Source organism: Camelus dromedarius, chromosome 8 (genome assembly GCF_036321535.1).
Source record: "Camelus dromedarius isolate mCamDro1 chromosome 8, mCamDro1.pat, whole genome shotgun sequence".
NCBI classification, from domain to species: Eukaryota; Metazoa; Chordata; class Mammalia; order Artiodactyla; family Camelidae; genus Camelus; species Camelus dromedarius.
This window is the reverse complement of record NC_087443.1, coordinates 1,074,056-1,218,234: the sequence shown is the minus strand read 5'-3', so window position 1 is coordinate 1,218,234 and position 144,179 is coordinate 1,074,056.

Sequence of the window (144,179 nt, the reverse complement as noted above, 5' to 3'; positions counted from 1 at the left end):
TTTTTTTTTACTCTGGTTCTTATTTTTCAAAAAGAGCTTTATTGAGGCATAATTTACATACCATAAAATTAAGCATCTCATTCAGTGAATTGTACAGGAGAGGCTTCCCTTTAGGACCCCCCCCCAACCACTGCTCCCAGCACACACTCCCCAGGCTAAAATTCCTGGGATGTAAAGTGGGTTTACTATTAATATATCCTACAGAGAAAAGCTATGAGGAACCAAAGAGTCATCACACGTTAAGCCCTTAGAACATGCCCAATTTTTCCATAAATATTTACTGATATTAATATAATAAAATTAGCCACGTTACAGCTATTCCATGGATAAAAATAAGGAGGAAGAAATTATCAAGCACTAATGGCTCAGAATATATAGTCTTTAAAAAGGATCCAAAGGGAAGAATCACAAAACAATCTACACTCATCACTCATGAGTAGACATTTCTCATACATGAAAGCCTCTCCTTCTCATCCTATTGCACTGTGAGTTGAGTCTCCATTATTCTCCTGGCACGATTTAGAACATCATGCTAACAAGCCTCCCCTAAAAGAACAGAGGAACACAGTTGGACGAGGGGGGAAAGACTGAGGAGCAGCACAAAGGGGAGACCAGGAAAGAAGCAAGGAGACAAACGGGAAGTATCACTAGAGGGGTCTGAAATCCCTGGGGCTCTTAGCAACAAGCGAGCTCTCTGGTAACCATAGCAACAGCAAAAGTCAGACCATCAGAAGTCCTGACCAGATTAACACAAACTTCACACCAAAGCCCTGGAAGAAGGAAGGGCACTCCTCTCCAAACGTAAAATACACTTATTGTATCTATTGTCATAAATGTTATACATAAGTTTCAACAACAAAAAAATAAAGCACAGCACAGCAAAAAATACAATAAAATGTAGATAGAAGAAATAAACAATCATTAGAACCACACTCAGAACACAGGTAATGACTTGACACTTTTAGATAAGTAATTTAAAATAATTGTGATTAATATGTTAAAGACTTTAATGGAAAAGGTAGATAGCAGGAAATATTAGGTAAATTTAACAGAAAGTTAATAATTATGAGAAAGAGTCAAACAGAGATATTGAAATTAAAACTCAGTAACAAAAATGAAGAGTGTCCTTGACAAGCTCATCAGTAGACACTGCCAAGGAAAGGGTTAATGCAGGTAGATTAATAGAAATTACAAAGAGAGAAAAGGTGGGGGAGGGGGAACAAAAGGGAAGTACCCAGGACCTGTGGGCTAATATTAAACATTCTAACAGCAACATAATTGGAATTCCAGAATGGGAAAAATGTAAGAGGCTAGGGCATAAGAAATATTTGAAGAAATAATGTCAGAAATTTTCCACTGAGGGCGTCTGGAAGCAGTTACACCTTAACAATGAAAGCGTAACTAGCATCCAGGTCTTGGTTTCTAAACACTATGGTCCAATAAAAGGAATCATAGTGAGGAGGGTACAGCTCAGTAGTGGAGCACATGCTTAGCATGCACAAGGTCCTGGGTTCAATCCCCAGTGCTTCCACTAAATAAATAATAAATAAACCTAATCACACCCCCCCAATAAATAAACAAAATAAAAAGTATAAAATTAAAAAAAAATGAATCATGGTTTTTCAAAAAAAAAAATGGTTGGAGAAACTTGACAAGTACTTGCTTGAACCAAGCATCAAAGTCAACAACAAAAATGACATGTTGACATTATACACCCTGGATATGATCTGAAGATAGAGATACCTAGCCTCTCCATTAATGTTTCTCAAAAATCTCAATCTAATCATGAGAGAATACTAGAAAAACTCAAACCGAGTGACTTTCTGCAAAATACCTGGCCAGTACTTTCAAAACAGCCAAGGTTGTGAAAAGTAAGAAAACACTGAGAAACTGTCACAGAGCACAGAAGGCACGGCAGTGAAATGAAATATGATTCTCTTATTGGGTCCAGAATGGACAAAAGGCATTAGTGGAAAAACTAGTCAAATCCAGATAAAGTCTGTGGTTTAGTTAACAAGCCAAAGTTAAGGGTTTAGTCTGACAAATGTGCCAAGGGTGCGTGAGGTGTAAACGTTAAGGGAGATCAGACGAGCGGTCAGCACTGGAGGAGAACTACCTGTATTATTTCTGATACTTTTCTGTAAACCTGAAATTATTTCCAAACAAAAAAGTCTGTTAAAAATTAAGGGAGTCAAGAATATATACATACACATTTAGTGATTCAGGAAAAATTAACAGTTGTTAACAATTGTTGAGTTAGTGAGCTATAACTTAGATTTTTATTGTATGGCATAATAATAACACCAAAGTTAACGTTTGTGAGAGTTTTCAGGACCACAGTCACAGGACTCATCGATAGACACCATCACAGTACAGAGCAGTGCATCTGCACAGTCTCCTGCAGCCGACAGGAGCACGCGCCACAGAGGTTTCCCCGGTTCCGTCTAACGCTGCCCAGGATTACATAGCACCACTCATCCCCTCAGTCATTTGTCAGTTCGTAGACGGCTCTGTGCTTGCCTACCTGCTTCACAGAGGCCTCCCACATTTCCGTTCTCAAAATTACACGTTGGAAGATGAAGAGTAAGATTTTGTAAGGATTCATTCTCCCCGGGGAGGTACAAGTTGCCCCCCCATGAAAATTAAGGCATTCAGGGAGTGAAGTGGGAATTCCCCTGAAGTCTGACCGTGTCTTAGCTGACTGCAGACTGAAAGGTGGACCAGCGTGTCCTCAAACGGCAGGGCGGACACGCATTGCTGTGGTTTCTGTTACGCATCGTAAATCGTAGCTGTCTGCCAAGCTTCCTCATACATGAACTATATCAATCAGAAATACTAATTTCAACTATAAACCATGTTAAAAGACCTCCAGCTGTTAAAAATGGCAGTTTTGTGTATTTTTATCTTTCACATCTCTTGGTAGTTGGTTTAATTATCCCCAATAACCAGGACTAAATTCAAGTAATTTTACGGGAGACACTGGAGTCATGAAATAAACCTCAGAGGCAGTGGCACTATTTTCTTAAGAATGAGTATATCTTGCAAATTGAAATGTGTGAAATCGGATTTATTTTTCAAAAGCAGGGGTTAAGCAAGATACAAGGTGTTTGAAATTAGAAGCAGTATTTCATTCTCTGCCCAAACACAATATTAGGAGAAAAACACCAGTGATCTTCTTGGAGTTACCCTTCAGTTAAGGAATCACCTCTCGAATGCGATCTAGAATTTTTAAATATGTGGCCACTTAGTTATAATGGTGTTTCATGTAATCATTAACAGTTGTGGGGAAGAAAAGTGCCCAACCTAATTTACCGACAGCATTTTTCAGAGATTACTAGGAATCAAAATGTTAGGCTCTTCAAATCCCCTAGATTATTCAACACAAGTAGGGAAAAAAAAGTTGTCAGGATGCCCAAAAAGTAAAAGAGAGAGAAAAGAGACTTAAAAAAAATGAATAGAACTTCTGGCACTTCTTGGACAATAACAAAATCCTCAATACTGCTATCATTAGCATTCCAGAGGAGGGGAGGAACAGAAGGGAGCTGAAAAGGTATCTGAGTAACGGCTGGCAGTTTTGCATTGTTATGAAGGAGACGCTCCTACAGGTCCGAGAACTAAGTGACTCCCATCCACCTACGATTAATTCAAAGATTAACTAACTCGTTTAGCAAGAAAATTAAAGACAAAACCCCTCACAGACCTTGAAAGTGGCAGGAAAAAAGTACACATTACCTACAGAAGAGAACAAACTGGAGTTAGAGAAGATTTCGTATCTGAAACCATGAAGTCCAGGAGGAAATAATACAGTATTTTTCAAGCGCTGAGAGAAAAGAACTGTCAACTGGGAATTTTACCTCCAGCAAGACTACCCTTCAGGAATGAGGGGAAATTAAAAACACCCTCAAAAGAATGAAAGCCCCCCACACCCAAAAAAAAACTGCCCTAGCAGAGCTACCCTTAACATTGGCTAGTGAGCTTTCGTCAAACAGAAAGGAAATAATGAAAGATCTTCACCTTGTGACTTTTACAAAGCATGTTGAGGACTGAAACAAAAATTATGCCATTCGATATTCAAGACAGAGGTTTTAATAGAGGGGGAGGTGGGTGTGCCTCAAGAGGAGTGAGGGCCCCACACTCACCCCAGTGGTGAGCGCTGTGCCACTGGACTGCAGTGAATCTGATACATGTATTTCCATGAAGTGCTTCCATCACTGAGCCTTAGGCAAGAACGCTCGGCACGTAACCCCTTCCTGGATCACATCGTCCAGCAGAAGTTCCTCCCTGTGCTGACGTCTGAAAGTCTGTCGTTCCTTATACAGTGGGCTCAACTCTCACACATCAGCTTCATGTCTTACCTTCCTCCCTGCAGGGGCCATATTTTCTTAATCTTTATTTTTCTTCATACAATTTTACAGTAACTTAATAAATACTTGTAAAATGGTTGAGCTAAGGGAGTGACAGTAACCATTAAATTATATCAATTTCACAGTAGAACAGTATTTGCTCTAATAAGTTACAAAGACACACAGCAGAATGAATAATGACAAGTTACCCGGTCTGTGTTCCTGCCCAAGAGTGAAGCGTCTGCTTTTGTCTTTCTCCCCAAAGCTGTCTGTCTACACACTCCACCACCCCACATGACACACAGCCTGCTATCCAGGCCCCGCAGGACCCAGCACGCGCCTACTAAGGCCTGTGGCTCTGAAATCAGCAGGAGCCAAACCAGCCCAGGTTTGCCCAACCAGAGTTTTACAGGAGTGATAACTATGTTTGTATCTTATATAAGAGACTATTATTTGAAAATTGCAGTCATTTCTATCCGAAACTATTTCTAGCCAACGCACAGAGCCAGAAAAATAAAACTTCAAAAGAGGAATGAAAGGCAGTACCTTTGTTTGTTCAGAAATTTATACTTCAGAATGTTGTAGAGGCTTCATTTTATTCATGAACATTTTCTTAGCCTTCCTCATTCTCCAGATTCCCTGTGAAGTGAAAAAGAGGATAAATTCAGCCTTACATCCTTATAAATGAACACCAACTGACTGCTATTAATTTGGGGGAAAAATTGAATGGCACACCTTTCACTGATTAAAAAATAACACATCGGTTATAAAAAGTAAACATTAATTTGTTGACAAATTAAGTTTTCTGCATAACTTAGACAATGACATTAACTATAAAAAAAAAATGGCCTTGTCAATTATTCTCAAATTCTAAAATGGATTATATCTTAAAAAAACAAAGCAGAGATAAAATGTGCCAAGCTTGCAGAACTAGAAAGTTCAGAACTGTAGGTTCTGCAGGATGTTAGCGCGCAATGGAAGTCAAGCCTCACCACCTGTGCTTAGGCGCCTGCACGCAGACCTGGACGCCCCGGCGCCGGCCTCCCCGGCGGCGGCTTCTGTGCCTGCTCAGAGCGCAGAGCTTCCGACAGACCAGGCTACATTCTGAGCGGTCCAAAACACTCTATTACGGAAATCTGTCAACGGCGCACCCAGACGTTCCGGGGTTTCTCCTCGGAAGGCGTGCTGACTCCCCAGGGCGGAAGCCGCACGCCGCAGCCGCCCCGCTGCACGTGTGCCCCGCTGCACGTGTGCCCCGCACGTCGCCCCCCGCAGGCTCCCGCGTCGCGCAGCAGGCAGCAGCGCGATTAAAGCGCCGGCTGGACGGGGCGCCCACCTCCCTCACTTCGGCGTAAGCTCCCTGAGGACAAGACGCCACCTCCCTCAGTTTTTCTTACGCCTTCAGCGCCTTGATCACTGCTTTACACACTAGATGCTACATTAGGCCAACTTTTTAAAACCAAAGTGGAACTGGAAGTGAAGAAACAAAACCCGCCACCTCAGCCTGGAGAACCTGCAGCTCCTCCGGGCACAGCTTTGCGGGACGGACCAGGGCTGCTCACCCCCCCCCCCCGCCCCCTTTCAGTAAAGGCCGCAAAGCAGCCCTTGGAGCTGTCGCTGAGCTGACACGGAGGGTGAGAGGGCGCAGGGATCCGTACAGGCAGCGTCCTCGGGGACCATCCCTGTCCGAGCCACGCCGAGTGTCAAGGTCAGAATACAGCCTGTCTAGTTTCTTCCACAAAGTCCAGCAGGGCGGTGCTGAGCGGCTCACTGAAGAGGACCACCTCCAGCCGAGGGCTCGTACCTCCGTTAGACACATCCTGGACTTGCACACATACCTCAGTTGCATTGCCACATCGTACACATCGACACGGGTGTTACTTGGCTAGGAGACAGCCAACAAAAGTAACAAAGTTAAAATTCTCTAAATAATAAGCTCAAGGTTATGAAGAGCAGACTTGATTTCTGTGTTTCTCAGTCCAGACGGTGGACGCTGGCTTCATCTCGCAACTCTGAGGCAAGAGAGCAGAAAAACCAGGCCTAGCACGTCATGGTCTCATCCCAAACCCGGGGAGTGCTTGAGTCAGGTGCCCACCCGTGGACCCAGCACTTGGGCCCAGCCAGTAGGTTCACGCTCTATGGTAGGACCACGTCTGCTGAAGCAGCGGGGAGTGGGCAGGAGGCAGGATCCCAGAAAGTGATGACGCAGGTACAGACAAGGACGGAGGGCCTGGCGACAATAAAGGAGATGCCTGTACGACGTCTGGGTGTGCACACCAGCCTTCCCCTCCAACAAGACGTCCTCCTCTTATTTAGAAAAAGGGGAATTGAACATGAGCACATGAGGCTCATTCATCAAGGAAAATCCAGAGTGATCAGGGAACACAATTTTTCAGAAGGCGCTCTGTGATTACAGTAAGGAGGCTCTCAGGAAGTCCTCCTTGGCTTAATGTCACCTTTCCACTTGGTTGAAGCTGACAGCTAATAAATATAAAGATATAACTTAATGAATTCAATTAATAAATTTAATTAATTAATTACGTTTTACTGAGAGAAAGGCAATGGATGTGTTACCCTTGCGTGCGTGCCCACGAACACTGGCGTCCAAGACGTCTTCTCAAACGAGAGAAGTGCTGATTCCAGATCAAGGTAATCCTTTAATTAAAAAGGGCCTATTTTATTCTGAATTTGTAAAGCAAGTGGACAGACGCTGAAACGTCCGTGACCTTCTTTTAGTACGTCCTCATTACTTTGTTCCTTTCTGACTCTCAACAAGTAAGTCTGAAGTATTATCAAGATGAAGTGCTTTTTTAGCAATATTCAAAGGATGGGTTTTCAATTCTGGTGGATAATGCCAGCTCCCAACACACTGCTGTTATTTCCTGCAGTTAATTCCTTTTGTAACACACCCCGTCACCCTTTTCTTGCAATGCACAAATCCAATTTTCTTTGAAGCAACAGCAGAATTGTCTAAATGAACACAAACGTTTTCAAGTGAAATAAAAGAAGACATCAGAAAGATGGTATTTTAAGGAAGGTAGATGTTTTCTCCAGATTTGAATGCAAATGATGGCACTTTTTGGAATATAAGCTGGGATTGAAACTATTCTTTTTTCTGAACGCTGAAAGATATTTGAAACAGATTCTGGAGGGAGTTGTCCTTAACAACTAATACTTTTAAAAGAAAGAGACATGAAATAAGGATATGCTGTTTTTAAGGAATGATATTCACGGTTCTTTTTGTCACTTTGTGCTTCCAGCTCTAAATTTCTCACATGGAATAGAGAAATAACGAGTGTTGTCTTCAGTTAGTAGCAGTAGTTGTCTTATCTTAGTATGATGTTCTTTTCATTAATATGTTGGAAAAACTCAGAAGTCTGCCATTAGCAAACATTTCAATTTGCAGTCCACACGAGCCTGAATTTTCCGGCTGTGTTTCCTTCTCCGTGTTGCATGGTGGTGCATCTCTGGATCATTGTTTCTTAAAGAGCAGCACAGGTCAGATTGATCGAGATGCTTGTCCATCATCCAGGTTCCTGGACCCTATCTCCAATATCCCACACTGTGATGTCAGAATTCCTGGGGATGAAACTTAGCGGTGAATTTTAACAAACTTCCAAGATGATTTTCTGCAGGGCAAAAAAGTGAGAGGCTGCACTTACAGATAGAACCTAAATGTTAAAGTTTCATGAACTTGAAAGACCTATGAAATTAGGTTCCATTTAATCAAATCCCTACCAGTTATGCTTTACTGATCAGCGGCATTCATCTAATTTAATTCAGCATCCCACTTGTACAAGGACTTGATTCTTTGGCCCTCATAGCAGTTCTAATTCAATTGGAGGACATTGGAGGACTGGGAATTCCTCTCTGAGAAGTGAGTTAATTGTATGTCAGTCTTTATTGCAGAAATATTCTCAAACTTACTCTAGTCATTGTATGGGTACCCATCTTTCAACATTTTTGTAAAAAGCAACAATGTGGAATATTTCACATCCTCTAAGGTTATCTGTCAGTCAAAATAAAGATACCTGGAGAATTAACAATAACAAATAGGAAACTGACAACCTCCCCGCTACCCTGGAATGCTGCAGAGTGGAGATGGTCGTCCAGCGCGTTCTTCACTCCAGTGTCTGACTTTCCTCTCTGAGTGTCCTCAATCTGCCTACTCGTGAAATCTCTGCAACTGTGAACATCACCTCTTCCATTTGCAGGCGGCTCTGATCACAACCAAGTTATTCCTTGGGCTGAGTTCCAGTCTTCCTTCAGCTTTAAAAATATTATTATTATTTTAAAATTTCTTATTGAAATGTAGTTGATTTGCAATGTTAGTTTCAGGTGGACAGTTAAGTGATTCAGTTATACATATACATACATGTGTATTTTCTTTTCAGACTCTTTCCCATTATATATTATTACAAGAAACTGAATATAGTTCCCTGTGCTATACAGTAGAACCTTGTTGTCTGTTTTATATATAGTAGTGTGTATCTGCTAATCTCAAACTCCTAATTTATCCCTCCCTTCCCTTTTTTAAAATTTTAATTTCTTAATTAAAACTTTTTTTTTAATTTTAGTTTTTTTGAAAGTACTGGGGATTGAACCAGGACCTCATGCATGCTAAGCACACACTCTACACACTCTACCTCCCCCTGGCCCCCCCCTTTTTTTTTAAATTGAAGTACAGTTAGTTACATTGTCCTTTATGTTTAAATGTTGGAATCACTTTAATTTTAACATGGGCCATGTGAAGTAACAACCTGAGAACAAAAATGTTTACTAGTAAGTTAAACATCTTCATCAATATTGTTACATATAGTACATTTTTACACACAGTTAGCAAAGTCAGCGGGTTGTGTTTCTAAGGACCAAAGGGAGCTGAAATTACAATTGCTGACAGCACAGTTACGCATGTCTGGCATTGAAGTCTTTGTGGCAGATACGGATCAAACTATTACAACTTTAACACCATTCCTTAGGCGCACTCAAGTCCTGTTATTTGTATTCTGTCTTAAGTAAAGGGTTTTCTCACAGTATTTTGGCCTCCCAAGATGTTTCTATTAGACGGTGAGTATGCTGACTAGCTTGCTTAAGTATTCCAACCTCCTTGGCGGTTGTAACTCTCAGTGTGAGTAAATACAGTAAAACACTGGTTCATCATTTAACAGTAATTTATCCTCCAGTGTTTTTCCATTCTGAATGCTCAAATGAAAGGAAACTCAACTCTGACGGACGTACGGTCACATCCCAAATGCAGACCTCCATTGACACTCTCCCAGAAAAAGTGCTAGCCTCCTTCTGTTTATACAAATTACAACTATTATAAGGCTGAGAATGAGAGTCTGAGAAGTCTGCGATTTCTCTTCCCTTATAGTCACTGTCCATCACCTCCCACTCCCAACATATTTTTCCAATAGAAGGTAGAGTTGTGTGAGAACCCTTATGCGTTCATTTCATAAACGTGCAAATTGACTGTTTTAGAAACTCGGAGAGAGGGTAATGGAAATAAATGGACTCTGTGTGACATACTATGATTCAAATGGTCTGAATGGTGTAACTTCACTTGAATTTTATTTGCCAGAGCAAAAGCACTCTCTCAATTGGCTGAACTTTGAAAACGACTATCACGGAGACAGCAGAGCAGGTGAACCAGCGACTTACTGGCAACCGTCCTGTAAGAAGAGGCATCAAACGCTTGACTGGGTAGCTCCGTCACCCTTTAACTAGAGTTGTTATCATGGAACCTTCGCTTATGCAATGTATCATCATTACTTTTAATCAGATAGATTTGCTGTTGTTTGTCTCCGACTAGAGGGGGAAAGAGATCTAATGACATTTGAAAACAGTATTTACATTCATATCTGCATAAGATCAGACAAAGTGTTATTCTAGTGAAGCAGCAGTTTTCTGACATCCTGATAATGAAATGACGCAACACTCACTGGCTTTTAATACACAAAGCTTTTGTTGACGCGTGTTTGCACACTGACGGTGTTATGTTAAATTTCAGATCCCTCTCCTACTGCCATACACTGAGAGTGCATTCAGCTAAGGCTGTTTTAAATTCAGAATTAAAGGCATTCCATCTGTATATTTGAATTATGACAAAATTCTCATAGATCTAATAAGACAAAACGTGTGTTGGGAGAACATTTAGGTGAAAAAATAACTTCTATTAATACTGGTAATAATTTTATACTAAGATGGCATATTAACCAGTAGAAATATGATCATAAAATAGTCTGTTAAAGTTAATTCTTTTTATTATTTTTTAACTGGGGCATAATTGGCATGCTCTATTATGCTAGCTTCACGTATGCAACATAATGATTCAATATTGAACGTACTTGGGATGCTCCCCGCTGTATGTCCAGTTAACATTCATGAGTTCTAAAATAAGTATTCTTACTGAAATTGAGCAAAATGCTGTTGTGTAAGAGAAGGCTTTTCAAAGGTAAAATTTAGAGTTTTCTGTTGTTGCCATTACTGTTGCTAATACCACCAGCAAAACAGCCCCTTTCATGTACAGAGAGAATTTTCATCATTAATTTACATTGTAAAGACACCCTCTTCTGGGTGTAAAACAACTGCTTTGAGGCTGGAGCGACTGTGTGGCATATGTGTGCACACTCAAATAAACACATACACTTATGAAAGGTTTCAGCTGCACTGTTCTTAAATAAGACTTACAGCTTTTGAGTTATTAATTAATCCAACCCAGCCCAGGATTCATGTCTCAACCCTGATGCCAGCCCTTTCCGTGAGCCTGATTCTGTACTAAAAAGCCTCCCAGCTCCCTGAGCCTCCCCGACCCCACCCTGTCTGTCCACAAGACTTACCCACCACCTGCACACCCCTGGAAACTCAGGTGGAGAGACGGTGCTTAAAAACCAATTGTGGGATGCTACTACTTAGGAGACAGCAAAGAAAGAACAGTGTAAGTGGGGTGGGTTGTTTAGTAGCGGGCCAGAAACTGGCCCAAACTGGTAGAGCTGGTGGAGCGAGAGAAGGAAGCACACACCTAAGACAGACGGACGTGAATCGCAGAGCGCTCCCTTCTGTTATTAGTGACAGGCACCACGAGTTGCTGACGCGCTGGCGTTACCACCTGCCGAGCGCCGTGCCAAGCAGCGCAGCCGCGTGACTGCGCGCAGCCTCCCCGGCGCGCGGAAGGCAGCGCCGCGCGGAAAGCCCACGAGCTGGGCCGCAACACCGGCCGGTCTCAGCTGTTACTTCTTACTGAGTACGTGACCTTGGGCTGTTCATGGTTAATCCCCCTTCGCCTGTTTCCTCGTCTGTGAGTCTTTCACCTACCTCAGCATTTGTAGTGAAGGTTCAACGATTCAACATACAGTTAGTCAATTGCCACAACGTAAAACCCCATCAAAACAAAAATAACTGAACACCTGCTATGTGTCACATTCTAAGCACTTAAGGTGCATTTTTAAACAAGCGGAAGCCGACTGCTGACCGCGCAGGTCACGTTCAGTAAGCGTAACATTCGGCCTGCTCACTGTTCCTGCTGCTGTTCTTGAATCCACCTCCCCGATGAGGCCCAGAAAGACTCTGATGTAGCAAAGTTTGTCTTCTCAGCACAAAGAAGTTTCGGTTGAGCCGTAGAGCTTGAAATAGCGGTGGCAGAAAACAGGAAAGAAAATGGACTTGAGACAGGAAGGAGACTCTCTGCCCGGTTAGTAAGAGTGAGACCCCGAAGACACTCTCACATTCGCAGAGCGACCTTGGCGCTCCTTCGTCCCTGTGTGGCAGACGGCACACGCAGCATCGACAGCCTCCGCCTTTTACTCTATCTTCTTTTTCTTTTCTCAGTCATTGTGGGCTGACAGCTTTATTTACTCAGCTTTTCCTTGTGAATTGCCCGTCCTCTCTCACTAGAATACAGGTTCTCTCAGAGCAGGGCCTCTGTTTCCTTCAGCACCGGTTCCTTCCCCTGACACCAGCGCGGTGCCTAGAGCTAGCAGACAATCCACTGAAAAACCAAACCTTTATGAGGGGATGAACGAACGAACGAACGAATGGCAAATGAGCGCAGTTCTTTTCAGCAGTACTCAGGGTGTGAGCCAGGGTTTTTTCTTCCCATTTTATTTTTCCCAAATCATACAAGAGAAGACCAAAAACCTTAGGGGCGGTGACAAGTGCACTGGTAAGCCGAGGCGATGAATCACTGGCTCTAAGTCAAGAAAACTGAAGACACGATGGGACTGACAGCTTAGAGGAACCTGATGAGCCTCAGGGAGGTTGAAAATACTTTGCAGGAAACACTAAGAGATTGTGTTCAGAATAAGGTGAAGAAAAGAAAGCGTTCTTACCATTCCGTGTGCAGTTTGGAATGGAAATGGTTCACGGGGGCAGGTGTAGCTCAGTGGTAGAGCGCGTGCTTAGCATGCACGAGGTCCTGGGTTCAACCCCCAGTCCCTCCACTAAATAAACAAACAAACAAACCAAACTACTCCCCCCCAACAACAACAATAAAAATATATTAAAAAAAGAAGAAATGATTCATATGGAGTTGATGCTCAAATTCTAAACCTCTTAGCTCCAGGAAGTATCTAAATGTAAAACATAACTTATGTAAGTGAAGTTTCTGGGGTTAAGCTAGCTGTTTCCAGAAGGGCCCTGTCTTCACTCACTGTCTCACTGAACACAGGAGGGAGCTGGTGGCAGATGCCGGGGTCGCTGCTGCTCTGCCGAGGGCTCTGACATGCTGCCACTGATGGCAGAATTTCAGATTAGCTAATGAAGTTCAGATCTGAGTGCACGGTCCTGTACTGTGATGGCTACCCGTCACACGTGGCTGTTTAAGCTAAAATTCATGTTAATTCAAATTAATGAAATAAAAATCCCATTCCTCAACCCAGCCAGGTACACTAAGTGCTCGAGAGTCACATGTGACCAGTGGCTACCATTTAGGGCAGAGAGACATAGAATGTTTCCTTTATCTCAGAACGTGCTGTTGGAGAGTGTTGGTGGAGCGGAGGGTTGGCAAGGCACTGGGCGAGTTCAGGAGAGCTGCAAAATACTTCATTTCTGTGTCTCTATTCCTGAATATAAATAACCCGTTAGTTCACTAATGTTGACATACTAGTGTTTGCTCATTTGCATGACAGATAATGAGCCATCATCTCTCTCAAAAGGTGTGTTCTTGAATAAGTTGACAGTTTTTAAATAAAACGTATGGTAGTTATTAGGGATACCAAAGACTCTGAGTAGATGTGTTCCCCTGGAGTTCAGTAACTGATGAATTAAAGAAACTGTGGACGAGATTCTCCCAATGGCAGGAAACAGAGATATTCCCCATACTTGAAAATTTCATATTAGAAATGCCATGTCTGTCTTAATTTCAACTGCAAATGACATTTTAGACTTCTGTAATTTTCAGAATGGTCTGAAATAAAATGAGTCGTTAAAAGAATATGTTAGAGAATAGTGTGCTCAAAGAGCAACATCCCTGGTCTCACGTGGACTCACTGCAAAGTGGGATGGTGCTCAGCAGGAAGACTGCACCCCAGGAGCAGGAACTGACCTGCATACAATCAAACACAGCAGGTAGGAGGTTCCTGCTCACACCTCAGTTTATGCTGCGTTTTCATTCCCGGAATGTATTTCAGGACTGAAGAAACAGCCCACTAGTAATACCTGATCTGCGAGGCGGTCAGTAAACAATGCCCGCAAGGTAGAAGCGCAGGAGGAAACGGAGAGTCACGGGATCCGTGCCGGGAGGCGACTTGACAAACAGCTCCTTTCAGAGAAAACCCGTAAGATGTAACTGAGGGTGGACCCAGGCGCCCCACGCCTTCAGGGTGCGAATCAGTCACGTCGATGGGGAGCAGCCCACGATCCCTGTGTGCAGACTTACAAGCTAGGTTTCACCAGGGAAGACCTCATGGGCCGGAAAAGACAACTGGGTACTGGATTCTAACTGATCACTCATAGTTCCGGGGCTGGGGCGGCAAGGATCGTGGCTCTGTCAGGCCTACAACTCTGTGTGCCGCCCGGGGGTGTGGAGAACGGGGTGTGACAGACCCAGACGCACGAGGCGGCACACATGTGAAACAGTACTGAAAAGTAGGAGGCACACGTGACGTTTTTTGTCCGGTCAACATTGACTGAAGAATGACCTGTGTTCCACCAACATGATGTTTAGTGCGCCTGCAGGGCCTGTTTAGAACACAGTGAGTGGTACCGGAATGTGTCCCGTAAACCTGCACTGCCCAGCACGGAGCCATCAGCCCAGGTCCTTGCTGAGCACTTGAAATGTGGCGGGTCTGAACGGAGACGTGCTCTCAGAGTCAAACGCACGCTGGAATCCACAAATGGGGCCAGATAAAAGCACGTAAAGTATCTCACTGAAACGTTATATTAGTCACATGTGAGCATAACAATGCTTTGGGTAAATGTGTTGAGGGGCTGATTTGATCGGTAATTTATCTTCTGTCCGATTAGAACAACGCCCACCCTAATTTGCCTTACTGCGAAGTGTAGTTAATTGTATCACTGCTGGTCAATGAGAAACGTCTGGCGATTGTTACTACACAGTGTGCCAAGATCTAGCAAAAGTCTAAAAGGTGTTCTTTTCTTTCATATCAATGACGTTTTTGTGATTTGAAATAATAAAGAGTAAATGCTTTCAGATGAAGGCTGGGTAATAACCCACCTGCAGAAATGTGAGTGGGAAATTACCCCCTGAAGTGTAAGGTTCTGCTACAAAAAAAGAAATCCTGGAGGTTCAGCCCTGAACCTTTGTGCGTTAACAAGCCTCTGGGTTTCTCTGACGCCCACCAACCTTAGAAAACCTCTGCTCATAGCATGATTTGAAATCGTTTCTCTTGGAGGAAGAACACCGACCTTGTGGGAATGGCTAGACAATTTCACAATTCTTTCGCCAGAGATTTCCATCTCAGGAGAGTTCCCTTTGAACACAATGACACAGAGGCCATCGTGGGAAAGAGGGTCGAGGAAATGCTATTCACAACTCTAAGCTTTCCCAAACCAGTTTTGGGCAAGGTCACTTTGCGTCCATCCCCAGGCTGGGGGAGGGCTGCGGTGGCCACCCTAGGCGGGCTGAACGGCAGTGTGAGAGACGCTAGAGGTCCGAGAGTTCAGGAAACTCTCCTCATCCTGTCTTGGGTTACAGGTATTTGGGCGCGGAGTAGGTATTATGGCCCTAAATTATTAAAGGCAAGGTGCTTCATAATTCTGTCATCTGGGTGGGGAGTACTTCTAACTGGAAAGGATATATTCGATAACCAAGCCTCTCATATTCCCTGAAACACGATTGTTTGTAAATTACTGCATCAGAATACGATACGGTGTCTTTCAGATGAATGGTTCTTGTCAAGCAGATCACCCTCGGCTGTTTCCTGTCACACCTAAGGCCATGCTGCTCAAACCTCAGTGCGCTACACAGCACAGGGGGGGTCTGATAAAATGCAGGTTGGGACCTAGTAGGTCTGTGTTCCTAATGAGCTCTTAGTTAACGCTGGTCCACTGACCGCACTTTGAATAGTAAAGACAGTCACAGACCTTCAGAATCTAAACCTGCATTTTAACAAGATGTGTGGGTAACTTTTCGGCACATTAAAGTTTGAGAACCACAGACAGGAATGATCCACAGTGACTCACAACTCTGGCTGGACTTTATAATCACCTAGAAAGCTCGAATACAATCTGAATTCTTGGACTTAGTCTGGAAGAAATGAGCAATTGCGGGGTATAACGTAAGTCACCACATATTTTGAAAAGAGTTCCCCCAGTCGTAGCCTCTCAAAGAGGTTCATGTCATAATCCTGAGAACCTAGATTATCTCATATGGAGACAGTGACTTTGCGGATGTGGTTCATGTTAAAAGGGTCTTGCAATGGGGAGCGGAACCTAGATTACGCAGGTGGGGCCAACACAATCAGGAGGATTTGTAAAAGCAGAGAATGCTTCCCAGCTGTGGTCAGAGAGACTGATGACAGAAGGGAGAGGGTGGTGCACAGGAAAAGGGCTGTCCACCTACCCATCCTCGCAGGTTTGAGAGTGGACGGATGGGGCTGGCAGCCGGGGAATCATAGAAGCCTCCAGAAGCTGGAAAAGACAGGGGAATGGATTCTCTCCAAGAGTCTCCAGAAAAGGAGTCAGGCCAGCCAACACCCTGGTTTTATCCCTGAGACACCAACCACATTTCTAGCCTACAGAACAAGAAGATACATTCCAAGGCTCTCTGCCTGTGATAATTTGTTACACAGCAGGGAAGGAAACCGATACACCAGTGGTATTAATATGCAGCCCCTGCTCTTGTGGTCTGCAGAAAGAAGTGGTTCCCCGAGCTCCCAGTATATAATAAGGGTTCCTTAGGTCTGAGCGTTCTTCAAGAATTTCCCAACCAGACTAACGACTCAGATCAGTGTCCGCCACGCAGGGGTCTCTGAAGGACTGGGGAACCACTGTTTACCTGCAACCTTGAAATGAAGTACAGTTTTCCTGTGGTGGATGCATTCTGCCCTTAGTCATCTGTGTGTGATACGCCACAGAGAGCAAGAGTTTTTTTGGAGAGGATTGGGGAGGGGGGTATTGATGGTCAGGAAGTAGTTGGAAAAAAGAAGGCAATTGCTTTCCTCAAGTGTTCGCAGGATTTTCTCAACAGAGTGAGGAACTATTTCATGTATTTATGCTTCTTCAAGTCACTGGATTCTTGAACTACCAACAAAATAGCTACATATCTTTCTTTACCCAAGTTTCTGTCATCTATTAAATTATAACTAGAACATTCAAACAGCTTTTAATAGCTGTCATTATAAAGACACTTTTGGAAAACATCAGAAATCAAAATTTAAGAAAAAATTCAAATTTGGGAATTTCAAGTTCCATGATATGATGGTTTATTTAACCCATTTAAAGTATAAATTAAAGAACCGTTTTTATTAAAAAAGTGAATTTATGGAGCATTCACTGCTTCCGAAAGGCCTTAATTCAGCAAACTGCGAGGAATGAAAATGGCAATGTAGCTACCTGTGACGCCAGTCTTCCTGAATTCAGAATGTGTGTTTCTGTTCTGCTTAAATGTCTAAATTCTTCCTTAAAAGCAACCTGGACTTGAAGACTGACTAGGGACACAGTGCGAAATATAAGCATGGGACGTCTTCATCGCCCATGTGTCACCCTGACAACTGTGTTCTCCTAGAAGCTAGCGGGAGGTTCCACACGATGGTTCACGTACTTGTGATGACAGGGGAGTGACATTTTGCCCACAGCATTGGAGACCTACCTATACAAAGGGGGATAAAAGTATGTTAGCAGAGACAACATGTCCAGTTATGAAGGGACATGCAGGCAGTGCGGTTTAAAAGGTGTGCTACGGGTTCATAATGAAGCTATGGAAATACTGCAGTGATGCTAATAATGACATTACAATGGCAACCGTCTGATGACCGTGCCCCAGCTGCTGGGCGAGAGGCACCGTTCTTAACCCATCCCGTGTGATCCCAGTAAAACACTGGTAACGGCTGTGTTTACCTGTCTTACAAATCATGGAACTGAGACTCACAAAGGTTAAATATCTTACGTAAGGCGACACACGTAGTCAGACCCTCGGTTTCAAAACCCATTCTTTCTGAATGTAAAACCAGTATTACTAACCACTGTGTTTTATTAAAAGATTAAAATATGGTGGATATAATGCAGTTAAGTCTCAGCAACCTGTCAGGATTCAGAAGACAAAGAAAGACATGCGTGTGTGTGAGGACACGGACACACACACACAGGCAGTCACACTGTCACACAAATGTATACATTTCTACGATATCACACAGACCCAGCTTCATTCTAAATAACAGCTTTAGAGTTATGCGTAAGTAGCAAAATGTGCCAAGATCTAAAACGAGTCACTCTAGTCCCCAGTCAACAGATGAATGACTTGGATGTGATCAATCAGGATGTTCGAATTGTTCTTGGAAGCGGCAGACACACATAAGCACCCTCACTTGGAGTATCAGCCTCTCAAACTTCATATGCCTAAAACATATGCCAACTCTTCTGCTTGCTGCTCAGGACAACTCTGGCCTCACCTTAACATCTCTCGTCTCTTACATCTCCCATCTCCTCTGTCAGCAAATGCTACGTTTAAGACGCGTCCAGGTTATGACCGTGATGGACACACTGATAACCACCATCATGGGCTCTCAGACCTGGTCCTCGCTGGGCGTCTACAGCAACTGCCTCTTAGTTGCTGACCCTTCTTCAGACCTTAACTGCTGTCAGTCTATTCTCCACACAGCAGCCAAGCAGAATCCTCCAAAACTCAATCCCAGCGGTACCCCTCTTTGCGCATTGCTCCGCTGGCTCACCATCGAGTCAGAGTCCTCCTTCTTGCCAACGCCGCTCGAGACCAGGAGCCCTGAAGATGACCTCACTGCAGTTCTTCCTTCGCTTCCCACTCATTTCATGAGACTTCACGCCTCCTCAGACACACCGAGCAGACGCCTGCGTCGTGGCTTTGGGCCCTTCCCTCTGCGCTAAGAGGCCTTCTCTGTCTGTAGGACTCACTCACGTCCTTCCAGACATTTATCCAAAGTGGATTTTTTTCGCTTTTACCAAAACTCTGCACTCTCCCCCGAACTTGCACGTTTTCTCTCTCTCGAGTTTGCTTCACTCTTTTGTCTTTGGTTCCTCTCACTCCCTGGCTCACACTCTCCACGCCTGTCTTCCTTATTGCTATTTCCCATGCTGCAGACACTCGGAGGCAGCCTCCATGGGAGCTATGACCGTTGTCCATCTTCTCAGCTGCCAGGGCAGTGATCTGTCCCCTGCAGGCATTCAATGCGTATTTGCAGAGTGAATAAAATAAAAACAGTGCCTTTTGAAGAACTAATACTTAAGATTGATTCACTACTTAGCAGTCATCAGCATTGTGTTGAATGCATTATTCGCATTTCTTTTGCTCTTTACAACGAATCTATGAGGTATGTCCTAATAGCTAGACACTTTCCAGAGGAAGTAACAGGCTGGGGGACAAATACGGGACAGATGTGGTCACGAGGTATTTTGGTGATGCAGTCTGAGTCTTCTGACACCAGAGTCCTCGTCCTTTAACTCACAGTTATCTAGGTGTGCTCTAAAGCGGTTGTTCATTTATAAATTAGAAGAACTTTAAACAGTTATTCTGACAAACCATTTGACAGAATTGTACAAGCTGGTAGAGTTGAAGAATTATTTACAGAAAATTGCCTTTGTTTTAGCTCCTTTAGCAAAATTCATCATTTTGAAAGAACAGAATTCAACCAAGTTCAGCTTTCTCTCTGAGGACACGCTATGATGTCACCATTTCCCCCTGGAGGGCCTCCGAGTCTGTCCGGGAAGGAGAAAGGGGCCCGGGACAGTCATGACCTGCACCGTCTCAGGGTTACAGTTCTAGAGAAGAATTGAAAGAAACACATGCTTCTAGATTGGGTCCAGGGCATACGTGACTCATTGTATCATTTTTAAACGTGCCAGAATTGATGAATATAGCCAGTAAGGAACCTGTGGTACCCAAGGACTTCACATCCTTGTGTAGCATTTTCATTTTCAGGTCGCTGTTTCCCAGCGTGTGTGAATGGTGTTTATCTCCTCAGGAACGAAGCAGCTTTCCTTAATCAGAAACAGAGCTCAAGGTGAGGTAGATAGAACATCACTCTCCTTCAGAGGGAATTGTGCACCTGTAATTCACTTCCTCTGCTGTGGCTGGGATCTTTGACAGGAAAAGGAAGAGCATTAGAAGAAAAATTAGTGAAAAACAGAATAGTGATTTAAAAATAATCACTGAGGCTGCGTCCACCTGGCAGGGAGCCCTTTTAACTTCCATACCTTCCTGATGGCTAGTTACCACCTTCAGACACAAGCGCAGCTAACGCGTCGTCACGTTTGTATCATTACTTTAATGATATCACCAATAAGCAACTGGTTTATGCTAATTAATAATGGTAATCTGAAGTTCAAATAATTCTGAATTATGTTGAGAACTAGTCATCTGAATATTCAAATACTTAATTAAGCACCAAGATAACACTGGAACTTTTAGGTCGAATTCATAGACAAGAGCAGAGAAGCTATTCAGTGATTGGAGCCCAGAAAAATATTAACAATGTTCCTTTTAATTGTGAACTTGGAGCCAGTTCTAGTTCCAAGTACTTCTAGAAAATATTTCATAATTTCATGTTTGAACCATGGAATTGCCAGTTTTCCAAGCTGATTGACCTTTTTCACAGGACAAAAGAATTAAATAATCTGGCGTACTGCTGCTCATCAATATCAATTTAAAATCCCACTAGGACAGAAAAACTGAAGTTTTTGAGGACATACCAATTAAGCAACCAACAGCTGTGTGTTGAAAATGTGCTCTGTGTATGCACTGGCCTAAGGCTAGAAGCAGAAAAAAAGTATAAAGCCTCTTCCTTAAGTAAGACATACTCTGTTTGAAATGTGCAACCATAAAATAGACCATGGGCGATGTTTTTAAAAATTAACGTGTCCAATCTGTTATGGGTTTTGATTCCAATGTTTAGAGAGGGGATTAATAATTTAAATGTGAATAATGCTTATGGTGCTGGGTTGAATTTTGGCGGAAGAAAGGAAAACGGATAATAGTAGAAAGACGGGATTTGTATCAGGATGAACAATAAAGCTGAAGAGAAGAAACCACGCAGAAGCCACTGAGAAGTCAAACGAGTAAGTTGTTAATGTGTGCTGGCGTCTGTTATTACAACGTTTACTGCGTGAATGGTTTCTGGACTACGTTCTTGTGTTTCCTACCATAGATGCAAATAATAGCATAAATTCACACGGTGGGTGCTAATTCTAACCTCACGTTCCCTTTTTTCCTGCCTAACTCTATGTTGACATTTTGAAATACACAGATTAAGTTTTACTCTACATTATGGCGTCATGAAATCTGAAATGGCAGCCTTCTGGGGGTTCAGGTCAGTAGGGCGTCTGTGGGGCAGGGACAGAAATTTATGAATGACAAAGGTCAATTCCAAATAAAATAGCCAAGTGAAGATTTGTGGATATTAAGCTAATGGATAGAACATAATAATGCAATATTTGGGGAAAAAAAAGAAAAACATACTTTTGTTAACATCCTGTGTATATGCACATATTTTAAGTGTTATTAGCTTTGAAAACATATTTTTTTATTGTTATGATGATCTGAACTTGCCAGGGTTATGAAATCTAAGAGTCTGAATAGAAAAGTCATCTATCTTTCATTAAAGGAAGTTTTAATTTACCGTTGTAAGTTTTACACATTCATGGTGAAAAGTCATGTCCTGAATCAAGATTTATTCATCTTGCAACAAGTACCTACTTGAAAATAACCTATAAAAATTTGGAAACAAACCATGATTCTTGCTCTAAATAAAATTCTAACCTAAGATATAAACCTACACAAAACTGCAACCTAGGAAGGTAGACACAACCTATACAAACACAAATGCCTTTGGGAAAGATTAAAGACCCAGCTACAACATATCAACGAGACATGGAGCTCAGACAGTGATTATTCTTGAAAATGTCTTAGACTTTAAGGAATTTGTATGTAAGGAGAGGTTGAACTGGCAGAGAAAGGTGTGAGAAGTAATGCGGGAATAGGTCTTTTCGTAATTATTAAACGAGTACTGTCAAATTGATGCTATAATTATTGCTATTATTCATACTAACATTTACATAAGGAAAATAAAGAAATTAGATATTACTATGGACATGAGCAGCTGAATCATTAAGAGAGAGGGAGAGAGAGCCTGACTAATAGCTGAGTGCAGTAACAGTCATGCGTCCGTGATTAGAATTAATCCAGCTCTGATCCCTGGTCTAAGACTGAGCAGAGAGAGAAGGAAAGAGGGATGGAGGGAGAGAGAAGGAGCAACGATGACCGCCCTTCAAGCAAAGGAGAAGATTCATTTAGACAAGCAAAGAAAGACGAGAGTGAGCGCGCCAACACCAGTGGACAGAAGTCTTCATTGTACGACCCAGCCAAAGCTGTAACTGCTCGTGAAGGGGTAAACGTCTCCAGCAGATGAGCATTTACTTCTGAATGGTCCTGCTCAGACCTGTGATGGTCGTCAGCAATGGGGGCACGCTATAAATGCACCTTTTAGGCCCTCTGCTTGGTGTACCAGGCCCTCATTTTCAGGTATTGCTACGTATTGTGCAAGAGACAAAATTTTGCATTTTAAATCACTCATAACAAACTTATGAATAGACTTGCAGGTGTCTTGCCGTTCTTTCCAAAACTAAGTGTGAGATTGAAGACGACTAAGGTTTTGGTTTGTCATGTGGCTTTGGCACAGAGGTGCTTCTAGAATTCTCTATAACCATTAATGAGTTCTGATGACTAAATCCACATTTTCATAATCATGTGTCACTATTATCCGGCAGGAGAGACCTTCTGTGTGGGAAACTCAAGAGTCACGAGTCACTCTTCATTTATCCGAAGGCTGATGGTATGACCAGGGCAGGATCTGAAAGGGACGTCTAACCAGTCAAGGCCTCTGAGGAGGGTTTGTCTCTGACTTATTTAAGAGTTATACTCAATGTAATTTTATTATTAAATGAGTAACTTTTCTGGAATCCCATCTCTTTTCCATGGTGATGGTCATTATTCTAGTACAGTCATTGTTCTGAAACTTAATTTACATACTGAGATCCATCTATGGTATGATTTTTTTAACTGCCCTCTTCTACAGCATAAATTACAGATTTAAAAAATAAATTGGGTAACATTTCATTTTTCTCAGCCATCGAGATTTATATCTTAAGATAAGTAATATATCTGGTTTTTGTCTTTGGTAAGAAAAACTCTGAAAATCACTTTTTCAATTTCAGCCGCCTGAAGGCTTCCATGTCAAGGGAGAACCATGTAGAGACAACTTGGAAAGAAAGAGAGAGAGAGGTGGAGACACACAGAGAGACAAAGAAAGAGACAGAGAGGTACCATCCACGGAGCCCCACCACTGCAGCCACCAGCTACTCTAAGTCTTCCCTTCCTGGGACCCAGGCAGGTGAATAAAGAAGCTTTAGAGAAGACCTCAGCCCAGCCACCATCTGACCACAAACTCCTGAGGAAGCCTGAATGAGAGAGTTACCTAATTGAGACACTGAAGCAAAATAAACACAAATAATTATTTAAGCCATGGTTTTGGGATCATTTGTTACACAGCATAGATAACTGGACCAACATTCATTTTTAAAATTTATAACTATTTAATTGAATTGACACGGACCACAACTGTTAACATACTGCAAAAATTTACACATGCGTAGATGTTCACACTCAAAAGAATATTCTTACAAATGGCTCTGAGATTGTGCTTTTCTCAACAATATGCACACACACGTCAGAGTACACACACACATTTAACACGATGTTGACAGGGAAAATGTCTTTCATCAGTATATTCACTGACATTTTAAAATCGAGAAATAAAGTGGTTCCAAATACCCCTTTGTCTTTTGTTTGAAATTGAGGTGGTAGGCATCTGTGCAGGACCAGCAGTTCTCTTGCCCCCAAATTTCTTGCCATTATCTGCCATGGAGGCATGTATAGCAGAGAGGTAAGGGTTTGCAGGAGATGTCACAGTGAGAATTTCTCTGGTGAGGGCTGGAGGTGTAATGTGGACGTCATCTCCCCCACCCCAGAAGTGAAAATGCTGCTGATGACTGATTTGGAATCAGCCAAGTGGAGGAAGCTTCAGGGAACTATTAAAAAACTGACTTACTTGAAGTAAGCCAGGAAGAGAAAGGAAAATACCATATGATATCACTTATATGTGGAATCTTAAAAAAAAAAGAAAGAAAAAAGAGGACACTAATGAACTCATCTACACAACAGAAACAGACTCGCAGACATAGTACACAATGTTATGGTTACCGGGGGAAAGAGGGTGAGAAGGGATAAATTTGGGAGTTTGAGATTTGCAAAGGTTAACCACTATATATAAAAATAGATTTAAAAAACAAGTTTCTTCTGTACAGCACAGGGAACTACATTCTATACCCTGTAATAACCTTTAATGAAAAAGAATATGAAAACGAATATATGTATGTATATGCATGACTGGGACATTGTGCTGCACACCAGAAACTGACACATTGTAACTGACTGTATTTCAATTAAAAAAAAACAAAAAACACCTGACTTGATTTCCCTGCATTTGAAGTGGACAGAACCAGGACTGGCGTCAGATTCCTGCCGGAGGATGTCTAAAGCAAGAAACCGACCAACATTAACACCTTACAGCTAGTAGACAGGGCTGAAGGACTGCAGGTTATATTTTTTAAATTCGAAAATAAAGATAACATTTACTGTCACAAGTTTCATAAAAACAGCTTTTACACAATGATTTTTGACAGAAAAATATTTTAATACATTGTGGTATTTGCAAGAACACCACACAATGCCTGTATAGTTGGCTAGTATTCCAAAGAACCTACATTTGTCATAATCGAAATATTCAGTATTTACCACAATCATCTTTGGGAAGAAGTTCATACCGTTTTCTGAACAAACCAAAGCGTTCACTCATTAGGGGGTGCTCCCGTGCCTGGGGTCACCTGCCGTGTGCGGAGCGCACACACACACTGGGATGGTGACAGACGGTGGCGCTGGAGGGGCGTGTGGGTCATCAGTCCACCCTTCACTGCACAGAGGAGACGAGGGCCAGAGAGACTGAGACGTCCTCTCAGTAACTCACGAGTTAGAAGTCACAAAGGTTTAAAGAATTAATGACTTCACCACTGTACGATTATAAAAGTGAGCTTTTAAATTTTCTTAGTGGTTTCCACAGTTCATCTTTCTGAAATGTATGTGGTACAGTTCGAGCTAAGGCTACGGCTGTATTTCTTTCCCAATGAGTCATCAACCAGTCTATTCATTTAATGAAGCATGTATCCTTTCTTTATTGCTAAAAAAAACTCAGTTACTACCTATATTGATGGCTCTGTTCTCTTTTGAGTTGTGCTCATTTCCATATTTGACACTTTACTTATTTTTATTTCCTACTTATTTAGACTATAGTTCATTTTTTAAAAATCCCAGTAATATATAGGAAAGGGCTTAATACGACCATGAGATTTTGGGGGGGCACAAATTCATTTCTGCTCTTAGGCCCGACAAACAAACTACTGAATCATGGAATGAGTTCATCTAGCAACACAGTATGGGCAGAGGGTACTGGTGATTTAGTAAAGTAGACCAGTGAGTCAAACAAAGCTGACTTAGCTGACAAAAGGGAACATATAGTATCAACAGAAATAGAAAATATTTTATCAACAGAAATACAGTATTCAGGACAGAGAAGAAGGTTGGTCTCCTAACTTTGTGCATTTAAATTTAAAATCCACAGTTCTGGAATCTATGAATATCACTATGTAGGTCTTCAGACAAACCGCCCATGAGTAAGAAAACTGGACAATATATCATATGGGCAATTGTGCGAAATCTATTGAGATTCATGGTTTGTGTGGGTGGTGGGGAAAAATAGCTGCACATGCTAATGGGAAAGAAAATTTATATTCATTCTGTGTGAATTGCTTTGGTCCATTGCTCATCTGAAGAAATCTCTATGCAAGGAGGCACTGCATTCCCCGAGCGTGGCTGCCGAGAGATCAAGTTTATGGTCTGATGACTGAGTTACTCCCACTCTGCTGTGGACCGTGTGGGACAGCTCACGTTCTCAGTCGGGGAGACAAAGACCAGAAAGCCCACGTTCCTTTTACTTGAGTGTTTATTATTTATTTATTCCTTTACTAACAGACTGAACTAAAAGTACGTAATGGCGGATGTTAAGCCTGAGAGTTGGCTCCCAGGTAGGAACATGCTTTGTTTTTGCTCCCTCTGATTTCTCTTTTGCTGAAATCCCATATCTCATCCATGAAGTTAGCCCCAGCGGGACTCTATTAATCACCAAACAGAACAAAATCCTAACCCAGCAAATCCATAGTTTCTTCGCAAGGCTCAGTTTTCTGTGTGTGTGAAAAATGGGACTCAGAAGTTGATTAGTGATCAGAAATATTTCAAACATCAGTATTGGAAGAACCATGGAAGCCCAAAGTGGCCATGGTAGAAGGGAAATGTTTCCCCTATTGTGTGTCCCATGTTACAGGCAAAGAGAAAAGGTGGTAGAAACATACGAAGGGAAGTTACAGGGTAGATCCTCAAAGTTAGGTTGAAAGCACTGGTAATGACCCCTCACCTTCCTTTGTAATTTCGCTTCTGTATTTCTTTGTCATTTGGGGTCTTTAGCTAATTGTCTGTGCAACAGAAGTCAGCTTATTTCTCTTAGTAAGGGTAGGGTTTTTTTTTTTTTTTTCTGTTTGATATTGTATAGAAGATAACCTAAAATTGTTCTGAGGAACACATGGCTCTAACACAGGAAACTAGGACTTGTGGGTAGAAATCAAAAGGAAACAGGAAAGCTCTGGCAATTAGATTTGTCCTTGTAAAGTATCACCATATTCTGTGTCTTCACAAGTTCTCCACGTTCTTTTATTACAGGGTTTTTCATTTCTAATGGGAGCCAAATTGTAATATCATTGAGGAAAAAAATGGCGTATTTAATTAAATACCCATTTTGTAAACGACTGATATCACATACTTTCTAAGGGCAGGATTTGAAGTGTGACTCTTCATAGGAAAGAGTGAGGTACAATTATGGAGAAGCAAGATTTATATATATATGACAGAAGAAACTGGGCTAATACATACAAATTTTTCTTAGAATTGGGCCAAACCAAATTACGACTTTTAATTTACTTTAGTAATTAAACATTTTAGGTCACTCTTCTAACACATCAGCTCTGACTTGCTTTTTATCATTCTGCCACCCCAGGGAAAATGTGCTTGGGACAGTTCTTAAAGTAGAATGATACACCTTGCAAAGCAAAGACGAATGAGACTTGGTTATGAAAATGCCAAACATCAATGTCTGTCTGCAAATCAAAATGCATTAGGAGCACTTCCGAGACCCCAGATGAATAAAATACCACATACGTTCGGATGATGCCAAGATAAATACGATATCCAGAGAGATAAATTATACAGAAGAGATAATTTTCTCTCCTGGATTGTGCATCAAATATATGGTCACGCTGGTTTTATTTACTTGGTATATTATTATGTCCCAAATGTAAATTGATAGTCCTATTAAAACTGCCAAAGGTGTTGGTGACATTTATTTGCTAGCTCATGTTTCATATGCAACTGTTTTTCATCTGCTGAACAATTCATTTACACCGACAGCTCTAACTTTACAGAACTGCTCTTTCTGGACATACATTTGAGGTTGTTGTTTGTATCAATGTTCAATAACCTCCTTCATATCTCTCCATTCATTGCCCCCCTTAGAATGACCTGCGCATTTTATGGCGAGTGTCACTGCTGTCATTACCAACAGGCAGAAAAAACTGACGTACTGTCTCTGGAGGCAAACGTTCTGGCAGCAAGCATTTCAGGGGTACAGTTCAGAACTTAATGACCATTGTCCCAGAACAGTAACAAATCCCCTGAACAAGCACTGAGCAGTTGGCTTCTTTCTTAGTCTATGAAGTCCGTCACATGCACCAAAATGCGTATAAAACAGGGTCCCTTTTTTATGTAAGGAGGAATTCAGAATAATTATGTTAATCTGCTGGCACTAGTTGAATGTGACCCATTGGATTTTTATAAAATTAGCAAACACTGTTGTAAAACGTTACAGAGAAAGTTACTTTTGGCTTCTCACTGCACACACTTCTCCCCACACGTGACATTAAATCTGGAAATGTGCTTCACCCGTTTTGCCCACCCCCAACCACCTTCCTTTTTCCAGCCGTCAGTCTGCTCTCTGTATCTGTAAGCTTTATTTTTCATTTGTTTTTAGATTCAACACGTGGATGGGATCGTAGGGCATTTGCCTCTTCTCTGTCTATTTCACTTAGCATAAGCACTCAGGGTTCATCCCTGTTGTTGCAGGTGGCAAGATTTCACTCTCCTTTACGGTCGCAGAGGTGGTCCCAAGGTGACGTCTGGCCTGCTTTGCAGGATCGTAATTTTCTTGCTTCTGGTGTCTGCTCCTGGTGGCTGGTCTAGAGGCTCGGTCTGGCTCCCTGGTAGAAGAGACTGAGGTCTGCCCACGGGTGGGTGGAGCTGGGCCTTGGCCCTCTGCTGGGCTGGGCCATGGCTAGGGGTGAGCCCAGATGTGGCTGTGGGCTCTTCAGTCTTTAGGCAGCCCGTCTGCTTCGGGGTGGGCTGTGTCCCCGCCCGGTTAGCTGTTTGGCCTGAGGCGTCCCAGCGCTGAGGCTGCAGGCTGCTGGGGGGGCCAGGCCTTGGAGCTAGTAAGCCGAGGTGTCAGCCGCCGACATCAACATGCTGGCTCTGCTGAATGTTCCCCAGTATGTCCCCAGGGTGAGCCCCAGCCGCCCCCTGCCCCTCCAGGAAACTCCCCAGGCCCCGCCCAGGTTCCTATCAAATTACTGCTGTTTCCCTGCGTCTGGGTGCCCTGAGATTTTGTACATGTCCTGTCTCTGTTTCCCCCAGGCCAGCGGGGCCCTTGCAACTAAAGCCTCGCTGGCCTTCAAAGCCGAATGCTCTGGAGGCTTGTCCTCCTGGTGCCGCACCCCTGGGCTGGGAGCCTGACGTGGCTCAGAACTCTCACTCCTCGGGGAGAGCCTCTGCAAAGCAATCCTCCTCCCCTTTGGGGGCCGCCAGCTGGCGTGTATGGGATTTGACCGTCTTGCAAGGGGGCCCCTCCTGCCTCTCTTGCTGTGGCTCCTTCTTCATGTCTTCCGTTTCAGAAGACCTTTTCTGGTAGGTTCCAGTCTTTTCCACAGATGGCTGTTCTGCAGACAGTTGTGGGTTTGGTGTGCTCGTGAGAGGGGGTGAGCTCAGGGTCCTTCTGCTCTGTCATCTTGGCCACGCTCTCATTTTTATTTTTATTTAAAGAGGTTATTTTTAAATAAAGAGTTAATTTAAACAATAAGAAAAAAAACCTTGTATGTTGTCATCATGTGGGATGCCCTTCGGTCCTCTGCACAGATGACTGCTTCCATCGGCACAGTGCTCTTCCTGTCTGTAATCCACTGTTACTGTGCTGGAAGTGTGCGGTGGTGACGCTGAGGTGTGGGGGAGGGAAAGCATTCTGGAACCTTCTGTGTGGGTCTTCGTCTCTGGAAGTCCTGTGTCCCCAGGTGGTGACCTTCACCAGTCTGGGTCAGGAAGGCTGAAGGGGACTGGAGCGGGGACACACCCTGTTCACCATGAAAGACAAGGCTGGGGTACAGTGTTCTCCATGGGGCGTAAGCTTTTGTCTGTGACAACACTCCTGGCATCTTTAAAGATGGTTACTTCCCCCTCCTCCTGCCAGAGCCGCTCGGGGGTTTCCTCGTGGCCCTTCATGGTGAGAAATCATGCTTTCCCTGGAGATAAAACCCATGGAAGTGCAGAGGCCTCCTAGGACCACAAGAGTTTCTTTCCTGCTGCACCAACAGGAACTTGTCAAAATGATCATTTAAGTGTTCCTACCTGTTTCTTGCTCCAGTGGCTTCTGACCAAGGTAAGGGGATCTTGGCTGTGTTCTCTGTATTTGCCTGATTTTCCAGAATTTTAGGTGGAAGTTTTGCGACTTTAGTTCTCTCTTCATTTCAAGAAAAACCACTGATAATTAGTTTGTTCGACTTTTACTTCTTCTAAGGATGTGTGGGACGACTTCCGAGGTCTTTGCTTGTTGGACCTGAAGCCAGAGAGGGAAATCCTCTTAATGACTGGCCTGACATCTTCCTCTGTTAAACCAGCGTCCGTGCCAACGCTGACTGTGTGCAACTGATTGACCTGTCTCTTCTTTCTTCATCTTACTCTCCTTCTTTCTTGTAGGCCTGGAAATCTTTTGCGGGATGCCAGACGTTGTAAATTCTACCTGGTCAGCGGCCTGGATGTTTTATATTTCTACAAATTTGAGCTTTTTTTTGGGGGGGGGATGTAGGTATGTTACTTGGAAATTATTTGATTTGGATATTGGTTTTATGATTTTTTAGATAAAACTAAAGCCATGTCAGTCTACAGGTAGTTGTCTACTGGGTAAGACTCTCCCATATAACTGTCCCAGTGTCTCGTGCTTCAGGAGGTTTCCAGTCCTGCTAGAGGAGCAGCACTGTCCTTAGGACAGGCACTCCCCCATTTTATTCTTTCAGGTCACCCTTTCTCATGCCTCTCACTGGCCTCTCACTCTATTTTCACCGACCTGGGTATTGGGTTCTTAATCTTTACTATTTGGATAGTAATATCTATATTTTAGAACAGTTTTAATTAAATGAAATAAAACATAACAGGAAACTGGCGTCAAACCTGTCACAGGGAAACCTAATAGATCAATATTTTTATTCTAACGTTAGCCTAGATCATGCGACAGCTGATTTTTGAAAACAAAAAAACAAAAAAACCCACCAAAAAACCCCAAACACTATCAGGATCCCAGAGAGACAAATGAAAAGCATTACTGAGGGCTTAGAGGGTCACATAAAAGCTGCAGAACCAGGAGCAAACTGGAGGTAACAGAAAAGGTAAATGGAAGGGTAACTGGAGGGGGAAGGCACCTAACCCAGAAGGGCTGTGATGATTTGAAGGGACGTGTGTTATACAGACCTTGGTTTCTGAAAACACCATCCTCACTGAAGCAATGACTATTTCTCTCTCAGTGTTCTGACCGGGGTAAGAAAAGTAATGAGTGACATCCCTCAAGTTAAGCTGCATACACACCCACTCACACACACACACACACACGCAGACGTGCCAACACTACACACATAATTCCACTGGCCGCAGCAGACAGAGGCGTCTAACTGAAACCTGCCCCACGAGCGTGACGTACAACTGTGCCCCTGGCCGTGTGACGGCCGTGCCTACTCACAGGCGCTCACCCCGGGTTCACCAGCTCTGCCTACTGCTCCTCTTACTTGTCAACAAGAGGAACTATGTTTTTAGACAACAGGGAAAATTTGGGCACAGCGGAAATAAATCATCTCAGGGATATACAGACATTTTGGTAAGTTACAGCCCTCCTGGTGACCTGTCTCCTGCTGTTACCGTGCCCTGCTACAAGCCTTAAAGTCGGAGACTGGAAGCTTGGGTTTTTATTTCTATCCGAAAGTGATCTATCCTCAGTTGGCAAGTCAGGTTTTACTCGATGGGTGCGGAAAGATCACATTCCCAGGGAGCCAATAGAAAATTTTCAAAAAATTAGAAATCATTCCATTCATTATTAAAAAAAAAATCTCTGATAACTCTATTAGCCAGTGTTCTCCAGAGAGACAGAGCCACTGGGATATAGAGACACAGGTGGAGGCAGGGGCAGAAACAGACGCTAGTACAGATGCAGACACAGACATGGACAAGGGGGATTTCTACAGAAGCCAGCATGCATGATCTCAGAGGCCGATAAACCCCAGCTCCCCCATCCATAAGAGATCAGGAAAGCAGCAGTGTGATTCGGGTGAGTCTGAGGCCCTGGGGGCCAGGGCTGCTGATGGGAGGAGTCCCAGTGTAAGACCCAAGGCCTGAGAACCAGGCGGCCCATATGGATGTCTGAGCTCCAGCAGAGAGCGAGCCTCGCCTCCCCCCGCTTCGTGCTCCAAGTGGGCACAGGGGACTGCACGGTGCCCTCCTGCAGCGGTGAGGACAAGCTTCTCCGCTCACTCTGCGATCCAGACGCTGATCCCTTCCACAGACACCCTCACAGAGGCCCCTAGGACTAATGTTTTGCCAGAAACTGGATGACTCCCAGCCAGCCAAGCTGACATACAGAATTGACACGCATGACAACCTAGATATTGCAGAGGAGAATTTTCAACGATGGCCGTCTCAGTATTAGTCTGACCCTCACTTCTCCATCGAGAGGCAGGATTTACGTTTAAACAGATACGACTATTTCATGATGTTAGTGTTCAGAACATCATTTATGCTTGCAGGCAAGTTCACTGTGATGAGCATTCAAGTAGCTTCTGGGGTGCTGAAAATGTTTTATATGGTCGCATGGCTTTGTCCACCATGCAAAAAAGTCCTGAGCTGTAGAGTCATGATACGTGCAACTTATTATATGTACGTTATACATCAAATAGAACATTGCAACGTCTTCCTGGCTTGTATTCGCTAAGCCATGTTTTTATTAGGGGCCGTGAAAGCAAACATCTATACGGGCCAGTGAGAGAACACCTACCGTCTAAACGCGACATACTGTGCGCAGCTCCAGGCAAACGCGGTCATGAAGCATGTTGCACCCCCTGTGGCCATACTTTCTAATACATTAAGGAAGCTATAAATTTTATATTTTTTTGTGTGGAATTTTCTAGTTTTAAGTATCTGTTTATCTCTGCAGCATGCCAGCAAAAAAATTATAAAATATGTTCGGTGCAGGGGCAAATGTTTTATGCTCATTGTGATCTTGGTATGATCATTAAAATCATGAAACCAGACTTCTTTCCTTTGCAATTGTTTTTGGGAGAAATTTATACCTCCCCTTTTGCATTTGCTTAGGCAGTCTCTGGACACTGCGAGGGAAATTTTTAATCACGGCATATTTCCCCCTCTGGTGCCTTGGCTCTCACAAGTCATTTTCATTCTTTTGCCCAGGTCAGCTGACTGTCAATGAGTGCCACTCTGTCATGAGTCATCGATATGGGATGGTTGCAATCCAATTACTTGTCAGGGAATAAAACCTCAAATCTGCTATTGCTCACTATTTATGAAAGGCACAGTTGAGAGAACACAATATTTATGGAAAAATTTCTGAATGGTAAGCAGCACACTCATATCTCTAAATGCTCTAATAGCTAACCGTAAATTAACCCACACCGTAAGTGTACCAGCAGCTTAGACCACATAATTTTGCCACCCCCTAAGACAAGAGCATTTGCAGAATTACTGTTTGGCAAGAGGCCATTGTCACATGGCGAGGGAGAGTGAAAGAAACATCCCTAAGGTATTGTTGCTTCTATGCTACATACCGCTGTTCCCGTGACAGACTCCCCGGGGGAACGGCTCTGTGCTCTCAGGGTCAGAAAGAGGTGCTTTATTCACTATCTTGTAATAACCTATAAAGAAAAAGAATATATATGTATAACTGAATTGCTATCCTGTAGACCAGAAATTTAACACAATATTGTAAATCAGCTTGACTTCAATCAACAGAAAAAGAAAAGAAAAAGGTGCGCATGGTAGCTGGATTGCTTTTGTGTCACGGACCCCGTCACTAGGCTTCTCTGCTTCTCAAAAGAAGGGTAGCTGGAACTATATCCATATACAGAAAACCAGGCAATAAATAGTACATACGGATACTAATGGAAAAAAAATTACACTCAAATATTTAGAGAAAATGTTTTGAATTTTTTTGCTCTTTAAACGCTCTGTCACATGTGGACACGAATTAATTAATCAGAATTCAATGTCTTCATTTTGATAATTCAGTATTTCTGTTTTGTTTATTTTGTTCCATGAACATCGTAAAAGCATAAATTTGTAGCATAAGCTTAAAGCTAGTAAAAATGCACAGGATAATTTAGAATGTAAAGTAGATACATAATGATAAAGTTTATGCCAGACATGGACTAGTTCCTGACATAACCTCTAAAATTTTTGACAAGAAATATGAAAGCATTAACCAATTACACCAAGACATTCGGTAGAAAACATACTCAAATGCTTACAAAAAATATGTATTGAAATAAAAATGAACTCTGATTCCACTTGTACTAAAAACCCTGAAGTCTGACAACCTGAAGATGTAACTCGTCAAATATAGCTATCTATTAGCACTTTCGGGCTTCTGTTGCAAAGACAGACTAAGCAAGTCTATTCACTGCAATATTAAAGACTGGCTTACCAAAACTGTCATTTTACCACACACTATTTGAAGCCTGAAATTTCACTTACCCACTACAAAACAAAGTGGTGACTATCTTAAATTCACATGAAAAGATGACTGAGAACTCGAGTGTGAGCGGTAATGACAACAAGAGAGACGAGAAAGCTTCCAAAGACTGAGGACAGGGCACTGACAACATGTTGGAGTCTATTAGAATGAAACGTCTCAGTAACAGTCCTGGGTGCAAAACGATCTGTCTGCTCAGGTTTCGAAGGGCACGTGATTATGAATGCATGATTGCAGATCAAATCAAATCAGGCAAAATAAACTGCCAGAAGTTCACTTTCTTTCCAAATTTCCCTTAAAAAATGTTCAGGGAAGTGTTCCCTCAACAGTAAAGGAATGCAAAATAATAGCGATATTAGATGTTAATTAAGAGCCCACAGATTTCCCAGAGTGGAAGAAAAATAAATCTCAGGGTTACAGCTGAGTAGAAGGTTACCATGCATGCAAACAATTGAAATTTAAAAAGCAGCTCATGGGACCCCTAGGCGAAAAAAAAGACTTGTGTAATGAAAGTTATGAAAAAGAAACCAGATACTGTTATTGGTCAGATGATGTAATACATCGCTAAGTCAAAAAAAAAAAGCAGAAAGGCAACTGGAAAATTCAGAAAAGTAAAGCTGACGTCAAACAATGTTTCAGTTATCAATCAAAGTAAATTATGGTATAGTTTTGAAAATTTGAAGAATGCAAGACAGAATGCATTTAAAATTTGCCCCCTGGATCAGTCACTTAAGAGTAAAAGATTTAGTTGACTTTGGCTAAACCCCCTTTTCTTCTGTTTTAATGTCATAGTTTGTGCATAAAATAATGTTTACAGCATCATAATAGTGTAAACGCCACTCACTCCTTTCCCCTTTAGAATGGGATAGGAGTAGGAAACTCAGAGGCGGCTGAAGTATAGTTACTGATCAGAGTATTAAAAGTTATAAATAACAGGCTCAGTGCTGTTGAAAGAATATTGTAACAGTAGCTGGTAAGTGAAGAAGCCGTTGCAGAGGGAGAAGAAACTACAGGCACATACATTCCACTGCCATGCTTACTAAAATACTGAACCATAATCTCTAACGTTGAGTGATTAAGAAATAATATTAAAATATATCATATAAATGAAAATATCAGAACACATAACATTTGAGAGCAGTGGAACGAAGAAATGGAGATAGTTTCCATGAGTAAATTCCTGTGAATAAATTCCTTGTTACTATTCAAGTTAGCAAACATCTGAAATTAAGGTATGGACACATATGCATATAAATTCCACCAAGAGGTTTAGAACTATAAATTTTAAAAGTGGTTACTTTTAAGAGAACATGGTTGAGGATGAGAGAGAGCAGACATTTAAAATTTTAATTGTATGCCCCTCAATTTCATTTTAATCCTTTTAATCCATTGGAATATGTTACTGAACATCAAAATTTTTTATAAAGCATGAAAATTTTATTTTGCATCCATTTTTTTCTGGCTAAAAAGAGAGAACTACCATTAATACAACAAGCATAAAAGAAGAATATTTGTTTGTTATTTCCTTCCAGGTGAGCTATCAGTGCACGTTGGCAGACGATGTTAGCACAATAAAAGAAAAGCTGGTGAAACCTTGGACTGTAGATATGGTTAAATTGAACATGAATGCATAATATTGTCAAAATGCTTTTTAACATACTCCCAAGATGAATTTAAGTAATTCGTTATTAAACGAAGGATAACATTTTTACATCAAAGTTTATGAAAACATTAGATTTTTAATGAAGATACGTTTTATATAGAGTACCTGACTGTAAAACCAATGATGAACACACTTCCTCGTGATATAATTTAAAATTACTTTAAAAATAATATGTCTGCAGGCAGGACCACTACCGGAAGCACAGCACTTTCAACAGCACTTGCAGACTAAGGTACCAGATGTCTCTACACCAGCTGTGGCAACAGCTCACCTCCAGGCATTCACTTCAGGTTTCCGCGATGTGGAAAATATCAGTGTTGTAAAAATGGTACAGTCTGCTAAAATCAGTCACTGATTTTTGATCCTTGTGGAGCTTTTTATGAACAAATGGGAAACAAGTGAGATGACTTACTCTAATGTAACAGTTAGTCTTAGCATTTGTCATGGATTTGCAAAGTCACTACTTAATTGCACCTGGCAACACCACAGCGACGAAAATCAAGTCTGAGTGGTAGATGAAGATGGCTGATTGCTTGAGGCTCCTTTACATTTGATGAAAAGTTAAAACTTTCGTTCTAAAATAAATAGCACCATCAGTCAATTTTCTTTAGTGAAAATCCTTTGATGAGTATTTCTCTGAGGTAGGAAAATAAAAACCTTTAACTATCAAATTGTGGAATCTTTGATTGAATCATATGGCAGAATAAATTTGGTCTCCAGTCCAAAAAAATGCACTTCTTAATACTTTGCTAAAATTATACAATGAGCTTCTCTTTCAGAAAACATGGCAGGCCAATTTCTCAGGTCACTCGGAGAAGCTTTTCTCATGCTGAGCAACTACACTTCTAGGTAAAAATGTGTTTAACTTTTTAAATGGATGATTTAGCTGGGAGAAAAGTAGAAAATATTCTTAGAGGCAAAAGAAAGAAGGAAGGAAGGGAGGAAGGACAGAAGGGTGGAAGGAAGAGAGGAAGGGAGGGAGGAAGGGAGGAAGGAAACAGGAAGTGTAAATGAGAACAAAGGACGTGAATATCCTGAGGTTACCTGCCAAAGGAGGAGTGGAAGCCACAGTTTAAACACAAGCCTAGGACACAGAAGACAGAGCCTGGTGACTAGGTTTGGGAGCTCAGATCTGACCCTTGTGTAGCAGCAGCCACCTCCAAGGGTGAGCCACTGCGGCAACAGGTGAGCTGGAAAACACCAGAGAGAAACAGAGCGTATTCCAGACTCTCTCCACCGGTCACTTGTTCCTTGGCCTTTGGTACTGCGGGGTTGGCTGGCTCCTGTGCATTCTGCAGTCACCTAAGATTGTGGTGATATTTTTAATCTCATTTTGCTTTACCACCCATGGACTGCCTCCTTTCCAGAATTTTCCCTCCCAGTAACCAAACTCCAAGGCAGCCCCAAACTCTACCTCCTCTGGCACATAAGATGTCTGCTCTCCATGGGAGCGCTCTGGCTCTGTGGGCCCAGATCTGGGGAATGCATTTGGTGAACCAGCCAATTAGATGTAGGTTTTACCTACAGTGATCCTCTTCTTTCCAGGATGTATGACCTGCTTAACTTCTTTCATCACTCTTTAATGTCTTCAAAAAGTTATTTTTCATATTTCCCCCCAACTTATCATTATTTCTGAAATAAGTTACTTTGCCATCACAGAAGTAAAACACTGTCTCTTTTTTAAAGCTATGTTGTCCTTTCTAGAATAACATAAATATAATGAAATTGCTCTCATTTCAAACACAATTTAATGACTGACACAATTTCAATTATGTCAATATATAGTAACAACAGTAAACACTATTTTCAATTACTATTCTATTCTTAAAATAGTAAACATATGGTCCTAGATCTTGAGAGCATAAATATATACAAAATGCAAGACATTTATCATTTCATTAAATCTCAAGCATTTGCTGTTTTCTCAATTACAAATTACTGTCCTCCTCTCAGAGTTAGTTTTGCTGAAGGATGGGCGACTTGTGGAGCAAAGCAAATCTGTAAGGTCATTATAAATAGCTTCCAGAAGATGGTGACGGTGTAATCAAGAAAACTGTAATTAAAAAAAAAAAAATACTGAAAGTAATCTGTATCATGCTGCTTCCGGTAAAAACACGTACTTTCCTATTCTACTGTTCTATGCAGTATGCTAATATCACATGGTTCTACTGATGCAGAAGTAACTGGTGATGCAGAAGAATATATAATACACATTTCTTGAATATCTCAATAAATTTTTGCCTGCATTTCGGTAATCACCCAGATTTTTCCTTCCTGCGTTACAGTTCCTTCCTGTGGGTTAAAGAAGTGGGTCCCTGCTGTGACGCCCCCTCCAGCTATGCGGATACATGCCACTGGTTCGTAACAGACATATTCGGGTAAGCCCCAACCTCAGAGTTCAGAACGGGGACTCTCTGAGCCAAATCCTTTTTTCAATTTTGGGTTGATGAGGAATAAGTGGAAAATTAACGTGATGAACAGTGATGCAACAGAAAGACAGCACAAAATAATCGAAGTCTTGTGGGACAGAAAAAAAAGGCTTTGCTCCAGCGACGACAGGGAGGACTGTGAAGAGGAGTGGCTTATGGTTTTTCACTCAACATCCACCGCGCTGAGTTTTACAGGCAGACGCACCTCCATCTGGCGTTAGGCTGTCCTTTTACGGTTACGAATCAGAGGTGAGCTGCGTGAAGTCTTACGACTAGTCAGGGTTCTTGGTTCCTTACTGGTTGCTCCCGAACATCTGGAAAAGCTGAGAACAGCAGTTCACAGACATGTATCCAAAGACAGAAGGATCTGTTTTATTCTGCAGAGGCCGTCCTGTGGCAACGGCCCTCACATCACCTTCGGGTGGAGGTGCCGCAGAGGGTGCCGCTCACACAACCAACGTGGGCTGCTGCCAGGATTTCTGTCACTTCACCCGCAGGAACCTGAAGCGGCTGTGGACACCATGCAAGATGTGGAGAAGCAGCTGCTGCGTTGCAGAAATTCAAATTCTGAAGTGAGAACGTCTGCTGGACAAAGCTCATCACCTGACGGGGATGCGCTGCACTGCACAGCTGCAGGCTGGGAAAGCACCTGGCTTCTTGCACGGTCCGCCTTTGTAAAGCGGGGAATTCTCAAAGCAGAAAATGTGATTCAGAGGCTGGATACTCAGAAAGAATGGCAAATCTCCACCATGGATGGTCTAGATTTAATTAAAGGCACCCTGGACTAATACCAAATAATAATATCAGGAGCTCAAAGTTAATTTAAAAATTCTAATTCCCTCTAATTTTGTTTTAAAGGAAGTCCATCCAAGTAATTTTCATAAAGAATGAAGTATTGCTCAGGAACTCTCTGAAAGTAATAATGCATCTGGTTCTCAGGAAAACAGGCATTATCCTGAGGGAAGTATCTGTTGGTTCCTTGGCAACAGTTCCCCATGCAAATAGCCTTTAAAAAAAATTCTTTCTGCACGTGCATCTGGGAATGTTTACATTCGTAGTTTGAAAGATTTTCTTTCTGTCTAGTTATTCTTATCTGTGAGTTCCTCATCAAGAGAACCCCAAGTATATGTTGGTGGTAAGATCAGACAATGGTCTTCCTTACACTGAACTGGCTATTGAATCATCCTGTTAAATCAGGCTACTATCTAAACTTTGCAGTTTCAACTATGCTTACGTAGAGCTCTGTTTCTATGAATTCCTGCTTCATTATATGTGGTGAAAATTATCTCTGTTTCGCAGATGTCCATATCAATCTATCGTATTTCATCTAATCTGCTGGATAATGATGATTTTTCTTTGATCACTTAACAGCATCACTTAGGAAGTAAGAAATTACCAGAAAGTTATCTAGCAGGTGCGTGTCAGCACCTATCATGTAAAAGTCAGCCAAGAATAAAGAAGAAATTATTTAAAAATAAGCAGAGTCAAACTTCCGTGGGTTTGAGTACTATACCAATTTCTTTTGCAGTTCCTCGTTTTGGATGTTATGCCTATATAATGATTCTAAAGTAAGAAAGGATGTATTTTCACTTAATACAAATATTAAATATTTATGCAAGGAAATGTCCAACAAGAATTTGTAAAAGGTGGTAGTATTTACAAATAAGGACGTGGAAGACGTAAACGCTAAATAAAGCATTCTCTTGTGAACTCTAGGAACGCATCCTGCTAATGTTCTCTGATATATAATTATATTTGCTCAAACATGCCCTAAATGTTTCTTCAATGAATCTAACTTCCGTGATGTCCATTTTCACCTTTATAGCCTCCGTCTTTTGCCTTTAAGCTCAATCAATATTTCCAGTCCCATCTTTCTCAAATTCCTCATGCTCACCCCATTCTGAATCATGGATCTCACTGACTTTACATTCGGGCGATGCAGCTCTCCCCTCCGGCCATGAAGAAGGTCCCTGCAGGAAGCACTACCTGATATGCTGGCTTCATTTACACTGCCGATGTAGCCAGACGACAGTGCAGTCACAAGGGCTGCTTCCACAATCCCCACAACTTTGTTCCAGAATATAAGGCTGTTTGGCTTTTCTTCATGAAGATGGCTGAAAACACTACATCAACTATGACACTTCCTTCGTGGGAAGAAAGTAATAAAACCTATGTGTTAAGTACTACGTTCAAACTGGCATGACGTCTTTACACAATATAAAATATAACATGTATAAAAGAATCCTGGCATCCTGGACTAGGGGAACTTTAAGGTACATCCTTAAACATTAAATAAAGGAGAAAGAACACAAAAGTAGTCAGTTTTCTACTCTTTGTCCAAATTGTCTCCAGTGTCCCTTGTACACTTACTTTATTTTCCAACTAGTCCACAAATTCTTAGACTTCCGACTCTCTGAACCACCCGCCATATAACTGAGGGCATAATCAAAATGTTTGCTTGTCCATTGTCTAATTTATTGATAACTGAGGAAGTAAGACTTTTTTTTCCCTTAAATTTCATTCAAGTCCATAGCTGAGCTCATTTAGCTGGGAAGGTTTGTGCATTACATTAAAAACCTTGGAATTACACTTACTTTGGCCCAATCCCAGCCTTACCATTTTTGGATAGGAAACCTTGCACAAACTAGTAAACGTTTATGAGCTCTTTTTGGAAACGGATGATTTAATTTTCACTTATGTACCCTTTTTTATTCTTTAGCTTTATTTAGAAAATGAAGATTACAACGTATTCTTTGCAGTGTAAACATGAAGACGGAGCTGGCCTAGGGTCTGAATAGTATTACTATTATTTATTCTGCTATTATTTATTACAGCATGGTACAAAATAGCATTTTGGGGACTGAGCTAATAACATGCTTTTATTATTTATTGTTTTCTGAAAAAAGAGACATAATGTGGGTGAATGATAAATTCACTGAAGTTCATGTTTTAATTATACCATAGAGTTACTTATTTCCTGTCAGCGTGTCAGGAAAACTGTCTTACATAACCCAAGTACAATTACTGACATTAGGAAGCTATATACTGAATAATACCATTATCTAACATAAAGGCTATATTCAAATTTTGTCAACTGCTTCAGTAACATCATTTATACTGCTTCTTTTTTTTAAAAAAAAATTAAATATCCATTTACCCCATCTCCCTACCTCTGTTCGTTGTGAACTGTTCTCCACCATTTTTGTCTCTATCATTGCTGTTACTTAAAAGAATAGTTAGTATTTTTGAAGCATGTTCCTCAACTTAGGTTTGCATCTTTGTTTCCTTATGATTAGACCTGGGTTATGCACTTTTACCAAGATCATTGTATGAATAAACTTGTGTTTGTTTCACTGCATCTCATCGGGGCCTGATGTCAGCTTGGTTCTGTGTCAGTGGTATTAACTGATCACTTAGCTAAGGAAGGTGTTGACTGTTCAATTTCCCCACTGTTAAAGTAGTTTTATTCCTTTTATGATAAATGCTTGTTCTGAGGGCAGATGCTATAAGCAATTGCCTTTAATTTCAGCAGCCATTCATGATTCTTGCTTGAGTTGGTTATTACGAGGATAATTGCAAAATGGGTTTTTTTTTTACTGTATAATTCCATTTGCATGTATTTATAACAATCTCTTCTTCCTTTTTTACCTTCTGTACTATGTATACATGCATGTATGTGTATATTAATACATGTCTGTGTCCCTGTACCAACAGAGCACTTTACCACATTTCAAATTTTTGATACACTAGTAAGTGAAAAATTATGACATAATAGTATTGTTTGCTTTATTTATTCGGAGTCAAGGTGAAAACAGTTTCCTATGTTTACAAATCAAATTTATATAGTTTTATAAGCTGTTCATATTTTCCCATTTTTGTTTTTACAAATCTGAATTTGTCTTCTTTAGTCATTATAGTGAAAACTTTAATATATTTTAATCAAAATTTAATTTTTCTTAAATGTTGGTTAAAAGTCCCCTTAGAACTAAGATTCCCTCATTACAGAAGGCATTAGCTCTGCCCTGAATTTTGCTTTTTGGCTTAAATAAAAATATTTTATTGTCTAAAATCACAGATGAACTGATAATATTTCATTTAGTTTTTAAAATTTTAGGAGAACAATGTAGTTTTAAATAATCAGTCCATCACTGTAAATAATAAGATTATATCTTCATTGAAAATGTCTAATTCTTAAAATTATCATGTATTCAGAGTCTTGTAAAATATGAGGCATATGTGATTATAGAATATTTAAATCAACTTTAAGCCCTGAAATAAATAAAATCTATTTTTATTATAAAGAAATGTTTGTATAAGCCATAATATTTAGTTTCTCATAATAATGTTGAATGTGGAAAATTAAAGCAGCATGTGTATGTATACACAAAAGCATATATACCCTCTAGGTATGTGTATACACACACACACACACACACACACACAGGACACTATTAATCAACACACTTACTACTATACATGAGTTATCAGTAATTACTTCTGTTTGATTTGTTAAATATTTCTAATATTCTTTATTTCTCAGATGGAATAAATTATTAATTTATTTCATTATTAAAACAGTCTTTTTCAGTAACTGTGTAAAAACTTCTTGGGACACATAAAAATGAAACCTAATGCTCACTCTAAAATTTAGTTACCTGGCATTATGGATACATTATGGATCTATTGCTGCTAATTTGGGTGCACCTTTCAGTATGAATGTATTATTTCATTTTGAAATACATGAGGTTCATGCAATCACCGTATTTTAAAACTCCCTCATATCATATTTCTCAAACGGATTTTGGAGTCTTGAGAAAGGTCACTAAAAGTCAGGATAATTATTAGCTCTTTCTGGAAAGCAAGATCTTCCACAGCACATGTACTAACTAGGATTAAATTGTGAATACATACCTCAACCAGCCTCCTTTAAACTTTTTTTTTTTTTTGAAAAACTGAAAGGAAAAGAAACACACTAAACATTTTAAATCTGAAATATTATTTTTTACCTTAGACCAGAAGTTTGAGGTATACTATTTTTTTTTTTTTGAAATAAGATTCTTATGAGGGAATTGTGCCAGTGCAAAGAATATATCCAAACACAGAAAGAAAATATGGACTGGAACATTTCATATTAACACTCTATAACATCAAGAAACCCTATTTTGTTTGCAGATATTGCTGAGAGCAAATGTGAGGGTAGACTGTACAGTCGTTTTTTGAGTTTTTACTAAACCTGGTTAAACACTGCAGAAGATGGCTGGTGTTACTTCACATGCGTTTTCCGTTCAGTATAATCTGCTGATGATTGTGGATAGAGTTATCAGCAACAACTCTTTCCACAGGGATAAACTAAGCCAACAACAAAACATTATGATAAGCTGTGATCGAGGTTAAATTAACTCCTCGGCATTGCACGGAAATACCCTCGATGCCAAATCACTGAGGGCCCAGTGCCAAATACCTGATTGAACCCTGGAGAAGGCGGGCAGGGCTGGCAGAGGGGGAATCGCAGGGCTGAGGTAAGCGGAGCCCTGGGAAGAGGGAGACAGTTAGCACTTAGAACCGGCTGCTCACGTCTGTCAGTCCGATTGTTAACGGGGATCACTCGGGAACACAGCAGAGACAACTCCTGCCCTGGGAGGGATTAGCTCTCTTGCAGGCGGACTCCGCCCCTTTTACCTAATGCATCTGCCATCAGCTGTCTTACTCAGTCTCTTGGTCAATTCTATTTCTATTTCTAATATTTTTTTTAAATTCCTATTTCAAGGTCATTTTATTTTTTCTAAAGAAATATAATGTTTAGCCATATTTTACTATTTTCTAGGTTCAGGTAAATTTGAGTCAATAGTTTGCATCATTTTTATATGTTACAAGGAAAATTTTGAGATTGTAGTGTATTTTGAAAAATTAGAGTGTTCTGTAATTGAAAAATAATCAAATTTTTGAAATTTCAATTTTTGAGAAGATATCAACTGATGCTTAGAAAGTATCTAATTCAGTTTCGAACGTGTAAATTCTTTTATGAAGATACAGTTGGTAATAATTAACTGTTAATTGCTATAAACTCCATTTCAACGTTAAATTTAAATGCAAAGTAGTATTTGGATAATGTAAAAGTCTTCAAACAGCAAGTGAACAAATTGAGAACAGGACTGTGAAAAGTAAGGCGCACAGAATTTTACGGAAAAGTGAGAAAAGATAGGATAGACCAGAACAGACTCATTTAAGTTTAGAATTTAGAGGAACTAACAAGCTTTTTAAATAGGTAATGCATTTTCTTGACTTTTAGATGCAAGGTGTGGAATCCATCTTTATGGAGTTATACACAAAATAAGATGATAGCTGCTTTAGTATTAAAAATGCACTCCAATGTTCACAGCAGCCCTATTTACAGTAGCCAAGATATGGAAGCAATCCAAGTGTCCATCAACAGACAACTGGATAAAGAAGATATATGTATGTCTATATCTATATTCATATCTCTATATAGCAATATATAGTAAAATATTACTCAGCTGGATAAAGAATGAAATTCTGCCATTTGCAAATACTTGGATGGCCACAGAGATGCTTAATGAAATAGAGAGAGAAAGACAAAACACTGGGTCATCACTTATACATGGAATCCGAAAAATAAAACAAACGAATGTATGTAAGAAGACAGAAAACAGACTTACAGATACAGAAAACAAACTAGTGGATACCAGTGGGGAGAGGGAAGGAGGGAGGGGCAAGAAAGGGGTATGGGATTAAGAAATATAAACTGTTACATATAAAATGGATAAGCAACAAGGATATATTGTATAGCACAGGGAAACATAGCCATTATTTTGTGATAATTTTAAATGGAGTATAATCTAGAAAATATTGAACCACAATGCTATACACCTGAAATGAATATAATATTGTAAATCAACTGTACTTCAATTAAAAAAACCCAGAAGATCCCAAGATATAAGTAGGGTCTTAAAATAAATGCATATTATGTGGATTAACTAATTAAATATATATGTTTACTACCTTATGCACATTGGAATTGTTATAGTGGGCTGATTACTAATAACAGGAAATGACAGGAAATATTCTCTCAGTGGTAACTATAAGCACCTTTTCAAAAATTGCATTACATCTTCATCATTCTAATTTTTAAATTTCAGCATCATAACCTCTTCAGCATCATTAAATTTTTTTTCCATTTTACATACATATCATGCTTCCCTTTTAGTACATATTTTCATATTAAAATGTAAAGTTTATCAGACAATTGTTTTCAAGTATGCCAAAATCAATCAATCAATCAACAGAAACCTAATTTTCAGGTTTTTTATGTGTCCAATCTTATTAAATTTAAATGTTCCTAGGTAGAAAATTACTTAGGAAAGGCTACACATAGTAACTGTAATTATATGTTTTAATGTTATTTTTATATTTGCCATTAAGAATATCTTTAAACCAATTAAACATCATCTAATTTTTAAGCAAGTCATGCTTTCTTACTGCTTTTATTTTATTATTATAAATGTACTCATGAGAAAACAAATTCTCTATAATTTTCCTTAGCATTGATAATTCAAATAATCATTTAAAACCAGCAGTACATTAATAAGGGTGTATGACTTTCTCATATTTAACATGATTACTGTAGTAATGGTGTTATGTTTGAAACTACCAGGCTACAAACTTGACCAGGAACTTCCTACTCTTATAGTCCAGTCTTTGTTCATTGTTTTAAATAAATACTGAGGATTTGCCTTTGTCAAGGCACTGTGTTTGGCAATAGGCAGAATAAAACAAGGAGTCTTAAGGTCTTTGGCATTTACAGTCTAAGAGGAGAAAAAGGTACCCAAATAACAACAACAAAATATAGAGAGGGATTCAGTTACAAGCAGTAAAAATCAGAAATTCTACCACAAACAAAAGATGATTAACCATGGATAAATAATCAGCATTTAACAATACATGAACTGCAGAACAATTCATTTAAGACTAAAACCCTACAATGTGTAAACCTGATACCTTTTAGATTGATAAGGCTATTGAATGTCTTAACATTGCTCAAGTTCACCATAGTACATGTCAATCATCCTTACGTCACGTAAATACAAGAGAAGTACTGGAACCAGGCAGATCTGGTTTTGATTGTGTCTTTATTCGTCGACTGTGTGAACTGCTGCAGGTAAATCTTTTTAAAGATAATTTTTAAAAACCTGAAAAACATAATACATATTTTCTAGTGGTCTTGTGAGAATGAAAGAAAACAATGCCCACATCCCACTGTCGGAGCGAGTGGGGACCCAGAGACGTTTATATGCAGCAGGTCATCACTCAGGAAGTCAGACACCATTACTGGCACTCCCGCTGCTAGTGATAATTGAGCACAATGCAGCTTCAGGCAGAGAACTTTGGAGAAGAGTCTGCCTGCATAGCTCAAGGCACAAGAATGTCAGGGTTTTTTTTTTTTTTTTATTAATATGGATTATATAACTATGCGCTGCTGAGGCATTTTAAATGCACAAGAGGGAAAGAACTTTTATATGTTTCATGACATGCATTATTAATCTTTTGAAACATGGTGGTGACTTTCAATATTTTTCATCACTCTCTATTTTGAAATATTGGCAGGCTGACTTTCAGTTTGCCTTTCCTGTATATTACCATAAGCATCCCTACCCCTTTATGGGTGTTTTTGTCTCTTATATTGGAGAAAAGGAACTAATCTATATTCTCCCACTTTATGATCTGCCTAAATAAGCAGTGCTGCTCAGCAGCATTTGAGAAACTCACTATTTTTGCATTTGAGTGGCCAAATAAAACCAGCCACAGCTCTGTGAAACTCTCTTCCTCACAGCTCTCCCCCGCCTCGAAACATTTCAATAAGCACATAAAGTTTTTTTTTAATAAGCATTCAGTCCAGTTTTTTAATATTGTTTTATTACTTCTATCTCTTTTGGAAGCAGGACGTTTCTGCTGGTAATAAATGAATATTATGTGGGGTTTCTCTGTGTGACCTGCTGCATATCAACATCTCTGGGTTTCCCAGGCAAAGGAGATAAGAGAGCCAACAAGGAAAGGGGAGCAGGGGAAGGAGGGTGTGACCCCTGAGCACCTGCTCTTAACCTGGCTTCTCTTCTAAACCAAGAATAGTCAGATTATTCTTTTATTCATTGCCACCTCTCTAAGAGGTCATCAGTTTCTCTATAAACAGGCTGTCCTGACAAAATGCTTTATTCCAAACTGTAACTGACAGGATTTTATTTAAAGGGTGGTTGAGCTAATATTCTAGAAAAGGAGATCAAATGTCTTTTTTTCTTTCATCTGAAAGGATTGCCTACTGTATCTATCCAAATTTGGACCTATCTGAGGTACAGGGATATTTGAATGTAATTATCTCTGCAGGTAGGTTAATATCACAAATTCATTTCTATCTTTTCTTCTTTGATTATTTTTTCTTTATCTTCATTTAAAGATGCATGAAAACATTAATTCAAAAGATACATGCACCCCCCCCCCCCAATGTTCATAGCAGCACTGTTTACAATGGCCATGATATGGAAGCAACCTAAATGTCCATCGACAGAAGACTGGATAAGGGAGAAGTCGTGTATATAAATAAATTAATTAATTAATTTTAATTAATTAATGGAATATTACTCAGTCATTAAAAAGAATGAAATTTTGCTATCTGAAAAAAACATGGATGAAACTGGAAGGTATTATGCTTAATGAAATAAGTCAGCCAGAGAAAGACAAAGATTGTATGTCATCACTTATATGTGGAATTTTAAAAATAAAATGATCTAGTGAACCTAACAAAATAGAAACAGACTCACAGATACAGAGAACAAACTAGTGGTTACCAGTGGGGAGAGGGGAGGGTGAAGCATGGGCAGGGGATTAAGAGTACAAAGCACTGTGTGTAAGATAAATAGCAATAAGGACATGCTGCACAGCACAAGGCATATGGCCAATATTTTATAATTACCTTTCAACAGAGAGTAACTATAAAAATTCAGAATCACTATTTTGTACAGCTGAAACTAACATGATATTGTAAATTGACTATACTTCAATTAAAAAATATAAATAAATAAATAAATAAATAATAGAAAATGAGAATAAAAGAAAAACAGACAAGTTGGACTATATCAAATTAAAATGCCTGTATGACTTTGAGGGAGAAGTCGCTTCATATTACTGAGGTTTGGTCTCCTATTTAACCCAGATTTATTATGAGTACTATGTAGGGTAAAGTGTGTTTAATATAAAATAGAATAAAATGAAGTATTTTCTATAAATAAACCACCAGACACAGACTGTATAAGTGGCAAATTCTACCAGACATTTAAGATGTAAATAATGCCAGTTATATACATCTTTTCCATAAAGTAGAAGGGTGAACACTTCACAGTTTACCTTATGAAACCAGCACATGACAATACCAAAAATAATGAAGACATTGCAGGAAAATAAAACTACAGACACATATCTCTCACGCACACAGACTTCAGAATCCTTAACAAAATATTAGCAAATCAAATCCAGCAGTATATAGAAGGGTTAGTAACTCACGACTAAGTGAGGTTTCTTCAAGGAAGAAGAAACTGTGTCATAATCAATTAAGGCAATTCATCATAATAACCAACTGAATAACAATAGCCTGATGAATATAACATCAGAAAAGTCATCCACACTCATGCGTCTAGATGCCATATGGGAGGTAAGTGTGCTTGTTGTTATCTTCTCTACCTCTGTCCACTGGGAGGGTCTAGAGAAGGGACAGGACCATTAGCAACAAGCACACTCAACTCCCAGACCTTGGTGTCTATCACCATTTTATAATAGGAATCAGTGACTGGAGAAAGGATTCCTTGATTTTATCATAAGGGCAGGAAATATGTTAGGTAAGCCTGGAGCACAGTATAGTGCCAAGAAGCAAGAAGTGCCCATACGACAAGAGGATGGGATATATCAAAGGAACAGGTACCTACAAGGTCTCCCAGGAACCAAAGCTGGAACAATTCGAGCAACAAAATAAATGATATAGTATTGGATTATAAGCCAAAGCATAATAAACAAAGAGGGGGGAATAGAATTTCCTGAGCAGAAAAATTCCAAATAATTTATGTAGATAGTACCCCAGAAATGACCTGTGGAATAACCATCCAGTTGTGGCATGTTCACAGTGACTCGCTTCTAAACAGTAAAGCATGGAAGGTTTGTGGCTGGGGGTGGAGAACAGCACAGTTAGCAAAAAATGTACATTTATTTGAAAAACTCTTAATGCATCATGACAATATACAATTCTGGGTCAGCTGGAAATTCATAAGGGAAATTAAAATCTAAATACGTTTTCATAAAGGTCTTAGCATTATACCTGTCTTATTTTTACTAGTTAATTTTAAAATTTCATGCAGTCTATTAAAAGTGTCATTAACATTTTGTTAGTATTTTCTAGGAGCTACACAAGTTGAATATAGTTTATTTTAAAGTAAAATGAGAAAGTGCAGCCAGAAAAATCCCCTAAACAGAGTATTGATGAGTGAGGGGGAAACTGAACATTATCAGAAATAAAAACTTTTTATAAAACTTCTATAATTAAAATTGTATGATATTGGTATCTCTGTAGAAAGGCTGATGGAACAATTTAGAAAGAACCCAAAAGTATATAAAAGTATAAATAGAAATTTTATACCTGATGAAATGGTAGCTCGAATGGGGAAATAAAGCTTATGAAATAAGACAGCAAAATAATATACAAAATAAGAAAATTAATCCCTTTCCCACACTGCAAATGAATCAAAAATTTAGATTTAAAAAACATGCAACTATTGGAGATAAATACGTGTGAATTCCTCTGTAATCTGGTAGGGGGAAGACTTCCTTCTGGCAATGAAACAAAAATCCAGAAGTAAAGAGGGTACATATTGATAGATATTTCTGAAGAATTAAAAGATGACAAGCCTATATTGTAGCTGGGTGAAATAAAAGGACACATTGTAAACTGGAAGAAAATACTTGAAATTTAAGTCACAGAAAAGAGTTAATGCTCCTAACACGGAGAAATGATGCTGGTTTTTACGCTGTTGTTTCAAACTGTAAATGGACTCTTCTGTGCGGTGCCCTTCAGGCCAGGACTCACAGTCTGCAAACCGCATTTCTACCTGCGCCGGGTGTGTCTCCCACAGGCTGCGCCAGCAGAGCACACGCGAGGGGAAAGGACGTGCTCCTCGGTGTTTACCATCTGTTCCTGCGCGTTTGTCCCCGCGGAAGAGGCAGGCTGCGGCGAGGCCCCTACACCGGGTGCTCTCTGGCCAGCCGCGGGCACAGCCGCGGGCGCACCAGGAGCTGGGGGCCAGGTCCTATCCACAGCCCCCCGGGTTCCCCTTCTGAGCTCGAAGCCCCCAGCAGAGATCTGCGTATCTGCTCTGCCGTGGCCTCTCCCCCAAGCCTCCCTGGTCAGAGAACCCCAGATGTCCCCTTTGCTTCTCCAACTCTGGTCCCTGCGCTTAATCCTTGAATTACGTCAGTGTAGACTTTTTGATGCATTAGCTCAGCTTCGGTTTAGCTATCTCCTTATACCTGTTTTCCTTTGGGGCACCATCTGAGGTCGTTTATATTTTCCTGACTGTGTCTTCACTGATAGGTTTTCTAAAAATAGAGAAGAGCAAAAACCCAACAGAGCTTCAGAGAAGGAGATGAACAAACAAGTCATAGAAAAAGGAACACAAATGAAGCTTAAACAAATACTAAAAAGTGTTCAGCTTCATTTATAGTAAGGCAATGCAATTAATATTGCCAATAGCAATTGGCAATATTAATATTAAATAGAATTCCTTATTTAGCAGGTTGTTAAAAATCTGAAATTTTAAAAATATATACTGTAGATGAGACTGTGACTGGATCGCATCTTTATGTATTTTTGGTAAGAATGCAAAATATAAAAGCCCCTTTGGAGAGGAGTTCAGCATTTTCTAGCAGCGTTATCAAAGGGTTTACTCTTTGTTCAAGAAACACCACTTCCAGCAATCTATTCCAAAATTACTCTGGAACAAATATGAAAAGGTTAGTGAACAAAGAAAGACATTTTCTGCAACACCATTGGTAATACCTCATTTTGAAACAACCCACACACCCGTGGGGAAACAGTTGAAGAGATGTGATGCATCTATGTAATATACCGTCATGCAGCTACCTAAAGGGAAAATAAGAGGTCACTAAACACTGCTATACCTCGTTTCCAGGACATATTGTCCAAAAAAGCAAAACAATATATTCAGAAGACGACCTAGTGAACTCTAGTGTAAAATATAAGATATACATAAATATGTGTATATAAATTTCTGTTGTCTGAAAAGAACAATGAAGACATCAACCAAAAAATATCCCCAATCCTTACATATAAGAGGAGGGATAAAAAAGAGGTGAGAGGATGTTTTTTTGATATAACTAGTTGCATAGGTTTCATTCTAAACCATGCGAAGTTTTACACAGTTAAAAAAAGACTCAATTATATCTAAAAGGAAACAAAGCAATGGCATATCCCACTGTGGTATTACCACTCACAACCATTTTGATGATGTTAAAATAGAGTATTTTGATTGTAAATAATAAGTAGGCGAATCCAAAGGGAAAAAAATGGCAAATACCTTGAGCTGTATTGAGTAGACGTGTTTTCAGCACTAATATTGATGTCATTATTTAACACCCACCATGTACCATGTTTGTGCATGTACTATGGGTGGGTATAGAAAAATTTCAGAAGGTTATATGACAAATCACACAGTCTTGTTTGAATAGGAGATGTCAGTATGAAACTGTATTTTTCTGACACACATCATTTGTTTTACCTATTTCTGTCACTGGAAAACACAAGAAGCAATTAACTACATAGTCACAATGAGCAACAGCAGCTCCAAGGCTGTGATCTTTAAATGACATTTCCCACTAAAAGAAGTGGAAACTCTCTGGGAAAAAAATGGCTGGTTACAAATCTGGATCAGGAAATACAAAACGAGCCGGTCAGAGAGCAGGAGGCTACCCGGACTACAAAGATAGTGGGATAAGGGGCTTCGACAACCACCAAGAGGCACTGCCAAACAGCTCCGGTGGAAAGCTTGATGGGGACACCGTAAACTTTGTAAAGGGCAGAGAAAGCTGGCAACACCTCAACCAATTCATGAACACTGCCATCATTAGAAATAAGACAGCCAGACGTTGCTTCATGGTGAGGAGTAACAGAGTACATGGTTGCATCACTTCTGCAGTGTTTTCTGGAAGACTTAGATCTGATTCTAACCAAGACTAGATCCAAAAGCCATGTTATAAGAAAAGCCACATAGTATGAACGTAATAAGTCAAGTTCAAAATATGGGAATATTACTGAGATATTTCTACTATGATTATGTATAAAGAATCAATCATGAATATACATGTATACATGTATGCATCATATATTCACATATATAAACAACATATACTATTTATAAAATATATGGTTTTTATACCTAATGATAAAATTCTTCATAGAAATAATAAATACCAACTTACTATGTCATTACTTCTGGGAAGAAAAAAGGATAAATCTTATCAGGGAGGATTAATCACAGAACTTTACTTATGTATTCATTTTTTTATGAGAAAAATGGTATCTGAATATTATCTATCCCCAGTTTTAGGATTCAACAGAGATAAGCATTCTGTGTGTTATTCTCTAAACTTGTGGTATATTTAAAACTTAGGGATGCAAATGACTTTGGATCAATATGCCATAAACTATGTAAATTGGCTAATATGAAATTTCTAATTTTGTAACTTTAGAATATTGCCAACTCCACAGGGCTTCTTCTCTAAGCTCCTAGGTTCTGCTAATACCAACTCTTCCCTTGGTTCTCACAGATTTAGGAATAATAGCTGCTTCTTATACTTATTATTTCTGTTTCTCTTTGCTGCTTTTGCAGTTCTCCAGTACAACAAATTATCTGTATTAACTCCTATCTGTTGCCTGAAACACTTGTGTGGTTTCAGTTTTCCTAACTGGGTCCAGGGATACAATATTGATAACAATAAGACTCTATAATCAAAAGATTGTTACACAGTTTACAATGATATAATAAATATAAAATATTCAGAAAGGTCCCTGTCACAGAGTAAACTATATAAACATATTTGATTTTTTATTAAAGTCTGGTTTGATCTGTCTCTCCAAATATTTCAATTAAAACAGAAAGACTACAAGTAAATAGCGTTGGGGAGAAAATTTGCTACCCCAAAATATGCCTCTTTGTCATGGGGGTTAATTTAGGATGATTACTTTTAAGTCCCAAAGGCTTAGGAGGAAACTTTGACCTCCCCCCTAACTTCCTAAAGAGTGTAGGTGGAGGACCTTTTCCAGAAGGGAGCATCACCACAGATAATTATTATAATATGAAGAGGTGCACAGAGTGGAATCTAGCAAAGTGTTTGTTAAAATTTCTCTCTGTGTCGCACTGTCTTTGCTGACCCTGCAAACATTTGTTTACCAAACATTTGCTTTTCTATCTCCCTGTGAATTGCCTCCCTCCCCTTTGAGGTCCCAAACCACTACCCACAACATCCTCTTCTGTCGTTAGCCAAAGATGGTATTTAAGGTGAGGGTTTTGGCCATTTTGGTGAGTTAATCTGTTTTCCATGTATACCTCTTATTAAAGTTTGATTTTTCTCCTGTTGACCTGTCTCATGTCAATTTAATTCTTAGACCAGGCAGAGGAACCTAGAAGGCTGGAGGAAAATATCTTCTTCCCCAGCAACGGAAATTTCCAAAAGTTATTATTTAAACTGTTAACATTGAATTGCATCTTCTTTTTGATTCAGATATTACTGTTACTGCACAAAAGCTTATGTGCCTGATGCACACTGAGACCAAACAAACTGAAACTTTAGAGCTCGGAGCAGAGGAAGGTTTATTGCAGGACCACGCAAGGAGAATGGGTGGCTCATGCTCGAAAAACCCCAACTCCTTGACAGTTTTCAGGGAAGAGTTTCTTTTCTTTCTTTTTTTTTTTTTTTTTTAATATTTTGAAACAAAACTACAATGTTTAATATGATATACTACTGAGAATTCAAATTTACGTAAGTAGTATTAAATTCATACTTTAGATATTCATTGCCACAATATTTTAAGTATGAAATACATTCCAAAAAGCCTTTTTAAAAGACGTTTGTTGTCCAATGCTGTGACTCCAAAGATCTTTACAATCCTTAGTTTTCAGTTGATTTTGGTTATTTATTTATTTATTTATTTATTTATTTATTTATTTATTTTGCAAAGCTAACCATTTATTCAACAGCTACTTCTTGGGCACCTAATACATATCAGTCACCTGTATCCACACAGATGCTAGAAAAGTAGTGAAAATTTGTAAAGGAATTATCAAGAATCCTTACATATTTCTACATTTAAATAGTGTCATATGCAAGTATGGCTTTTTTTTATTGAGTTATAGTCAGTTTACAATGTTGTGTCAATTTCTGGTGAACAGCACAGTTTTTCAGTCATACATGAACATATATTCGCCCTCATACTCTTCTTCACGGGGGAAGAGTTTTTATAGGCAAAATCTGGGGTAGGGACTGCAGGGTGAGTGACTTCCCTCTGATTGGTTGGTGGGGCGGTACCAGGGCAGTGCTCCAGAAATCTGTGCTCAGCTGGAAGTTACCATCCTCCACCTGGGTGAGGTTCTCCATTCCTGCAGAGGAAGATACTGTTCTGCATATCCCTTGAGGAGGAATCAGGACCCAGCCACCAGGCTGTGTTATTGTTTCTTGACTGTTCCTCCCTTGCCTCTGCCTCCTCTCCCTTCTCTGATAAGCAACTGTTTGAATCTGCCCTTTGGAACTCAGGGAAGGTCGAGGAGGCTGAAGGAAGCCTGTTTCCTACAAGCAAGAGATGGAGGACTCAGAAAGCATTTGTACCAGGGAGGACCTCACAGGGTCCTGCTCCGTTTTAATCCCCCCTTTTCTTTGATGCTCTTCAATCTTGAGGAGAGCAGGTGTCAGACAAGAAAGGGAGTAATGCTTTGAATGGAGAGGTTAATCATAAACTCGGCAGAGGAACTCAGTGTTAGGGGGACTTGGTTTCAATTCCTTTTGTTCACACTAAATATTACGTGGAATTCTAGTATGGAAAGCCATTATAATGGAGCTGATCTGAATTTAATCAGCATGTAAGCCAGAAGCCTCAACAACCTCTTCCTTTTAGTTCCCGGGTGGTCTTGGGGTACATTCCTAGCAACCGGAAGGATGCAGTCTGAACGCCATGCTGTTTGGGTTCATGATTCTACTTAGTAAGCAACATTCTGGCACAGAGCTGTCAAACACATCATTAATTAAACACACATACAGATTGAATATAATATCCAAGAAGGTCTACATCCCTGTTGGAAAGAACTATGAGAAAATTCTGTTGAAGAGGATCTGTAACTATAGTAAGATTGGTTCTATATTGGCTTTCAAAAACAGTGGAAAGAATAATAATATTAAAAGAAAGCTCTTTTCTATTACACTCACTCATTAACCCTGCAGACACATAAAAAGAAAGTTACCCTCCTGTCCTCAGACTGAACACACCCAGTCCTGTCAAGTATTTATTTGTTATGGTAAAACTTAAACTGAACACATGTATCTTTAAAAAATGGAATTAGATATAATATTAATGACATATTATAATCTGTTCAGAGTAGAGTAACACTTAATTTCCAGAAATTATCATGATACTAGAATTCTAGAATTTTCTAAATAAACTCCAAGACATCAAAAGTTTTAGGAAGGTTAAGAATTTAAATCACTGTGATCAGTGATTTAAAAAAAAACTGTAATCAATATTGTATTTGATTTCTTATGTCTAATTAATATTTCTGAAAATGCTGAACTACTCAAAAATAATAACATTAAAAATGATGTTTTGTGAATAATTTGACTATAGCAATCAAATATCTCAAAGGGCTTTGTAAATTCACCTCTGACTCGATGGATCAATATTTCTGAAATTGTGCTGACTGGACAAAGAAATTTATATTCAAAAGTACACACTCAATCAATAGCCTAAGTCACATAAAGCAGGGAAAGCTATTCTCCTTAGTGACATAATCATCAAACATAACTTATTGAAGGCTCGTCTATGTTTGATGCTGATGAAGTAGAAAGACAGGTGTGCTATTTCAAATGCATGAGACCACAAATTGAGGTTCAAAGCATTGATTCCAAAATAAAAACACAATGCAGTGCATATGGGACAAGAACTAATAAACACATTTGGGAATAAAATGTTGCCACAAAAGTATAGACATAGTTGAATTAAAATAATTAAAAAAAGGAAATCAATTTTGCCAAGTAAATCTCAAAAATTAGGTGAAACCAACAAATTTCTAAGGGAAAAAAAAAAAAACTAACAGACTTAATATGGAGTGCATTTAAAAATTAGGTGAGCCATCCTGGGCATATATCCAGAAGAGGCAAAAACTCTAATTTGAAAAGACACATGCACCTCAATATTCATAGCAGCACTATTTACAATAGCCAAGATATGGAAGCAACCTAAATGTCTATCAATAGGTGAATTGGTAAAGAAGTTGTGGTGCATATATACAATGGAACACTACTCAGCCACAAATAAGAATGAAGTATTGCCATTTGCAGCAATATGGATAGAATTTTGGAGATCATCATTCTAAGTCAAGTAACTCAGACAGAGAAAGACAAATACCATATGATATCACTTATATGTGGAATCTAAAAAAGTAATACAAATGAATCTATATGCAAAACAGAAACATACTCACAGACAGAGAAAACCAACTTACGTTTACCAAACGGGAAAGGGAGGTGGGGAGGGGTAAATTAGGAGTATGGGATCAACAGATACAAACTACTCTACACAAAATAGATCAGCAACAAGGATTTACTGTACAGCACAGGGAGCTATATTCATTATCTTGTAATAATCTGTAATGGGAAATAATCTGAAAAAATAATTTTTGCTGTACACCTGAAGCTTACACAGTATTTTAACTCAACTATACTTCAGTTAAAAAAAAAAAAATGTGTTGATCGAAGTTAAATGAGCGTCCTGATGCAGTCGCTATGTGCTGACTGAGATAGTTTATTGAGTGACCTGTTAATGATTCGGTGCGGCTGCGCAGAAAATGGAAACAGGTCACATAGCTGCGTCCAGCTCGGTATAATTACGAATGAAAGCCGAAGAAACTGCAGATCGGATGTATTTCCTGAGCTGAGACGACTGACACCCACTCAGGGCCGCTCTGCTGACAGCGTGGTCCCTAAGGGATGTAACTGGGGCATCGGAAGCTGCACATGAGACTCAAGAACGGGCCGCTATGCCATCACCACACACCTGTGCCGCCTCCCCCTCCCTCCTCTGAAAGCTGCACAAAGGGGTGCTGAGTGGTGTCTTAGCGTCCCGTGGATTTGAGAACAAATCTCAACCCAACTTTCACTGATCGTTCGAACTGTGTGAGAATGAATGAAGGAAATTTCCTAGGTTTAGTAGAGGTCATCCACAAAAAATAAAGTAAATGGCACATTTAATACTGAAAAATGAAAAGTTTCACGTCTGAGTTCAGTATTCAGATGAGAAGAGACACTACCATTTCTAGTCAGTACTTTACTTTAGCTACGCACCAGTGCAATGAAAAGATTAAAAAAAATAGAATGAAAAGGAAGATTTAATACTGTCATTTCCACAGATAATGAAATTATATATGTAGAAGTGTAAAAAGCTTCTACACATAAAATATTAAGTGTAACGAATGGATTTAGCAAGTTTACTGAAACGAAGATCTATACCCCAAAATAAATATATTTCTATTCTCGACTAGAAAACCGTTAGAAAATGAATGTTAAAAAATCACTTACAGAGGCATCAAATATGAACTATGTGGGAAAAACATAACAAAAACATAAAATTTTTAAAAAGTGAGAAAATTAATACAATTCCAAATAAATAAAGCAGTGTATCATGTACCTCAATTGAATATGTCAACATTGTAGAAGTACCAATACTCCTCAAATTGACTAATGGATTCAGTATGATCCCAATTGAAATTCTAGCAGGATTTGTAAAAATTTATAAACTAATTATAAATTTTTGCTATTAAAATTAAAAGGACCAATTCAACCTAAAGAAACTTGAAGAAAAATTTAGAAGTTGAGGAACTATTTTACCAGATGTTTTAATTTGTTATAATGACATCAGTTAGTACAGTGTGATATTGGTACAACTATAGACAAACTGTGGAACTTAATAGAGAATTCAGAATCACAGCTGCACATATATAGAGACTAGATTTTATTTTTGACAGCATGACAGTGCAAAGCAGTAGGGAAATGATAGTCCTTTCAATAAATTTTGCTAGGTCAATTGGACAACTATATGGAAAAAATAAAATTTAGTTTCAGGATTAATACCATCTTTCAGATTCAGGACTGGCAGACTTTTTTACAAGGCAAGATAGCAAATATTTTATGCTTTGGGGCCAAGTTACATCTGGATATTATATAGGTTCTTATTCAGCTATTTAAAATATAACTATTTAATAATCTAAAAACTATTTTTAGCTTATTGGACACACACACATGGACACACACACATACACACACACAGCAAGGCAGCTGGCCAGACCTGGCCCTTAAGTTAAGTTTGGTGACAAATCAATAAGAAAAGAACAGACTACTCAGTATAAACACAGACAAGGATGCTGAAGAGCTGCTTTATAAAAGATGATCTCTTTTTTCTCAGTCTCATGAGTAATCAGACAAATGAAAATTATTCCAATAGATTCTACTACTTCCAGAGTAGGTACACATTAAAATTACTTACAATGTCGCATGTTGTGGGGGTGGTGGTGGTGGAGCAGTTGTAAATTTTTCACATGAGTAGAAGTGCAAATTAACACTCACATTTTGGGGAAATGTTTTACTTTCCTTTTTCATTCGGTTATGTGCAGACTAGAAAGAACACTTTACAATTTTATCTTAGGCATGGATCCAATGGATATGCATACATATTTGATCCAATACACATGGGCAAGGATGTATACAGCAACATTATTTGAATAATTTCAGTGGATGATGAGATACTACAGAGCCATGAAAATGAGCAAACTACTGCTGAACACAAAGATGAATCTTATGTGCATCATGTTGAGCAAAAGAAATCACCACATCTTCCTTTATCCACTGAATACTTTTGTCCAGTGGATAAAGGAAGCTGTGGTATATTTATACAATAGAATACTACTCAGCCATAAAAAATAATAAAATAATGCCATTTGCAACAACATGGATGAACCTAGAGATCGTCATTCTAAGTGAAGTAAGCCAGAAAGAGAAAGGAAAATGCCATATCATCTCACTCATATGTAGAATCTAAAAAAAAAAGGACACAAATGAACTACTTATTATTCATAACTTAGATGGCTGATCTCTTGAATCTGTGCAAGCACATCTGACTGTCCATAATGATTGGATCACTGCATTCTGTTGATTCTTATTTTGTGCTTGGCTTTATTCCTTTGATAACTATTTAGGTTTAAAAAGCTAAAGCTCTAAACTGTTCTTAGAAACAATGAATAGTACATATATGTAAATTAAAAAATTAAATAGTTCATCTTACAAAAAAAGAAATCAGCAGAAAGGAATATGTACCATTTAGTTCCATTTCTCTATATTAAAAAACAAACAGGCATAATCAGTTGATGGCATTTGATATGAGAATACTTGTTACCTTTGGGACTGAGAGAAAGGGAAAAGTCAGAGGGCAACTCTAGGGCACTAGTAATATTCAGATCTTTTATTTGCACGGCAGTTATTTTAGTGGGAACGGGCTGCTTTGTGAAAATTAATCATGGTGTACTTTTATCTTTTGTGCATTTTAATTGAAGCAAATATACATGCATAAAAATGTTTTTAGAAATCAGCTTTTCCCAAGATCAATATTTGTCATGGAAAATACTTGCTAAAACCCCCCCATTTTTCACAGGCTACTTCAGTGCTTTCTTTCTCCACATAACCTCCCTTGCCTGCTGTCTCCTGAGGAAATGAAACATTTAAGAAACAAATAGTTGATGATAAGTTTCTCACAGATGCTGAGCGATGCTGAGCACAGAGAGGCATCATGTCGGGGAGATATCCTGGATTTACCGTCAAAATGCCTGTGCTGTAACAGCCACACGGCAATCAATCTCTTACCGAAGTTACTGAATCACTTGCAGTCCGTGCAGGTCTCTCACCTGCAACTGCTTCTTAACCCTGAGATCTGGGTTCACCCTCTAACTCATGGAGGAACCCAACAGCCTTATTTCATTGAGCTGTGGAGTCCAGCCTCGCCTTTTCTTTGTGTTAGCGGCTTCTGCCCACTCCTGTCACTAGCGTGCATTCCATGTTGGTTTCTAAAAGTAATGTCCTTGTTTCCTTCTTGGTGATGTTTTCCATTGTCTGATCTGGGGATTCTCCAGGATCTGATGAGCTGCAGTAGACAAGCATTCTTAACGCTCATTTGTCTTTTACTGTGTGGTGCAGACTTGTGTTTTCCAAGCTCAGAATTCTGACAGGTGTGGTGACAGACCGGTTAGTCGCCGCCGACCCTCACCATCTGCTCCCCCTCACCTTGATGGGCTGCCTCTGGAGGGGCAGTTTATTCTGCAGATGTGGCTGGGCCAACTATGGTACACGTGTCTAGGTCCTGTTCTGAACGCTTCACAGTACTCACTTCTGAAGGGAGAGCTCTGTGTCTTGTGTGTCCACTCCTGGCATTGCTTAAATGAAACAAATTATATTTTGTCAACTAAATACTGGTTAGAATCTAAAATTTCAAGCTTTGCTACTTTAAAAAAAAATCTGAAATCATATGGTGAAATAGTTAAAGTGGAAATTGAAGAAATCAGCAAAGTGATTCTAAGCAGATAACGTTAATGAAAAAATAAACCTGCAGCAGAACTATTAAGAAAAGTAGTGATGCTACCAAAACTGTTAGTAAGCAGTGATTTATCACAACTTGACAGCCACTCTCAAGGAAACCGCCGAAGTTATTTACTATGACTTTGATTAGAAATCAATACAATTTGACCATGGGTAAACTGAAAAGAGCTTACCATATTGAGGCAAGTAGAAAGATACCAGCGCTACATATATATATATATAATATAGAGAGAGAGACTCTTGAGAGCTCAGGTTTTGGGTAGCTACAGGCTGCTAGTTTTTAATATTTTAAATCATAAAAGTATGGATAGCTTAAAATAAATTTTAAAACATAGTTTTATAAACAAAGCTTTCATGATGTCTGTATGAAGGCTAATTTTGTGCTTAAATAATTTATATCCAAGTAGTCAATTGCATGATTGCCCAAAGGTGCTTATGTGCAAGATCACAATGTGCAAACAGAATGGAATGCACTGTCCTCCCGTTCCTACCACAAAGAGGATGTTAAAAAAGGAGAAATTGCAAGAAAAAAATCTTTTTCAGTTCTAATCACAGACTTAGGAGTCTCTGATAGATGCTCCTTAGTCTGGGGTCACTTAGGGATAGACTATAAGAATTAGGGTGCAGGAAATGTATTCAGGAGGTCATGCCAGGAAACACGGGGAATGCAGTGGGAATCAAGGCAGGAGAGAGGGGGGAGACAGCTGCCACACCTGGGCCCCTGGACCTCAGGCACTCTGGTCAATGCGGGGAGACTGTGTGCAACATGCTTGCAGTAGCCTCACCCAAAGGATGAGAAACCCACAGACTTAGTCACCAAGGCCCTGCCGGTCTTTGGCAATGCTCCAGAAAGCATTACATTGTTGGCAATTTCAGGTTGCTCTGTGCAGTTTCCATGCGTCACTCTGCAGCCAGATAAAAATCCTGTGGTGAATGACACGTGACATGAATGACACGTGACAGAGTAAGCAGCCTTGGACAAGTGGAGGTAAAGGTGGAAGGAGGTGGCAGGACGCTGACTGACAGTGTCTGCTACAACTCACCCCATGCTCCACCAGGTACATTGGAGCCCCAGGCAAAGGACACTGTCCTCTCACTGATTCTCCAAGGTGTGACACGTGACAATTAAAACCAATAGTTGGATGAGTGGAAGAAGCTCAGTCCCTACTAGTGAGGTGGTCCTGAGACCAGAAGTGACACTCACACCTGTCCTCCTTTCCCTTCTATCCTGTGTACCTTTCGTCCTTGGGGTTCCTGCTGCCTGAGGCTGCTTGGCTAATGGAGCCTCCCAGCTTCCCTGGTGGTCTAACCCCATGGCTGTTCTGCCTGCAGAAACATAGTAGCTGTAATTTCCTGTTCATGTCATAGAAACATTCTCCTTTGTCCCTGCTGTGCAGGAGGAACTCCATCATGGTGAAGTACCCTGGCGTACAGTAGTTCCTTTTTCTGCCTGCTGCCTACTGGCATGGGCACCCCAAAGCAGCTACATAAGAAGCACTTCAGACTTAGCAATGTTGGTAAAGCCACCCATTTGAAAACAGCAGTGCCTAATGTTACAGATTTCAGAAGTACAAGTTCCTCAAGTGCTTCACTGGGACTGCCGGAGGGAAGGGCCCACCCTTACTTCCACCTCTTAGACACAGTTGTCCACTGTGGCTGCAGCACCAACAGTACACAGGGGTTCCCTTCTCTCCACATCCTGGTCAACACTTTTTTGTCTCTTGGCCTTTTGACAACAGTCATTCTAACAGGGGAAGTAACAGCACCTGATCATGGCTTTACTTGAATTTCCCTGGTGGTTAGTGATGTTGAGCACCTCTTCGTGTATCTGATGTACGTCCTCTTCGGAAAAATGTCTATTCAGGTCCTCTGTCCATTCTTTAATCAGATTTTTTTTTTTTGCTATTGAGTTGTATGGGTTTCTTATATATTTTGGATTTTTAAACCCTTGCTTAATATACGGTTTGCAAATATTTTTTCTCACTCTGTAGTTTGTCATTCTGTTGACTGTTTCTCTTCTATGTAGAAGTGTTTTAGTTCGATATAGTCCCACTTGTTCACTTTTGCTTTTCTTGCTAATGCTTTTGGTGTCAAATCCCCAAAATCATTGCCAAGCCCAGCATCAGTGAGGTTCTCCCTGTCTTCTTTTTGGAGTTTTATGGTTTTAGATCTTACATTTACTTTTTTATTCCATTTCAAGTAAATTTTTGTGAGTACTATAAAATACAGGTTCAATTTTATTCTTTTGCATATGAATATGTAAAAACATGGATACACTTTGAGGACATTATGCTAAGTGAAATAAGTCAGACAGGAAAAAGACAAATACTGCATGGAGCACTTACATGTGGAGTCTAGGGTAAAACTCAGAAATAGTGTGTAGAAAGGGTTGTCAGTGGTTGGGGATGGAGGGAAAAGGGGTAGTTTGGTAAAAGGACACAGGATTTCAGTTTTAAGTGCATAAGGATCTAATGCATAACTTGGTAAGTACAGTTGATGACATTGTATCGTAGGGCTGAAATTTGCTGACACAGTATGCTCTCACACACACAAAAGTAAGTGAGGTGGATGGATGTGTTAACTTGACGAAGGGAGGATCCTTTCCCGGTGTACACGTACATCAGATAATTCTGCTGTAGACTCTACCTTGCTTATCATTTAATTTGATAATCATACCTCAACAAAGCTGAAAAAACTGTTACCTGTAATATAACTGAGTATAGTTTATGAAGTGACATTCCTTGCAGAACAGTGGCTATTATGCAGGTATTAGAGTGAAACATTAGGGACTCTTAGTTTTTGTGAATAGTACATTTTCACATACAAACATGGTTCTCCACCTAACATGAAATCTGGGGGTAGTCTTCTCTGTAGTTAGCCAGGGCCCTGTTGAAAAGCACTGATGCCTCTTAGCGATAATGAGATCTAACGTTGTGCCACGCAAAGTGCGCTCCGTGTCCTGCTCCGACCCACAGATTTTTCTTACAGGTCCACAAGGAGATGAATTCAGAAACTGAGAGGAAGCAATTAGAAACCTTTATATCAGTTTGACCCAAGTGATTTGTGTCCATTGATCTAATAAAAATTTAGGACTTTGTTTTATATATTATTTTTCATGTATTTTTTCCTAGGAATTCACTTATAGCACATTAACTAATTTCTAATTAAAAATTTACTAATCACTGAATAGACTTAAGCTAGTAATTTTTACTACTGTTAGTAATGAGTCTGTTAGCAATTACTAATTGCTGATTTACTATTCCATGAAGGGTTTGAAATTAAAAATAACCCTGTTTCTTCATCAAGGTCAGTTTGAGAAGCTCTGCTGTGAGGAGCATGAATCTGAGCTGCAATCTACGAGGCTGTCTGACCTTCCTGGATGCTCTGGCGTTTGCATGTTGCTCACAGACTCACAGTTTAGATAAAACCACAGCAGCCACCAGACTAACGTGCCTGCTGCAGGGAACCTTATGCTCGATGCTTCACCACGTTTCCACCACTTCCTAGATGTTTTCTTACTTTGCACATTGAGCAAGTGACACACTGCCGATATGTCTTTTGATAACAGAATGACAGAAATTGAGAAAATCATTTATAAAAACATCTTTCAGTTTCCTCTGTAACCACTGTTTCACCTCACAGCTGGAGGGAAAGTCTTCGAGCAGTCAAGTTACTGCAGAGCCACTGGGCACACAGCCATCCCGTGGCTCTCCCGGCAGGCCGAGTCAGGAGAAGTCAAACCGTGCTCTGCGTCTGCCAACCCGAGGGCCACGTTCCACACAAGAGAATGTGGAAGCCAGGCCACTGACAACAGATGGCCTGTTTCCTCCCTGACTTCTCCAGCCTGGGGTGTTGACACCAAGGACCTCTGAATTGGTGTGAGTGCAATTCACGGCCGACCTTCTCAATAGTCATTGCCATTAGCATTTTAATAAAGTCTGAAGAGCTCTCATTTCAAAATGTCAGTGCTGTCACGAGGGACTCAGACTCTATGATTAAACCTTTTCCTGCTTTCTCCTCAGCATTTTGAATATAAAATATATTCTGTGTTGGAGACTTAAAGTGAAGTGTTGGAACAGCCAATGATGGATTGAGCAGGAGCCTGTAAACAGGAAAGGGAAATAAAACCTGGACGTTTGGGCTAAAATCTGGGCCTCCAGTTATCTGGGGCTCTCAGTTACATGGAGAGATAAGACAAAGAGAGCTCCTTGTTTTATATCTTGGTTTGAATGACTGTAGGTCAGAAATTTTAATAATGCTAAACAATAAAATAAAATCATGGATGAAGCACCCAATTATCTGTTTAGAATCTGTCAGAGATCCACTTTGGTAGCCTTGGAAGGTTCATTTGAAATGTCCTGAAACGGACTAACCCAATCTAAAGAACTAAATGACCATGCTTTTTAAGGAAAAGTGAAACTCAGCAACCTCACTTGCAAAGATCTTGAGAAGTTCTGAGGGGCCAACCTACGCTGAAATGCAGGAATCTGCTGAGGAAATGCTGTGATTCTTCCCACGAACTGTAGCTCTTTGTGCAATTATCTAGAATGATCCACAGCTGAGGTTCCATAGTTGGAGGACAATGTCAGGAGTGTTCAAGGGCCGGGTCACTGAGAGTGCTGGAAAAAGTGCGTATGATCAGCAAGGACACATGACGTCTGTCAGAGAAACGCTGTCAGACAGATCACTGACTTTGCCACCAGAGAGCAAGGACTTAGCACAGAGCCATCTTCCTGCTGTTTCCTTATTCCTTTCCCTTTCTTTTTCCTTCCTTCCTTCGTCCCTTCTTTCCTTCTTCCTTCCTCCCTTCCTTCCTTCTTTCCTTCTTCCTCCCTTCCTTCCTTCTTCTTCCCTTCCTTCCTTCCTCCCTTCTTCCTTCCTCCCTTCCTTCCTTCTTCCTTCCTTCCTTTCAAGTGAGTCTCCCAAAAGCCTGATATTTGATTACTTATTTTGTTGCCTAATAAGAAAATATAAGATAAATTAATAAGTAAATTGAATTATATTAGAAATATACATAGAACCTAGTTAAAATGATTTTACCAATAAAACAGACCCTAAGGATTTGTTTCTAATTCATTGCTTTAAAATGCTTCTGTTTTAGACATTTTAGTGTTTTCCTACTTTTTTAAAGCCACCATAATGATGGATACATTAAACATTTGTTCCATCCCACAGAATGTACACCACCAAACATGAACAGTAACGAGAATAAAAAGTGAACAGTAACAGTAACGAGAACTATGGATTTGGGGCGATTACGATGTGTCAGTGTAGGTTAACCAGCTGTACCAAGCGTACGGCTCTGGAGAAGGGTGCTGATATGAGCAGCTTCTGCACGTGCAGGGGAAGGGAGTATATGGGAAACTGCAGTATCCTCCCTTCAGTGTTGCTGCAAACCTTTAACTGCTCCAAAAACTAGTCATAATTAAAAAAACAAAAACCTTGTATATAGTGTTGTTGTATGTAATAAATTGATATCAGAACTCTGCTTTTCTTATGCAAACTGAGAGTATTTTAATAGAGAAACCACCCACTTTTCTGTTCCATAAGTGTATGTTCCCAAGTTAAAGGGAGTTGTCTTCATGACTCTTATCTGCCACAAAGGGTATACGCTACTTTGGGCTTCTTATGATGAAAGCATCTCACTGGATGTAATGTAACTGTACTGTTTGATGACTTAGAGAGACAGTGAGATGAGACGTTTTCTTATAGGTAGAGTAAATGGTTATGACCAGTTGATATTAACGTTTCACTATAAATAAAAATGTCAGTTCACAGTCTCTCTTCAGAACTGAGTATTACTTTCACACATTGTGAAACGGTGTGTACACGTACAAAGGCATCTGCTAGTGTGTTCATCAATAGTAAAGGTACTGGGAACTACCTAGATATCTCTTGATACAAATTTCTTTTTCAAATTAGGATACAATGTAAACAGATATTGTGAAATTATATAAAGATACATTATACAGAGGTTAGGCAGGTTATATTACAATATTCAAAATACAAAAATTTATATTAAATATCTATTTTTATGTATGTGCTTATAAAATTCCATGTAGCTTACATAAGAAAGATTTAACATTGAAGAAAAAAGTACATTATTAACTGCACATTTGGATCTTTTATATTATTTACTATTTTATCATAAGCAGACATTAAATGTATAATTAAAAACAATAATATGTAATTGTCCCAATCTTGTCTTTGTTACCAAATTTAGGCTTTGATAAAAAGATTCTAGTAGCCCAATTCTATTCCTTTCCTCATTAGTTGTGGTATATTCATACAATGGAATACTACTCAGGCATAAAAAAAGAATAAAATAATGCCATTTGCAGCAACATGGATGGACCTAGAGAATGTCATTCGAAGTGAAGTAAGCCAGAATAAGAACGAAAAATACCACATGCTATCTCTTATATGTGGAATCTAAAAAACAAAAAGACAAATTTATGTACAAAACAGAAACAGACTCACAGACATAGAAAACAAACATGGTTACTGGTGGGAAGGGGATGGGAAGGGATAAATTAGGAGTCTGAGATCTGCAGATACTGACTAATATATACAAAATAGATAAACAACAAGTTCATACTGTATAGCACAGGGAACTATGTTCAATATCTTGTAGTAACTTATGGTGAAAAATACGAAAATGAATATATGTAAATTCATGTATGACTGAAGAATTATAATGTACAGCAGAAATTGATACATTGTAAACTGACTATGCTTCAATAAAAAATATATATATATAAAAAGAAGTGGCTTGTACTTACATATTAGACACAAAAAGAGGAAAGCAGTCATTTTTCCTGTTCTTTAAGTTATTGTTTGCACATCTTTTAAAATAAGAGCTTTCAAAAGCCTTAAATTATCAAAAGATTTGTTTACTTAATTTTTCGAAGCATGAGAGATGTAGGCAAGAAAATGTTTTGAACAAGGCAATGGAAATAAAGGGCTTCAAAGAGTAGCCCAGGTGGCAAAGGCATGGCCACCATTAATCTGTCGGAAACTGTAACCGCAACCTTGAAAACAGGGTGAGTCATTGGGGGATTGCCTGGAAGAGCAAATTACGGGATACTTAATTTAGCTACTCTGATTCACTACATCACCACATAGCTGTGCCCACACCATCCCACAGGTGGCAGTTGATGTGTCTGTTTGCTGTACCTCCTTAAAAGTCCCCCTGTCCATGTCAATGCCCCAGAAAAAAAAAAAAAAAAAGACAAAGAAAAAAAAGAAAAAGAAAATCTGTGAATGGTAGAAAAAATAATTTTTTCCAAGGACTTCTCGTATACCTCGCCATAGAAAAACACAGTGACTCCAAGCAGAAAGATGAGGCAGTTAGGATAAAATGAGGGACACTGAGAAAGAAAAACACTGTGCCAATAACTGGAAAAAATGAAAATAGCAGGTAACACTGTGTTAATTATACTTGTGACCTGGAATATCAACTATATATGTATATATAGATATAGATCTTCAGGAGATACAGATGATGAGCTAATAAAAAGTTTCCAACCAATTAAATTAGGTGCTGCACAGGTTGCCATAGCAACCCGCTTTGATGAGGACCACAGCAGAAATGAACTTGGAAAAACCGGTCTCCAGCTTGGAGTGAAGACTACGTTTTAAGAAGAAAAGTACCATACTATTTTGGTTCAAAAAAAAAGTTGAATAACATAATATATACTTAACTTTCTTTGTATGCTTCCTTGAAAATCAGAGTAGGCAGGGGGCTTTGACAGCAGCACCATTGTGGAAGCTCTCATAGAGGGAATGTAAAGACTGCAATCCGGACAGTGTATGGAGGTGGGCATATCTGGAGTCTAGAACCTTCCTACGTCTTCATTTACCTGGTCTTCCCTCTGTTTAATGTACCAGCTTAGGTTGTGTATATTCCAAATGCCATTCCAACTCACTGACAAATTCTTTTCATTTTTTTACCACTGCCATGGCTTATCTTAAAATATATTACATTTATATGTATATACAACTTATATATAATAAATAATACTACAAATACTTTATATATCATTTTATTTTAAAATTACTACCATAATTGCATACTGTCTGGTATGGTTAACATACACCATAAGTGTGTAATTATATTCATGCACTTGCCACATACATATTCCCTTCATACTTGGCAGCAGGCATATTATTATTGATGACACTACGGGTGTGAACATATACAGTGTCCCGTGTATCCACATGTAAAATCTTTGGTGAAAGAGACAACTGCTCAGAAATTTTGCAAATATTTCACCGTCTACTGTGCTGGTCTAAGGCTCACTGTAAGTTGAGGCACCGTCTGTACTTACTAGTGATTATGGTTGAAACAGGAACAAACCTGTAGCCTTTCCTTCCTGCTTCGGAAGTGACAGTGAAGGAGTCTCTACCCCCAGAAGAGAAATCAGTAACAACACGTGTGTCGCACCGTGTGGCCTGATGCCCCTTTTGTAAATGCACTGAAGAAAAGTCTCCTGGCCTCCTGTCTAAGCCCCCATTAGATTTCTCCCATCTCCATTTCCTGCCAATTCTCAGCCCGGGAGCCCCCAGGGAGTCTGGTGGAGCAGGCGCAGGACGCAGAGGAAATTCACGAAGGGAGGGAAAACAGCTGCAAAGCAAAGCAGGTAGAGAAGCCCTGGGACACGCGCTTTCGTCAGGGCTGCCTTGTCACAGGCTCCACAAGCCTTGATTCCATCATGTGTACGACTAATTCTTCCTCCACTTCTCTCTCAGAGAAAACTCCGAAATATTACAGGTCTCAATATGTCTTTCTCCACAGTAATTCTCAACTTGGGAGCAGCATGAAGACCTGTATTACATAACAAAAACTATTTAACATCTCCCAGCAAAATATAAAATTATATACATATTCACAGAATATTTTTCAGAAGATCAGTGAGTCATTGAAGCCTGTGGATGAAGTACAGACTAAAAACCTACAACCTTCTGAAAGAAAATCTAATTTTCTTATATTTAAGACACTGTAGTTACTAATTTTCATTTTAAATTAACACATTTTTATTATCATTTTTATTTAGGTCCCATGTAGATTTTTCTGCAAAGAGTACACTAATGGCTGTTGCATATGATGCATTCTGTGGCTGTTACATTAATAATTTACAGTAAATCAACTCCTCTAATCTTTGTTTCACATTCAATATATTTTTACTCACATTCCAGTTGGAACTGGAGTTTGAGTTGAAGTGGAAATATAAAGATGAAAAAACCAGTGTCCCTGCCCTAAAGAAGTGTTTCCAAGGCTGTCGCTCCAGAAGCCTGCCCCTCTCTCTGGGTAAACTTGCAGAAAACAGAAATTAACCATATCCTCTAGCTGTGTGTACATCACAGGAACAAAAGAGAGAGTCTAGCCACAAGGAAACTGGTGCAAGCTGGTTCAGCTCCAAAAGTGGGATGATGGTTGGCTTACAGCTCATTATCATCTTGTTGTAATAGTAAGATCTCCACCTTCCTATCTACGCCATGATGGTTTGACCTAGTTCCAACCTGGATGCCAATGACCACACAAGGGTAGAAAAGAGGTGGCACCCAGTTCCAGGAAGAACCTACCTTTTCCCTGAAAACCAATTCATATGCCACTCATCAGCCTTGCCTTTAAAATCTTGCCTTCATCCCCCCTCCCACCAGGATAAGGTGGTTTGCAAACTCAGTTCCCACCTCTCCATTCCCTGGCCACTGGATAAGGCTTGTGCTGTTTCAGTCTCAGCGCTGGTCTTGATATTGGCTTTGCAAATCCAAATAGGAAAAGAACCTTCCCACTGAGGCAGGGGGCTTTGGCTAGGCTGGGGCCCAACTAGGGGGTCCACATGGGGAATCTAAGTCTGGAAAACAAATCCTGGCAGCTTACAAGAAAATCAAGCTTTGACGTGAGGACCGATGCAGCCCTTGTTTTCTTATTTTTTTCTTTTTTTGTTTCCATTGGGAGAAAGATATTGACCTTAAGTTATAAAATGGAAGACTGAGTGATTACTTTATGTTTCCAATATGTTAAATGGAGTTAGTGCAAATGAAAAAGGGGTCCTGCCCTACCCATGATTCCTTTTTTAAACCTTGAGGGCATAGAATTAATTGACCTTAAACCTCAGTTCATGGAAGGTGATCATGGTTGTGAACATAAAGCCATAGATTTTATTTGAACTATTTTTTTTTTTTAGAAAATTGTTGATTCACATGGACTTTGAAGAAATAATACTGGTAGAGCCCATATACCCTGTGTTCAGTCTCCCCAGTGGTAGCACCTTGTAAAACTATGGTGCAACATCACAGCTAGGATATTGGCTTTGATACAGTCAAGGAACAGAACAATTCCCTCACCAAAAGCATCCTTCAACTTGGTCTTTTATAGCCACACCCACCTCCATGGAATGTGTTAGCAGAATTGCATGGACTGAAGGTACCACATTTGTTTAACCATTTATCCACTGAAGGTTGGTTCTGGTTTGGGGGTTCTCGTTTGGGGCCATTCTGAATAAAACTGCTGTGAACACTTGGGTACAGGTTTCTGTGTGAGCATAAATGTTCATTCTTCTGGGGTAAACTCTCATGAGTACCACTGCTAGGTCATATGGTTAGTTTAGTTTTTCATGGAAGTGCTGAGTGATTTTCCACAGTGACTACACCATTCTTCTATCTCTAACCACGTCCGTGAGTGTGTGCTCCTCATCCAGCACCTCCTCATCCTTGGCAGCATCTGCTGTTGCTCTTTTTCACGTCAGTGTTACTGGTGTGTATTGTGATGTCTGTCTATCCTCCCTGGTGACATGTCTCAGCATGGCTTTTGACTATTTTCTAATTGATTTTTTGTTTTTTGGCTGCAGTTTGGAAGTTCTTTATATATTCTAGATACACGTGCTTTGTTGGATATTCGGTTTGCAAATGTTTCCTCTCAGTTTGTTACCTGCCTGTTCCTTACTTTCACATGGGCTTTCAGTTTTTAATCTAGTAAGATAAAACTTAACAATTTTTCTCTCAATAGGGTTTGGTGCCAAATATAAGACCTTTTGCCTAAATCTATATCCCGAATATCTTCTTTTAACATTTTTTTTGTAAAAATGTTTAGTTTTGTAGTTTCTACATAGATCTGCGATCCATTTTAAGTTAATTTTTGTGTGAAGTGTGCGTTTAGATTAAGTTTTGTTTTCATCAAGTTTGGGAAGTTTTTAACCGTTATTTCTTCAAATACATTTCAGTTCCACTTCCCCTCGCCTCTCCTTCAGTGACTCTGATGACACAAATACTAGTGCTTTTATCATTACCCCAGTGTCCCCTACAACTCTGTTTCTTAAAGTTCTCATTTTTTTTTTCTCTTTTCAAATCGGCCAAGTTCCATTGATCTATTGTCAGTTTCCCGGATCCTAACATCTGGCATATCCGCCCTGCTACTGAGCAAATTGAGAGTTTTATTTTGGTTTCTGTATTTTTCAACTCTGTAATTTTCATTGGGTTCTTTTTCTTAAACTTCTATTTCATTACTAAAATTTTCCATTTTTTCCAGAAGAATCCACAGTTGCTTGTTGAACCATTTTTTGCTGACCACCCTAGAGCCCTTGTCTGAGGATTCCAAACACCTGCTGACGGTGGAGTTTGGCATCAGTTGTCTTTTCCTATTCCTCCTGGGATTTTTTGGTTCACGGTATTAAGAGTGGTTAGTTTTATTCTATCCTGGGCATTTTGTGTATTTTATAGGAGACCCAGGACCCTATTTTACCTTATTTTTCAGTGGGTCAGTCCTCTATTATGTGCAGGCGAAAGCCTCAAGGGTATGTGTGTTAGCTTCCCGTGGAAACTGCCACCAGCCCCCGGGAAGACGGGGCCCTGGCTCACGCTGCCTCACTGCAGGCGGAAGATCAACTCACTTGGCTGAATGAAGCCTCAGAGGAGGTAATGCAGGTTTTCCACTGGCGAAGACTGAATTCAGTGAGTATTGCCAAGAAGATTTTATGTTGTCAGGGTGGGGGTTGGCAGGGATGGGGACGGGGGAGACAGACTCTTTTTGGAATTTTGTCTATGCCTTTTTGATGGTTTGATGTTGGAGACTATTGCAAAACCCTGTGTGGGACATACGGGAGTTGTAAGAAAATCCAGGAAGATCCAATCAGAAATCCAACAAGAAAAGTCCCCAGATTCCGTAAGTGGTCCGCTTTCTTCTTTCTCCCTGTCAGGGTGTCCATATGCTTGTGTTGTGCTGATTTCAAGGTAAAAACTAAAGGCTTTTTTACTTGGAGAAGGGAGGTCCTGGGAGGAAGCGGGTACTCCATTGACGGATGGGAAGTCTCCAACGCCATTGCTTTCTTGTTTAATCTTACTGTGACAGGTTTTCCCTGATCTGATCCCCCAGTTCTGTCCTCTAACCTCCTATCCACACGCACATGCCTCCACCTGCAGCTGGCCAGACTTTCAGTGTTCGTCTTTCAGATATTCCTCAAATATACTTTCATATTGATGGATATCTACAAAAATAGGTAATTTCATTCTGTGTGGTTTTACGTGTCTGTTTAAATTTACTTTAACATGTAAAAACATTACACGAGTGTGTTATGAATTTCATTTGGCTTTTACCTTTTTCACAAATAATTTTGGAAATGTACCCAAAATTTTTCAAATCAATCTATTAAAATTCTTTTATTGCTGTATCAAATTGCACTTGGGAAAAATGTGCTTTATCTACAGATTTCCAAATTGATACTTAATATGTCTCCGATTTCTTTTCTGATTTGAATAATGCTGCAGCAAATATCCTTATAAATATTCTCTTGAATGTTATTCTGAGCATATCTCTAGATATAGAAATGGAATTGCTGGGCCAAGGGGCACGTACATTTGCCGTTTTATAAGGTGCTGCTAAATTTTTCCTCAAAGCAACGCCGATTTACACTCTGGCCATGTGCTCTGACCAGACTTAGTCGGGGCTTAGTTTTAGTAATCTAGTGGATGTGTCCTTTTTAAATTTGCGTTTTCTGATTTCCAGTGGATTGAGTAAATTTATCCACAAACTGTTAGGCTTTGTCCATGCAATGCCTTTTTATGTAAACTGTCCATTTTCTATTTAATGAGAGAGGGCTTTTTCTCTTTTTTGCTAGTTTGCAGGATTCTTTTTTTTGCTTTGTTTTTAATAATATAACCTGGGTACATGAATATAGCACATTTTCTCCCCGCCTGTCATTTGTTCTATATACTTGTTTATATTTTCTTCCTCATTTGTTTCTCTTTTCTTTATATTTTCTTTTAGGGTTTTTGTTGAAGTACAACCTATGACATACACACTGTTAACTGTGCGTATCCTACACGTATCGCTCCATGAACCTGCCCACCTGCGTGACCAGCTCAAGAGATGGAAAGTGGCCAGCACTTCAGGTGCCTCCGTGAGACCCACCCCCGGCATCACCTCCACAAGGGAACCACTATCTTTTTCCAAATGCAGTTCAGTTTTACCTGCCTTTGCACATTTTGTAAAGTGAGTTATGCAGCATGTACCCTTCTGTTTCCTTTGTTTCACTCTTTTTCTTTGGGAGTCACATGTGTATTCATAGATTTAAGTTCATTATTTTTCCACTGTCATATAGTCTATTATTTGAATACACTACAATTATCATTCATATATTCTGTTTGTTTAACGTTTTGGCAATTTTTAATACTGTTGCTATAAATTTTCTTGGACATATTTTTCAAAAGTGTTTTTACCACACATTTCCACTACTTGTGTTTCAGAGAATCAGTGCATGTGTGTGTGTGTTTCAAGTGTTCCAAGTTTTTTTTTTTTTTGTATAATTTTGTTGTATTTGGTTTACGAACATATTGTTTAGGATATCTCCACCTACACTGATAAGGGAAATTGCCCTTTAAATATATTTTTAGTACCTTTCTTGCCTGACTTTGATGTCAAGATAATAATTTCATAAATTAAATATTTTACCTATCCTCTTTCTTCTACTTATTTCTATCCTTTGAAGGTTTGGCAGAATTGACCCATAAAACATCTGGGGACAAGTTTATATTTTGAATTATCTTGTTGAATAATTTTAACTATTAATGCAACTTACTTAATGAGTAAGTGATATTACATTTCTCTTTCCCCGTATTTTTCTAGACAATTGTTCATTCCATCGAAGTTCTTAACATTTATGGTATGAATCTCTTGGGGGAAAAACCTAAAATGGGGATATGATAGGGTCTTTAAGCGAAAGAATGTTCTAGCAGGGGGAGCATTTGTTTCCTTAGAACAGAAATGTGATGCTGAGTTATTCATAGCCTGACACTTAAGTTTATTCATGGAAATTTGAATTTATAATTGTCATTTATCAAAATCATTCCTAAAACATACAGTATACTAGCACTCCTGTGATTTACATAGTCTGAATGTTTTGTTTCCTCAGGCTAAATATAAATCGATTTTTGATCAGATTGTATCTGGGGTTGCAATTAGATCTGTGTGGAAAATTAGAGAATTACGTAGATGCAAATAAGAACATTTCAATCTGAATGAAATTATAAAAGCAGGTTTGCATTGATAAACCATAGTGATTTCCACTGTCTGACATGCCAGAGTCATCATCTCTCACTGGGCTTCTGTCCCCAAAAGGCATCCTTAGGAAAACTGAGGAATGGTTACTTCCTGATCACACACACAAAATGCAGAGAGAAAAATCAATAATCTAAGACATTATTTAAGAAAAATAACATTAGAGTGTTGTGTAAATAATAGTTAAAATCTGCTGTGGAATAAATATTGACTAAGGAGAAAAGGAGAAAAATTAGAAGAAAACAAGGGAGGAAAACTCTCAATTAGAGGAAGAAAAATCTAGCTTATTTGTAACATTTGTGTCTCTTTTTCCTCATTTGTCAAATAATGAAGTTGTGGCAGAAGATATAGATAGACAGGTAGGTAGATAGGTAGGTAGGTAGGTAGATGATAGGTAGGTAGATAAATAGATAGATAGATAGATAGATAGATAGATAGATAGATAGATAGATATAATAGAATAAACAAAACCACTTTAAATTGGAAAATAAAGCCAAGTGCTTACATCACTCAATTTCCAGCATACTATAAAACTGCAGTCATCAGCACAGTGCAATACTGGCAAAATGATAAGAAAGAAATATACAGGTAAATGGAACTGAACAGAAAGTCCAGAAATATCTCATTTATAAATAGCTGCAAATGTAAATTCAATGGGGAAAGAAGAAACTTTTCAACAGGAGGTGGGATACTTGAATTTCCCCATACAGACAACCAACCAACCTCACATCACATACAAAAATGAATTCAAGTAGGTCATATATCTGAACGTAGGCATTAAAACTGTAAAGCCTTTAAAGGCAACATAAGGGGAAATCTTAGCAATTTTAGGTTAGGCAAAGATGTCTCTGGTAAGATATAAACTGGATTTATATAAGAAGTATTCATAAGGGCCTCATCAAAATTAGGAACTTTTGTTCTATTGAAAATACTTTTAAGAAATGAAGATGCAAGTCAAAGACTGGGGAAAAAAAACACATCCCATAATGGATTTGTATTTACAATGTACTGAAAATATTTCTTACATCTCAGCAGTACTATGTGCACAACCTTAAGACAGAGATACGTCAAAGCTATTATTTACTTTTCTTCCTTTAGTGCCTAAATACCACCCAGTTAGTTTTTGCATTAGAGAGACTGTAAGAAGTAACGTAAAGATATATTGTATATGACAAAGGCCAATTTCCTAGTTATTAGCTACACAACTGGTAGTTAAACATCAACAAATTGCTGTTCCCTATGAGCAACTGCCAATCTCTAGTAATCATATATATTACTTTCGAGTCACAGCATGCTGAATTCTAATCCAGCAACAGACTTAAGAGCTAGGGAGTAGAAGGATATTTCTATTTTTGTTTTGGAATAATTCCTATTCTTAAATATAAAAAGTCACAAAAAGGAAGAACTATGAATTACCGTCTTCAAAAACATCAACATAAGTATAAATACATAATTAAAAAAATTCTTCTTGATGAAACAAATGGCAAATAAAATATATAAACATAGAATTTTCTAAAATATGGAGGGCACTGTTATTATTTTAAAATGTTAGGAGGAATTTTTTAATTAAAGTTTTTATTTTGAGGTAATTGTAGGTTTGCATGCACTTGTAAGAAATAATACAGAGAGATCTCAGATATGCTTCACACAGCTCCCCCAACGGTGACATCTTGCAAAACTGCAGTACAGTGTCACAACCAGAGTTCCTCACGTTCCCCTTTAACCCACATCCACTTCCATCCCTCCCCACACCTTCACTAGTAACCACTAATCAGTCCTCCATTTCTAAACCTTTGTTAGTTCATGAAAGTCTATAAATAAAATTATACAAATGATAACATTTGACACTGGCTTTTTTCACTCACTAAAATTTTGTGGGTATGAAAAATACAATACAAAATTTTAAATGATGAATCAATACAGTAAAATAGCAATCCTCAATTGTATACACTTAATGATACATGTAAAAAATATATGAAGTAATTCTTGACCAAGTGAAAGGAAGAGTAGACAGATTCATAATCCTGTGTGAAGCTTTTTAAACAACTGTTTTAGTTACTGAGCTGACAAGATGACCCAAAAAAAAATCAGTTAAAATATGGGAGATTTACAGTGATTCTTAATAAACTTGACACAGTTGATATTTTTAGAATGCACATTGAATACTGTAGAATATAGATTCTTTTCAAGTGTCTGTGGAACATTTACAAAAATAGACCACATCTTGGGCTCCAAAGCATGCATAAATAACTAGAAAAGATTGAAATCATTCAAGTATTTCCTCTGGTTTCATAGTATTTAAAGTAGAAATCAATATTGAAAACTTAACTAGACAAATGCCTAAATATGTGGAAAGTAAACAACAAACATAAAATAATTTGAGTCTAGAAGTAGAAGAGAAATAGAAACTATTTTGAATCTATATGATAATAAAAATACGACATGATAGAATTTTGAGATTAAGCTAAGAGAATTGACGAAAGGGAAATTTATATCTTATAAATACATGTATTAGAAAATCAGGAAGTTTAAAATCAACCTAGTTTTTACTCAAGAGATTAGAAAAATAAGAGCATTTTTTTATAATGGAGATGAATAATTGGTGAACTATAATTTCTACTGCTGGCCATGTTACTGCCTTTTCATCATAAAGAACTGGAAAACTGGACTCTGTATATGAGACAGTAGTTTTCAGGCATTAGATTACAAGCAGCATAAGACTGTAATTACAAAATAAAATGAAATCAAATGAAGTAACATTTAGGATACACCTGGCTTTTCTTTTCTGGAAGTGTTCTAGACTACAGAGTGGGCAGACAGGACCAAGTAGAGCATATTGGATTGCACAAGTGAGCACAACAGACTGGAGCTTATGAATGGTGAGTCAGCTGGAATTGATAGGGAGGAATACAGGTAAGGAGGAAGTTCATCTGAGAAACATCTCCAGATATCTGCAGAAGACTCCCTTTGAATCTGTTACTGAAGAATTATCTGCACATATGTTGGGTGAAATGCAGCAGGTCAGGGAAAGGACTTCTGAGGATCTGTAAGCTAAACAATTCCAAGAGCTTCCCAGACTGAGACTACTGAGTCCGACAAACTAGAGAGGAGAGACATCGTGAAATACCCAGGCTGTACACTAGGGGTCCAGATAGCCCATCTCTGCATAGGAGGGCTCGACTAGCCCTAGAATACAAAGGCTACTTTAAATCTGCTTTAACAAAGATTTTAAAAAAGGTTAAAAATCCTGAATCGATTTGTAAGTTAATTAACTTCTTGCTGAAACAAATCCAATACTCTTTAATAGAATACAACAAAATCCAAGCACACAACAATGTTATAATCACAGTGTTCAGCATTTGATCAAAATTACAGGCATGAAAGGAAGTGGGAACTTGCAATCAATAACCAAAAAAAAAAAAAAGCTTATAGAAACAGATGCAGAGAGGATGGAGTTGATGGAATTGGATAGTTCTAAAAGAACTAGTATAATAAACATGCACCAGGATCTAGAGAAAAATTAATACATAGTTGACCCTGAGCAACTTGGGGGTTAGGAGCACTGACCCTCTAGAGCAGCTGAAAAGCCGCAGATAGCTTACAGTTTGCCCTCAGTGTATGCACTGCCTCCATCTCTGTGGTTCCTCTGTTTATGTGGTTCACATTTGTGCATTCAACCAACCACACATCATGTATTTAGAACTTTAGTCTTTACAACTGAAAACACTCTGAGTATAAGGCGACCTGCACAATTCAAACCTGTGTTGTTCAAAGGTCCACCATATTGAAAAGGTAAATAGAACATTTCAAAAAAATCCTATGACTGATGAAAAATACAATCTCTCAAAAGAAAAATGTACTTGATGGAGTTAATGGCAGATTAGACACTGAGTAAGAAAAGAAGATATTTGAGCCTGATGATGTTTCCATGGAAAATATCCATACTGAATTACAAAGAGCAAGAAAGACTGAAAGAATTAAGTTCTCAATAACCTCATATTAGGCAGTGAATTATATGAGCAATGTGAGTCACAGTGGAGTGTTAGAAAAAATATTTAAAGAAATATTAACAATTTTTATCAAATTGGATGAAAATTAGAAAACTACAAGTCAATGACCACAAAACAAATGAAAACAAAACAAAAAAAACAGACCATGGCACATCATAATCAAATTGTGTAAAAACAACCGAAAAAATAGGCAGGGAATAAAGAAATACAATTCATAGAGAAAGAAATATAAGAATACCACAATCTTTCTACAAGAAGCAAAACAAGTCAAAATACGATGGGACAATATTTTTAAAGTGCTAAAAGAAGACTTGTTACCTCAACATTCCATACTGACAGAACATAGCCTTCAAAATTAGAGGTGAAATAAAGACATTGGGATTCAAACAAAAGTTTAGAGAAAGAGTCAGCAGTAGATCTGAACTACAAGAAATTAAGCAAGAATTTTGTTAAGGGAAAAGAAAAGAATACCCAGTGGAAATTCAGATCTGCAGAAATACATGAAGAATGCTGGGAATAACATGCATTTGGATACAATAAAAGGATTGTTTTCCTCATTAAAAAAAAATTCCTTAAAGAAATACTTACTGTTAAAAGAAAAATAATTTCAATGAAAATACACCGTAATACTTTAACACACATAGAAAGAAGATATTTGACAAAACAGCAGTAGGAACAGGGTGAGGTGTGTACAGGCGAAAGCCTGTTACATTGTACCTGAACTGACATGTTACAGGAGGTAGAGGATGACAAATTAACGATGCACACTGAAAACCGTTAGACAGGAGTCTGCAAACTTTCCCTTAAAGGGCTAGGTAGTAAGTGTTTCAGGCTTGCAGGCCATTCACTTTCTGTCTTATCTACTCAACTACTCAAGCACAAAAGACTCCTTAGGAAACCACACAGACAATATGTAAATTAGTGGGTTTGGCTGTGTTGCAGTAAAAATTAATCTGCAAACCACACTGCCATCTCAAGGCCATCGTTACCACCCGCCGCTGTTGAGTAATGAATAAAAACTTCAAACGAAGGTTATAACCAATATGCCAGTAGGAGAGAGAGATGAAAATTGATTATAAACTCAGTTCAACTAAAAATTCAGCAAAGAGGAAAAAGAGATTAGAGGAGACAAAAACAAAATTGGAAGTTTTAGAGTTTAATGCTTTAAAAAAACAAATAGCAAGATTTAAAGTCTATAACATTGCACTGGTAACTTTATTACATGTAAATGTACTAAACACTCAGAAGACATAGCAGGGACTATCAGACAGGATAAAGACACAAGACATATGTTGTCTACAAGGAACTCACTTTAAATATAATGATACAGAGCTAAAAGTTAAATGTAAAAATGTTAGATGTTAAAAGTAAAATAACGGAATAAACAGTTTCATGAGAAAAATCATAAAAATGACAGTTCCTATATTTCAGGAAAAAATGGTCTTTAAACAAGTAGTATTGCCGGGGATATAAACAGATATTTCCTGATAATAAAGGCTCAATTCATTCTGATCACAAAACTATTCTAAATATGTATATATACACCTAATAACTAAACTTTAAAACATTTGAAACAACAAGAATTGAAGGAAAAAAATGGACAAATCCAAAGTTAGATGTGAACATTTAACACTCTTCCTAGCATTTGATAGTATGACTAAAGTGAAACTTACAAAGCTTGTAGAAGCTTTGAACAATACTACTAGTAATTGATGTTTATCCCCCCAGTAACATCAGAATGCACATCCTTTTCAAATGCATAGAAACATTCACACACACAAAAGATCACACTCTGGGCAATAACATAGCTTCATAAATACAAGAAGATTTAAATCACAAACAGTATGTTTTCCAGTGTTCCAGTTATAAGATAAATAAGTACTAGGAATGTAGTGTAAAATGTGATTAATGTAATTAACACTGCTGTATATTACAAAAAAAAATTACTACGATAGTAAGTCCTAAGAGTTCTCATTACAAGAGAAAATTTTTTTCCTTCTTTCATTTTACATCTGTATATGATGATGGATGTTCACTAAACTAATTGTGATAATCATTTCATGATGTATGTCAATCAAATCATTATGCTGTGCACCTTAAACTTATACAGTGCTATATGTCAATTATAACTCAGTAAAACTGGAAGCAGAGAAAAAAGAATGCACTCCTAAATAGTCTGTGGCCAAAGAACAAGACACAAGTGTAATTAGAAAATAATTTGAACTAAAATTGAATACCAATAACACAAAATATCAAAATCATGAGATACAGCTCAAGCAGAGCTTAGAGGAAATTCTGCAATTTTCAATGTTTATATTTGACTAGCGTAGAAAGGTCTAAGGTCAGTATTTCCAACACGAGAAAGTAGAAAAAATAGTGTATATCAAATGTAACATAAGTATAAGAAAGAAAATGATAGAAATAAGAGTAGAATTTAATGAAATAGGAAATGGACATGAATAGAGGAAACCAATGAAACCAAAAGCTTTTTCCTAAATATTAGTAAAATTGATGAACTCCTGATCATGAACAAAGGACAAAGTCACAAACCACCAAATATCAGGAATGAAGGAAGGGATATGTCTATAGATGTTACAGATATTAATAGTATAATAAGAAAGTACTGTAAACATTTTAATGGAATTAATTTTGACAAATTATGTAAAATGAACCAATTTATTGGAAGACAGAAAAATTACTAAAATTGATTAAGATGAAATAGAAATAAACAATATGAAGAGTTTATATAAACTAAATTGTAATTAATATAAAATTTTAATTAAAGACATTTAATTAATAATTAAATTCTTTCTAAAAGAATACATAGGACCATATGGCTTCACTGGTGAATTCTTTTAATTATTTAAATAAGACATAATACCAAATATAAAAAAAGTTTTTTAGAAAAGAGGAAGAGTAAATAGTCTGCAAATTACTTTATGAGGTCAATATTACCCTATTAAAAATAAAGATATAATTACAGACCAATGTCAGCCAAGACTCCTTAAAATATTTTACCAAACTAAATTCAACACATATACAGATGATATTTTATTGTGATCAAGTTGGGTGTTCCCAAATGAAAGTTTAACATTGGACAATGAGACTTACTGGCATTCACCATGTTGACAAAATAAGGGAGAAAATCAAAAATCAACAAATATGTGGAGGAAAAAAATTAACCAATTCCAAGTCCATTTCAGATAAAAACTATAAGAAAATTAGGAATGAAAGAAAATTTCTTTAACGTTCTTAAGGGCTTCTACAGAAAACTACAGCTAACATCATATTTAATGATGAAGTATTAAAAACTATCCTAAGAATACCAACAAAAACGTGTGACGGCATGTACCACGTCCATCTGCAGAAAACACGATTATGTCCCCAAGTCTAAAAACAGCCACTAGAAGTAACATGTGAACTGATCAAGACTGTGTGTATAAGATGATTAGACAAAACTCAATTGCATTTCTGTATTTTAGAAATTAAATATTAATAAAACAGTAACATTCATAATTGCCATCAAAGGAAATATTTAGGAATGAATTTAATAAAATATCTGCAAGGATGGTGGTAACTTTGGAAACAAAAAAGGCCTAAAAACCTGAAGGATGAGCCCTCTAGATCTTCTCTGATAAGTAACGGGGCTTCAGATAATCTTAAAACTATTATCCCACATGCCTTTTGATTACTGGAATAAATTTCCATTGATTTCCATAATGCTCTTAAGGGTTTTAAATTAATTTTGCCAGCTTTGACTGGAAGGAATAGTGTTAGTACAAAATAAAAAGATGCCTTTGGAACGTCAAAGTTCTCCCCTGCAAACACGTGCGGTCTCTTGTGGAAAAGAAAGACGAAGAGCCCAGAGGCCAGAGCTCGGGGCCACGAAGACCCACTCCCAAGCTTGCGAGCCTTGACCCAGAAAAGGGCAATGAGCGCTTGGCTGGATTTCAGAATTGCTACGGACCAGTAACTGCTGTCAGCTTTACACTCCCTTCCCACACTGCCTTCACCTAGCAGTGTCTCTCGCGGTTTCTCTGCGTCTGCCCCGCCATTTTATGTTGGATAACTCCTACATCTAGTTCACACATTTTAAATGAAGTGAAGTGGGACTCAGAGGTCAGGGTCTGGTGACACACCCAACAAACCTCGTTAGCACATGGACCTGGTGTAGGGGTGGGAGCTGGACTCTTACAACCTGCAGTGAGCGACAGGATGAAACTGGGGGTTTTGAGCATTTTTTGCTTGTTTGTTTTGTTTTGTTTTTGTGTTTTCCTTTTCATGTGAGAGGGATGTGAAGTGATCTGGCTAGAGAGCAAATTCTACGTTCCAAAGATTCCCATCACAACACACTATTCATACACCTACACATACTTCTCAAAGTGTGGTATTCACATTCCTTAAGTAGTGGCGCAAAATTGCTCCATCTTGAAGCACAGTTCACTGCTATGAGTCTCTTGAGCAACACAGTACAGCAGATGTGATGGTACAGGTCTTGGACTTTTAGGCCAGGCCATAAAATGCCATGCACTCCACCTTTTCTGGGGAATCTCTGTTCTTGGGACCCAGCCAACGTGTTGTGAGAAAGCCAAACACTCGAACAGAAAGACATCCTAAAGGTGTTTTGTCAGACAGCCCCTGGGGGGAGTCCCCTCTAATAGTCAGCCATTGTGATCAGAATGGTGATGTGAAAATTTTTCAGCTGATTCCATCCCTCAGCTGTCGTGACATCCTAACCTCCAGTTTGACCATAGGTAATGCTCTGTAGTTAACACAACAGCTTTCCATGATGAGTTTATCCAACTTGTAGATTCATTACCAAAATAAGAACCGTTGTTACTTTAAGCCAGTAAGTTTGGGGTCATTTAGCACACAGCAGTTGGACATACGGGCAGAAGTTAACAGGAGTGTTTGATATCCCTACTGAATTGAGATGACACACTTACCATGTTAAACAGTGGATCTAAAAGCACATTTTTTAATTTCAGAAAAACTGTTTCTGAAATTAATTTAAAATGTTTACTGGCTGTGTAACACAATAGTTCTATACTACACTTAAAATCACTTGAGGCATTCTATAGTCCTGTCTTAATAACCAGAAAGCTCTGTGGCAAACTGAGTTTTCAGTACCCATCCACTTACAAGGAAATCATCAACACCAGTTGTCCTTTAAATTCACAGAAAACTACTCAATTACTCACTTACTCACTTAGAGGAATTTTTATGTGCCTTGAACTTTGCAGCTGAGTACTGGTACTGACATCATAATGAGCAGCTACTTTAATGTCAGTATATATATATGTTTTACAGCAGGAGAGACACTGAGGTGATGATACCAAAGATTCAGTCTGTCCTTGTAATTCTAGGCACCCTCCAAAATTCTTGAGAAGTACACATCAGTGACATAAGAATAAAAGTGTCTTAAACTGACATTTTCCAAAAGTAATAAAAAATATTTGAGGAGGAGAGGTAAAGTGCCACTATAACTACTTCACTATTTTGCTATGTAACCAATTATGTAAGTGCTCAGCGAAGTCTTAGATGGGTACCTTGTAAGTATAAGTTACATGCAGAATAACATCATAAAGCGAATTACATAAAAAATTCATTTATATAAAATTAATACCCTTGTGTATGACCCATATGGTATTTATTTTAGAGACATTTTTATAAATTAGTAAATAAATAACATTCATATCATAGAAATCGACTAGCTCTGGGAGACTAAACAGGCACACGTAAGGTATACCACCATATATCATACTTACGGTTGTTTTTCAGCCTAGCAATCCCTATGTTGCAAGTATAAGATTAATGTTACCTAATCCCATAAATGTTTTTCCATAAATTACTGCTTTTCTTCCTCTTCACAATTTCTACAATGCAAAATGTCAAAGTAAATTAAAATTGGACAAAAGCATCAGCCGTGAGGAAGTTTCAGGCTCCAGAATTTCCTTTCCATGATAAGCAACTAGAAAACTGAACAACTATAGAAAATATCCGTTGGACAACAGGAAGTAGACACCTGTGACCCCTGTGACCCAGGTCACTGACTTACATGCGCCTACGACCTCCATGGCTTTCTATGTGGAAGCCAGTTCCTAAATGTAATGGGGGTCTGGGAGTTCGGGGAGGACACAACAGAGCCCGAAGTTCTCAGTGAGTTGAGAGGTGGCGACGCCATTCAGGAAGCTTAAGGCAGCTACACAGGGCAGTAAAGTACAGAAGAGAAGCATAATCCATTGATAGAGGGGTCTCGCATAATCCATTGATAGAGGGGTCTCTCAGAATCTTCACAGGAATCCCCGGACACTGGGATTTTGCTGTTCCCTGCATACTGGGCTCCAAGGTGTAGGACAAACCTCCAGGAGACCAAGCAGGGAAAAAGGAATTGACAAGCTCTGTAAAATCGTCGTGGAAGACATTTAAGTTTGTCTCAGTCAGAGAGGACGCTCATTATTGAGCACTTAGGAGAAACAGAAGCACAGAAATGTGAGTCAAACCAAAAGAAAAATGAGTCCATAGAAATAGACCCAGGAATGTCGAAGATGATGGATGAGAAGAGAAACGGAAGTTATCTTTTAAAATAAAATTTCTGTGGTACAACAGGACAGTGGAGATGAAACAATTAAATTAATAACATACTAGACAATGCAGAAAAATGATGACTTGAAATCTTAGGAATGCTGCCTTTTAAAAAGTGAAATAGAGAAAAAAACTGCAAACAGAAGCACAGCACCTCAGTAATATGTGGGACAATCTCAAGTGTCTAAATGTACTAGTTCTAACATTACGAGAAAAGGCTGGGCTGAAACATAGTTAAAGAAACAATGTCTGGAAATTTCCAAAATTTTATGTAAATCATAAACCAACATATTTAAGAAGCTCAACAAACCACAAGCCAAGAGAAAAACACATATAGAAATAAATCAGACCAAAATACATCATCACAAATTTTCAGGGAAAAAAAACCTCTGAATTTAGAATTCTATTTCAAGTAAAAAATTCATTCAAATATGAAATAAAAATGATAACTTTATCTTCCAGACAAGCAAAGTGAGAGTCCGTTGCCTGTAAACTTGCATTATAAGAAATGTTAAAAATAGTTCTTCATGTGGCTCCGCCCAAAGGAAAGGAAAGCACGAGAGCGGGCAATTATGTGGGTGAATATGTAGCATGGTTTCTCCATTTTAAACTTTCATTTAACAGAGAGTTGACAAAGTAAAAACTGATGCGTTTATAACACAGAGGACCAAACTGTGGCAACACTAGCACCAGGCAGGAAGAGGAGGCTGTAAGTTTATATTTGGTGTGAACTGGCACCATACAGCGTCTACACGGAGAGCATGATGTATTAGAAGCCCCGGAGAAACTGTTAAAATAACAAAACAAAAACTGTCGCAAACAAACCAATAGAAGACAAAAAATAATCATAAAAATTTTATTTAATTCAAACGAATGCAAAACCAAAGGAAATAAGGAACAAAGAACAGATGCAGAAAAAAAGAAAAAAATTAGCAAGATAGTAGACTTAAACCAAACTGATACTGCTATTAATGAAGATGATCTAAAAAGTGAAGTGAAAGAGAGACGTAGTCAGACTGGATGAAGAAGAAAGACCCAACTCTGCTATTTACAAGCAACTTATTTTCCACTCTAGTTTACACTAAAATAAGTAAGATGGAAGAAGCTGCACCAACAAACACTAATCACAGGAAAACTGAGGTGGCTGTGGTCCTATCAGTCGCTGTGAATGTCAGAAGAAGGAACATTAACTAGAATCAAGAAGGACGTTTCCTAATGATGGAGGGTAAACTCACTGAGAAGACATGAAAGCTCTACATGTGAACACCCCTAACAGCTGAATATCAAAAACACATAGGCCTACTGGGAGAAATAGGGCAACTGACATATATGCTTGGATATATCACCATTTATTTCTCAGTAATTGGTAGATCAGTTGGACTGAAAATCAATAAAATATATTTAAAAACTCAAAAAACATTATCAACCAACTTTTCTAATTGCCACGTTAGAACACTTGACCCAACAACAACAGAATGCACCACATTCTTTTCACACGCATATGGAAGAGTCATCATGATAGACCACGTGCTATGCCATGAAAATGTGCTCAATAAACTTTAAAAAATGGAACTCATTCACAGCAGTTCTCTGATCCCAAAAGCATTAAATTGGAAATCAACAGCACAAAGATTTCTAGAAAAAAATCTACAGGTAACTGGGAATTTAAAAACTCAATTCTAAATTATGCATGTGTCAAAGAAGAAATCACAAGGATATTAGGAAATGAACTGGATGATAATGAAAATGCAATATATTAAAATTTGGGGGATGCAACCAACCAAAACAATACTTAAGAGGGAAATTCGTGGCATCATATCCTTATTCTAGGAAAGAATAAACTTCTCAAATCAATGATCTAAGCTTTCACTTTAAGAAACTGGAAATAGGAGGGAAAATTAAATTTAAAATAAGTATAAGAAAGGGAAAAATAGACACTAAAGAAAAACTCAAAGAAATAGAAAAACAGGGAGAGTGAATAATAGATTTGTGTGAAACTCTGATAAGCACTTATCTAATAACTGGTGGCAAAAAGGTGATCTGTTTTTGTCTTGGCCAGTGGATGAGTGGAATTCACTCTTTTATGATGAAAATGTTCTCTGTCTTGATGGTGATGATAGTTAATGTGGGCAAATTCACTGAAAAAACTCATCAAAATATACACTTTAAATGGTTGCTTTTTATTTGTAAATTATCCCAGTAAAAAGTTTATTCATTTTTAAATAAAAATATAAATTAAAATATCCAGGTAAAGTTATTTTCCTTTTTTTAAAAGACTGTATATTTTCTCTAATTTTGAACTACATCTGTCTTATCAAAACAAATGGCTCCATGATGTTACAATAAATTAAGAGCCAGAGAATATTTGACTGGTTCTAAAAGTCTATGACCCCCATAAAGAAAAGCTAGTGCAATAGGAAATAGAGGCAAAGTCTGGAGGCACAATTACATTCTGAACAAAATAGAGCAAAACATGGATGTTCAGTAAACACTGGCTTAGGGGTCAGTGTCTACACCGGTAATTCCCTTCCCAGCCAAGTCCACCGCATTTCCACCACTGCCAACTGTGACTTTCAATGAGAACAGATGAAGCAGAGAAGGTACAGTTAGTGCTGGAGATCATGGAAGAGACTGAGCTGAACAGTGGGTCTAGGAATACAGGTCCCTGCACTGGTGAGAGCTCTTATTTTAGAAGGTAATCCACTGTACTGAGCAGAAGGAGATCAGTTAGGACATAAGGAGTAGGCTGAAAACTGTTTCTAAGCTAAATCTCAGGGAACGATTGTTAAAATCCAGACTACGACACGGATTTCAAAGGAGGCTGTACATAACAGGCGATACCCACACAGCAGCAGCGCCTCTCCTATGATCAGAAAGGCACTGACCTAGGAAACCACCTGCCAAACCTAGAACAACTCTGCCGTGGCCAGGATCCAAGACCGAATTAAATGAAGGCCATGTGCTGTGCTCTTCTTCGGTGTGGTTCACTTTCAAAGGACAGACTTGGGTTTGGGCGCCCCAAAATAATCAGGGGCCCTGGCCACAAGAGCATAGGCGGAAATCCTAATTGCAGCCTTTAGCTTTTAAAATTTGTATTTGAGTAAGAAATCCTAGAATGTGTTTGAACTCACTGTTGAGTGAAGACCCTGAGGGCGTCACCAAAGCTTTCAACAACAGACGGTAAGTTTGCAACAATATTAGTGTTCATTTGTGTATTTGTTAGGTTAGGGCAGACTGCCTTACCACATAAACTAAGACAGGTAGTAGTTGCAAACAATGCAAGTTTCTCTTTAGATTATGCAACAGACATAGGAAGTTAAATTTGCAACAAATGTTAAGGACTGCGTGAGAGTTAGTTCTCCTATAAATCTTGTCAGGGAGGAAGACATTTTCCTCTACCTTTCCAGGGTCTTCTGCTTGGTCTAAGAATTAAACTGACATGAGACAGATTAACTGGAGAAAATCAATCAAAAGTTTAATAACGTGTATACATGGGAGAGACCTAGAAAACCTGAGTAACCCCCCCGAATGCTGGAAAACCTCACCTTGAACACCACCTTCCACTAAGGACACGAGGGTCTGGGGTTGGGGACAGTCAGCTATGGAGGGTTACCAGGAAAAGCACAGCAAACAAGATACAAAGTTATCAACACATTTCACTTAGTAAGTGTATAAACTGTGGGTAATAATTTGAAGCCACAGTCCATACTGTAGATCACTAATATAATAATAATACCTAACATCCTGTTGCAGTACATCCCAACACAACGTGACGCGTACCTCCCACAGTGCGGCAAGTCAAATGTGTGCCCAGCTGGGAAAAGAATGAGAAAACTAAGTGTAAGTGACATCTTATCTAAAGAACATTAAATTAAACAAGTTGGCACTAACAGAGGAGAAACAAATTCTAGGTCTATCATTCATGGATATTTTGCAATGATTCAAAACAATACAGATAAAAATATGTTCTTCCTATTTTAACATGATGCTTATACATTTATGTGATAGTGCTACAAAGAGTTCTTTTTTCTTTCTACTATATGACGGAGTAAAATTCAGCAATTAGAAATAAAAATGTGACTGATTTACTTTTCATCAGAATACATTGTTCAAAGAGATATATATTTATAGGAAATCAAATACAAATATCACTTTGATAGGTTATATTTAACGTAAATTGTTTTATGCAAAATAGACATATAAAATGCTTAGCTTCACACAAACATAATGTTCGCAAAATCTTTGAGACGATAAAGTTAATTTTCACAGAAAAAAATGAATTGAAGGTGTCTAGGTGAGATCAAATAAAACATTAAAAATAAAAGTATAGCTTTATAGCTCAGTATATTTTTCTGAATTTAACTTCAAAAATTATGCATGTAGTTATTTCAATTACTAATTGTTTTGTAGATGACCTTGCTAAAGCTCTCTGATCTGGCAAGGGAATTACTTAAAAGGAATGACAGAGATCTAACACATTAAATAAGTGGTTCATATATTTGAAAATATAAAAATGTTGAACATTACTGCTGTATAGTTTTATACCTGGCAAAGCTGTATGCCTTTAAAAAATCTATTTAGTATAATTTCCAAATTAGTAACTTCCCAAAGAGGTCATTATATTTTTAAATATTTTTTTCATATCATTATGTGAGTTTTTTTAAAAAATTTACTCTTATAACAGTGCAATCGCTGACACTGAAATTAATTAGTTCAAGGACTTAAAGTTTTTCCAGAAACAAAAATGAAAACAAAGTAACAAAAAGCAAAATATTTCATTTGCTTCAAAGTCGCCCTCTTAGCAGGTGTCAGGGAGGAAGAAACATGCAGAAGCATGTGACCCAGATGCCCCTGTGCAGAACACCGGTTACCTCTCCTGTTTCCCTACCTCCAATCACCTTTCCCACCACTTCGTCTAAATAGCCCAGCCCTTGCCTTTGGGAAGGAGATCTGAGAATTGTTCTCCAGTCTCCTCACTTGGCTGCCTGGTGAATAAACTGTACATTGGCTGTAAAGCTCAGCCTCTCGGCATTTGGCTTCCTGCACGTAAGACAAATGGACCTGGTTCAGTACCACTAGGTTCTTCTGGCTGGTCTAAGAATTAAACTGCTTGACATGAGACAGATTAACGAGAGAACATCAAACAAAAGCTGAATAACATGTACGTATGGGAGTGACCCAGGAGAAGACGGTAACTCACCAAAATGGCCGAAACCCTCACCTTAAACATCATCTTCAGCTGAAGACGAAAGAGGGTGTCAGGGGGAGTGGTTTGGGGCTTCAGAGGGGAGAAGGGCAATTCACATGCAGAAGGAAAAGCTAACGTTTGGCAGGCAAACGTTTGCTGGGCTTGTAGAGACAATGGGACACAGGAATTTTAACCAGCACTCTGCAGGCCCCTCCCTGTCCGCACACCTGGCTCACGCCACAGTTACCTGTGGCGCTGTGTGCTTCCTGAAACAGGTCCTATGTCTACATGTTTTTAAGCAGTTAGGGGGAAGGTCAAAATTTCTTCCTGAGTCTTTTGGACCTTGATTGTTTTCAGCTTGAAATAATCCATACACCAAAGTGACATTTTGGGGTGACAAATTTCATCCCCCTTCAGTATACACATGAGTAATTATTTTAAAAAGCAGACCTAGAGATCCTCAACTCAGAACTCTGGGATTTTTTCTATACACTTTGAAGAATGAGGGAATGATTTAGAGGAAGAAAGATCCACAATCTTGGTTGCTTCTGGACTGTTAATAACGTGGGTGTTTGGTTGAGAGAATAAATAAAAACATGGGGGAGACGGGTAGGGGGGAGCTTGTGACTCTTCTGCTCTGTTTAAGAATTGTTAAGGATTATTTCAAGGGAGAATTTCAGCAAATATTGTGCAGCATTTACACAGCTATGTAAGGAATTCAGACTTTAAAACAATAGTCATTTTTGGTGGTTGTGTACTTGAAAGTCTTAATGGAAAAATTAATTATGAAGTAAGCATAGGATTTGAGCATTAAGGAGAAAGTATATTCCAATAACGGAAGAAACAGGGTGATGGGAACCCAGAAGCTTTGTTGAGTTGATAGTAGCCACAGGGGTGTGTTAGGAGTTGAAACCAGGATGACTGAAAAATAAGAAGCAGCTCAAGTTTCAGAGTTTATACCTGACATGGTAAATAATTAATTAAGCAAAATACAGGTCCTTATAGACAAAATGATATAATGACACAAAATGAAACAAAAATTACGGTAACTGTTTAATTATCAGAGTTTCTGATGATTGATTGCCTTCATAAATTAAGTATTGAACACAGAGACCAGTTGAAAGCTTCCTTCTTTGGTTTTGTGAACAAAAAATACTGCAAACCATATCAATAAACAAAGAATCCTAAAGTCATCAAGTCATCAGCGGCTGCTGCCTACCCCCGAGTGAAGACCAGCCTGCAGCCCCTCACAGTGGTGCCCTCTGAGGGGACTCAGAACAAGAAAGGACAGGACACTGGCCCTAGAGAGCTAGGCGCTTGTCAAAGGAATGAATTCAATGAGCCCAAATGTTTGCTTCCTCCCATACATAGAAAAGAGCTAAATTCTTTAACTTGAGATGCCTGGTTCTCTTAAGTTAACAAGTAAGCTTTTAATGTTCCAACTACCTGGTCTTTGTTGTAAGGCTCCTGTGTGTCCTAGCTCCTCCCCTGCCTCTTCGGAGCCGTCCCTCAGAGCCACCTGAGGGGCTGTCATCCCGGGCTGAGTCCTCAGAATTGTCCACCGAATAAAATGTAACTCTTAGCTTTTAGGTTGTGCGTTTATTTCAGTCGACAGTTTGAACTGGACGTTTCTTCTCTGTATGTGCGAGGGACCAACCTTGTATACAGGACATTAGTAACGTTTCCAGTGAAATGAAATACTTACTGTGTGTCTAACGCTGTGGAAATTGGGGTCTCCAGCTACTGTTCTTTCACCTTCAGAACAGGACAACAGATCCTCAAACAGCGATAATGATGATTTCTGCTCACTGGTTTCTGCCAAGGTTTGCTTTATTTCAAAATTCTTCCTGATTACATAGAGTTCTTCACAGGAGGAGCCATCTGGCTGTTTCTCTGAATGTCTCACTGGGATGATAGCAGACAATATGAACACAGCCAATTCCCAGAGAAAACAAAGGAAGAATGTCTAGATTGCCATGGCGGACTGTACGTCAATGCCAAGAATCTCTGCATAGATGCCAGGTAGAATATTACTGCTGAAATCTGATTTAACTATCAAGGGACACCTGACTGTGCCTACTAATTGAAATTTGCAAATCACTATCATCCACAAAATTAAAAAAATCTCAACCATATATATTGATTTGCTAAAAAAAAGTTGACATTAATGTATGTATCATTAAATTTTTAGTAAGCTCATTTTAGGAAACAAAAACATAGGATGACCAATTTAACAAATCAAATGTCAGTTTAAATAGGCATAACCCTAGGACAATATAAGAACAGATATGAAATAATGATTTTGTTGCAAACAAGAAAGCTACTACTTCATTTTTAGATAGATCTCTAAACAAATTTTTTTTTGGTAATGAAAATAAAATGTGGCTATTTTTAAAAAAGCTCAAAAGCAATATAAGATATACTTTATCCTGATCCCATAAGCACCTTATTAATAAATGAACAGAAATAATCAATTTTATCACCAATTAAAGTATTGAATTAGGTTGGAGTAGCTATGTTTTGTTTTCTTTCTACTAATTCATGTTCAAGAGCTTTATTCACTCCTCATTTTTCAGGGATTTATTAATGCCTATTTTAGATCAAATATTGGGAGGCTACTCAGAATTCAAAGAATACTAAGAGTTTAACTGTGGGAATTTTCAGAAACCAATATGGAAGACAGAGAGCTGAACAAACTGCGTGCAAATATTAGACTCTTTCCATCTGGGGAGAAAAATGTGTTTATATGACAATGTCTTCAGTCTTGATTAGATTTTGTCCTTAAACAGGTTATCACTAAAATTGCCAATGTTCTTGGTTTCTTAGCTGTTGAGTTCCTTGAAGATAAACATTATTAACACATTCTACTCTATGCAAAGCTCTTTGAGACTAGCTATTGTATCATGGAATTTATGCTCAATTAATGATTCTTCAATAACTATTAATAAATAAAAATAGCTTTTTTGGGAAACATTACCTGCTTCTCTTATAATTATATGTTCCCATTTCATGATCGTGCTGGGAGAGGTAAGGGTAACGCTGGTTCTGAGCTTCAGTAGCCAGCTTGCTTACTGCTGCCACAAGCATTTCCCATTTCTCGCTGCCCTCACCCCCACCTCGACCGTCTTCAGGGAAGTTGTCTCCCTTGTGGGTTCCCTGTGGTCACAGGTGGGTGCATCAGTTCCAGGAATTACACTGACTTATGATAAATCCACAGAAGAGGAGCTATTTGTTTCATTTTGGAAATAAATACAGTTTTCCAGAATCTCCTCCTTAGATTGACGTTCATGTCTAATCGGTCAGGATTCTGTCACATCCACATCATGAATCCACTCACTCATGGTTTACCTGGGTGACCTGGATGCTTAGATTTATAACTTGGGGTGCTTGAGGTGCAACCATATGGACCCACTCTGAGTTACAATCCAATCATTTTGACTCATTCAGAGATATGAAGGCTGAGGATTTTCACGGTAAGAAAACTGTTCTAACAGAGAAGTGATGTGCAGAGGCTTGCCACGTCATGTTTAAACACCCTGAGGGAAGAGTCTGCATCTGGATACACAGAGTACATATTGAGGTGGAGAATGCACTAGCGCAGTTTTCTCAAAACACAGGAAGCTTCTGAAAGAAAAGGGTCCAAACACCAGTGTCTTTAAGACTCTGGGCACTGACAACACTGAGAGAATGAATGAAAGCGTCAAAAGGGTTTTGATGGGCAGTATTTTCCAGTGCAGACACTGCTGAAACCTACTGGATAACAAAGGAAAAGTTTTGCATCAGAAACAAGAGAGGTCCACGTGATCGCTGCTGATAGGAAGAAAGGAAAGAAATGCAATTACAGATGGCAGTACATGCGAATAGTGCTCAGAGGTTGGAAATTCTTCAGGAAATCTGGTAGATTCAGGCAAAGCCAGAAAGAATGTTGACTATTATTATTAAGAAAATACTGTATCCCTCAAAAAAAAAAAAAAAGAAAAAACAAAATACTGTATCTCTCATAATTTTTGGTTTGGCAAAATATGAGCTATCAAGGACACTTAATGAAGCATTTTTAAGAAAAGGCAATGAAATTCGTTTTGGAAATACAGGTGCTATTGTACCATTTAGACACTTAATTATTTAATCACTTAATACAAGATAGCCACAAAAATGACAATGATTCACGACATTTCATTCCCTAACAGTTACTTCAGAAGTGTACATTCTAGGTTACTTGATTGCAAAAATTTCTTTTCAGTATATGAAAGAAATTCCTTCCAACTCAGACATACACACAACACATACACATAAAAACGTAATGTTTATGTTATATCAAAGTCACTACTTCTATGTTCCGTTGTATCAAAGACACTACTTCTTCCTAGTTGTTTGAAGAACAGGATGCTATTTCATTCCTTCTGCAAGGTGGAATTTCTTTTTTGATGTTAGGCAGAACTCAGGTGACTGCACTTCATATGACTGTTAAACTTGCTAATAATGTTAGATAATTGGCTTTTTTCCATGAACAACCAAAGGCTACTAAAGTATGCATGTGTATTTTTAAAATGTATATGTGCAGCTACTCATTTCAGAATCACAGTTTCTTAGTAGATCAAGGATTTAATTTAGGCAAACTTTTGATGCTGCCCTCACTAAATCTTTGAGGGATTTAAGTAAACTTGCTTATGAGACAATTCACTTCGTTGGACTCCCTGAAAACAGTTTATATTAACCTGAGAATTAACTCCTGCTGCTTCATTTCCTTCCTGTTCTTCAACTGCAGCCTTTGAGGGGCCAGCCTCCATTGGCTGGAGGTGGAGTGGGGGTTGAAAGATTAAAAATGAGAATATATAGGATGAGCGTTTCTCTTTAATGATACCCTGGTTGCTTCCTTCATTCCCCATTTGCCCCCCTTAAATTCAGGTATTCAAACTGTTGCCCAAATAGCCCTTTAAAACTGTATCAGATCATGGTCACCCCTCCTCCAATACTCTCTCCAAAGTTCCTTCCAAGGCCCGACAGTCTCCTAACTGTGGTTCTCACGGATTTTTTTCACAATGTCTACATATATCAAATCACCATGTTGTACACTTTATATAGCTACAGTTGTATTTATCCATTATACCTCAGTACAACTGGAAAAATATCTTAAAAGCATAATAAAACCAAAACAAGAGAATAAAATGTGGGATGAGTGGAATTGTGCCATATTTATAAACGGGAGAGAAATATTAAGCAGCTCAGGGATCACCTATAAGTTGCTCTCAGCTCCATCAGACTTAATGCTCCTTAGGCCAAAAGAAAATGCATATAGAATAAAACTCGTTTATATTTGTAATTTTAAGATAATCAATATAATGCCCAAATTGTAGTATGAAGGAGAAAAGAAGAAAAGTAATTTATAAAAGGATTGTATTTTCAATATGTACGTGCTGGACACACATACCACACAAGAAATCATGACAGAGATCACAGACACTTGCACTTACAGAACACGTCACAGCAACCGCACATGCATTGTTACACAGACACACCTTGATGGCAACTCAGCAGTCATGGCATTAAATTATTTTTCTAAGTGGTGAATGCTTCTCAAGTTCAAATGAAATAAATTACACTTTTCTCTCAATTTACATGGCGTTTGCATTCTTGGAAAGTTTATGGTACCTAGAACTATGCACAAAGGTTGTCTGTTTATGTATAAAATGGAGTTATTTCTAGGCTCAGGTAATTACAAAGAGGTGTTTCACCTGCACGACATTCTAAAGTCAAGTGAGACACAGAATGGCATTTGCTTGCACACAGCTGTCACAGGCACTGCGGGGGTGCTTCGTACCTGGCCCACATCCACGGATGTCAGCGGCATTCCTTAACCAGCGCCACGACCTAAACTGTCCTCAGACATTTGCAAAATATCTGCAGTGAGGCGTGGAATGGCCATCTTCCTGTATCCCAGCACTGGAAAACTACGGAAATGCAGTCACTAAAGTATCCAGACTTTCTCTCGTAGGCCATACCAGTCTTCTGAAATGTTCGTTTCTAACAGTCTCGATTCACCTGTGATTGTGATTCTTAGATGCATTCATTCACACTCCTTCATTCATTTAAGAAAAGTTTATGAAGCACTTGCTACTCTATTAGTCCACAGGAATATTTTTTAAAGGACCAAAAAAAGTCTGAAAGCAAGCAAACGAAACAACAGCTCATCTCTTAACAAGGGTTACAGTATAGTTAAGTACAGAGACTCTTGGCCTGCAATTTTAATTAAAAGCTCCCAAAGCAACAATTATTCAACACAGTTCACACCGTTTTCATCCACGCTGCTGACCCTCGACCCCTACCCTCAGCGCCCCAAAGCCATCACCAAATAAATTCAAGGTGGCAGTAACCACAGTGGCCTCCAGCTTCAGTGGCTTGTTCTGCAGGTAGACCAGACAGTAGAAAAAAAGAGTGGTTTTTTTTGTTTGTTTGTTTGTTTTGTTTTGCTTTGTTTTGGGGGCTGGGAAGTGATTAGGTTTATTTATTTTTATTTATTTAATTTCTAACAGAGGGACTGGGGATTGAACGCTGGACTTCCTGCGTGCCAAGCATGGGCTCTGCCACTGAGCTGTGCCCTCCTCCTAAGGGTAGATTTTTAAGTGAGTTGTACTGACGTTTAATTTACACACAGTGAAATTTACTTTTTTAAAGCTTATATAGTTCCATGAATTTGGATAAATAACCAAGCCGTGTAACCGCCAAAACAGTCAAGACACAGGCTATTTCTGCAGCTTCTTAAGTTCCCTCACGGCATTTGGCAATCAATCTCCTCCCAAAGCCACCACAGCTTCGGCTCCGCCAGTCCTGTGCCGGAAGGCACATAAATGGGACCGTACCTCAAGCAGCACGTTGCATCTGCCTTCTTTCATTTAGCATTAGTCACTTCACACTCACTCATGTGTCTGCGTTTGTCTGTAGTTCACTCTTTGTTTCAGGTCGTGTCCCATTTTACACCTAGGCATGTGACTGTCAGTGTGGCAAGCGTGTATCTAACTTTCTAAGAAATTGCTAAGGAATTTTACAAAGTGGCTGTACAATCTTGCACTCCCACTAGTAATATATGACGCATCATGTTGCTCCAATTTTTGCCAGGATGAATGCTTGTTAGTCTTTTAATTTTTGCCATTTTACTGAGTATGGATTGCCATAATATTGTGGTTTTAATTTGCATTTTCCCAATGACTAAAAATGCTGAGAATCTTTTCCTGTACTTACTGGCCATTTGTACTTCTGCTTCAGTGAAATGTTTGGTCAAACCTTTCCCTCATTTTGTAAAGTGGCTTCTTTATCTCTTATTATTGAATTATAAGGGATTCTTTGTATACTTCCAATACAAATATGTTATAAAATATACATTTTGCAAATATTTTCTCCCAGTATGCAGTCTGCCTATTTGTTTTCTTAACAACATATTTCAAAAAACAGAAGATTTTAATTTTGATGAAGCTCAACTTATCATTTTTTTATTTGGTTTTTGTGGGTCTTAATTAACACATATTTGCTTATTCCAGGATCACAGAAATATCCTTTTATGCTTTCTTCTATAAGAGTGTGGTTTTAACTTACACTTATGTTTATTATCCATTTTAAGTTAATTTTTACATGGTATGTGGTAGTAGTCAAATTAGGAATAATTCTTCTTTTTCTTCTTCTTATTGGTTTAAGGACCTCCAGTTTGCCCAGCATCAATTGTTGAAATGACTTATTTTTACTCAGTTGATCTGTCTTTCTCTCTGGAACAATGACTGGAACGTGGGCATGTGTGGTCTACATCCGGACTATTTACTGCGTTCAGTTTACCTATATAGCTACCCTTCCCCCAAACCACATTATTTTGATTATTACAGCTTCATATTAAGCATATAATTAAGTGCATTAAGTATCTGTTATTCACATAATTAGTTCTTTTTCAGAATTATTTGGCCATTCTAGGACCTTTGCATTTGCATACATTTTAAAATAAGCTTCTGTGTAGACATAATGAATTGCATTGATTGAGTTTTAAATATTCAAACATTGATTTCGAGAAAATCTTTACTGGGTGACAATTTAGCATTCTTTGAGAATATTGGTAGGCTTGATTTGCTAATTTCTTAAGAAAGCTTTTGTCTATCCATCATGGGTACTGGTTGACAGTTTTCTGTCCTCATGATACCTTTGGTTTGGGTGCTGAGGAAAGCTGGCCTGGTAAAATGGGGTGGGAGGTTTCCCTCAACTTTCTGCTTGAATTGTACACAGTTGGTATGATTTCTTCCTTAAACGGTGGTAATAACCGTGCCAGTGAGCCATCTGGCTCGGACCCTGGAATTACCATACGTATTATACTATGTATGATACCACACACAAACACACGCACATGTGGTGTAGGCACTGCTTCAGGTAGCCCGCTTCTTCAGTACTGATCTTCGTGATCTTTGTTAGTTTAGGTACTTTAGCAAATACGACCATTTCACTTAAGTTACAGAATTTATGGCATAAACCTTTGCATATTTTTTATTGTATTTGTAATGTGTATGGAATCTGTAGTGAGTGTTCCCTTTCTCTCCTTTCTTTGTTCTTTATGTTGTAATTTTTTGTCTTTTCTAATTTTTTTCTGTCAGTCTGGCTGTAAAGCTGTATCAATTTTATTGGGCTTTTCAAAGAACCAGTTTCTGGTCCCACCACCCTATGTGTCCTGGACTCCCTTGACTTCTCTGGTAGCTGCAGTGACACTTTGTTTCTTTTCCTCCAGCTCTTCCTCAGGTAACCTGTTAGTGTTTATGTAATCATAAGTCCTTCAAATTGGATTTTTGGATGCTGGTGATTATACCCTCTCAGGAGAGACTTTTTCCTGGAGAAATTGCTTGTGTGCTTATCTGCTTGTTCCAATCAGGAGGAAAACATTCATAATTAAGTAATTTGCTCTGATAGCTTACCCAGATGTTATTATGAAAGAGAAAGCGACCTCCAATTCTCAGAAGTTCCTTAAATATTTCCTTTACATTGAGTGTTGGTCAAAATTACTTATTTTTTTAAGCATTTAAAGAAAAGTACAAAGTTGAGACGTTTTCTGTGTACTTTGCAGATCTGGCAACATCCTTTTGCATCTCAGCCTTTACCAGTCAAGTTCCTTTTTTTTCATTGTCTTTGGCTTTTGATGGTGAGGAACAGTTGTTTTCTGTGATCACATTAATTTTTAACCCTTCATATGTAAGCCTGTTGTTAATATCTGAATGCTTACAGCATTTATTTCCCAGTGTTCTGAAAATGTCATCAACAGGTACTCCAAAAGAGGGAGTGGGTCCTGCTGTCGAATGGTTTTATGAAATACTGAGTTACATATTCAAAACTACATACGTTTTGTGATTGTGGGTTTTCTAACGGGCACGGGAACCTTCAAGGCTTACTCGGCATTTCCCAAACACACTGAACAACAGACCCCTTTGGAGTTCATGGAACCATGAGTATGGGCTCTTTGATGCTACCACGTGCCAGCATCTCCGTGTAAATGTGCTCACCTGTACCGCAGAAAGGAGTCTGCAGAAAGCACTCCTTCTAAACCACGGAAGCTAGTACAGCACCCTGGACATCAGGTAAGGGTAACATTAGGCACCGTGGCCCACAGGGAGGCTGGATCGCAGCACCCAGGTGGTATTTGCAATACCTGTGAGCCGTACAGTTTATTCTGGGTTTCCTTGAGGGTTGACCTCATCAGGGGATACGTCCCCTGGTCGACTGGATCCAGGGTGGCATCAAAGACCTGAAGGCGCATATCTTTTTCAACTCACAAAGATGAGACATATCTTTGGCATTTGCTGCCCAGTTTGATAATGTCTGGCAAATGACTTAACCACTGGATAATCATTTTCAAAATACTCCATTGGTAAAGAAGAAACAGCAGAATCAGTGGGACGTCTGGTCCCATTAACACGGTGGTAATGGATAACTCCCAGCAGAGAAGGCATGGTACGTCTCGTTTCACGGAGAAGACGTCCATCATTCCAGGAGTTAATAAAATTGCTGAATTCCTTGAGAAATGGGGGAGATTCAGCTTCAGGCCTACAGCTGGGAGTTAACAGCCTCCATCTCCTTTTAATCAGCCTCCGCAGATTGTAAAACAGCAATTTTAATGTAGTTTGTTTATTTGCTGAAAAATAAATCCACAGTAAATGCACCCCAACAACCCCGTGGATTTATGAACCATAGCCTTTTTTTTTTAACATCTTCACACTAGGTCTCACCTTTCTCAGGCAGCTCTGCAGATAACAAAATGTGTAACAGTTTGTTGAACAAAATATTCAGACCCGCTGTTCGTGCTCCAAGGGAGAAAAACGGGCAACGTAACCTGGGCTTCCTGTTTCACCTCTGCACGAATCACACCACTGAGGCAGGCAAATCCCAAGGCATCAAGTCAGAGTCTTGAGGATTTAGATTTATTTTTATTCCTCATATCTTCCAAAAACCTTTTATAATTCAGAAAATGGTCAGACTGTTGCTCAAGGAATCGCACATCGGTGTCTGAAATGTTAGTTGGTGTCCTTTGGATGCCCGTGTGACAAAGTGTAAAATATCCCACTAGCTTTGCCGTAAGATCTCTGCCAAAAAAGAGCAGCTTTTTTGAACATTTCAATTGGCCTGCATTGGGATAAAGCAGCTTCTCACACAAGGCATCTGGTGCTTCTGCATGTGGAAAGCCAGTTACTACACAAACTCCATCGAGTCTAAAGCCATGACAAATGTGTTCTGATAAGGAATCCTTATCAACCCTGGGGACACTGTTCCCCATGAGAAATGCACCACTCAAATCCAACACTTTAACATTAAGATCCACTGCTCTTATATGTCTTTCCTTGTCTATGAATTCCGCTGATTTCAAAGACAAACATAGTTTGGCCGTGCACTTGGATCAAAGGAATCCACAAGTTTTTAAATCAGCTATTAGTTTTCACCAACTTGGACAGAATTCTACACCTGTCGACAACTTTTCTACCATGGCACCAAGACATCTACAAGGTCCCTGTGCTTTGGGAGAGCAGTTTTCACAAATTCAGTCACTCTGCACAAGTACTCCGAGAGTGCGTCCCAGAGTAGCACACAGGAAACACATGTTCCCCCAGCAGCTCTGTCTTTCGTGTGCAATGTGAAATCCTTCTGGGGCACTGAGCTCAGGGACTCCACAAGATACTGGTGCTTCCCAAGCAGGCCCAGGCAGCGACCCTGGAGCTAGATGTTGAAGACAGTGCCCACCAGGGACGAGCTGGGCTGACCCATCTGGCTGGGACCCTGGCTTCAAGGCTACCAAGCCCTCAGGAGCTCAGCATCCTGTCCCGAGCAGACCCTCCGCCAGCTGCAAGGCCCCTGGCCTCAGCGCTGTAGCCCCAGCCTGGAATTCCACTCTTTATTCTTTTCTTTTTCCTGCTAGCTTTGGTTATAATTTGCTACTATATTTCTACCTTCTTAAAGTGCAAGTTAGGATCATTTGGCTAAAACCTTTTTTTCTTTGTAATATATTCTAATATAAAACATCACTTTAAAAAACTTCTACCTAAGCACCTTTGTAGCTGCACTCCACAAAGTTTACATGCTCAGTTTTCATTCTTCATTAACTTCAAAATATTTCCTAGTTGCTCTAGACTCTTTTCTCTGACTCATTGATTATTCTGAGGTATGGTGTTTAATTTTCAGATATGCTGGTATTTTTGAAATATCTGATATTGATCTTGTTGTGGTCAGAAAACACACTTGATTTTAAACATTTTGAAGTTGTTGAGGTTCTTGTTCTGATCCAGAATATGATCTACTTGGATGAAATTTTACCCGCAAATTTGAAAGAATATATTTTCTGGTCCTTGAAAAATATCAGTAAAATTGTCAGACTTCTAGCAATAGTGACAAAGAAACAAGGAGAGATGACACAAATTACCAATGTCAAGAATGAAGCAGGTGTCACCATGGACCCTGCAAACACTTGGAGGATAGTGGGGGACTACTAAGAACCACTGTACACACATGTACTTGACAACTCACACAGAATGCATCAATTCCTTCAAAACCACAAACTACCACAACTCACTGAACACAGAACAGATAATCTGCAGAGTCCTATAATTATTCAGAAAAACAAATTCATAATTTAAAAACAGCCCCCAGAGTAATTTTCAGACCCAGATAGTTTCGCTGGAGTTCTACCAAACCATTGGAAAAGAATGAGTATGAATTCCACACAATCTCTTCCAGAAGTGGGAAGAGAAGGGAACACTCTTTTGATTTTAAAATTCATTTTATAAAGTGAAGTGTTACATTGGTTGTGCTTTTCTGGAGAGCCACAGCAAACACAAATACCTTTTAAAATCACTCAGAAAAAAATATGAAATACATAGGTCCAGATCTAATGAAACACATATAGAACCTGTATGCTGAAATCTACAAAATGCTGACAGAAGGAATGAAAGGAGAGCTAAATAAATGGAGAGGCGCACTGTGTTCATTGTTACGAGGTTCAACATGGTAAGGACCTCAGTTCTTCACACTGTAATACAAAGTTTTAATGCAATTCCTAACAAGATGCCAGCAAGGCTTTTGGTAAAGACAGACAAGCTAATTCAAAAAATTTATATGGAAAGGCAAAGGAATTAGAACAGTTTCAAAAATTGTGAAAAATAAGAATTAAGAGGGATGGAATAACCCACCTGATTAAAGACTGATCATGGAGCTACAGTAATCAAGAATTTGTGATACTGGTGGGGGACAGACACACAGATCAATACAGCAGGACAGAGAACTCAGAAACAGACCCATGCAATTATGCCCAACTCAGTTTTGACAAAAATTCGAAAACAATTGAGTGGGGGAAAGACAGCCTTTCAGCAAGTGGTGCTGGATCAATCACACATCCCAAGGCGAGACACTGACACTCAACCTACATTTCTCAACTTACACAACAAGTAAATCAGAATGTATCACAGACTCAAATGCAAAATGAAATTTTTATGTAAAAAATAGGAGAAAATCTTCAGAATCTAGGAAGAGGCAAAGCGTTCTTAGACTTGACACCAAACTGGGATGCGTTAAAGGAAAAACTGGTGAACTGGACATCATCAAAATTAAAAATTTTTGTTCTATGAAAGACCCTGTGACAAGAATGAAAATAAAATTTATGCATTGAAAGAATACATTTTCAAACCACACATATGCCATATATCTGACAAAGAGACAGAATCCAGAATATATCATTTTTCAAAAAGTTGTCAAAATTCAACATTAAAAAATATCCAAATAGAAAATGGGCAAAAGCAATGAACAGACATTTCACCATAGAGGGTATACTGATGACAAATAAGCACATTAAAGGCTATTAAGAAACACAAATTAAAACCACAAATAGATATCACTACTTGTCTATCAGAATGGCTAAAATGAAAAAAAAATAATGGTAATGCTAAACACAGACAAAGAGTCAGAGAAACTGGACCACTCGTACGTTGCTCATGGGAAGGTAAGATGGTACAGCCGCTTCAGAAGACAATGTGGCAGTGTCTAACCTGCACTTACTGCGGGACCCTTACTGCGGGACCCAGCAACTGCCCTCTGGGCAACACATCCCAGAATAATGACAATTTATGTTTATGTAAAAATCTCTGCATGGTTGTTACAGTATCTTTATTTGTAATAGCCAAACACTGGGAACAACCCAAATGTCTTTCAATGGGTTGGTTAGTGGTTGAACAAACTGGTACATCCAAATCATGAAATATTACTCAGAAAAAAAAAAGTGGAAAAGGCTGTTAATACACACAATAACCTGGACGACTCTCCAGAGAATTATGTCTAATGAAAAAGGTCCAATCCAGAGAGGTTACATAATGCATAATAACATTCTTGAAGTGACAAAAATTTTAGAAATGGAGGACTGATTAGTGGTTGCCCGGTGATGAGAAGTGGAAGCAGAGGAGAGCTGGGCTGTAACTATAAAAGGGGGTTAATAATGAGGTGACCGTGTGGTGAATGCAGCGTTCTGTGTCTTGACTATGTGCATGCCGTATGCTGGGAGTGATCTTTTACTCTGGCAGGACAAGATGTTACCACTGTTTGATACTGAGTCAAGGGTACATGGGATTTCTCAACCTTGTATCACACAACTGTATGTGAATGTACAGTTATCTAAATTTTTTAAAATAACAGTTTAGTTTTTTAAAGTATTAATGTGCAGGAAATAGATCCTCCTAAACTGATAATGTCATTATACATTAAAACAAATTCAAAAGACTAGGAATAGACTTACCGTATGACCCAGGAATCCCACTCCTGGGCTTATATCCAGAAGGAACCCTACTTCAGAGTGACACCTGCACCCCAATGTTCATAGCAGCACTATTCACAATAGCCAAGACATGGAAACAGCCTAAATGTCCATCAACAGGTGACTGGATAAAGAAGATGTGGTATATTTATACAGTGGAATACTACTCAGCCATAAAGACTGACAACATAACGCCATTTGCAGCAACATGGATGCTCTTGGAGAATGTCATTCTAAGTGCAGTAAGCCAGAAAGAGAAGGAAAAATACCATATGAGAGCGCTCATATGTGGAATCTAAAAAACAAAAACAAAAACAACAAGAACAAAAAAAAAAGCATAAATACAAAACAGAAATAGTCTCATAGACATAGAATACAAACTTGTGGTTGCCAAGGGGGCAGAGGATGGGAAGGGATAGACAGGATTTCAAAATTGTAGAATAGATAAACAAGATTATACTGTATAGCACAGGGAAATATACACAAAATCTTATGGTAGCTCACAGAGAAAATAATGTGACAATGAATATATATATGTTCATGTATAAGTGAAAAATTGTGCTGAACACTGGAATTTGATACAACATTGTAAAATGATTATAAATCAATAAAAAATGTTAAGAAAATAAATTTAATTCCAATGCAAAAAAAAAAAAAACCAAACAAATTTTCTGGAGAACAATTTGACACTTTATAGCAAGAGTATTTTTAAGTCTTCCTACCCTTCTATTCATGCATTTGTTTCTAGGGATTTGACACAAAATATAATCATGTTACGGTATGTTTAACGTTTCCATTGTTAGAAAATAAAATGAGCTAATGAGATTTATTTGCGCAAAACTACAAAAAGGAAACCACATAAATGCGCAAATATAGACAGCTAGCAAAATAAACTCTTTTCACGGAATAAACATACGCATATATTTGAATGGTGTAAGAAACAACTGTGTAAAGCAAGTTGTAAGGCTGTATCTACTCAATGATTTTAATTTTGTATCAACAGCAGATATGTGTGTACTGATTAATGTCTTTTCTAACAGTGTTGAGAAAGACTGTTTGCTTGAAGGAACTTAAGTCATGCTCCCGAAGCTTCTCCGCCCGTAGTGCACTTCCTTATAAAATCCAGTTTTAGTAAGAACCCTGTTAAGTCAGCATTAACCAGAACTCCTACTCTCGATATCTGATCATCTTCACTGTCTGATCAGGTTCCTCACCCTCCAGCAACTCCCCCACGACCTCCCCCAGATGATGTCTGATCACCCTGGTCTGTCTCAGCCAAAGATCCTGTTAGGTGGATCTAGCCAGAACCCCGTTTACCCCTGATGTTTCCTCCTTGTCACTTTCCATTTACTGACCCTGCTCTGTGGCTATAAATTCCCACTTGCCTATTCTACATCCAGAGTTGAACCCAATCTCTCCTCCACAATGTAGAACTGACAGCAGTGGTCCTGATGCTTACATGTATGGCCATGTTTCTGAATTAAGTCAGCCTTACCATCTTTCACAAGTGTCACTGAACGTTTTCTTCTTTAACAATATGTATACCAAAATCAAAGTAGTGGTTCTAAGAAAGGAAGTTTTAAAATGTTTTTCTTTATATATTTTTTGTATGTTCCTAATTTTCTATAATAAACATATATTAATTTTATAATCAGAAAAAAAGTCCTCTAAATTGAAGTAAAGAATAGTTTAAGACCCCCAGAATGTTGGTTCTGCCCTTTATGAACAGATTACTCTATGAATTTGATTTGGGGCAAGCTGACAGCCAGTGCTGTTTCAGTCTTCTGTAACTGTGCTGATTTTGTCTCCACTTGTTCCATCACTTACTGAGAGAAGAGCACAGAGTTTCCAACTACAGTTTTGGATTTTTTGGTTTTTGTCATTTCAATTCAGTCGGGTTTTGCTTCCTGAACCTTGAATCTCTGTTGTTAGATGTGTATGCATTTAGAATTGTCATGTTTTCCCGCTGAATTGTCTCCCAACTCTGACATCTCCTTTATCTGAAATTAAAATAGCCACTCCAGCTTTCTTTTTTTAAGTGTTTGTCTCTTTACCTTTAACTTATTTGTGTCTTTGCATTTAATGTGACTTTCTTATACACAGCATTCAATTTAGTCTTATTATTAAATTCAATCTATTTCTACTTTAACTGGAGTATATAGACCACCTAAGTTTAATGCAGTCATGAATATGGTTGTATATAAATATCCTGCTGTTTTTCATTTCTCCCATATAATCTTTGATTTTCCTTCTTTATTTCCCTTCCTTCCAACTGTTTAGACTATTCATTCTATTTCAGTTTATCCCCACTACCTGCTTATGAGTTAAACCTCCTTATTTTATTTTTTCCAAATTGCCTGCCTTTTCTTCCAGAACCTTGAAGATGTTACTCAGTTACCTCACAGACCTGTATCTGGGTTTTCCTCACGTGACTGTTTCTTCTTTTATCAGTCAGTTGGCTCTACTGCTTCTTTGTGTCTCATAAATTTTTTAATGATTTCTGGACATGAGAGTCCAAGATAGTTTTCCTGCCCTGAAATGAGCACACCTCTTCCCTGTCTCCTACAATGTGACTGTGGATTGAATCAGTCTCATAAGCTGCTGAGCTGAATTTGGGTTTAGCTGTTGCTTTAGTAGCTGTAATCAGGGACTTTAAATGTCAACAATGCAGGACTGCCTCAGCCTTCAAACATTTCAGTGACTTGCAACCACTCGGGATAAAATCTGAGAGCTTGTCACAGCCTAGGGGTCCCACACCTGTCTTCCACCTTCCCCAACATTGAGCCGCCCTTCTGAAGCTTTGTGATCAGGACAAGCTCTGTTTGCAGAGCTTGTTTTTGCTTCCATATTCTGGGACTGTTCACAACTGGCAATTATGTATTCATGTCCTGCTTACTTTATTACTTTTCACTCCCTTACGAAATTATAATTTCCATGAGTGCTTAATACAGTCTGACATATTATGTGGCCCAGTAAATGTATTTTTTAAAAAATAACAAATGAACAGTAACAAGAAGCAAACACACCAATTAAATTAAGACTAGATGTTAATTAGGAGAGTAATGGAATTACCTACAACATGTGTGCAATACTGAATAATTTCAGATTTATAAAGTTACTTTACACAGTGATTCTCTGTTTCAAAATATTATTATATTTGATATATTTCCTTAAAATATGCTAAAACCATCAGAATTAAATAGATTTTGCTTTCAAAGTGGCCTGTTTTATTTAGTGAAGTGCAATTGCTCTGACTTAAAATAATGGCTAATGGCTGATGGCTTCTCTGTACAAAGTCAGTATTTAATCTAAATGTTTATTTAAATAGAAGTGTCCCATAAATTGACCCATGTGGGGTTTATATGAGTTACTCTGAAATTTGTCCCACATACCTAACCACTTTTTAAACTTTCTATCTCTGTGGTTGTGGGGAAAAAAAAAAAGGTAAGAGTTTCAACTACTGTGATCTTCTTCAAAAATTGTACATACTTTTTTTTTTTAATCATCTCTTAACATTTACTGTGATAGCACAAACCTGCTCCCATTAGAGACAAAATAAGATAATTATAATCTAACTGTATGGGGCCAGAAAATGCCATTTTTCATATTAGTGTAACATAATAGAAGAGTGATCTTTAAGTCTTTCTAAAACCACCAGTTTCCAGTATATTTACTAAATAAATTTAAATTTTTTTTTCACAGGATTATTAAGAGGCTTCACTGTGCTATAAAATGTATGGCTTGATTGAAGAGTCACATGATCATCTGTATATGTATTCAACGGGTTAGCATATATTTTAAACTAGACTTTAGCTCTCCAAATTTTATTTTAAAACTTCGGCTAACAAGAAAATTAAACAAAATATGATAATTCTGCTTACTGAAAATAACTTTGTAATATACATACAGATAAACAGGAATTGTAAAATCTGATACATCTCCCTGGCTATTTTGAATTTGAGGGGAAAAGTTATTTGTGTGTGATGTAGGGAGAAGAAGACAGAACCATTTGGAAGATCTTAATGTCTTTGGTGCTGAAAGAAAATTATTTCTAAATTTTTCATTTTTGACAAATATGAAATACAGTGGGGAAAAAGGAAGGTAGAAATATAGGGCGTATTTTTTCTATGTTGTGGGACACGCTTTCCTAAATAAAATTAGTGTGTCCATCGCTCCATATATCAGCAAAGCTCCTGAAAAGGGCTGTAAAGTTATGACAAAGGAGCAGCCTGGTGCCACCTTTAGTGGTGCTACTGAGGAGGTTATAAGCATCTGTGTTTCAGTCAAGTGGGAAAACAACAAAACCTCACCGCTCACCATGTGGCGTCATCACTGTGAAGAGGCAGAAGGCAAAGAAAAACTTCAGCCGCCCAGCAGCACACTGGCCGGTTGTGTTCAGAGCGTAGTATTATTATTGTCACCCTTATAACCGTTACATCATGGTTAAATGTTGTCATTTCATGCAGTGTATAATGTGCATGTGCCATTAAATTGTACATCAACATCATACATTTGCTACGGACAGACCGGGTCAACTTCATACGTGGAAACCTAGTCCCGAGTGTGATGCTGTTTGGAGGTGGGGCCTCTGGGAGGTGGTGAGGTCAGGAGGGCAAAGCCCTCATGAGTGGGAGTAGTGCCCTTATAAAAGAGACCCCATAGGGACCCCCCCCCAACCTGCCTCCGTGTGCGGTGACAGTGAAAAGACTGAATCTCACCAGACACCAAGTCTTCCACCTCCTTGAGGCTTGGATTTTGGACTTTTCAGCCCCTAGAACCACGAGAAATAAATTTCTATTTCTTATAAACCACTTATTCCATAATATTTTGTTACAGCCACCCAAACAAAGACAATACCACATGCCACTGTGTGTTTTATATAATCCTATGATTATGTATTATGAAACTTACTAAATGTCCTTCCAATAATTATACTTATATCATAAGCACTCCTGATAGACCTTACTCATTTGCACACTCACTGTGCTCCCGCAGCAAAATCCTAACACTGGTTAAATTCAGATTTCTGAATGAGCAGGTGAGCAGGTAAACGTGGCTGTAGATAAAATACCTGGATGCACTTTGAATTCATGACAACTAGTGAGAATCGGGTACTTAATCCTGCTTCCCTAGTTTATTCAATCTTGAAGACCTGAAATATCTATTCCACAGTTTTTCTTCTATCTTCCTATTTCCAACACCTCATCCACATCTTCAATCTGAAAGACTTCGCTTTCTTTCCAACTGAGAAAATTAAAATCATAGTATGAAGACTTCCAGCTCCACATCCATGCACCTACAAACACGGGCATCCACACAGGCTATTCAGACTCCCTGCCTGTTACTAGAGATGAACTAAGAATCCAGTCTACTATCCACAGGAGTTTCAACCTGGCACCCCGATGTCCATGGGTAGGATTCACACAGTTCATAAACTTGGAATGGGGGAAAGACAAGCTAACATATATCTTTATTTTCACCAAGAAAAATTATAAACTTCGATTATAAATGTAGGTAAGAAACCATGGTTGTATTAGCCAATTTATTCTGTGCTGGTCTCAGCCTATCAGTAACCAGTGTCATGACTGAACTGGCCCCTGTGGCTGTCATGATTCCAAGACACCAACAACCATTAGGAAACTTTGAAAGAAAATCCTTTATTAACCCCTAGACCTGGAAATTATGCAGCACACCTGGGGCCACACTGCGAGGCTGTAGGGAGAAAGAGAGAGTGCCCCGGCTTTCACAGGTGTTGAGGGTGGAGCCTTGGATTTAGGGGCCTCATACTGGTAAGTTTAAAGCATAAGAAGGGGCATTTAAACCAAGAGAAGAGAAAACACAAGTGGCCCAAATGGTCGGTTATTAAAACCAACCAAGGTCTCTAAAGCAAAGGAGCTCCAGCGGGAGGCCCTGGCTCTTCATCCAGTCCTGCGGCTGGATGCTCGTCTGCTCGGGGCAGCCCTCTTGACGTGGTGCCTCCGCAAGCACAGCTCAGGTCAGGCACCTGCCCGACAAGAGGAAGACAGAACAACTCTCAGGGTCTGCACTACAGGACGCTACGGGTTTCTCGCCAGTGTCTTCATGTTGTAGTATAAGTGGTGCCAGTATCTGGACCTTTCTAGCCTCCAGAACTGTGAAAGACCAATTCCTTTTGTTGATAAACCACCCAGTCTATGGCATTTTGTTATAGCGGGCCAAAGGGACTAAGGTAACTACAATGTCTTTTACACCTGTCACTATCAGCGAAGTTGTTCAGCCATCATGCAAACGAAGCAGAGCAAGAAGATCTGTACAGAACAAGCCACACAGAGACCTGACATGTGACACAGGTGGCTCCACAGGACAATAATGACACAGTAAACTCTTCAGTATTTGGTTTTGAGCAATTGGTTGTTCGTTTAAAAAACAATTATCTCCTACAAAAACAAATGTAAACTCAACTTAGCGTAAATATACAAATAAGCCATTTTTTACATCATTTAGGAAAAAACGTCAGAGAACTTGTCATTAGCCTTGGTAGGTTAGAATTTATATAGGTAGGAAATGTACAAACCATAAAAGTAAAGTTTAATAAATTTGACTACATTAAAATGTAAAACTTCTGTTCCTAGAATGACAACTTAAGGAGAGTTAAAAGACAAGCCACAGAAAAAGAAATGATTTTTAAAATATGAATGAACAATCAAGGGAGCATATTAAGGATTGAAATAAATACCCAGGTGCATTCTTGTTGAAAATGAAGAGAAGAAAGATAACTCAATAGAGAAAAGGGCCAATTCACAGAAAAAGAAACTGAATGGTTAATATCTGAAAAGTATGCTAAAACTTTGTAATATTCAGGGAAATGCAAATTAAAGTAGGATCCCATTCCTCAGCAATAGATATAAAAAATTTTAAAAGTCTGAAAATATCAAGAACCATTGAGGCTATGAAAAGAAACTTCTAATGTGTCATTCTTGAGCAATGCGATAATGTGACATGATGTAATTAGTCTGGAGACTAATTACACAACAATGCTCCACGGATACAGATGCTAACCCAGTTTCTAGGGCCTTTGGACCAGAAAATGATACTATGAGATAGATTTCATTTTAAAATACTGATTTGCATTTTTAATTAAAAACTCTCTCAGAGATCGAAAAAAACCAACTTCCTCAAAATTGTCCAAAAGAAAGATTTGCCACAAGTCTTCCATTTACAGAGACAGAGAAAGAATCTGGCATACATGGAACCCAAGTTGCCACAGGCCCCAAAGGAAAAACAGAGATGCAAACAGCGCTTTTTGGTCGCTTGTCACTTACCCCACAGGAAAGCTTACTCCACCTCTCCATCTTCAGATGGAATAAACTAAGAATTGACAGAGACGCTCTACAAAATCAATTCTTAATATTTTGTCTTTTAACAGGTATAACTTTTATCATTTTACATTTACTGTATAGGCCTATTTTGCTTTACTGCAAGATCTGAGGCCGTGTTGCATTAAATTAGCCCTCTTTTACAAGCACCTTAGCCTAGGCAAACAAATTCTTAGAGTCCAACTCACAAGCCAAAATTCTAATCAGCATTTCCAAAGGGAAAATGAAGCTATAGGCTTCACTGCACCAAAAGTGAGCACATAATTTCCTCATTTGTGCTTAATTTTCTCTGCAGGTAGATGACAGAGTAGAAAATTACAAAGATCAATTAGCTATTGTTTGTGAATGGATAATTATAGACCGGTTGCTTCATACGTGTTCATGCAAGAGAAAACGGAGAAAAAAACATGTTGCTCCATTTTAAAAGAAAGTGTCAGGACGAAAAGCTGGCTGAGAGGAAGAATGAGCCACAACCGAGCGGTGACTACCAGTGAATACATATGAAGGACGACTGCTGCTGCTAATTTGTATAACAAATAACTTGGTCTTTGATTTTTCACTTTGAATAGAAATTTCTTACCATTTAACAGCATACAGTACATTCACAACGTTAATGTTTTTTATTAATATTGTCACCAATATTGTTAATATTCTCACATTGCGGAGAGAATTGAGAACATTTCCAAGATCACCTCTATAATATCGATTGAATCAAAGTCAGAAAGAAGAATTTTGCCACATCAGTGTAAGTAGTTAGATATTAAAAGAATACAAAACTTTAACAGTGGTTCTTTAGAGCCAACTGGTATGTTGGGGACATACTCATTTCCTTGGCTTCTCCTCAGACTTCACACACCTGCTTTTATGGGACACACTTGGCACAGAGCCCCATCTCGAAATTCACATATGTAAAAGGAACATTGTGAAAAAACACAGCCCAATAGCAATCCATGGTTTTAACAGGCTGCAAGCTCAGATCCAAACCTCAATTCCCACATATAATACCCGCTCATCCAAATAAGCCTACAAATAAAAAGGCTGACTGCTTAACATACATTTTCTCTTTCCTTTATTTCTTATGATTGGAGCTACTTCAAAACAAAATGGATCATCTAAAAAGTTAGGAAGTTCCTCTCAACAGAAAATTTCAAGTTAATCAGGGCAACTGCAGTACCAGATATTGAAATGGGAACTAAACAGATGACAGGGGAATAAACTGATCATTCCTTCCCACCTCCTTTATCATCTCAACAATCTATGAGTTTCCCCTAATTCTGTGTTTTGACAAGCTAGAGTGTTTATAAATGAATAATGGAAGCTTAATGGCATACTTTTATTTCTTATCAAGATTCTAAAATAAGCGGAGAAATATAAAAACAAGGAAAAGCAAATGTGAATAGTGAACACTAAAGGACAGAGCAGTCAAAACAGTCAAAACACATTACTTGTGAGGAATTCTATCAGATGGCGTGCAGATGGACTCAGTACAGAAAGTTGCTCCCTGACAGAGGAGCAAGGCTTTGGGGGGTAACAATCATGTTCATGTTCTGTAAATGGGATCTCTCTGCGTTGTATTTTTAGAGCTATTTTATCTTCTTCAAATAAATTGAGAAAACTAACATGCACATTCGTGCATTACATGGACAATTATGATACCTTATAACAACACACATAAAATCTAATTCCCCCCTCCTGTCCCTTCTATCATTTCTGACATCTGTTTCACTTACATATAAGCATCCATAAGTATATATGAATATATATGCATGCATGATCAAATATATGATTGCTATTATTATTGTGAACAACATATTGTATCTGTTAGATCAATAAAGAGTAAGAAACAAAGTTTTTATTTTACCTTCACATATGCTTTTTAAACGCCTTCCCTTCTGAGTTTCTTATCCATATCATTTTCCTTCTTTAAAGGAACTTCTTTAAAAAGTTTCCTCCATTTTTATTTCCCTGGAAAATCTTTATTTTGACCTCACTTTTGAAAAATAATTTCACAGGGTACAGAATTCTAGTTTGGTGATTTTTTTTTTTCTCTCAACACTTTAAATATTTCATTCCACTCTCATCATGCTCGCATGATTTCTGGGGAGAAGTCAATGTGATTCTTATTTTTGTTCTTATCAGTAAGGTGTTTTTCCCCCTTGGACTTTTTTGGAGTTTGAAAATGATATACTAAGGTACAAGTTTTGGCATTTAGCTTGCTTGGTGTTCTCTGAGCTTCCTGAATATATGGTTTGGTGTCTGACATTATTTGGGGCAAATTCTCCCTTACTGTTTCAAATACTAGTTCTGTTCTCTCTTTCTTTTCCTTCTGGTATACTCATTACGTGGTTTTACACATTTTTTTCCCTTAACCCACAGTCCTTGGTTATTCAGCATTCCCCCCCCCCACCCCCCTACCCCCAGCCTTTGTTCTCTCTACTTTTTGGATTTCAAGGATTCTATCAATACATCTTCAAGTTCAGATACTCTTTCCTGCCTGCGTCCAGTGTACTAATAGCCCATGAAAGTCATTCTTCATTTCTATTACTGTTGTTTCAATCTCTAGCATTTCTTTTCCACTCTTTCTTAGGGTTTCAGTCTATCCCTTTACATGACCTACCTGTTCTGCATGCTGTCTACTTTAACACTTACAACATTTAGCATATCAACCACAGTTGCTTTAAATTCCCTGTTTGATAATTCCCCTACCCCACCCATGTCTGGTTCTGACGATGGCTCTACCACTTCAAAGTGTATTTCTTGCTGTTCAGTGTGCCTTGTACTTTTTTCTTAGAGCCAGACACAATGAAGTGAAGAGAACTGCAGGACACGGAAATTTAGCAGTGTGAAGGTGAGGTGTAGGGGAAGAGAAGCGTTCTGGTGTTGGATGAGTAGGTCGGTCTTTTAGGGAGCCTGCACCTCTGGACCATGAACTTCACGAGTATTTCTCTGGTTTTCTCCCCCTTGCGTGGGACAGGAGGGCTTGCATGGGCTGGAGTGGGTACTCCCTTCTCCGATGTCAGTTAGACTCTTGTAACACCTTTTGCAGGTTAGATGCTAGTTACCTAGCTTATCAGAGGGCAGGCCTTGATAAGAAGAACAGAGTGCCCTGGCGTATTCGAAGATGTTTCCTTTCCCCACCCCCACCTTGCTGGAATTATGAGGGGATTTTTCTCTAGTATTTACTATGCCAACCTGGCTGGGGTTCCACTCTGACTGGGTGCCCCTGTGTTTCACTCTCAGACTTGTCCACGCTGAGCATCCAGAAATTCATCCATGACAGTTCGCGTTGTCCTGTCCTGGCTCTGGTCCCTGCGGTGGGTTCCACTCCTGAGTCTCTGCTGCATAAGGCGTGACTCCCTGTGCCTACCTGTCTGTTTCTCTAGTCTTGGCCGCAGGATTTGTTTGTACCCGCCTCTCTCATGGACCCAAGAATTGTACACGTCTCAGTCTGTTCCACTTTTTACTTTTTGTTAGGACAGAGGGGCAACTTCCAAGTTCCTTACATGTGAAACTGGAAACCAGCATTTGATTTTTTTTCAGCAAATTATTTTTGCCTAGAAAAATCATTATTTCTTCACGATTAAGAAAAGTGTTTTGTTATCCATCCACTTACAGAGCAGAATCTATCCTGTTATGATTCTCAATTAGGAGTGAATTTGTGCTCATGTGTTTCATTCTTCTAACACATCCTGACAGAGGTTCTGCTACAGTATTTTTTATTGAGCTACATAGCCCTGCTTTCTAATTTGTTAATAACGTGGCTCATGTGGAATGTACTTGTGTTTATATCTAGCTTACCCAGGACAAAAGCCCTCATGATGGGTGGCTGTTGCCGGTGCCTAAATGTGCACTTACCTTTGCGGCTGTCAGTCATTCCCCCATCAGCTGTTTTTGGCATTCATATTGCTTCTGCAAGTGTTCTATGCCTCACAATTCATTGTTATTGTAGTATTCAAGTTCATTTCACTTGCAAATGATGTAAAGCCAAACTAAACCAAGTTGAGCAAAAACGAAAAGGGAAGAGGAATATACTGTCTTCCGTACTGGAATGGTGAGAGTAGCCAGAGGCCGGACTAGTTGGATCCAGAGACTCAAACGCTGTCAGAACACTCTCTCTTCAACTCTCAGACCTATTCTCTGACTTTCCATGCACGTCGATTTATGGCCACAGGAAATGTGGATATATATATCCTTACAGAAGTGAAAGAGAGCTTTTCCTGCTCTGTACGTGATAATAAGATTTTGTAAAATATATTAAATGCCTGAGTTAAAGATACTTATTCATTTATGCACCAGTAATCTTAGCCAGATCAACACAAATACGCTGCTCACAGCAGTCAACTCTATAGAGACTGGAGGGGAAAAATTAAAACTGCCCTCATTCATACCTGATGTGGTCCCATCTGCAGAAAATCTGAAAGACTCTACAAAAAAGCTACTGAAGTTAATACTTGAATTTTCAATATTTGCAGACTGTAAAGTCAATATACAAAAATCAATTGGATGTCTATATACTAGAAAAGGGAAATGTAAAATTTAAATCTAAAATGTATTATTTACAATAGCATCAAAAAGTATAAAATAATCACAAGTAGGTTTATCAAAATATGCACAAGATCTACACATTGAAAACTCTAAATATTGCAGAAGGATTGAAGAATAAAATAATAAGTGGAGAGATAGATCCCATTCACGAATTTAGAAAGTCAATACTGTTAAGATGTCTGTTCTTGCCCTAACTGAGTTACAGGTTTAAGGCAATGACAGTCACAATCTCAGACTGCTTTTGGTAGAAAGGGTAGAAAGAAACAGGCTCATTTAAAAATAGTATGGGAAGTCAAGACCTAAAACAGCCAAAAACAAATTTGAAAAGAAAATAAAGAGTAGAACACCATTACCACTTGAATTTAAGATTATTTTAAAGTTACAATAATCAAGCAAGTGTGGAATTTGCATACAAATGAATACATAGATAAATGGTCCTGAATATCGAGTCTGGAAAAAGAGCCACTCCAATCATTTGATTTTTGACAGAAGTCCCAGAGAATTGAGTGAAGAAAAAAATACAATGTTTTCAACACATTTTGTTGCTGCTGTTGGATATTCATATGCCACAAAAAAATAATAATCCTTGGCTCTTACCTTTAACCATATACAAAAATGACTGTCAAAAGTCCTGAATGTAGTTTGTAAGCTTACAAAACTTCTAGAAGAAAATATGAGAGAAAATTTTAGAGGTTTTAGGGTTTGGCCAAGATTTATTACATAGGCTGCAAAAATCACATGTTATAATAGGAAATTAACTGATGGGATAAGATGGAATAGTAGAAAGATCCTGGGTTCACCTCCTCCCATGGACAAACCAAAATTACAACTATGTATAGAGGAACCGTCTCTGAGAGGGATCTGAAGACTAGCAGAAGGGACTGCCTACGCCTACAGGTGAGAAGGAAAAGCTGCAGTGAGACAGGTGGGGGGCTGAGGTGCAGTCTGGCTGGACTCACACCTCCAGTGTCAGGAGCCCTGAGAGGCAGGAGTGTCAACAGCCACAGATGTTTCCCCTGAGGATCAAGGCTCCAAATCCACATCAGGCCCCTCAACTAGGGGGCCTGCACCAGGAAGAGGACATCACGTCTGACTTTGAAAACCAGCAGGGCTTATGTCTGGGAGAGCCAGAGGGCTGTAGGCAACTGAGAGTCCACGCTTGAACAGTGCACACAAAATTCACTCTCCTTGAGTCCTGGCACGGAGGCAGCAGCCTCAAAAGTGCCTGGATCACACATGGAGATTCACTGACTGATATAAGGAAACTTGGGTCCTTCTCTGGGATGGAGAGCAGGTGAGCACTGCTTTTTTGTTGCTATTTCCGTTTGTGACACCCCTTCTACCAGTGCTGGCAGGTGCCATCCTTCCTGACTCCCTCCATCCGACCATGAGCAACGCTCACTTCACCAGGCTCACTTGCGGACCTGACACAGTCAGAGCTCCACCAGTGTTCTGCCAATCCCAATGAGTCACCTTGGCCAGCACCAGAATCCGCCCAAAGTGGCTCCTCCCTAGGCACTGGCCCCACACAACAGAGTGCCCGTAACAGCAGAAGCCAAGCCTTACAGCCAGTTGCACCAGGCGCCGCCCCTGCACACTAGTGTGCCTGCAGCAAGCACAGCCCAGCCTTAACAGGAAGACAGTCCTAGAGCCTGGCCCTGACACACAGAGAACTGGATGCCACAGTAACAGTAGGGGGCTTTAACATCACACTGACATGAGTGGGTAGACTGTGCAGACAGAAGATCGTTAAGGAAACTCTGGCCTTAAAGGACACAATGGAACAGACAGACTTAATGAATGTGTGCAGGATGTTCCACCCCAAAATGGCAGAAGATATAGTATTTTCAAGTGCTAATGGAATATTCTCCAGGATGGATCCTATGTTAGGTCACAAAACAAGACTCAATACACTGAAGAACACTGAAATCATATCAAGCTTCTTTTTTCACCATAATGGTATAAAACTGGGTATCAGGTATCAGAAAAAAAAACAAACAGAAAAAAACCCACAAAATGGAGTCAAAACAACATATTACTAAACAAACAATGGGTCATTGAAGAAATCAAAGAGGAAATAAAAAAATACCTGGAAACAAATGAAAATGAAAACACAATGCTCCAAAATTTATGGGACTAGCAAAGACAATGCTAAGAGAGAAGTTTACAGCAATACAGGACAAGGATGCCCACTCTCACCACTTTTATTCAACATAGTATTGGAAGTCCTAGCCCCCAAAACCAGAGAAGTAAAAGAAATGAAAGCATCCAGATTGGAAAGGAAGAAATAAAACTGTCACTATTTGTAAATGACATATTATATCTAGAAAATCCTATAGACCACACCAAAAAAACTATTAGAAATATTAAATTAATTCAGTAAAGCCGCAGTACACAAAATATACAAAACTCTGTAGCATTTCTATACACTAATAATTAACTATCAGAAAAAGAAATTAAGAAAACATTTCCATTTACAATTACATCAAAAATTATAAAACACCTGGGAATAAATTTTTACCAAGTAGGTAAAAGACTCGTGCCCTGAAAACTACTTAAAAAATTGAAAATGAACCAAATAAGTGGAAAAATATACCTTGCTCATGAATTGGAATAAGTAATATTGTTAAAGTGCCCATCTCACCTGAAACAATCTAAAGATTCAATGCAAACTGTATCAAAACACCCATAGAATTTTTCACAGAACTAGAAAGAAGTATCTTAGAATTTGTGTAGAACCACAAAAACCTTAAACAGCCCAAGCAATCTTGAGAAAGAACAAAGCTGGAGGTATATGTGCCCTGATTTCAAACTATACCTCAAAGCTACAGGAATCAAACAGTATGGTACTGGTGGACAAGCAGACATATAGATTAATGGAACAGAATTGAGAGCCCCAAAATAAATCCATGCATATATGGTCAATTAATTTTTGACAAAGGAGGCAAGAATATATAATGAGGGAAAGACAGGATCTTCAATAAATGGTGTTGGGAGAACTGTACAGATAAAATGAAACTGAATCATTTTCTTACATCATATACAAAAGTAAGTTCAAAATGTATTCAAGAATTAAATGTAAAACCTGAAAACATAAAATTCATAGAAAAAAACATGGTGTGCTCTTTGACACTGTCTTAATATTGTTTTGGATCTGTCTCAACATTGTTTTGGATCTGTCTCCTCAGGCAAGGTCAACAAAAACAAAAATAAATACAAAACAAATAGGACTACATCAAACTAAAAAGCTTTTGCACAGTGAAGGAAACCATCATAAAAGAAAAGTCAACTTTTTTAAATGAGAGGAGATATTTGGAAATGAAATATTCAATAAGGAGCTAATACCCAAATTATATAACAAAATCATACAATCCAATATAAAAAACCCCAAACAATCCAATTAAAAAATGGGCAGAGAACCTGAGTAGACATTTCTTTCCGAAGAGGACATGCAGATGGCCAACAGGCACATCCAAAGATGCTTAGTATCACTAATTATCAGGGAAGTGTAGATTCAAACCACAATGAGGTATCACCTCACACTTGTCAGCATGGTTATCATCAAAAAGACAAGAAATAAAGTGTGTTGGCAAGAACGTGTGGAAAAGGGAACCCTCATGCACTGTTGGTTGGAATATAAACTGGTGCAACCACTGTGGGAAACATTATGAAGGTATTTCAAAAACTTAAAAATAGATCTAGCATATGATCCAGTTACCCCATTTCTGAGTATTTACCCTCCAAAATGAAAACACTAATAAGAAAAGATACATGCACCCCTATGTTCATGGTGGCACTATTTACAATAGCCAAGATGTGGAAGCAACCTAAATGCCCATTGATAGATGAATGGATAAAAACGATGTTTACTTCTGGAATTCATATTTTAATTTTATCATCATCATTACCTCTCTCTGAATTACAGTGACTTCACTGAATTTTAACAGCATCTAGCATGGAGCTACGCTTCATGATTTTTGTTGAATGAACGAATAACAGAATAAATTCTGTTTTATCTAATCTAATCTTAGGCTTTATTTTGTAGATCAAGGTAATGGATTAAGCTAGGAGGAGAGGTTCCCTAGGGCTTAGAGTCTAGCTTAATTTATATTAGAAATGGCTGAAAGATAGCTATGTTTAAGAGATAAGGTTTTAAAAGGGAGAAAAGGGCTAAAGAGCCTTTCTAGAGAATTTAGGGACCACATTTCAGAGCTTGGGTCTGTAGTTGAGAGAGGACATTGGGAAGAACTGAGAAACAGTAAGATAGTGAGAACTGGGAGAAAGGGAGAAGAGATTTGAGTTTTGTTCCTAATTATAAACTTAACTCTGTCATTCAACTGGTTGGCGTGTTCTTAGAAAGTACTGGAAAGATGTTAAATTGCTTAGTAGCTATTTTTGGATGCCATTTGAGTACGTCTTTAAATGCTACACTGGCTCAAGATGGAGCCACAACATAGCTCCAAGCTTACTCAGTTTACAGATGAATGCATGGAAATTCCCTTAGATAATATCCACAGCTCCAGTCTTGAAATTTTTGAAATCAATTTCAACAATGCAGTTAGAATAGTATTTCTGAAGCACAACTTAGCCAAGTCTATCTTCTGCTTAAAACATGTTGGTGGTTTCATTCTTCGGAATAAAATCCTTACCACCATTCATGGTTTCATTATCCAGTCATTTTTCTCTGCATACGGCCTCCTCTCCAACATATTTTTTTCCCTTGCTCTCTTTCTCTCTCACAAAATAAACAGAGTTTTTTGCACTTACTAAAACATTTTGTCCTCTTTGGCTTCTAATAATTTGTACATTTGGTTTTTTGTTCTTTAAATTCTTTGTACTTTTCCCTGCCAAACTTGGCTCCTATGTATTTTTCAAAACTCCATTTAGACTAGACGTCTTCCATAATATTGACAGAACTGTGATGAGCACGTTTCTGTTGTTTATCAGCCACCCAGTCGGTGGCATCTTGTCACAGCAGCCTGAAAGGACCAGAACACCTAGCAGTCTCTTAACAAGCATTTAGTAAATATCCAATTAATACATGGCATATCAGTTCACACTTACTACATTTACTACATGAATTCAAAAATAAATTACCCACTATATTTGAAGTATAGGCACTCATTTCTAACAATGTTTTAACAAAAAAGTCAAGATGGCTGCAACTATAAAATATATGAAACAAGTATGTGTGGGAAAAATGAAAACAAGACGACTATTCTTACAATCAGTTATTACTGAAAAAATCCCATGTATTTGCTGTATCTTTTCCAACATCCCTAGTATCATATGTCTTAATTATGGGGAAAAAAACATAGTATTACATGTAGTAAAAATGTTAAATGCAGCAGCAATTTCAAATGAGTCACCTTTTTTGGAAAAGACAGTAATATATTCTGTGTGAGTCCTTGGTTGATTCTCCACTCATGAAAGCTTATATTTTGTCTTATCTCCAATGATACGGTATCTGACTCAGTGTAAAGACTGGTGATCATTTATTTGATCGCGACCATCTGTTCCCTAAAAGTGATTTATCTCTCTCAGGATTTGGAATGATATCTACAGATTCCTAGAGTGTCCTCTTTCTTTTCCCTTAAGGGAAGTTACTTTGTTTTGATTACCTATTTCTTTTTCATTCTCCCCTGGGTTTTGTCCTAAATCACCCCTGTCTGAGGGGAGTATGAAGGCAGGAATTACAGAGCTTGAGCCTAAGAACTACTGGTGACTCCATATCAGAGAAAATAAGTGTGTGTGTCCAGGGGCCCCTGAGGACTTTCCCTCCACTCTCAGCCTTTCAAATTCCTATGGAGCAGCAACAATGTGCAGGAAAGTCCGGACACTTTCTGTACCATGGTTTTCTCTAGGTAAAATATGGAGGTAGAGGAAGAGGAAACCAGAAAACTCACCTACAGTGGGCAGACAGTGTGTGTCCACCCCGTGCAAAGGGATTTACTTGTAGGATCCACTGAATCCTCACAACAAATCAAGGGCAGGCATTTTAAAGGCCATTTTAGTGAGAAAATAAAGTATTGTAGACTTGCATAAGGATAATCAGTTAGCCAGTGGCAGAGCTGAATTCAAAGCCAAGTCTGAATAACTTCAAAACACAGTTTTTCCTAAGTCTCTGTACCTCATGTGGCTTTATAACAGCCATCTTCCAACTTGTACTTTCAACTTGCTCTAAATTAGCTCATTCAAGTTCACAGGTGGTTTATAGGTTCTATGGATGTCAAAGTACAGTCAGCCCTTGATGTCCATGTGGGATCAGTTCCCAACGCAATGCAAACGCTATACAAATAGTTGCCAGTACATGGCAAATTTAAGTTTTGCTTTTTGGAACTTTGTGGAATTTTTTTTTGAATATTTTCTAACCATAGTTGCCTCAATCTGCAGATGTGGAGCCTGCAGATACAGAGGGCTGAGTGTGTACATGAGGGAGAGTGTAAGACATGGTTCTGTCTCGCAAGATGTAAATAGTTTAGTTTGGGAGACACTACATGAACCAGTGTAAAACATGTAATAGAATAAGATATAATGAAAATTTGAAGCCATATATTTTTTTTTCTTTTTCTTTCTCCCTCCCTTCTTCTCTCCCTTCTCCCCCTCCTCCTCTTCCTTTTTCTTTTCTTCTTTCCTTTTTTTTTTAAATCAGTTTTTAAGGCTGGAGGGTAAATCTCTTCCAATTACTCCTCTGGCTAGCATTGGAATTTAAGTGTTAAATCAATGGTATTTTTCTCCAACTTTGTTTAGTTTGACTTTTCTGTATGATTAATATTTCTATATAAATCTTACAATAAACCTAATAATTTCTAAAAGATTCCTGTTGGAATTACTGTGGGAAATGTTTGGAATTTACAGATAAATTTGGAATTAAATGACATCTTGAATATATTAAGTCTTCTGATTCATAAGCACAACAAATTTCATCATTTATTTAGGTCTTCTTTTATATCTCTCAGTAATTTTCAGTGGTTTTAGTGAAGAGGTCTTGCACACTATTTATCCCTAAGTATTCCATAAAATGTTTCTTAAAATTTCATCTTCAGTTACGGTTATTAGTAATTGAATATTATTTGGAAATTGTTGACAAATAACACTCTTTATTTAACTAGCCTTTCATAATACAAAAAGCCATTTCATATTTCTTATATCATTTTGCTATTTCAACAAACTGTGAAGCCATCTGGGAAGCTATTTTTATTTTAGAACAGAAAAAAATACACAGTAGGCATCATTTATTGAAAACTTTTAAGTTACACTTGATGTCATAACCTAAATTTGTATCTTACAAGCTTATTAAGTTCGTCCATCAGTTCTAGCAGTTGTTTTACCAGTTTCTTAGGTTTTTCTATGTAGACAACCATGCCATCTGCCTTTTCCTTGTAGTAACTAGGACAGTCAGTATGAAGTTGGACACAGATGTGAGAATGGGCATCCCTGATTTGTTCTCAGTCTTTGGGGAAAAGTGCTAACTTTTTATAGGACATATGTTTTTATTAGGTTTTGTTTGTTTGTCTTGTTTTTATAGATGCCCTTTATCAGGAAGAAGAAGTTACCTTTAATTGCTAGTTTCTTGAGAATTTATACGGTGAAAACATGTTGACTTTTGACAAATCATTTTTCATCTCCTCCTGACATGATCATAAGGTTGTTTTTTGCTTTTATTTATTTTGTTTTAAAATATGGAGAAGTGCACTCGTGATATCTGACTGTTGAACTGACATTGTGTTGTTGGAATAAATCGCACTGGGTCATAGTGTACAACTGCTTTTACATGGTGTTGGATTTGAGTAACTCGTATTTTACTATAGTTTACTGTTAGCAATATTGATGATTTTTCATCTTATTAATGCTTTTGTCAGGTTTTGGTTTTAGGATTATGATGCTTCATGAAACTAATTGTACAGTACTCCTGTTTCTGTATTTTGGTAAGATAAATTTTTAAAAAATGTTTTGTAGAATGCTCCAGACCAGTAAAGCCATGTGTAACTGAAATGAATTTTTTGTATTCACTATAAAAATCAGGATGTGTAAAGAATGTTTTCTAATACATAACATCTTACAAAATTAGCCTTTTATCTAAGTGCTGCAAAAGGTCTAATGTAATATTAAATCATTCTGATTGTCCATCCATCAAGGGCAAGCTTATCATAGCTTTTGAGGAGACCCTTCAGAGCCCATATACTGTGAAATGCTTAGTCCAAATTATTAAAGTGTAGCATAAATTCCTCTAATACATGAGAAATAAAATTTATTTTTCTAATGGCAATTTATAGCTTTTATTTTCATGAAGCAGTGTATGTGTGGAGAAAATGTATTGATTGGCATAAATATTAAAAATGGACTTTTCTACATCCACTAATCTGAAATTATACATTTATTTTAGACCTTGTAAATGCTCTTCATGTAATTTAGATAGGCTTTTTCAGAAATTTTAATATGATTAAAACACATATGCTTGTCAAGTCATTGCCTCTTGCCAGAATTGTTCAGAATTCCAAACTTTCTCTGAATCTAAAATATTGAGGTAATCTGAATATAGAGTTCCTTTCAGATGCTATCTTTATAATGTAAAGAGGGTAAGGGAAAATGGCACAAATTTTTAAATGTTCTGCAATACACAGCTCTTTTTCTCATTTTCAAAGGGTGAAAATGATATTGTCATGTGTCTCTCAAGTAATAAATGTGTTTGGTTATACAAGACACATTTTTCAAAGAAAACAGTCTGACTTTCTCTTAGTTCTTGCCACGAAGTTTTGCTTTTGAGATCCAGAGACAAAATTTCTCATTCCCTATGCCACACTGCGCGCGCGCGCGCACACACACACACACACAAACACACACACACACACACACACACACACACACGTACTTTAGTTTATTTCTTTGTTTCCTGGAACACTGTACATCAAATTACATTTGTCTCTCTAGGAAGAAAGAAAATAATAATGCATTATTTTATTAGTTATTTTTCATCTATGCATCAGCTATACCAGACATTAACGATTTCTTATTCAGTAGTTCCTCTTTCATATTAAAATATTATACACCACAAAGTCTGTCTGTAATTAAATCCTTAATGTTAAAGAGAGAGAGAGAGAGAGAGAAAGCTTTGGCTAGTATACCCAATGCTCCTGATAATTTAAACATTTTTTAAAAAATGGGCTATGTAATCTCAACAAAATTTCAATCACAAAAAAATATGCTTGGTAAAGCTGACCATGGTACAGTAATTATGAAGCAGCTGAAATCCCCAAATTTCTTGGCAATTTTCAAGAATATGCTTGTTCAAAGAATGATTTTAGTAGAAGCCAGTGACTAAATGCCTTTGAATTTTATTTTAACTTGGTCTACTCATGACATTTCATCTCATCAGCAGTGAGACTACATTCTCAAAACGTGGTTGCTGAATGCTTTTAACAGCACAGTGATTACAAGGATGGAAATGAAATTCCTGAGATGTACAGGAGCTTCAATTTCTTTCAAGACCAAACGGCCAGCACCACACTGACGTGGATGTGCTCCCATGGAGGAGTGCATGTCTTGTGTCATCAACAACCTTAAAGCGAACGTACAAATAAAAATAAATGTTATGTAAAATTCTGTGCATATTTTATTCTTCACCTCCATTTATGTGATTTACCACAAAAATGTGACTGAGAGTTAGGGAGTGATGGTTTCAGCTCTGACAGGTAAAGCATTTGAATTCAACCATCCTCATCATTCCAGTAAGAAAAAAGCTGAACAAACTAAAATTTAGTAAATTTTCTCGAACCCATCAGATAACTGAAGAAACATGAAAATCTGCCCTCCCCAAATCTGGAGACATAAGTGAATCTCGAGAGTTACAGCTGTGATTGGCTTACTCAGAGGAGAAGTCACAGGAGCAGGATGCAGGTGGGAACACTTAAATGGTAATTCTAAAGATTGCTCAAGGCTGCATGGGAGCTAGTTCAAGAAAGAAAGTTCTGGGAGCCACAGTCTTAGGGGTTCCCCACAATTTTATGAATTTTGCCTCAAGGGAACCACCAGGTTCTTATAATGAAAATCCAAAAAGATTACCTCATAGCTCTGACAGAGGAGGAAAAAATTAACCCCCTGAATTAACCAGCACATTTCTTAAAGTAGAAGCCTACTCTCTAAGAAGGAAGACTTCAGCAAAGCTTCATCACACCCAGCAGAAGGTTATCAGCCTGACGCTTGCCCGTGCAGCCTTCCTGCCTAAGCTCAGGAGGCAGAGGAAGTGCTTGTGACGGTCACAGCACAGGCACAAAGGGCCAGTGAGTCCTGAGGGCTAACCATAGGATGACAGGCTGCTTCCCCTCCCTCACACCCTGACATCACAGCAATAAGATGACAGCCTCGTAACTGTGGATTACAGCTGAAGGGATGGCCAGGCAAAAGTCTACTTAATGAGGAAGTTTAAAGACAACAGGGGAATAAAAACAACGGCATTAGAGGAATATGAAGCCTCTGGGACTTACAGTTAGAGAGAATATTAAACACAGCACAATGTCTATCCAAATTTACATAAAATCTCACAAGAAATTCTATTTTCCTCATTTCCTATTTCTCAGTACATTGCCATAGGTTTTCAACAAAAATTACAAGGTTTATGAAAGGCAAGAGTAATCACAGTCTGAAGAGACAAAGCAAGCATGCAAACCAGACTCAGATATGACACGGACTGCAACTATCAGGAGAGAATGGAAAATAACTATGATTTATAGGTAAAGGGCTCTGATGAAAAAAAGTAGAAACATTCAAAAGATGTTGGGTAATGTCAGTTGAGAAATGTAAAGTCTAAGAAAACAAATCAAGTGAAATCTGAGATATCAATGAATGGTAACAGAAATGAAGAATATCTCCTATTGACTCAACAACTGACTGAACAAGATTAATGAAAGAACTATTCACTTAAATATTAGGAAACAGATTCTCCTCAAACTGAGTGAAAACAGAGCAAAGCATCCCAAACAAAAGGGCTATTTCAAAGGTGTTACCACACGTGATTGGAATGTTAGGAGAAGATGTAAGCAAGACGGTGCAGACAACATTAGAAATAAAAATGGCCAAGAATGTTTCAAAATTAATGACAGACACAAAATCAGAAATACAGGAAGCTCAAAGAATTCAAAGTAAGACAAATACCAAAAATGCCGTATCTAGCTATATTATGTTCCAAATGCAGAAACCAAAGACAAACAAAATGATGGAAGAAGACAGAGGGACAAAAATATGTTACCTATAGTGGAACAAGAGTCAGAAGTACAGTGGACTTCCAGTCAGAAACTATGCAAACAAAAGACAATAGAGTGATATATTTAGAATGTAGAAAGAAAATTTTACCAACATAGAATCCTATATCCCATGAAATTATCCTTCAAAATGCAGGATATATAAATAATTTCAAAAACAAATAAATTAAAACAGTGCACTGCTAGGAGCACTACTCTTCAAGAAATCTTAAAAGAAGGTTTCAGAAAAAAAGGAAAACAATTTAGGAAAGACATTTGTGTCTATATAAGGAAAATAAGAGTGCTGGAAAAGGAATAAATAGAAATAAAGGGTTTTTTTAAAAACATACAGGTTATAGATATATATTCTATTCATACAAAGTATATATGCGTAAGAGAAGGTAAAATAGAATCACAGGAAATGCTCAGTTAACATGAGTTGCTGGGGAAAAAAAGGGAGGGAAAAAAAGAACAAAGGCAACCAATAAAATAAGCAACAAACATGGTAAACACTAGTCCAATTTTGTGAATCAACACTTTAACTGAAAATGATCTAAAAATATCAATTGTAAAAGAAATTTTCAAATGGGTAGAAAAGCAAGACTCAACTATACTTTGTCTACAGAAACAAAAATAAGAACCCAACACTTTAAATATAAAGATTCAGACAGGTTAAAAATTAGGCAGACGACCCAAAAGAGCCAAAACTGTAATGCAAAGAACAAAACTGGGGGCTGACAATACCTGATTTCAAGACTTACAGTAAAACTACAGTCATCAAGACAGTGTGCTACTGGTGAAAAATATATATAAGCGGATTAATGGAACAGAACAGACAGCCCAGAAATAGGCACATGTATGTACAGTCAGCTGATCTTTGTCAGGGAACAAAGGCAATACAATAGAAAAGACAGTCTTTTCAACAAAGGGTACTGGGACAATTGGACATTCTCATGCAAAACAATGAATCTAGACACAGACCTTACACCATTCACAAAAATTGACACAAAATGGATCACAGGCCTAAAAGTAAAAGGCAGAACTGTACAACTGCTAGAAGACAGCATATGAGAAACCGAGATGCCCTCAGGTATGTGAAGGCTTCTTAAACACAGCACCAAAGGTGTGATCCATGAAAGAACGGGTAAGCTGGCTTCTTCAAAAGTAAACACTTCTGTTCTGCAAAAGACAGTGTCAAGAGAATGAGAAGAAAAGCCATCGACTAGGAGAAAATATTGGCAAAAAACATAGCTGAAAAAGAACTGTTAACCAAAATATAAAAAGAACTCTTAAAACTCGACAATAAAGAAACCAAACTCCATAAAAATAGGCCAAAGACCTGGGCACTTCATCGAAGAAGATACACAGATGGCAAATAAGCACATGAAAACATGCTCTACATCATATGTCATTAGGAAATTGCAATTAAACAATAAGATATCACTATATAAGTAATAGATTGGCTAAAATCTAACACACTGACACCACCAAATGCTAACAAGATGTGGAGAAGGGGAAACTCTCATTCATTGCTGGTGGGGATGCAAAATGGTACAGCCCTTTGGAAGAGGGTTTGGCAGTTTCTTACAATCTAAACATTCTTTTACTATGCAATCCAGTAATTTAGTTGAAAACTGAATTTCACATAGAAACCCGCACTCAGATATTTATAATACTTTGTTCTTAACGGCCAGAACTTGGATGCCTTCAATAGGTGAATGGATAAATAAACTGAGGTACGTACAGGCAATGAAATGTTTTTAACACTAAGAGGAAATGAGCTATTAAGCCACGAAAAGACTTATACGACCTTAAATGCGTGTTTCTAAGTGAAAGATGCCAATCTGGAAAGGCTGCATACTGTATGATTCCTACTAAACGACATTCTGGAAAAGGCAAAACTATGAAGGAAGACAGCAAACACTGAAGACTGCATACATGGCTCTTCTTGTATCTATTCTGGACAGCGTCTCTAGAAGAAAACAGCACAAAACTCCTGGTCAGCCCCACTTTTATCAGTACTATGGTAATGGTTCACCTGACGACTGATGTGATAAATTTACTGAAATATACATTTTTTAGCTTAAGGACATCATTCAACTGATTTTTTTTCCAACAAACTGAATTTTTCTTTGAGTTTTGGCACTGAGAAGACACAAGTCAGGAAGCACCGTTGTGAGCCTGTCAAATTTTAATTCCAAAGCAGCATGCATGAGAGTTGTCGGGAATAATAATTTTTTTGGAATTTTCAGTTCTTGCTACACCAATAATAATCATTAAATGTAAAAGACTGAAACATTTATCAAAATTAGTACAGCTGGTAATTTCCATTTCATTAAAATTTATACGTGTTTTCCTTTGTAAATTTTCTTAAACTGTCTGAGATCCATAAAAACTTCCAAAGTTTATAGATGGAGATCATGAATTCAGCGAAATGTTAAGGAACATTTTGTGGATTGTTTCATTTTTCTTTCCTGAGGAGAGAAGTCAAAGACTTCATCAGTCTTCTGAAGGGCTCAAGATAAAAACGTTTGATTTCCTACATGAGAGCTAGTTTAATTTCTTTCCAGTACTGTGACTTCTTTTTGGCTGACACAAAGACTGTGTGTAAATTTCTTCAGTTTAGTCTGCTCTAAATTTTGTTTTGTTTTGTTTCTGAGTTTTAAGAAATTAACTGGAAATACTGAGGGAGAGGAAATCCTCCGGGCCGGGGGTGCAGAGGTCAGCGGCTGCTTTCTGAATCTGAAAATTATAGCAACTTTATATGGTTTAAATCATAACTGACACATTCTGAATATCTGCTACTGGCGGTGGAAGAGTAGTTGTTATGTCGAAGTTGGCAAAATTCAGTTAAATTATTCATATGATGGCAGTCATCAAATTTTATCCAAAGAAAACTTCCTTTTTGGTGTTCTCAGGCATCATTAACTTCAGGCACATAAGCTAAGACAGAGCAAAACATGCCTTAGGTCTGTAAAAATAAAACAACTTCCTGCCCTGCCTCTGCAGATTTAGGACGTGAAACAGTGACTTTCCTATTGCAGGAGCCAGATTCGACTGGGAAGCACTCAGTTCACAAATTTATCCCCAGACGTAGTATGGTCTGAACACACAACCCTGGAACAGAAAATGGCCCATAATTTTAGAGAAACTGAACCACTTTTGAAAATAAAATTCATAGTCCTGTTTCCTCTCATGTCTATGTCAACACAACAAAACAGTCAAAGCTCAGCTCAATTATTTCAAAAATCTGAACAGCAGATAATGTGTTTATTAGTAAATCATTGGATATTTGATTTTCTCAATTAGTCCCATAATGTAATGATGGCCCCCGTTATAGCAGGACTGGAGGGAAGCAGCCGGCGGCCACATAAGTGGTGGCAATTGCAGGGCGCTGGCTGAGTCTCATGGCTCAGGGTCTCAGAGGGGCACTGTCCTGGCTGGGCCGGGGTGGAGCCCTAAGAGCGGCGGCCAGGAGACACCCTCGATGGTGCAGCACCTATGAGTAACGGGAGTCCAGAGACAACAGCCTGGTCTAGAAAATGAGGTGGATACCAAGAGAATCAGGACAGTGGATATGTTCCAAACCTCAGAGTTTTTTTGATATTTAAAAATCTCTAGAGCAAAGCCATAAACCCTGACCATACGTCATGAATTCAGACCATTTCAGTGGCTCAGAGACATCAAAATTATTTTCCTAATAATACCAAGATTTTGTATTTTTTTTTCATTGCCATTCTCTTGTAAGTGTAGAGTGGAGTTTCCAGAGGCTGTATGAAGTGCAAAAAATGATAAATAAATAAATGAAATACATAGTGTGATACATGAATTTAGGAGCAAATACAAAAATTTAGCCGGATATTAGAGACATTTTCAACAATGTAAAACAGTGCCATTCTTCTCACAGTTATTCTTCTTTTCCAATACAGCTGTCTGTTTTTAATTCGTTAACGTTTATTTTTCCTTCCGGCTTTATTTAGACATAACGGAATAGCACTGTACAAGGCTAAGGTGTGCAGAGTGATTTGATTGACATACACTGTAAAAAGGTTATCAGAGTAAGTTAAGATTATATCCATTGTCTCACACAGACACAACATTAAAGAAATAGAAAAAAATTTTTCTTGGGACGAGAACGCTTAGGATTTACTCTCTAAGTGACTTTCATATAAAAACATACAGCAGCATTAATTTTATTTATCGTGTTGTACATTGCATCCCTAGTACTTATTTATCTCTTAACTGGAAGTTTGTACTTTTTGATCACCTTCCTCCTGTTACCATGGCCCCCTATCCCCTGCCACTGGTAACCACAACTCTGATTTCTTTTTCTGTGAGTTTGTTTTTGAAGCATAATTGACCTACAATTCAATGTTAGTTCCCATTACACAACAGAGTGACAATATTCCTAAACATTCCGAGATGATCACCATGATGTCTAGTTACCATCCACCACTATGCAAAGGTATTCCATAATTATCAACAGGATTCCCCACCCTGAACATTTTACGCCAGTGACATTTATTTTGTACTTGTTCATCTGCTGCACCCATTTTTCTCCTCCCAGTCTCTCCCTGCTTCAGGCAACCACCTGTTTTTCCTCTGTATCACTGACTGTGTTTCTGTTTTATTGTGCTTATTCATCTGTTTTTTAGATTTCACATGTAAGTGACATTATATATTCGTCTTTCTCTGTCTGACTTATTTCACTTAGCATAAAGTACACTCTAGGTCCATCTATGCTGTTGCAAATGGCAGGGTTTCATTCTTTTTCACGGTGGAGTAATATTCCGTTGTATATATACCACATCTTCTTTATCCATTCGATAGACACTTAGGTTGCTTCCATATCTTGACTGTTGTAAATAGTGCTGCAATGAACACAGCAATGCATGTATCTGTTCTAATTAGTGCTTTCATTTTCTTCAGATAAATACCCAGCAGTGGAACTGCTGGATGGTAGAGTAGTTCTGTTTTTAATTTTTGAGGAACTTTGATACTGTTTTCCATAGTGGCTGCACCAATTTACAATCCCACCAACAGTGCATGAGGGTTCCCTTTTCTTGACATCCTCTCCAGCATTTGTTATCTGTTGTCTTTTTGAAAACAGCCACTCCGACATGTGTGAGGTGACACCTCACTGTGGTTTAGATCTGCGTTTCCCTGATGACTAGTGAGGTGGGGCGTCTTCTCATGGGTCTGTTAGCCATCTTAAAATAGTTATTTAAAAAATATGCTAACATATAATGGATGTATTACTGCTACCTTAAGTGAATTAATAAATACTTAAAATTTCTTTCAGTTTTAACTTGTAATGTGGTAAATACTAGTAGAAATAACCCATATAAACAAATCCTCTTTGAAGTGCTCAATAACAAATAAGACTGTAAAGGAGTCATGAGTCAAAAAAAACTGAGTATCATTTTACTGTAACACATTTAAACTGAGAAATTAATCTTCTCAATAGACGATGCATCTATTAAAATTAAATTCATCTTATAAAATTAAACAGATTTTTCCAGTAAAGAAATAAACAGGAAAGACTCAATAATAATCACAGATTTATTCAAACTATACTCAGAAGTGTGACGGAAAAGTTTTTACCTGACTGAATAATCTGAAAATTTACACTTTCAAATCAAAACTGATTTGCTCCTTTCAAGTTTAATGGTCTTTTCCCTCATTTAAATAGTCAATATATGTAGTATCCAAGGTTTGGATTCCTACAGATTGCTGAGCTTTGAAGTCTTTTTGGAGAGTCTCTCTCCTGAGTTGAGTGTTCTCAGAATGCCACTTCTCCTTTCCTAAGAGCGTCTGGGGTGCGAGGATGTCCACTCTGTTTTTATGAAAGCAGAGAAGGGGATCTGTATGGTGTCTTACAAATTCACTTTCTGCTGCCGCTCCCATCTGGCCTGTTACCTGGGTTGGCAGCTCTCAAGTGTGATAGATTCCACTGGGAAATTTGAGTTACCTTGGGATACAGTCTCGGGGTGAACGCCCTGGCCAGTCCTCTTCTCTCTGACTGGCCCTCTGGGTGACCACAGGCCCTCTCAGACCTTGTGCATTTCCCACTGGGGTCCACAGAGACTTCAGAATCCCCTACATCAGGGCAGGTCAGTGTGGCCAGGAGTTTGCCTCCAGGCTCTGCAATGTTCTTCATCTGTTCAGGAGTGTTTAAAGCCATCCTCAGCAGTGACTGGTCTGAAGGAGCAGGCAGAGGAAATCAGATCCTGGCATATTACTCACTGTCATACGGCCAGGTCCCTCCTACACATCCCGTCCTGGGCTGCAGAGGGACAACGCTCACCCCCTCGCAATTTTACAGGGACCGCCCCTGACAACCTCCTTTTCCTTCCTGATTCCATTTCCCCTGATAAGCTTTCACACTAATAAGAGAAGACAAATCAGAACTTATTTCAAAAATTATTTATATATATATAATTTTTATATTTTTTTATATAATCGGAGAAGAGATGAAGAGATAGCTTCAGAAATCTTCAAAAAGTACAGCAAACTTTATACCAAATAATAGCAAACAAGATACAAAATAATAAAAGGTCAGAAACATTTATAGCAAAGTCAAGAACAACACACGGCTGCTCAGTATCTTCTGTAATATTCAATATTTGCCTGCAGTTCTTACATTACACTCTAAGACACTAAAAAAAAGAGGTGTAAATAGAATGGAAGAGAGAGACACAACTGATAACTTTACACTAATGTTATGGCTGATTTGGGGAAGACCGAGAGAATTATCAGTCACACTGGTGGACGTGTAAGAACTTTTAGTAAGGGGTTCTGCTATAAAATAAATGAGGATGTCAGAGGCTTAAGAATGCCTTTAAAAAGCAAGTAAATTAAAGTCCACAGTGGCAATTAAACACCAGTGCAAGGGAGAGCTTTCCCATTCCCTCCTTTATTTCTCCCTTCCCTCACTTTCTCAGAAACTACAGTTAACAAGCTGGAGAGGAAAAAACAAGGACAGAAAGACACAGCCAGAAGTCAAAGAGGAGACCTTTGCTGATCAAATACTCCCTTCCTGCAGTACCTACCTGGGGATGGCAGATATACTCAAAATTAATTTGAACGCTTTCATTGTAGTATGGTGCCAGACAATTTAATTTGTAAAATGAGATGACATCTTAATTTATAATGTAAAAAACATGACATGTGATTAGAAAAATCCTGACACCACTTGAGTTCTACTGAATGTGTTTTAAAGAAACATGGAAGACAAAACTAAGTTGCTTTTTGATTTCCTCTATGAGTAATGCTACCTTAAATTACTGCTTTTATTAATTCATAGAAGTATATGTCTTTCACAGTCTGACTTTATGAGTCATAAAGTACATTGTGCAGAATGTATTCTACATAGGTAAGTCATCAAATTATAGATCTTTACTTTGGCAAACATTAGGAAAATTTGAAAGCAATTTTTAAAAACTGTAAAATTCTGATATCAAAATATATGTGTGCATGCATACTAACTGGAAGGAATTCCAAGTACCTTTGCAATGTAGTATAGATTATTTTAAATAACGGAAAAAGTAGTTGTAATAGGAAACTATAAACTTCTACATCTTTAAGATGCTTACACTATTATTTATACCTACAAAATCTTATCACACAGGGCCAATGGCCAGGAACCCAATCAAGCCTTTCTCCTAAGCCTCAAAATAGAACTGCTTCCTCTTTGTGTGTCCCTTGCTCTTCCTAAATAAAGCCTGCATTTTGGGGTACTGCAGTGGGGTTGGCTGTCTCTCCTGTTGGATTGGGGCTCTTTAATACTAATTTCCTCTTCCTTTTTGTATTCTTTGTGCTTCAAATGTGCTAAACACCTATTAGAGAAGTAATACACAGTAGTTCTGTTGAAAGAAATATGTAACTTAGAATTCTTAGAGCCTTTTTTACTTTTACCATTTAGAAAAATGGTTATAATTTTTTCTAAATTTACTACATTATCTTCTGCTGTTTATTACATTGTTCAGCATTGTTTTATTACATGATTATACATGACCTATGTTTAAAAACTCTCAAGAATGATTCCTTTGGGTTCCATCTTCAAAGAGTTAAATTTACATAAACTCAGCAAACTATTATAAAATGTATGTTAAAAATTATGAAGCATTTGAGTGATGTTGCTATTACACATACTATAATAAAAATATAATGTAATTTTACTTTCTGAAACTGAATAATGGAAATTTAAAAATATCTGACTGTCATGTTATGAAAAACGAGAAAAGCTTTTCTTTGAAAAAGAAAAACAGCCATAAATCTGTGTAATGGTTGATAATACAGCCAATATTTTAAAGACAACAAGATAGCAGCTTAATGTATTCCGATTGAATTTTAAATTTTATAAATAAAATATAAGTAGCTAGAAAAGAAACCCATTATTTCAAAGGGAGAGTAAGACACAGTATGCATAAGGCAGAAGCAAACTACAAAGCCATGACGGAGCTCTCGGGGAGACACTCTACAATCACAGTACACCACGAGATGCTCTCCACGTAGTCTGTCTGATAATGACATTTATTGCCCCAATTCAGCACAATGTAAGAAATACAAATGGTGTATTTACCCTACTTTTGTCCTTTAAAAAATGTCTTATGTCCTCTTCTTGGATTGTGAAATTCACAACATGCATCTGATGCGTTGTGTCCACGGTCTTACCTTCCCTTTCCCTCCTTCTTTCCTTCCACTTTACAACCACTGATTTTTTTCTTTCTTTCTTTTCTTTTTTTAATCTCTCTTTTTCTGAATGAAACCAGGTTTCCTGCCTCCTTTGGCCTTTACAGCTCACAGTAGCTATGCCCACCCAAGTCCAGGAATGGGCTGTGACTGACTTAAGTCAGTCACAAGGATCCCGTTCCCCTTATTAGTGCTGGTTTAAAGCATGCTCTAGGTCACGATTCTGGCTCATGAGACAAAGCGAAACTTCTAAAAAAAAAAAGAAAGAAAAGAAAAAAGTAATGTGTCCTTGCTCTTACTGAGCTGGGAGAGTCCCTTTTATAACCCTGGATGTTGTAGGGACTAAGTGAGATATTTTGACACAGTAAGTGAGATATTTGAACCCACCTAGGATAATTTAATATAAGCTACCGAAGAAAAAGATGTCGAAAAGCTGGGCTCCTGAAGCCATTACTGAACCATGATGTCTCGATCGGGTTGGGCTGCTCTCACAGACACTATAGTCTGGGTGACGACAAACATTTATTTCTCAGAGTTCTGGAGGCTACAAGTCAAGTCTGGGGAGGGCCCTCTTCCTGGTTTGTAGACAGTCACCTTCCTGTGTATCTTTCCATGGCACAGAGAGAGAGAGAGAGAATGAAACAAATGTTTTCCTGTCTCTTCCCAAAAAGGGCACTTCCTAAAAATCCCATCAAGGGGGCTCCAGTCTCCTGAACTAATTCCCTCCCAAGGTCCCCATCTCCACATACCGTCCCACTGGGAACTGGGGGTTCAAGGTGTGGATTCCAGGGAAGTGAACACGCAGTCCATACACACGGATTCAACGTGCTCAGGAGCTCCCCTAACCCTGGGCTTCTTTGTAGAGACCCTGGGTTTCTTTGTCATTCAAACAAGTTTGATCTCAGTCTTTCACACGTAACTGGAAGAATCCTATTGGCTAGAAAACAATTTTGCAGCATAATTACAGAGGATAACACTTACGAAGCCTCATTCTGTCATTCTCTGAATATCTGTGCTTTTTCACATCCGTTGTCTCTGACTCTTTTGAAATCCATCATGCGTTAGGAACACTCTCTCTTTTCTTGGTAATTTCCACATTTTCTCGGTAAAATTAACATTTCCCATTTCCAACCATTTCCTCAAGGTGTGGTGTAGAGCATATCCTGTGCTAAAGGGACACTCGCACAACCCACGGCCGACAAAGCAGTGGTGACGCAGACACAACACACGCCCAGGACCAGCAGATTCCAGAACTCGGGAAGCCCTCTCCAGGCCTCTGCCTGGCCGCAGCCCTGCCTCCAACAGCACAGATCAGCTCTGCTTGTTTTGAAACTTGTCATCAGTGGACTCATGATGGATATATTATTATTAGACCATTTTCTTTACATGCAGTATCTTTCTAAAATCCGTAAATTTTTGTAAGTAGCTACTAATTATTCACTTTTTTTTTTTGCTGTATAGAATTCTCTTATATGAACTTACCACCATTTATTTATCAATTTTAATATTGAGCCACATGTATTAAATGGTATCATCAAACATGTGAAAATGCAAGCCACAAACCACGGAAGGTATTTGAAATACATAAAATTGACTGAGATCTCACATCCAGAATACATAAAGAATTCCTAGAATTCAATAAATAATGACAGATAACCAAATAATAAAATGACTGAGACCTACAAGTGCTGTACAATGGAAGACACCCAAGTCTCCAATGAAAACCTGTCAAGATTATTTTCATTATCAGTAATCAGAAAAATACCCATTAAAACATAATTTAATTCCATTATACATTATATTCCCCAGAATGGCAAGAAAAAAAAAAAAAGAAACAAATGACAACAGCAAGAATTAGTCAACAAGGTTAGCAAAAGGGCGTTTTAGACCCTGCAGCCAGGGTTGGGAATTAGTACACTATTTTAGAAAATACTTTCCTTGATCTTCCAAACTTGACCACACACATTTTCTGTGACCTGAAAAATTTCACTCATAGGTGTATCCTCACCTGGTGGCCATTTGTTTCAAGGGACATGTGTATGAATATTTTTAGCAGAATCAATCTGATTGGTCTGCAAAACTAGAAAGTACTTTTTAAAAATCATCTGAATGTGTGCTTTAAAATAATTCAGATTTCTCTTATAGATCAGGTCAGTTGTGTGGGTGGTGTAATAATTCACAAAAGACAGAGCCCTAACAGATGGAGAAAAATAAGGAACACGAGTTTAATGCTGAAACTTGACAGAAATTCCCAGGAAGTCTATTGTGCTCAGAATCCGTGAAAAATGAGCCAAACTTTATCATTTATAGAATCCATTACTATGTTTCCTGAACCAACTCTCATTCTCCACAACGATATTCCACACCTTCTCAATGCTTCTCAAGCCTGATGTAGCAGCCTGGGGTATGTATTACTCAGATCGCCCCTAAAGAGAGATCCACTGGGATCAACGTGGTTGGTTTACCAACCCCAGATTCCAAAACTTTGGATCCATCACAGCATTCACACACAGGATCTGTTTCTCCTGGGGCTGCTCCCAGCCAAAGACTGTGCCTGGAAGAGGGAAGAGACCACTGTTTCCGTCTGACTAAGGACTCTTCAAGTGTGCACTCTTTGCTCTGGGACCCCCATCAGACAGAGTTTCCCAGAGGGCACTGCAGTCTGGGACTCCTCTTGTTCACTCGTCCTTCTTTTCCTGTCTCCTTAATAGCTGTCAGACCTGCGTTTGGTCTAAAAACTCCCCCTGCTTACTGCTGTTCCATCTGCCCTTTGTCCTTCATCGACTCTCCCCCAAATAAATCTTTTGCACATCCAGTTCCGTCCTGGTGTCTGCTTCCAGGAGGACTTGAAACAGCATGTCTAGCAAACAATGCCCTTTCCAAAAACTCTCAAAAATGCTGTCTCACTGTCTTACCTTACAGAGTCAACAGACAGTAACTTTTTTCTCCAGAGATGCTCAAAGAAAACTTACATTCTTATCAATTAGTTCTTTCCTCCAGATGATTAAAAAAAGAGCCGATCTTTTCCCTTGGGTTAAAGATGACTACAAATTATTTGCTACATTTTTCAGTGAGTGGTAAAATCGAATTTTTATGCTGTTATGACCAGATCACATGCTGCCTTGCAGATTTAAACTAAGTTTCTTAGAACATTCTTTCTGGGAGGCCTGAGGCACTTACGTAAGAGGTTAGATTACCCTGAGACTGGAAAGAAATCAGATGCTGGCCCCTGGTCCATAACCCCAGGTAAACTCAGCCATCTGGCCGTTCCCACCAACGCGCAAGGTAGGAAGGAAGGAATCTTGGATGGTCCAGACCCACTCATCTACCAACAGTCTCTCAACGGCACACGGGGCAGAAAAATCACCCAGCTAAGCTGGCCCTGAATTCCTGACCCTCAAAATCTTAAGCTATAAGGACACAGAACAAAATCATTATTGCTTTAAGTTTCCAAGTTTCAGATAGTTTATCATACAACAATGGATAATGTGTGCAATCTCTCCCTGTCCATGGGCCATTAATCAATCTTGTGCTCTGTCCTTATCCTTTTATTTTGTGAAGGATATAGAGGTTTTGTTTGTCTCCTTTTCTTCTAATTATCCAAATTCACACTCTCTTCTGATACCAGCTTAGTATGCTTACATCTTAAAAACACAGACCATGTGGACTGGATCTGCTGATTCAGACGCCAAAACTTCAGTGGCGTAGTAACATACAAGTGCACATGTGGTTACTGTTAGAGTCCCGAAGGGTGCTAGGTCTGTTGGGGAGCTCCATCCATGGTCCTGCAGAGACCTGGGTCTCCATCCTCCAGGACATCACCGTCGTCTGCCTCTCCCATACCAAAGAGGGAAGAGACAGAAGAGGGGCCCAGCAGACCAGGCACGACAGTGGAACACCTCAGAACACTCATGTCCCACTGGCCGTAACAGAGTCAAATGGCCACACCCAACTGCCCGGGATCTTAAAACACAGTCAACTTGCAAAACCAAGAGTAGGAGAAAATGATTCTTGGAGAAGAACACAGGTTATACCTGTATTTACCATGAGATTAAGCAAGTTTTTTGTTAAAATGCCGCAAGTACGTGTGAAACCTCGGCGTCCTGTAATTCTCACACAGAGAATTAGTAAATAATTTTATGTGTCACTGCATGTATTTCTCCATCCTCTCCTCATTCCTTCATCCTTGAGGAATCTCTGGAACTACTCACAGAACTTGGACCATTGTATACAATTAATACACATTTAATAAAAGCATGATTTAATCAATTAGTATATTTTTTCCAAAAATATTAGAAGTCATCATTTCTATATGTAAATCAGTTGTCTTAGTGCATTTACTGAGCAGTCTAACCTTTTCCAACCAAAAAGGGATACCCTATTTTATATATTATGTTACTGGATCTATTTGGGGCCTCTATTCTGTCTGCCTGTTCACTCACTATCCTTGTTACACTTCTTTAATTACCATGGATTTAAATATAATTCTTTAGGGGGAGGGTACAGTGCAACGGTAGAGTGTGGGCTCAGTATGCACGATGTCCTGAGTTCAATCCCCAGGACCTCTATTAATAAATAATAAATAAACAAACAAGCCTAATTACCTCCCCCCAAAAAACCGACAGAAAAGAATTCTTTGTATGACAAAGGGCAGGTACCTCTTCTCTAAATTATTCCTCTCCAAAAGGGTATTGGTTACATTTGATCTTATTAAGATGTTTTAGATCCAACCCCTATATATATCTCATACAACTTAATAACAACTACAACAAAAAAATAAACAACCCAAACAAAAATGGACAGAAGACTAAAACAAGCAATTCTCCAATGAAGACATATAAATGGCCAACAAGCACATGAAAAAATGTTAATATCACTAATTATTACAGAAGTGCAACTCAAACCTGCAATAAGGTATCACCTCACACCAGTCAGAATGGCTATCATTCAAAAGTCCACAAACAAATGCTGGAGAGGCTGTGGAGAAAAGGGAGCCCTCCTACACTGCTGGTGGGAATGCAGTTTGGTGCAGCCATTGTGGAGAACAGTATGGAGATTCCTCAAAAGACTAAAAACAGACATACTATACGATCTAGCAATCCCACTCTTGGGCATATATCTGGAGGGAACTCTAACTCAAAAAGACACCTACACCCCAGTGTTCACAGCAGCACTATTTACAACAGCCAAGACATGGAAGCAACCTAAATGTCCATCGACAGATGACTTGATAAAGAAGTTGTGGTATATTTATATAATGGAGTACTACTCAGCCATAAAAAAGAATAAAATAATGCCATTTGCAGCAACAAGGATGGACGTGGAGATCATCATTCTAAGTGGAATAAGACAGAAAGAGAAAGAAAAATACCATATGATATCATTCATATGTGGAATCTAAAAAAAGAAAGTAAAAATGAGGATATTAATGAAGTCATCTACAAGACAGAAACAGACTCACAGACATAGTAAACAATCTTATGGTTACCAGGGAAAGGGGGTGGGAAGGGATAAATTCGGCAGTTCGAGATTTGCAAATGTTAGCCTATATACATATAAATAGATTAAAAACATTTCTTCTGTATAGCACAGGGACTATACTCAATATAGTAACATTTAACGAAAAAGAAAATGAAAACGAATATATGTATACGTATGCATGACTGGGACATTGTGCTGCATACCAGAAATTGACACATTGTAACTGATTATACTTCAAAAAAAAGAAATTTTGCTTTCAAATCATCATTTTTAAATGATAACATGGATACTTGTTTTATTTATTCATTTTGCTAACACTCCTTCACTGAGAGAGGATTCTACAGAGAGGAAGGGTATGTGCGAGTTAGAGAATCTTCAAATGCAGCATAACTTCTAGCAGACTGTCATAGCTACTGTGCAAGACACACTGAGTGTGGTGGGAGGACAGGGAACTCACTCCTCACTGGTGTGATCAAAGAATGCCTGACACGGTCAGTCTGAGGGAGTCTAGAAAGATAACAGGATTTCAGCACTCAGGGTTCTGAGTGTGGGGAAGGCCTTCGAGGGATAAAGAATTCTTTGAACAGGAGTCGAAGCAGAAAGGCAGGCAAGGAACGATGAGATCTGCTGCAGGTGCGGCAGAGGGCCTGAAGGACGGTGCTGAGCGGCCAAGTTACAGTGTTGCACCAATGATGGAGCTACCCAAGGCCCAGACGCCAGGACGAGGGCTTCTTTATAAATCTGGTAGAAAACTATGAATTTTAATTTGACAATTTTTTTAAATCAAGAAGTTGCTATAAAGTGCCAGATATTTCCAGAATGAGATCTAAGAGCTTCACGTATCACGTTATCATATATTAGCTAACTTACGCCTCACACTAGGACCTTAAACACACTT